Below are 106,887 nucleotides of genomic sequence, written 5' to 3' on the forward strand. Positions count from 1 at the left end.
AATACCGTCGAGACAGATTTACTAAACCCCAATATAAAACAAGAAAAAAAAGTATTTGGAAAAGCAGTATGAAAACACTTGTCTAAGACCCAGCTGAACTCCGTCTCATTCTATTGTTTTTATTGTTACCTCTGCAAATTCAAGCGTTTCTTTGGGCTTGAGTCATTCATATTAAATATTCATGTGGAATCCATCTGATGTCTTTGTATGATAATCCTTCCTAGATATTTACAGCTTTTTTTTTTAATACTGCTATCTATTCTGAACAAGAACGCTAAGACATTAGAAGTAGAAAAAGAAACCTACTCTTGTATTGTTAGAAATCCTTCTCTTGGGAGCTATTCATAAAACGTGGCATTAATTTCACCACTCATACGCAGGCTTTTCTTCTATCAACTTCCCTGAAGGGGAAACAGAAACACAGAGCATGAGGAGTTTCTGGTGGCAGGTCAGTTTCAAATCTAGCTGGGACTCCAGTCCTGGACACACAAAACAGAGAGCCCCCGGAGGCAAGGAAGACTCTACGCTCTCCCAGGTGTCCCCAGTGGGAAAAAGGTAACATCAACGCTCGCGCTGCTACGAAGGAAGAGCCTGACGGGGTTGGAGGATGTGACGGGCAACACGCAGAGCTCTATGGACAGAGGGAATAAGAAGGTGAGCACAGGGGCGCCTGGGTGGCGCAGTCGGTTAAGCGTCCGACTTCAGCCAGGTCACGATCTCGCGGTCCGTGAGTTCGAGCCCCGCGTCAGGCTCTGGGCTGATGGCTCAGAGCCTGGAGCCTGTTTCCGATTCTGTGTCTCCCTCTCTCTCTGCCCCTCCCCCGTTCATGCTCTGTCTGTCCCAAAAATAAATAAACGTTGAAAAAAAAAATTTTAAAAAAAAGAAGGTGAGCACAGAGCAGATCCCAGGAGGGTGAGACACCTGACCTGAGACGGAGCCCCAGGCCCAGGAGGCAGACAACTGGGGACCAGAGAAGCTAGAGGAGAGCACATCAGGGGTGATGTATAAATGGGGTACATCAGGAAGTCCACGCCCACCAAGGGGTAACCAAATGAAAATAACAAAGGGGAACTTATGTATACAGCTTAGGGTAAAAGGCCACGAAAGACTTGGGGGTGCCTGGGTGGCTCAGCTGGTTAAGCATCTAACTCCTGATCTCAGCTCAGGTCTTGATCTCAGGGTCGTGAGTTCAAGCCCCCCCTCGGGCTCCGTGCTGGGCGTGAAGCCTACTTTAAGAAAATTAAGAAAAATAAAAACTATTTAAAAAAAAAAAAGAAAAAAAAAGAGCCACAAGAGACTTGGAAGGGGACAGGACCACTGTTGACGAGAGGAACAGTGCTGCCATCAGGATTACCATCAAGAAAACTGACACCAGAGAGGGCCAGAAGTTTCCAGGAAATATAAAGGTCAATGACAGAGCGAGACTTGAACTCAGGTCTCCCTACAAGTCTGACCATGCTTCCCCGGTCTCCTTTCTCCCCCTGGCCTGGAAAGCACCAGGGCCTTCACCTGCAGACCAGGGAGTCACATGGACCCTCATGGATCATGCACTTCAGCTCCGCGCAGACCCACGGGGCCCAAGTACCGGGCCAGCCCCAGGACAGTGACGCTCACCTCCGGTAGCTGTCCTCTTGCAACAGGCTCCTGAGGGTCTGGAGGTCCCCCACGTAGGCTGCATCGTGGAGCCTTGTGTCCTCACAGTGCTCCAGCGGATGGTCACAAAACTGCTCCCTCAGCCACTCCTTCAGATTAGGACCTGCACTGAAGAGAGGGGCTCCTGTCAGCCAGGGGAAACCCTGCCAACACCAGCCAGGAGGGGGCGCCATCTGCAGCGAGCCCCTTGTCCTCTGGCTACGGGACCCCTCAAATGCTCAAGAACGAATCATTCCCGTGCTCCAGAAAAACAGAGAAATACAGAAAGTTTCCCGTAATGAAAGCAGCACATTCCCGACACCAAACCTGGCAAGGGCAAGAATTTTAAAAACGCTGGTGGGGTGGGAGGTAAGGAGTCAACCGTACTGAAGGATACAGAAGATCCTACATAAAATATTAGCAAGGTTCAATTTAAAATACGTATCAAAAAATCCACCATAGGGGCGCCTGGGTGGCTCAGTCGGTTGAGCGGCCGACTTCGGCTCAGGTCATGATCTCGCGGTCTGTGAGTTCGACCCCCACATCGGGCTCTGTGCTGACAGCTCAGAGCCTGGAGCCTGCTTCGGATTCTGTGTCCCTCTCTCTCTGCCCCTCCCCCACTCCTGCTCTGTCTCTCTCTGTCTCAGAAATAAATAAACATTAAAAAAAATTTTTTTTTAAATCCACCATAATATCACTCTACCTATCCCAGGAATGTAGGAGTGTCTTAATATTGGAAGAAACCATACGATCACCTTCTGTATTACAGAAAGACACTTGCCCTTGGCAAAATTCAACAGCCAAACAAACGCGGCTGTTTGTAACAAGCTGACCTGGGTAATGACCTCAGAGGAGTCTACGTGAGTAACTCACCAGCCGGTAACCTAAGATGGGGGCACTTCACTAAATATAAGTTACACCTCGGTAAGAAGGAAAATTTAAAAATATGTGCATATAAATAGAAGGCCAGCCTCGCATAATAGACTATAAACCTGGAAAATAACAAAGACTAGAAGCGGTGAGCACATACCATGCACCCGGGTTAAGAGTCGATGCTAGGAAACTTTTTTTTTTTTTTAACATTGTTTTTAACGTTTATTTATTTTTGAGACAGAGACAGAGCATGAACGGGGGAGGGTCAGAGAGAGGGAGGGAGACACAGAATCCAAAACAGGCTCCAGGCTCTGAGCGGTCAGCACAGAGCCCGACGCGGGGCTCGACCTCACGGACCATGAGATCATGACCTGAGCCAAAGTCGGATGCTTAACCGACCGAGCCACCCAGGCGCCCCGATGCTAGGAAACTTTTAAATGGTACCACATAAATTAAGAGGTTTAACAAATCTCTTGGGGGGGGGGTATTTATTCTTTTAATGTTTATTTACTTATTTTGAGAAAGAGAGCATGCCAGCGGGAGAGGGGTAGAGAATCCCAAGCAGGCTCACAAACCCATGACATCATGACCTGAGCCGAAACAAGAGTCAGATGCTTAACCGGCTGAGCCACCCAGGTGCCCCATCTTCGGGGTTCTTATATGCAACACAAATATCATAAAAGTTTACCTGGAAATAGGAATGGGAATCATTTTTTTTCAGCACATATGACACGAAATCTACCCTACCAGTTAGTTAACAGAACTGATTATTTGTCATCAGAATAAAAACATAAACAGAATCCACTGCTCAGGAAAGACCTTAATATAAAGATAAATGGGTATCAACATCTGTAAGGGATAGAAAGAGTAGTTGCTATAGACTGAATGCTTGTGTCTCCCCCCAAAATGATGTTGGAATCTTTAACCCCCAAGGTGATGGTTTGAAGAGGTAGTGACTTTGTAGGTGACTGGCTCATGAGAGCAGAACCTTCATGAATGAGATGAATGCCATTATTAAGAGAGACCCCAGAGAGCTCCCGCTCACCCCCCACCACGTGAGGACAAGGCACTGCTGCTGTCTATGAACCAAGAAGCAGGCCTCCCCCAAAGAATCCGCTGGAGCCTTGGTCTTGGACTTCCCAACCATCAGAGCTAAGAAAAATAAATCTCTATTGCTTTTAAGCCAGCCAGTAGTATATGGTATTCTGTTATAGCCTGAACAGACTATAGGTAGTCAACAAATTTGTAAAATCAGATACCTACTTGCAAATTCTCGAGTTTTTCACCTGACACTAGAGCTCAGAAATAATCTCCAGATAATCAAGAGTTCTGCATACAACATCACAGACAGGGAGGGGCGTAAGGAAAGCGCACGAACTCGGCTCCCTGCATTCAAGTTCCTGCCTTGCCACCCTGTTCCAGCACGCGACCAGGCACAGAAGGACACCCCTCCGCAGGTGCACTCCTTCCAATGATGAAGTTGGTTTTTATATTCCAACTGTATCTCTTTTGAATACCTACTGTATACAAGGCTTGGCCCTGGCACAGTGGGGGTGACGAATGTTCCCTTGCCCTTCAGGACTCAACGGATCACTGGCAGATGGGCAGGGCAGCAAGGGTTCACAAACACATGGGTCCCTCAAGCTGATCCCACAACACCTGTCGCAGATCAACAGGCAGGCCCCAAGGAACCCTTAGGGCCGCCCCAAACTCTCCTCCGCTGCAGTTACCCACAGTCTCACCCCACAGAGTGAAAGAGTTCAAAGCAGGAGGGGGTAAGATGCAGAAAACATAGAACAAAGCCTGACAGGTTAAGTGGGGGGCCATGGACTTTTGCTAGGTTCTTCTCCGGCCTCCCCTCGCTGGCCGCTTTTCAACCCGCTCCCTGGCCCAGCTCAGTGCAGCCTCCTCTTCCCCAGCTCCAGATCCCAGGATAACTTCAAGTTTGTGCTTTTCTGATCAGCTTCTCCACTGTCAACGCAATTACTCCGCAGAGCACTTAGACCTTCACTGGAAATGCCCGCGGCCCCTCCACTCCCGGGCCTGCAACACTCTAAATAACAAAACAGCACTGCACAGATACAAAAGAGCCCTGTATACAGGGGCAGAGCAGCCTTTCTTCCACACGGCTCCCGTCCCTACAGGGAAGGGGCCCTCAGGCCTCCTCTCAGCCCATTCCTCTCCCTCAGGCTGAAATGACAGCCCAGGCACCAAAGTCCTGATACCTGCGGTCAAAGTCAGTATCAGCCGAATCTCAGGATGGAAGGCGCCTTGTCTGACCTGCCCCGGTTCGCTGGGCTGTCCCCCGCCCAGGCAAGGTCTGAGTTCCTCAATAAACGTCTGGTGGAAGAATGGAGGGATGAAAAGGCCCACTTGAGCCAGTCTCCAGGTGTAAGAAACTCTCGGGAGACGAACCCGTAAAGTGCAGAGCCCACAGAAGCACTCGGTAGGCCGGGCAAACCCAGACAACCAACACGGAGGAAATCCCGCCACAGGCCAGGGCGAAGCTCTCCTCTCCTGTGCTTAGGAGGAGGGTCTCAAGGTGGAAACCCTAAGTCTGAGGGCCATTGTGGGAGGTCGCCGTGAGCCTTCCTAGCTGCCTCCTCTGCCGGTGGGCCCCTGGACATGCTGTGTCACGAAGAGCTCGCTGGGGACGGTGTTATCGCTGTCCCTTGCCTGTGCGTGTGATGTACCTCCCCAGGCAAGCCGTGGGTGGCGGGGCGGAGAAAAAGACACCTGCCCTCCGGAGGGGCTGGCCTCTGGGGGCTTTCCTGACCCGTGCGTTCGGAGCTGGGAGATGATCCATGTCCTACGGTTACAGTTGGGGTCCTATCAAATCCCCACCGGCTCAGGAGCCGGCAGTTAGAAAAGCAAGTTCCACAGGACAGTAACTCCGGCGCGAGGACGCCCACGCGAGGCCGAGGAGCGGGCACACGCAGCTGCCGGGCCGCCCCGCACGGAGAGCCGCGCTGACCCGCCCCCGGCGGCAGGGCGCGGCTGCGTGGGCCCGGCCGGCGGGGGACGAGGAAGCACGGCCCGGGCGCGGCCGCCGCGTCCCCCCCGCGGGGACGCCGGACCCTGCCCTCCGCTGCCCCACCGCCCCCGCGGCCCGGCGGCGGCGCGCACGTTACCTGCGGGCCCCGGCCCGGCCCGCCCGTGGGGGCCGCCGCCCTCCGCCATGGGCGCTCCCGACTTGCCCCGGTCAGCAGCCCCGGCCCGAGAGCGCCCCGCCGACCGGAAGCGGAGCGGCCACGGCCACTTCCGGCGCCGCGGGCAGGTGGGCCGCGTCGGGGGCGCGGCTTCCGGCGAGCGCGCACCTCCCTCGCGGGCTTCCGAGTGGGGCTCCGGCCTCCGGTCCCGACGCCTCCCGTCCCGACGCGAGGCCCAACGAGCGCCGGCAGCGGGGCGCTGGCTGTCCGGGGGCGCGCGCCGTTGGGCCCGGCGGTGAGGCGGTTTCTGCACGAAAGTGGAGCGGTCTGGAAAAACAAGCTCACCTGGGGGCGGAGCCTAGCGCTCTCCCGCGAGCGCTGGTTGGGCGGCCCCATCCCCGCCCCCGGTAGGGGGCGTGGCCTTGTGCTCGCGGGTGTCCGCGAGACCACGGGCGGGTCGGGAGGCTGGTGGGAATCGGGTTTGTGCGGGGCTGACGGCGCGCTCCCGGGAGTGCGGGTTAAAGAAGGCCTGCGTGGGCAGCAGCGGCCCGCTCCGGAGCAGCCCCGGGAGAACGTGGATGCGAAGGTGCCGGACTTCCAGCTCGGTTCCCCGCGGCCGGTTCTGTTGGCCGGGCGCCACTACGGGGTGCATGTATCAATGTGCTACTAGCAGAATGCACCCCCAGAATGCTTTCTATGAGGGCAGGGCTCTCGTCTATTAAATTGTAGCATTTATTGACTGCCTGACACAAAGCATTTATTGAATAAATTAGTGAACCAAGGAATAACTTCTGCGCTCTCGCTTCTTGCAACGTTGTCAGTACAGTCAATGTGTGTATTGAGCGTGGGTTCTGGAGCTCGGATTCCCTTGGCCGCAGACCTGGCAGGCCCGCGGGGGTGTTTGGTGGGGGAAGAGGACTTCCTGCAATGCTGTTTGGACTTGATAACAGCAGACAGCACCCCTGGCAGAGGGTTGGGGGTGACGCCCTTGGTGCTGCACCGCCGGGAACCAGGGGTGTGCCCAGCCCACTGGGTCCGGAATCACAGAAACAACCCAAGTGTCCATCAGCGCTGGAATAGATAGAGTGTGGTCTGGTCATACAATGGAATGATATGCATGTTAGGAAGGACATTCTACGACATGGATGAACCTTGAGGACCTCATGCTAAGTGAAATAAGCCATTCACAAAAGGACAAATGCTGTATGATTCCACTTGTGTGAGGTCCCTGGAGGAGTCAAATTCCTTAGAGAAGGAAAACAGCACAGTGGAGCCAGCGGCTGGGGGCGGGGAGAATGGGGATTTGTTTAAAGGGCACAGTTTGAGTCTGTGAAGATGATAAAGTTCTGGGGATTGACCACAGATCAATCACACAACAGTGTGAATGCACATAACACTGTTGAACTGTACGCTTTAAAAAAGTTAAATACGTGTGCCTGGGTGGCTCAGTTGGTTAAGCGTCTGACTCTTGATTTGGGCTCAGATCATGATCTCACGGTTCATAAGTTCAAGCCCCGAATAGGGGGCTCCATGCTGACAATGCGGAGACTGCTTGGGATTCTCTCTTCCTCCCTAGCTCTCTGCCCCTCCCCCGCTCACATGTGCATGCTTGCTCTCTTTCCCTCACAGGATAAATTTGGGGGGGGAACATTTAAAATAATAAAGTCTATGATGTATAAGTTACCACAATTTTTTTTAATGTTTATTTATTTTTGAGAGAGACAGAAACAGAATTGAAGTGTGTTAGGGGCAGAGAGAGAAGGAGACGCAGAATTGGAAGCAGGCTCCAGGCTCCGAGCTGTCAGCACAGAGCCCGACGCGGGGCTCAAACCCACGAGCCGTGAGATCATGACCTGAGCCGAAGTCGGAAGCTCAACCAACTGAGCCCCCCAGGCACCCCTAAATGTTACCGTCATTTAAAAAAAAAAAAAAAAAAAGGAAGGCTGGCCCCACTTACCCCCACCCCAGAGGTCCTGATGCAGACGGTCTGAAGTGTGGCCTGGGCCTTCACGATTTTTGAGGCTCAGGTGATTCTAATGTGCAGCCCTGTCCCAACCACCTTCAGCAGTGCTGCCTTCCCGGTCCCCAGGCATCAGTGCCTTTGTATCTAGGGGTTAGTGACCAGAGCAGAGCGTCACTCTGTGCCTAGGCCTGGCTTTGATGTTGCCCTCGGAATCCTGTCTCTTCTTGAGAAAGATCTGAGGCCCCACTCCATTCATGGCCTCCCACTCCTCCTCCTAAGCGCCCACCAGGCGAGGACGGTACCGTCAATGCCAGCAGGCGCTCGAAGAGGCATTCACCCTCCTGTTTTTCAGGAGCCTGAGGTTAAGGGGCCTGGTGCCATTCCCAAAGCACACAGTGGCTGAGACGGCGCTCGGCACCCCCGGGGCCGCTCTCCTCAGGCCTCACCTCTCTCCAGGGCCCACTCCCTCCAGGTCTTTTAAGCCCCGAACACCCACCAACAAGAGGATGATCAGTGAATTCTGCAGATGGGAGTAATTCAGCTCGAGTAATCTATAACCAACAGAGTTTGCCAGTGCCAGCCCAGGCGTGGGCTCGCGGGGCATGCCAGGCCATGGACACGGGGCTGGTGCACCCCAGGCACAGTGGGGGCTGTGTCTGCACCCCTCCGAGTCCCAGCAGCACCCTCACATTCTCCCACACCCACTGCTTCCTCCCACCCTAAGATCACCCACGGCCTCCTGTTGCCATCTGACAGCTCAGGCCACCCCCACAGCAGCCCACCCATCTATGTCCCCAGAACAAAATGCCCACTGTCCCCAGGACGAGCCCTCCTTGAAGTCTGGCCCAGTCTTCCTGGAGGACAGCTTGGCATAATCCTTGATCAGAAATTCCTCTTCTAGGCATTTATTCTAGGGAAGTAACCAGATGTGTGAGAGATTTAGCTATGGTGCTACTCATCAGGCATCATCTTTATAGCAAAAATGTCCAACGATAGCTTTCTGGCGCAGGAGGTCTGGGCTGGAGCCCCTCGTCCCCGCTCCTGTCCCTTCCCCTCCTCCCAAAACACTGCTAGTGCTCCCAGTGGCTAGAAGCCTGAGCCCCACAGCTGCATGTGGTGAGGACCCCGGCCCCGGGCTCGGGGGTGCTGGCAGCTCGATCCCCACCGCCCAGCTCCGGGAACGGGCAGTAAATCACCAAACGACAGGGTGGGAGAGGGCAGCTTTCCTGGTTCTGGGGACCCTTTGGGCCTGCATTTGGGGCATCTCCTCCCAGGAGCCTCAGGCCAGGCCCCCCTTCTCCCACACTGCATCCCGGGTTGGGGACCCACCCTCCTTCTCTGCCCAGGCTGGGAGGGAAGCAAGGGTCAAAGCAAGTCAGAGGCAGTGTCCCAGCAGGCCTCCAGCCAGGCTGGGGCAGGGAAAGGCAGTGGAGAAGGGTGGGGAGAGGTCAGTGTGGCCCACAATGTCTCTTCACACACCCACTCTCCCGGGCCGGAGATGGCCGAGGACAGCGTGGAGCCCCGGTCTGACCTGCTGAGGTGTGTGTCCCCACAGGTGGCAGCGAGACCACGTGTCCTGCATCTTCTCCTTTTACCACCTGCCTAAGCGCCTGCCGTGCTCCCATCACAGGGAGGGGGAGGGAGATTCTGGGGCTTGGCGAGGAAATCTCAGCCCCAGGCCTCCAGACGCAGGAAGGGCCTGTGCCTGAGTCTGCAGGGGGTAGTGACTCACGGCAGAGCCCACAGACTCAGGGACGGCTCGCCCAGTCCTAGGGGACCAACCCTCCCGCTGCGCCCCCGACCGAGGGGGTTCCCGAACGCAGGACTCCGGGTTTTAAAACCAGAGTGAGTTGGGCCCCTCCCCCAGCCCTGGAATTGCTGTCCGTCGCCCTGCCCTGAACTGCCTCCCCCCGTCGCCACCAGGTCAATTTTCCCTGCAGGGAAAGTAGCTGAGATTCCGGCTCTGTCACGTGGGCTGACAATTCCTATGACATCCTGGGAACTCCCACGCGTTCCTTCGCTGGACACGTGGGGCCCTTCACCCCAGCCTCCTCCCTCGGGCAGCTCCCAGGACACATCCAGAAGCCAGTGTCTGCACGACCCGGACCCTGCCGGCCCCCCACAAAGCAGCCCAGGGCGACGTGTTTCTCCGGCTCCCCAGATGCCTCCCTGCCCCCACCCGAGCCTCTCGGGGGGGCCTGGGCTCCCCGCCAGCCCCCACGCACACATCCGCCTCGTTTATCTCTTCCCACCTGGACTCAGAGCCGTGTTATCTCTGCTGGCGGCCACGGAGCTTCCTCGAAAGCTGCCTCTGGTCCGACAAATATTTTGACTCTCTCACGGGAGCTGCCCAGCACTTGTTATTGAACAAACGGATAAAGTCATTCATCGACCAGAGCTAACAAGCGTCCTCGGCCAGGCGCTGTGCGTGGTCCCGCGCGCAGGGGTGAGTGGCCCCGGCCCCGGCCCACGGCACCTGTGGCCCAATGTGGCGGGGTGCGCGGTGGCCCCCCCCCAGAAGCAGAAGCCCACCTCCCAACCTCTGAAACCGGACAGCGCGACTTTGTTCGGGAAAGGGGTTTTGCAGATGAAATCCGGGCAATGATCTCAGGGCCCCGGACTCAGGCTAGGCCCTAAGCCCAATGACAAGTGTCTTGATAGGAGAAGGGCAGAGGGAGATTGGAGACTCAGACACGCAGGGAGAAGCCACATGAGAAGGAGGCAGAGATTGGAGGATGTGGCCACAAGCTAAGGAAGCCGGGGGCCATCAGGAGCCGGAAGAGACCGGAAGGACCTGCCCCTGGAAGCCCCAGGAGGAATGGGGCTCGATTTCAGACGCCTGGCCTCCAAACTGTGCGAGAATACATTTCTGCGTTTTTAAGCCACTGAGTGTGTGGTGACTTATGGGGGTGGCTGCAAGCAATGAATACCCCCAGTAAATGGAGCCAGAATCACAAATCACCGGCTGAGCGAGGGCTGTGAGGGACGGAGCAGGGCTGGGGCGCGGGGAGGCTTCCGCAGGAGGCAGAGAAGGGCGGAAAGTTAACCACGAAGAGAAGTCCGGGGAACGGACAGTTGGGCAGTCGGGTGAAGGCCAGGGAGGGGCCGGCTTACTGACCGGGCCTCCCCTGGTGTCACAGGGAAGGCTTCGGGGTACAGGGATCGGATCAGGTTTGACAAGGGGCACACCGGCTGCCGTGTGCAGAGGGACGAGGAGGAAACGCATGCAGGACTCCAAGGAGACCCGGGGTGACCCCACGCCACCCACACCAGCCCAGCCGGAGCCCAGAGGACAGAAAACACCTGTGTCCCGTGGGCTGGGCAGCGTGGGGCACCGGAAGCTTGCGTTCATTCCTGCCAGAGGCCCGGTGGCCAACAGACACAGACCAGGCCCACTGAAGCTGCTTTGGGTCCAAAGGAGTCTTCGGTTTGGCTTGGGGACACAAGGTGGCCTAGAAAGGCTGGCTGCACTGGACTCAGAAGCTTCTCTGACTCTTGCTGTGTTTCTCTCTTGCAGCCTGCTCGGGTGCGGGTCTCTGTATTTATCTCTGCCTGTCTCTTTCCCTTCGTGCCCCTTCTCTCTCTCCTCATCCGTTACCAGGTAAGCGAGAACTTAGCGGCTTCCAAGGACAGCGATCCTGGGTCATCTCCCAGGGTGTCCGTGGGCCAAGCACTTGGATGGGGCACAGCAGGAAAGGCTTTCCTCTGCCTCACGATGTCCGAGGCCTCAGCTGGGAGTTCAGAGGCTGGGGCTGGGGGCGTCTGAGGGGCGCCGGCTCCCGGGCTGGTGCCATCAGAGCACGACATGTGGCCTCCCTGTGGGCTTGGGCTCCTCACAATATGAGGGCTGGATTCCCAGGGGAGTGTCCAGAGAGAGGGAGAGACCTTGCCCACCTCTCGATAAGGAATGTCAATGTCGTTTCCAAAGCAAGGACGGCAGTGGGGGAGGGATGTATATTGCTGCCGCCATTTTAGATAATTCAGTCGCTCTCTCTGCCTTTCCGTCCATCTCTCCCCATCACTCTGTCTCTCCATCTCTGCCTCTGTTTCCCTGAATCTTGGTCTTGCTCTGCCCCGATGTCTCACTGTCCCTGACTCTCTCCCTCTAGCACCCTGTGTGTCTCACCCTCCCTCTCTCAGCTTGCCAGCCTCTCCTCTACCCCTCTCCACAGATGGGTTTCCTTGGTCCTCTCTGAGCTTCAGCCCCTCCCCCTGTGACTGGTCGTTGGTCTCAGAGACAGAAACTCCAGCCTGACCCTTCGCGACCATCAGCTCAGGCATTCACCTCCACCGTGGGTCTCTCGGTTCACATTCTGCAGACAGAGCCCTGGACAGCCAGTGGGCCAGGGTCAGGGTCCTCTGGCCCCAGAGCCCCTGCTCCAAGCCTGTATCGACCAGCAGAGTCTGGCCACTTGGATGATTACGAGTTTCTGCCATGGTCTTTGGGAAGGCGGTTCGGTTCCCCTCATCCACACAGCCCGTGGGTGACTTGTCAGGACTCCCCATTGCTAATGAGGGTCTCAACTCAAACCAGTAGGGACAGAAGCACCTATCCCATTGTAGCAGGCACTGTTCATGCCCGCAGCCACCATTCTGCAAAGAGGCAAGAGACAAAGAAATACGTTGAAGTTACACCCCTTGCCGGAGGCAGGATTCCCACTCCGAGCCTCCCACGGTTTGGTTCCTGCCGATGCCTGAAATCACATTCCACCTGCGTCCCCCCTTCCCTGTCCCCTGCCACTGCCTGCTTCACTCCCCTGGGAGCCCATGCTTAATCTCCTGCACACACTTTAGGGTCTGCCTTGGGAAGCCCTCTGTATCAGTCAGGGTTCTCCAGAGACACAGAACCAATAGGATGTGTGTGTGTGTGTGCGTGTGTGTGTGTGTGTATGTGCATTTATATGTGTCTATTATTACACACACACACACACACACACACACACACACAAAGAGGTTTATTTTAAGGAACTGGCTCATGTGGTTGTGAAGGCTGGCAAGTCTGAAATCCAGGCCAGCAGGCTGGAAACTCAGACAAGAGCTGATCCTGTAGCCTTGAGTCCAAAATCCATAGGGCAGCCTGGCAGCCTGGAAACCCAGAGTCTGTATGCTGCAGTCTTGAGGCAGAACTGCTTTTTTTTCAGAGAAACCTATTTTTGCCATTAAGGCCTTCAACTGATTAGATGAGGCCCACCCGGATTATTAAGGGTAATGTTAATTTAAAGACAGCTGATTGTGGATGCTAATTCCATTTGCAAAATACCTTCACCGCACATCTGGACTGCTGTTTGACCAAACAGCTGGGCACCATGACCTAGCCAAGCTGACAAAACTGAACACCCACTAAGACGTCTATAGAACAGGGGTGTCCAAGGTGGGATGGTCTTCAGGCACAGCTGGATCCTGGAACCCAAAGTCTGGCCCCAAGTGTCATCCATCTTTAGAGCTGTTTTGCTCTGTGTGCAGCCTCCACTGTGACAGTTTCCTCTGCGTGGCGTCACCATCGACCTTCAAACGCCTCGTTCAGCAACTGCGAGAAAACAGCCTCTCGGCCCCCATGCTCCCTCCATGCCAGGGAATACTCTGAGTGCCGTCCTGTGGCCCCGTGCCCACCACAGGGGCCGGTGCCAGGCCCAGAGCTGGGTCCCCCCACCCAGGGCCCGGGAGGTCCCCCAAAAGAAGTAGATAAAGGGGCGGAGCAAGAGGGCCACGGAAGACAACGCAGCCACATAGCCCCTTTCTGCCACGTCACGCAAAAGCACGTTGCTTGGGTAACTTTCAGAAATTTTTTGATTTTGATTTTCAGAAACTTTTCTGATGTTTGAAGGCGAGACGGCGATATTCTTTTCTCAAAGGTCACAGCCAGAAAGTACCTGCCATTCAACCTCCAGTTGCCTCTATCCGGTTGACCCAGCGCCACCCGCGCCCTGTCCCCTGCAGCTGTGGACACACTGCGGTCAGCACCGAGGGCACGTGCTGGCTGCTTCTGAATGCATAAAGTAACCCAAGAATGCCCTGGGCTACAATTAATAAAGATCATTGTTCCTAGACGTGAACAAAGCCAGCCTTTATTTCTTTATTTGGTGGCCCATTTGGTGAAGCACTTAGGAAGCGCCCAGGCCAACATACACATATAGTGGTTTTAATTACATCCTGTGAATTTATTTTTCCAGAGAGAAATATTTCTTGGGGAAATGTCCATAAAAGCGACGTCAGCAGACGTGTGATTGTGTGTGTGTGTTTCCTATAGGAAGTCTGTTTAGTTTAAGTACCAGCTTGAGCACAACTCCTTGCAGAGGCAGGGGGCTGGCGAAGGCCGCCCGCAGCCCCAGAGGTGGGGATGCCATGACCTGGGGCCTCAGGCTGAGCTGGGCGTGTGGCCCCTGCCACCGGAGGAAGGCAGGTTGGCCGAGGGCGGACGGTTTCCATAGACTCACTGTCCAGGCAAGCCTCAAGGCTGCTCGCACAGCTTTGTGCACACAGGTCTGCTGGCTGCTTCAAGTGTTCCTTCAGGAGACTTCTGAGCGATCGATCAGTTTTAGAAAGAAGGAGAAGGATCCCGGATGGAAGTCTGAGATGCACGACAGAATGACGAGCAGATATTGGTAAATAGGTGAATACATTCTGAGAGAGTCGGCTGCCCAGATAAGCAACAATAAAACAATTCGCAAACTAAAAAAAAACAGGCAAAATCGAAACACAGGGCTGGGGCGGCGCCTGGGCGGCTCAGACCGTCAAGCATCCAACTCTTGGTTTGGGCTCAGGTCATGATCCCAGGGTGGTGGGATCAAGCCCTGAGTTGGGCTCTGTGCCGACAGCTCAGAGCCTGGAGCCTGCTTGGGATTCTGTGTCTCCTTCTCTCTCTCCGCCCCTCCCCTGCTCATGCTCTGTCTCTCTCTCTCTCTCAAAAATTAATAAACGTTAAAAAAAATTTTTTGGGGGGCGCCTGGGTGGTTCAGTCAGTTGAGCATCAGACTTCCACTCAGGTCATGATCTCGCAGTTCGTGAGTTCGAGCCCCACGTCGCGCTCTGGCGTTGACAGCTCAGAGCCTGGAGCCCGCTTCGGATTCTGTGTCCCCCTTTCTCTCTGCCCCACCCTTGCTTGTGCTCTGTCTCTCTCTGTCTTTCAAAAATGAATAAACATTTAAATAAATAAATAAATAAATAAATAAATAAAATGAAAAAAATTTAATTAAAAGAAACTTAAAACACGAGGTACTACATCATATTAGCCAGGGGTATCCTCGTATTGTTGGAAGGAAGCTAAAGATACGGATTAATCTTAGACTTTGTAAACTCGAAGGAGTTTAAAGTAGCTAAAGTAACTATTAAAATAACGATCATAGTTTGAAAGCACAACTTTCAAACTAGACAGGTCTAGGAAAATGGAGTAATAAAAATAAAAAATAGGACAAAAACTTTTCTTTTTCCAAAACAAGGCAAAAAAAAAAAAAAAACAGGTAGGGGGGAAGTGAGCAAGAACAAAAAAGTAGGAAAAACTGAGCCCACGTAATGAGAGAGTATAATACGTCCAAATGGAATAGATTCTCCAGGTGAAAACAGACTGCCTGACAGAATGTTTCAAGAGACACAAAATGTGAAAATTCAGAGAGATGTAAAGGCAAAGGATGAAAACATATATCAAGGGAAATAATGTTCCTAGTGGGCAGGACACTTTTCAATACCTCTCTCAGTAAGTGATGAAACAAGGAGAAACATCTTCCAGGATGCACATTTGGGTGAGACCATCAACGGGCTTGACAGAATGGGCCTGGATGGTATAACACGGTGCCCAAGATCCTTTTCAAAATTACGCGGAACACAAAAATAAGTGTGGGCAGGGATGTGGGGGGATGGGAGCCCTGGGCGCTGCTGGTGGGGATATACAACGGTGCCCCTGCTATGGGAAACAGACCGGGGATTCCTCAATCAGAGAATCCTCATGTGATCCCCGCAACCCCAGTTCCGCGTATCCATCCAAAAGAACGGGAAATGAGGACGCGAACAGGGATCTGGACAGCCACGTTCACGATCTGGACGTTACTCACGATAGCCAAGCACTGAGAGCAACCTGTGTGTCCGTCAGCGGACGAACAGATAAACAACATGTGGTCTCTCCATGGAGTGAGATGTGTGTCAGCCTTGAAGTGAAAGGCTGCCGAGGCTACAACCCGGATGAAACGCAGCCGTCGTGCCTGGTGAGACGAGCCAGTCGCAGAAAGACAGCACTGTGTGGTTCCACTTCCGTGAGGTCCCCAGAGCCGTCACACCCACAGGGTCGGAGCAGAAGGGTGGGCGCTAGGGGCTGGGGGGGGGGGGGGTGTGGGGGGCAGGGTGTCCTGGGGACAGAGTTTCAGTTTGGGGAAGGCGAGAAAGTTCCGGAGACAGATGGTGGTGATGACCGAGCTCCCCCGTAAAAACGGTTTGTAAAGATGGGAAAACGGACCCACGCCAGCGGCCAGCATGTGAATGGGGGTTCACTTAGGAAGGCGGGGCCGTGAGCCATGTTTGTTTCCCTCTTGGCGCTCGCTGGTTTCTGGCCGAACAAATACTCGGCGAGCAGAAAGCTCAAACAACAAAGGTCTTTGAGCCAGAAGCAGCAGCAGCTGTGGGGGCAAAGGACCGGGAACCGCCACCCACCTACCTCTTGAGCCACTCAGTGCCGCTGCTGCTGGCCTGACGCCTGCCCCACACAGGATCCACAGAGGCATCGGTGATCAGGGAAGGACACGGGGGACCCCGCCCCTCCCCTGCTTCCCAGGTCAGGACCCTGGCTGGGGCAGCCGATCTTCCCTGGGGTGGAGGAGGCAAGTTCTGCCCCATCTGCAATGCCCTCCACCCCCCCCCCCCTGTGCTCCAGCTCTTCTCTGGTTCTGGAACCCCCCTGCCACATGCCAGACCCCTAGGAGCGCCTCAGCAGCCTGGAGCCACTAAATTGACGGGGAGGAGGCCACACCCAAAGCCCCCAAATGCGCCTGTTCCAGAAAACAGAGGCTGAAGGAGCTAGAACCTCAGGAGGCCGTTTTGTCTGCTGCAGGGCAGGTACGGTTGTTTGTAAAGCGATCAGCTCACCTTCTTTGCGCTCCTCCCACGGCAGCCCCCCCAGATCCAGCGGACCCGCCTTTACAGGGGCCTGGGGACTCGGGAGGAATGCCACCTGATGAACCACTTCTGGAAGGAGATGGTCTTGGAAGGGAGGATCACCCCAGGCACCTAGGGGGGTTTGCAGGGGCTGCCCTCCGGTGGGCGGAGCCGGCAGGGGGGAGGCCCCGAGCCACAAGGAGACCCTCCTGCCCCCCAATCCCAGCCAGAGGACCAAACCCGAGACTGTCTCCTCCCCTGGTCGGGGTGGGGCGGGGGGAGGTGAATTATAAATATTAACAGGGATATAATACATCTATTCTCATAGAAGATGTTGCTGATTTTGGCTGAACTCCTGTGTGCGTTGTGGCCGCGACTCACGAGTGTGGCTCTGACACGTGCGTCATTATTGGGGTCACTCTGTCACTTTGCCCATTTCCATAGTGTCACTACACCCAGCCTGGCTGAAGGGAATGAAAGGAAACAGCAGCTGGGAAGAGACGAACAGTCCAGATAAAAAATAACCTCAGGGGCACAGGAAGACAATTAAGTGATGAATTCTCCCTGCTGACTACTTCTGTTTTTACTCTAAAGTGTGTGGGACACCTGGGGGGCTCAATCGGTTGAGCGTCCAACTTCGGCTCAGGTCATGATCTCACGGTCCGTGAGTTCGAGCCCCACGTCGGGCTCTGTGCCGACAGCTCGGAGCCTGGAGCCCGCTTCGGATTCCGTGTCTCCCTCTCTCTCTGCCCCTCCCCCTTGCCTCCTCTGGGTCTCTCTCTCTTTCTCTCAAAAACAAATAAATACTAAAAACTTTTGAAATAAATAAACATTAAAAGCAATTCTTTACTGTAAAATCCCGCACAATTCCCGGAAGCGTGACATTCGTGGGGCACAGGCGGCTCCGGCCTGCCCGGCGCCCGGCGCCCAGAGCTCAGGGCCTCGCGTGCCAGCATCTGGGGGTCGGCCAGGCAGGCAGCAGGCGGCCGGGTGTGGACTGGAGGCGGCCCGCAGGCTGGGCCCCGCCAGGCCCCTCTGCAGGGCACGGGGAGGGGAAGCCGCATGACACGTGGTCCACCTCACCCCCCGGGAGACCACCTTGCCCTTTACAAGCTGTGACCTTCCTCATTCCACTGCTGAGGGGTCCGAGAATCTAAACAGCACGCACGGTTGTTTGGGCAGGTGTACAGATGAGGGAGATACAGAAACGGGTGTGCAGCCTTGCAGGACAGGAGCCCCGTGGGGTCGGTGGTGGGGGGACCGCCCTCGGCTGGGGCACGGGGGCCACTGTGGCGGCGGGGGGGGGGGGCATCGGGGAGGAGCACACGGGCTGAGAGAACCAAGTCCACGGCCAAGGTTCTGATTTCACAAGCATCCCCATAAGCTGAACGCTTAAGAGGGGTTTTTTTGGAACCTTCTATTTTTAAATGCATCCCAGTGTTTGTGTTGAACGTGCCCCAAAGACAGTTCCCTTCAGACGCATAACCCCTGAAGCAGAAAACCCGCCGGAAGAGCGCCGGCTCTGTGGGCCCCCTGGACGAGGCGCCGGGCGGAGAGCAGAGAGAGGGCAGCTCCGAGGTGGGCCCAGCCGTGCGGGGGACGGGGTGGGACCCGGCACCCACTCAGCCTGCGGGCACTTGTGTCTTCGTGGGCCCTTCCTCCGCCAAAAGCATTAAAAATGATCTTTTACAACTGTGTTGATAGAAAGACGACTATGTTAAGAGTATATATGAAAACTTCTAGTCTGACCTAAAAGTTCCCTTTTATCTGATTATAAAAGAAATCAAAACGCCTTCACGGGTCCCGAAGGTACCGGGGGCCCCACAGACCCACTCAGATTTAGCGGCTGCGGCCCGCAGGTGACTGTGGGTCCGGCCCGGGTGCGGGGTTTGGAGCAGGGCCGGGGTCCCCCACAGCGCGCTGGGCTCCCTTAGAGCAAGGGCCTCCTTAGCGCTCAGATGACAGGACAAAGCAGCCCCACCGCCAGCAGCGGCCTCCAGGGCTGCTCCCCTGGGCCACACGCTCTGCAAGTCAGCCCCGGCCCCGTTTACCCCAAAGGTGCCTGGGATTCAGAGCTGGCGGAGGCCTGTGACTTGCCCCTGCAGCCTTGGCTTTCTCATCTGTAAAATGGGTAGGAGGCCTGACTCCCAGCCCCGGAGAGGCTCACATGGGAAACTGGAAGCGAAGGATCCTTGCAAACGATTCCCCACCAAGGGGGTTCTTTTTCCCCGAGGCCCCAGCAGAACGGGAGAGGAGACTTCCCGGACAGGGAGCCCTGAGTGAGGTTCAGAGCCCAGGGCGACTGCAGCCAATCCAGGCAGCCAGGCAGCCAGCCGGCGCCGGGCCTGTGATCGCAGAAGACAGCCTTGCCCCGGAGTGTAAATGACAATTTTGGAAAATCCCGGAAGGCTCTCACACAGGCTGCTTGAAAGTGAAGCAGAAGAACTGGCGAATGCCCTTGTCCCAGGAGCATCTGTTCCGAGAGGCACATCTCATCAGGAGCTGCCTGCCACGTTCCCCTGGTGTCCCCGGGGCCGTGGCGGAGGCGGTTTCCGTGCAGGAGAGAAGGACGGAAGCTCCCTGGCTGGAGGGGGGCACTTGGGGCCCAGACAGGCCTCTCCAGGCAAACTCGAGCGGTGACGGGGGCCTTGAGGGGACCAGCAACCACCGCCAGGCTCAGCCTGCCGGGGTCCTGAAGATCATCTCTGCTGAGGCCTGCAGCTCTAGCCTTTGCGCACGAGGGGGTGCGCGTGTTAAGAGACAGCAGACAGGGCAGTAAGGGGCATCCCTGAGAAGTGGTCACCAGTTCTGCTTGCATACCTCCTGTGATGGGGCTCTCACTATCTACCCGGACCAGCCACACCATCTCTGAACCAATCTGTATGTGAGTGGAGACTCCTTCCTTATTCAGACCCGAAGTCTGTCACTGCACGTTCGTCACCCAGGGGTCAGTCCTACAGCCACAGAGAACAGGTGCTGCCCTGCTCCCACCCTCCGGGCCTTTTATTTGTGGATGGCGGTCATGTGTCTGCTTCAGCTTTCTCCTGGGTCGGAAAAAGATTTCCCGTTTTTCATTTTGAGAAGTACTTCCAAAACACCCTTTAAAAATAGTGAACAAGTGACACCACCACATCCTCGACCACACTAGGTATTATTGGGTCTTTTTAACTTTTGCCAGCTGAAAACTGCGCCCTGTGATACTGACATAGATTGTGATGAATGGCCAATACTCGTATAGAGCCTACTGTATGCCAATGACTGATATTTGTACTTCGTAACCAGGAATGCAATTTCTGACGATAACCCACAAAGTAGGTGCCATGCGGATTAACCCAAATACAGGGGAAAGTGAGGCAGGAAGTTTCGGCCACTTGCCCAAAGTCACAAGCCAGTAAGGGAGCCCAGCACAGGCCGAAGGCAGGGCGCCCTGACCTGCTGGGATTCCAACCCAGGTTAACTCTGTCCTGCCTGGATTCTAGACTCTCGGCCACGTTGTTTCTTGACAGGAAGGTTAAACGTCGGTCTCACGCGCTTCTTCCCCACTGACATCTTCTATGAATTGACTATATCTTTCATCCATCATTCACTTGGGCCATAAGTATTTTGCTTATTAATTAAAAGTCTTCATCTATTATGAATATTAACTCTGTTACAGATGTTGTAAATATTCTTCCAAGGGGGCCATCTGATTTTTACTTTTGCTTGGCTAGACCCTGAGATATTTCCCCCACGACCCCGGGATCATGACCTGAGCCAAACTCAAGGCTCAGACACTTAAGCGACGGAGCTACCCAGGTGCCCCAAAATAGAACTATTTAAATTTTTTAATGTTTATTTATTTTTGAGAGAGAGAGAGTGAGCAGGGGAGGGGTAAGGAGAGAGGGAGACACAGAATCCGAAGCAGGCTCCAGGCTCCGAGCTGTCAGCCCAGAGCCCGACGCGGGGCTCGAACTCACACACCGTGAGATTGTGACCTGAGCTGAAGTCGGACGCTTAACTGACTGAGCCACCCAGGCGCCCCAAAATAGAACTATTTTAAATGACATAAATATATAAATAGTATGATAATAAATGTGCTAAGGAATAACAAAAACATCTATGAATATGATCAATGCAAAGTGTTCTTCAATTATTTTCTTCTAGCAGTCTCATATTTTTAAGTTAATTTTTTTGCAACTTAGTTTTGCATGTGGTCCGAGGCAAGGTTATAACTTTATTTTTGCCACGTGGATAACCGTAGGCTTCAATACCATTTACTCTCACAACAATCTGAACCGCCTGTTTTGAAATACCACATTTATCAGAAACGAAATCCCCAGGTTTACCTCTGTGGTCGGAAGTTCCTGTGCTGTTTTATTGATTAATTTATGTTTTCCCATACTTCGTTTTAATTACGATAGCTCTGTAGTATAGCATCGGCTTAAATTTCTTCCACATCCCCACGTGGACTTTGTTTTTCCGCTGCATTCAATTTACAGATTGGTTTGGGGCGGTGGAGGGCGTCTGCACCTCAGTCCTCCAGGCTTGCTGGCGCTCGGGACCATGACAACGCCCAGGGCCCGGGGGACCCGCACCTGACCGGCCATCGGGTGGGGCGGGCCAGCGGCTCCTCTGCCTGGGGAAGCCCAGAGTCTCACTGGCTTCTCACTGCCAAGCCAGAAGGGCCTCACTCACTTTGGGAAGACAAAACAAATCTTCCCAGAAGTGCCGGGCCCCGTTAGCTCTAACGGGCCCCGTGCCCGGCTTCGAAGCCGCGAACCTCTGGCAGGCGTCTCTGTTTTCAGTGCCACCACCCGGCAGGCGGGAGCCCCCACGTGGGGGCCAGCCGGCCATGGCAGACCTGTGCCCTTCCCTGGCCTGTTTATCCCCAGGCTCGAGGACCAGGCAAGGCTTTCCTGCGAGACTTCAGCTCAGACCGCCGTCCTGTTCCCTCCCAGGAAAATGCTAGTCGTGGGCTCTCTAACCGCGCAAGACTGGACTTGTATCTGGACTTAACTGCGTGTCTGTGGCACATTTCAGTAGGCGCTTCCCTCCGCTAGTAGAAAATCAGGTGTGAGAACCTCCGCCCACAAGGGGACGTGGGCCGACCAGCTGGGAACACCCCATGGCTCCTGCCAGGCCCCCCGAGCCTGAGGGGGCCATGACCACAGGCTCAGAGGTACAGGAGGGGCTGTCCGGGCCACACGGACCCCAAACCCCAAGCTCCACTCCCAGGCCACCGTGGCCTTCTTCCCACCAAGATCTTGTCTTTGCCTTGGGGGTTTCTTTAGGGAAGGGGAAGCCTCTGTCGCCAGATGAGAACAGTTCATCAGGGCAAAAGGCACCTGGTGGGGCGCCCGCCCCCCAGGCCTCACCAGACTGTCCTTCTCTGCCAGCGGAGGCGAGGTGAGGCGAGGACCGACACAGGGCCCAGGCCGTGCGTGTCACCGGCTCCTGCCCCCCTCCCCCCGCCCCCCCCGTCTCCTCCCCGTGGGCGAGGGGCACAGTCCCATCGATGACCCCAAGGCCCGTCGTAGGGAAAGCAGGCCTGTCGTGCCCCGCGGGCCAGCAGGCCGAGCTTCTGGCCTGGGCTCCTCCCTTGTTACGCTTGAAACCCACGCCCGTCCACCGACTATCGCTGATACCAAACCGTCTGTGCTTCAGCAAAATGCGGTGACCCAGGAACACGGCACAGAAGCCGGCGATGAAAAGTCACCCGAGCGTCCGGGTCCCGGTTTTGATTTTCAAGTCTGCCGAGGGCCTTTCCAGGTATGGGTTGGATTATGACCCAGGAGGGGACCATCCATCCGAAGTGACAGTGGGGAACACAGCCCGGCCGGGAACACGGGCTCCCCGGGCGGCTGCCGGCGGGCAAGAACGTGAGTCCCGGGGGCCGTGGGCGGCGGGGGTCTGCACCCCCCTCACAGGTGTCCTCCACACCGTCTCGGAAGGCACCGGAGAAAGCTTTCACCAGTGTCCCTCGTGGTGCAGAGGTGAGGACGGGAGCGGCAGCCTCTGGCGGGGGACGCACGGCTCCTTGCACCGTCAGCCTGCGGCACTCCAGGAGCACTGGGGGACCACGCCCCAAGGACAGGGCACCCACAGAAGACTGGGGTAACTGACAACACGGCGGGGGGGGGGGCCCATCCCTCACAACCAGATGGCAAGCACTGGGCGACAAGAAACAGGGATGATGAATACGTAACAGAACTAATCGATGAGTCAGAATAACCCATCCTGATCATGGGGGGTTGAATCTATGAGTGTAAGAGGAGTTTATTAAATTTTTTCAATGTTTGTTTATTTTTGAGAGAGAGAGAGTGCAAGCAGGGGTGGGGCAGAGAGAGAGACAGACAGACAGAGCATGAGAGGGCGAGGGGCAGAGGGAGAGGGAGACACAGAATCCGAAGCAGGCTCCAGGCTCCGAGCTGTCAGCCCAGAGCCCGACGCGGGGCTCGAACTCACGGACCGCGAGATCGTGACCTGAGCCGACGTCGGACGCTTAACCGACTGAGCCCCCCAGGTGCCCCAGAGCACACTTGAAAAGCAAGGTGTGCAACAGTGTCTACGGCATGCTCCCCTTCGTGACTCTGTGTGTTGTGGGGAGTAGAAGAGTGAGTACTCAGTCTGCTTGCTTTTCCCTAAAGAAACAGCGCGGCCAATGGGATGGCTGCCTGCAGGGGCAGGGACGGGAGGGAGGGAGGGCTCCGTGTGGTCTCCTTCCTGCCACTTACGTTACTGATCCGTGTCAATAGATCACCTCTTCAAACATAAAAAGACCACCTTAAATGAAACTGTAGAGCCATGTTTTAAAAATTATAATGATGCCACACACAAATACACAAAAAACTGGAATGATTAAGGATAATGATACATAAAAGAAAGGGTAAGTTTCTTTTTTAAAAAAATCATCTTCAGGCACCCGGGAGGCTCAGTCGGTTAAGCGTCTGACTCCGGATTTTGGCTCATGTCATGATCTCGTGGTCACGAGATCGAGCCCTACAGAGGGCTCTGTGCTGACACTGTGGAGCCTACATGGGACTCTCTCTCCCTTTCTCCCTCTGCTTGCGCTCTCTCTCTCTCTCTCTCAAAATAAATATTAAAAAAAATTTGAACGTTTATTCATTTTTGAGAGAGAGAGACAGAGCGTGAGCAGGGGAGGAGCGGAGAGAGAGGGAGACCCAGAATCGAAGCAGGCTCCAGGCTCCGAGCCGTCGGCACAGAGCCCGACGCGGGGCTCGAACCCACAAAGAGTGAAATCGTGACCTGATCCAAAGTCCCACGCTCGACCGACTGAGCCACCCAGGTGCCCCTCAAAATAAATATTTAAAAAATAAAATAAAGTACACTTAAAAATATTAAAAACTCATTTTCACACAGCACAGTCACAGGGTGCCCTGCTGGGCTCTGGTGGGAGCCACGATCAGGCCGTGGCCCAGGGCCAGCCGGGCCTCGTCTCCCAACGCCTCCCAAGGTCGCAGAGTCCGGCTTCATGAGACAACACGGGGGTTTCCACGGCGCTTCCAAGGCCACGCAGCCCCCGTCACGTCCTGATGCTTCCTGCCATCTTTCACCACAGCAGGGCTGGTCCCGATTCACGTTCCCACGTGCTGAGTCGGTTCTCCAGTGTGTGGGTCCGGCCCACGCACTCAGGCCTGTGTGAGTCACACAGACCCGCCTGCCACAGCTCCCCCCAGACAGTGGTTGGGAAAGACGTCCAGGCGGCAGGCCCACCGGCAATTCCCTCCAGGGCAACACCATTCACAGACGCGGCCTCTTTGGCGAGGTCCTTCCAACCGATGACGAATCCGGACATTCCCACATCTGTCCCCAGGGGAGCGGACACCTCGCCAGATGCCTGAGGTCTAGACAGCACAGCCGCGATCTGGCTCAACAACCCCGCCGGCTGCAGAGCCCACGAGCGCCTGACGGCCCTCGACGACGCCCCGACGGCCACGTGCCACCACGCACGTCCTGTGCCGTCCCTACTAGGAAGGACGCTGGAGAAAAGCCAGAGCCCGTCGGGGCGGGACCACCCCCCTGCGGGGAAGCAGCAGCGCCCGTGTTCGCACCAGCGTCCCCCGGGAAGGGAGCCCCCCGCACACCAGCTGGTAGCGTCCAGCCGGGTACTGGCTTCGAGGAAGGTTCTGAAGGGCAAACTTAAGTGCTTTCTGATCGTTACGGTCGTGGCGATGGTGGCGCTAAAAGGCTTTTTCTGAGACCTAAGTGGGAGACGTGAGAGCACACTGAAGGACAAAACAGACGACGTGAGGGTGACTGACGAGCCCCGAGGCCCTCCGTCCTGCGTGCCCTTGCGACTGCCTCGCAGGTGACAAGGGGGCGGGGGCCCGAGGGCGCCCTGCTGGCAGCTCTGGCCCGGGGAGGGCAGCGTGGGTTTTGATCACACTGGTCTACAAAGCCCGGACCCCTCCCCAGCTAACCAGGCACAGCCTCCGTGTCACTTACGGACTTCACGTTTTGAACCCTGTTTTCTTACCAGAAAGATCTCCTTGCTTGGTTTAAGAAGCTATCAATTTGGAACTCAGCTCTAAATATGGATTTAAAATTTTTTATAGTTTCAAAGCCATTTAAATGTCTTTTCTCGGGGCGCCTGGGTGGCGCAGCTGGTTAAGCGTCCGACTTCAGCCAGGTCACGATCTCGCGGTCCGTGAGTTCGAGCCCCGCGTCAGGCTCTGGGCTGATGGCTCCGAGCCTGGAGCCTGTTTCCGATTCTGTGTCTCCCTCTCTCTCTGCCCCTCCCCCATTCATGCTCTGTCTCTCTCTGTCCCAAAATAAATAAACGTTGAAAAAAAAAATAAATAAATGTCTTTTCTCTAGCTGAATTTCAAAAAAGTCCTTCCCTGGGGCGCCTGGGTGGCTCAGTCAGTTAAGCACCGACTTCGGCTCAGGTCATGAGCTCATGGTTTGTGAGTTCAAGCCCCGCATCGGGCTCTGTGCAGACAGCTCGGAGCCTGGAGCCTGGTTTGGATTGTGTCTCCCTCTCTCTCTGCTCCTCTCCCGCTAGCACTCTGTCTCTCACGGTCTTGCAAAAATAAATAAAAAAAAAAAAAAGTTGAAAAAATGTCCTTCCCAATCTCCCTTTATGAAGACGCTCGTTAACGAACAAAAAAGGGAGTCTTGTAGGGCCTCACTTCTGCCTTACTGTAAGGCTTGTATAAACTATACTTATCAAAACACCTCTTAGAAAAATATAAAAGCTTTTTATTTATAAGGCGCATCGCAAGACAGCTAACCTCAGAGCCCAAGTGCAGGCCCCAGCTCGGCTCCGGAGCGTGACAGGAGTTCCGGCCTCTGCCGCTAGGGGGCCTCCGCGACTCCCGTTCTCACTTCCACCCTCTGCTGCGGACCGCGTGGAAGCCTGCTCCAAGGAGGCGGTGCTTGGCTCCTCGGAGGCGTGGCCACGGAGGCGAGGAGGTGAGCGGCTCTCTGCATCTCCGGCGTGGGTGGAAGATTCCGGAGCTGGGCTCAGAGTCCAGCTCTGAGCGGAATGTCTTCCCCATCGGCGGGAACGGCTGAGCACATGGTCTTGCTGTGCGCGGCCTCGTTTGAGCCGGATTCTTGCGGAAGCTCGAGCAAACGGGTCACCCTCGGCCTGTGACCTTTGACATCTACCTGTTCATTCGGCTGCGGGTCCCTGCCCTGCTGGCCCTGCTTTCGCTCTATGCCCTGACACTGCGCACGGACGGAAGATGCGTCTCAGTGAGCCGGGCGCAGCTTAGCGATCAAGTCCAAGTAGACTTCAGGGGACCTGTCAGCACGGAATGCAATTCCAGGCCACCCCAGATCCTAACCCGCACTTCGTGCCACTAAATGACATCATCTTCACAGATTTCAGTCGTTACTATTTTTTTAAGTTGCTTACTGAAAAGAAAAATAAGTGTGAATACGGGAGCAGAAAGCTCAAATTTTAGTCCTGAATTAATTTTTCCAAAGCTTTACGCATTCTCTTCGAATGTAAATTAGCGTCAGCTCAACTTTTAAATTAAAACTCCTGCAGTGTGACTTCAGCACTTCCTGGAAATGTCTCAGCCAAAGTAGAGGAAAACACTTAATGATCTCCTTTGTGTATTTTCTCAAAGTAATGAACAACCTGAGGACTGACTGTGCCTATGATAAGATACGGTCATAATCACATGCAGAGACTTTCTACAACTTCATGAATGATCCTGAAATTTCTGATAAATGCTTACCTGGCTTATAAAACCTCAATTTACACAGAAGAGGTGTAAGTGTCATGGTATGAATGATAAAGATAAATTTCCCTGAACTTTCTTCACCAGAAAAAGCAAAATACGCACATTTGAAAATAAAAAAACTCCCAAATGCTTGTAAATGTTTTTTCCAGGTGTGAACGGAATTGCACAACCCATACGCTTCTAGCAAAAATATGTGATCGTTTTTAATGATTTATGTATAAAATAAAAATAAATTTTATGATACAATTTGATAAACTACTTCATACAAAATCTGACTCACATAAAATGTATGCAATTTTTTTGCAACACAAAAACTCTCTTCAGATACACAAATTCATAAAAGGCAGACATCTTGAAGCAAAACAGTCCCTGTAGGGCTAAGTCGTTCAACTCAGTAGGAAAGAGAGAAGTGTACGAAGGACAGTTAACTGGCCGCCCGCCCGCCTCCAACAAGTACTCAGCACAATCTGATCACACAATTTAACGGTGTGCTGTAGAAACGAGGAGGTGGCCCGTGTGTGGAAACGGCGGAACTTAATCATCGGATGGCAAGCTTACTCAGCTTGGAAGATCACGTAACTACCTTAGAAAAGGACGTATTCTGGAAATGCCAGGAAGAAAACCTACCCATGCCATTCGTGCTAATCCTTAAAGAAGCAAAATTCCTCAGGCAATTCTAGCGTTTCAATGGCACTGCGTGGTTCACACAACAAATATCTAGAAATAACGGTATCGGGACCCAGAACCCAAGACCTGTGAGTATGTCTCTGACCAGGGGAAAGCCTTTACATACAAAGTTAAGACTTTCGTAAGTGTTGACGATATCGTATGTGAAAAACTAAATATAAACCATGTTTTTAAAAAGCCTTGCTTTAAAAAACAATTTCCCAAAAAAAATGGTAACATCAAAAAACTGGGGTCAACTGGTGCATCCTTCGAAGTCTTCCCGCCTCCCAGGGACGCACGACTGAGCGCGGAAGAGGGAGGAGGCCGAAGCCGCGGGCGCAGGACAGCGAGGCCCCCCACCCGGGCTCACTGCTGCCTCCGTGGGGAGAACCCGGGGGCCAGACACCCGCCAAGGACATACTGAAACCTCCTCAAATCTCTGAACTTTAAGGCTGTAAACACAAGCCAGAGGCAACAGGGACCCATGAGAAAATGACCTCGAGCAGCGCGGGCCGTGGGTAAGAGGTTTAAAAACCTCCCGCGTGCCTCCTAGAGATACAGGGTCAAAAGACCCCTCTGCAAGGGGGGATGAACTCAAAGTCGACCTCGCTCATCAAAGGCGACCTTGCCCTGCGTGTAAGTGCCGGTGCCCGACTCGAGGCCTGAGACCTGAAGACGAGGGACGCGGGTCTCCCTCGGCGCGCCAGCACCGCTCGCCTGCTGGAGGATTCTGGCACAGGGCTGAGCACACAGGCCGCGGCCGAGACACGGAGAACACGCGTGCGGGAGTCCCCTCCACGGGCCACACGCCCGCGGGAGGAAGGTATGAGAACACGGCCCTTCCGGGCGGGAGCGTGCCTGCGCGTCGGTCGGAGGACACGGAAAACTTCATTTTTTTTCGGGAAACTGAGCTTAGAGAGGAGCGAGGCTCTCTCTCCCTTTTTATTCTCGGCCCGAGGAGGGCTGGCGGCTTCTGAGACGTCCGAGCGTTCACCTTCTGGAACTCAGAGTGATGCTGCACACCATTTTCTGGATCTTCTCGTCGTTCCTCAGGATGTTGGCCTTCACGGCGCAGATCTTGTCCTGCTGGTCTCTGATCAGCTGCTCCAGCTCCGCCAGCTCGGCCTTCAGGGGCTCCACGGCACAGTCCGTGATGCTGGCGGGAAACAACACAGGGGCTCGTGAGGACCACGCGGCTCGGCGGACGCGCGCTTCTTGACCAAAACGACGCAAGAGGACAAACGGAGGTTATTCACGGCATCCACAGAAAAGGGCTAGGAGTACGAACACGCTCGGCTGATGACACGGAGGGACGAAAGCCTCACGCCTGGGAACGACGGGGGTCACAGCCTCACCGCGACCCGAAGTGGAGTCAAACGTGAAATTATACACAGGAGCCTAATGTGTCTGAAGTCTTTACGTGACTACGTTGCAGAGAGCCCTGGGGACGGCGCGGCCACCAAGACCGCCGCCCCGGGCAGCCCTCCGCCTCCCTCACCTTCCTCCAGGGGGAGGCTCACCCAGCTGCAAGGGCTTCCCCCCAGAGACCCTCCCCCCGGACTCCCTTGCCCAAGGCATGAGGCGTTTCAGTGCTGGGTTACGTGCCCGGAAAAATCTAGAACATACCTGGGAAGGCAGAGGTCAAATCAGCCTTTCCCTTTAGTTTTTTTTAAGCATATCAATACAGAATAAATACAAAAAGAGTGATGGTGTCCAACCATCCTGCCATAAAGCAACATCAGTTTTGCGAAGGAAGAACCATCTGGGTGCTACTTTTTAGTACGTTAAACGAAACGTACCAAGTGCTAACAAATGACCATGCTGGACTCGGCACCAAAAAGTTCTCGGTGATTTCCTAACTCCTGTCGTGCTGGAATTTAAAACCTTAAGGAAATTTTTAAGAATAAGCAGACTAATAAAAGAGTATAGCTTCGTTATAACACAGCTTATTATATGGGCTTAGAGATATATCACTGAGTCCAATCAGATACTTTTCTGGGAAAAAAAAAAAAAACATTAACAACTGATATAGTTTCATGCTGGGGCGATTATAAATACAGACTGTCAAACATTTCCCTAAGATAAATCTCTCTTTAGTGGTTCTATTTCCTTCACGGTAGCAATTTCGAAATGGGTTCACCTGCATTTATTTCTTCTGGAGTAAAAAGTGAAAACACTGCCAAACTACAAACAGTTACAAAATTGGGGGGATTGTGGCAAGACACATAAAAAAATAATACCCATACTGCACAGTTCCCCATAGTTTTTACTGCCTACGTCTAATTACGTGCGAAAGGTAACTCCAAATCTTTCCTACTTGTTACAAAGAAGTGCATGTTGCGGTATGAATGCAGAAGACACCGCTTTTGGGGAGAGTGGTGGTTTCCTGGGAGATGTCCCCCCAGCCCGGGGCAGATGTGGGGCCCCCACTGACCTCTGTTCCTCCTGCAGGGGAGATGTCCCCCAGGCCCCGGGCAGAGGTGAAGGCTCCCCATCCCCCCCGGGGCCCTGGGCAGACGTGGGGGCTCCCCATCCCCCCGGGCCTTGGGCAGATGTGAGACCCCTCGCCCCCGCCCCCTCACCCCTGCCGACCTCTATTCCTCCTTCAGGGGAGATGTCCCCCGGGGCCCTGGACAGATGTGGGGGCCCCTCGCCCCCCTCGCCCCTGCTGACCTCTGTTCCTCCTGCAGGGCCTCGGCGTGCTGCTTGTTCTCACTGTGCCACAGCTGCAGCTCGTTCTGCATGGCGTCCACGTCCTCCTGGATGTAGTCCATGATCTTCCCCAGGGGGAGTGCGCTCTTGCACAGGGTCTGGATGGACACACGCAGCTTCTCTATCTCCTTGGAAACGATGTCCTTCTCCTTCTTCCACGCTGACTCAGAGACAAGCAATTTCTCCTGTGGTCAGTGGGGAAAACAGGAAGAGAAGGAAACATCCTCGTTTCTGCGGGCCTGCCGAGGGCGGAAAGACACAGGAGTGGGGACAGTACTGGCTCGGGACCCACCGTCCTTCCTGTGAACGTGACACTTGGGCCAGCCGCAGCCCCGAGCCATGGGAGCAGGTACACTGTGCCCACCGGGAGTCCGTGCCTTCCCTTCTCAAGGGTAGAGGGGTCTTGACCTGGAAGGCTGTCTGAAGGGCAAATTTCTATAAAGTAAGATTTATGCCCCAACTGACCAGAAACTTATAGTTACTGTTACCAAGGCTTAGGAACACTGATGATTTTCCCAGACACACTGGCAGAAAAGGGATCTGACCCTGCACCTCACTCCTTGAACGGACCTCTTTTCCATCTCAAATGACACCGTAACCCAGCTCGCCAGGCGAAAAGAGGAAAGGAACCCTCCAGAGAGGAGGAAACCTGGCAACGTGGAAAGGAAGGAAAGGAAGTCTGCAAGCAGGGCATGGCCAGCAGCACCAAGCCAAGCGGAGGGTCAGCTGGAGAGGGCTGGACTGAGCTGGCTGGTACAGAGGTCAAGGAACCTGGGGCCTCGGTGGGAATCACTGGTGCAGAGGGTAGGGGGGAGGTCTCACACAGTAGCAGGCAAAGGAGGGAAGGAGACAGAGGCAACTGGAAAACTTCATTCAGTTTTGGCCAGGAGTTGCTAGGCTCTTTGGCAACCGACGTTTACAATTCTCTTCACATGAGCTTTTATCACAGACATCTCTGAATTTCAGAAATTGACGTAAGTGACAAGAACCAATGAATAGTTTGGCTTCTTGGAAAACCGTTCCCAGGATAATGGATACTGTTTAGGAAGCCCTCCCTGGATGTTCCCGCTCCACAAGGCTGGCTAAGGTGTCACTGCTTTACTGACTTAGAGTATGAGTCAAATGCTGTTAATTAAATTATAACTAATTAACTTGTTTTTATCATATAACCATTTGTGTTACTTCTAATGCCAGTTTCAGACTGTAGGATCCAGGAGAGCAGGAGCCCTGTGTCTGCATCCACTGTGGCCCATATAGGTTCTCCTTACATATCTGCCAAACTAACAAATGAAGTGACCGAACAGTCTGCCTCTCAAGATTCTGGCTCCACTACCTACTGAACTTGGACAAGCACGTGGAAACATGCTGCCTGGCACACAGAAAACATAATGCCTGGCACACAGAAAATGTTAAATAAACATGAGTAGAAACAAAAGGTAAAGCTCATAGAACTAGTAAGAGTTAGGCAAGGTTGCAGGATATAAGATAAATATACAAAAATCAATTATATGTCTATATATTGTCATCACATGGACACTGAAATGAAAAATACAGTGTCATTTACAATTGTATACGTAAACAAAAGAGAAAAGTATCTAGGTGTAAATCTAACAAAATATGTGTGGAACTTGCATACGAAAATTACATAACGTGGATGAAAGAAATCAAAACAGATCTAAATAAATGGGGAGACACACCATGTTCCTCAACTGCAAGATTCAAACATCGTGAAGATGTCAATTCTCCCCAAATTGATATACAAGTTTAATAAAATTCCTATCAAAATCCAAACTAAATTGTTTGGAGACACAGAAAAGATTGTCCTGAAACTTATCCAGAAAGACAAAGGATCTAGAATAGCTAAAATATTTTTTAAGAAAGAAATAAAGAGGGAGCAATCAGTCTATCTAATTTCAGGACTTATTATGTAGCTACAGCAATCAAGACTGTGTGGTATTGGCGGGATAGACACATAGACCAATGGAACAGAATGAAGAATCTAGAAATAGACCCTCAACCAAGTATGCCCACCTGGTTTTTGACAAGAGTGCAAAAGCAATTCAATGAAAGAAACAGAGCCTTTCATCGTGTGGCACTGGAGTAACTGGATATCCAGAGGGGGAAAAGGAACCTTGACCTAAGTCTCATTTCTTGTACAAAAATGAACTCAAAGTGGGTAATGGACTTACATGTAGAACGTACAAGTACAAAACTTTTAGGAAAAAACCTAGGAGAAAACCTTTGGAATTTACGGCCAAGCAAAGAGTTCTCCCACTTGACCCCAAAAGCATGACTCATTAAAGGAAGAGGTGACAAAGCTGACTCTGTCACCGTCAAAAACTTTTGAAGACCCCGTTGAGAGGCTGAAAGACAAGTTGGAGAGAGAACATACTTCCAAACCGTGTATCTGACAAAGGACTAGTATCTAAAAAATATAAACTCTCGAAACTCAATAGTAAAAAAGCAAACAGGAAATCCAATTAGAACATGAGAAAAGACACAGAGAGACATTTCACCAAAGAGGATACACGGATGGCCAATAAGCTCATGAAAAGATGTTCAAAATCATTACTTATCAGGGAAATTCAAACTGGAGCTACAACGTGGTATCACCCTACACCTACCAGGGTAGCTTTAAGAAAAAGTAGTGACAATACCAAAGGCCGGTGAGGATGCAGAGAAACTTGATTACTTGGACATGGCTGGTAGGAATGTAAACTGTACAGGTTTTGCAAACAGGTTTTGGAAAACAGTTGGGCAGTTTCTTGAAAAACGAACATGCAACCAGCAGACGACCTAGCAACTGTACTCCTGGACACTTATTCCAGAGGAATGAAAAGTTATGTTCACACAGAGTCTGTACGTGAATGTTTACAGCAGCTTTATTCAGAGTAGCCAAAAATTAGAAACAACCCAGATGCCCTTCAACAAGTGAGCAGTTAAAGAACCAGCGCTACACTCACATGTGGGACGACACGAAAGCGGCCAATCTCCAAAGACTACATGCTCTATGACTGCATTCACAGAACGTTCTTGAAATGACAACATTGTAAAAGTGGAGAACAGTTAGTGGTTGCCACAGGCTGAGGAGGGGGCGAGGTGGGAGGAGAGGGAATAGGCGTGGTTGTAAAAGGGCAACAGGAAGGATCCTTGTGGTGATGGAACTGTTCCGTATCTTGACTGCATCAAGGTCAATATCCTGGTATGATATTGAACGTGGCTTTACACGACGTATCGGTGGGGAAAACGGAGCATACGGGAAATCTCCAAAGGCCGGTGAGGATGCAGCAAAACTCGATTACTTGGACACGGCTGGTAGGAATGTAAAATGTACATTATTTCTTGCAACTGCACGTTGAGTCTACAGTTATGTAAAAATAAACTTCACTGACGAAAAAAGTTAGTGGCCACACAAATGCCTTTCAAGTAAAATGCTAATTGACTAAAATGAACTCAAGACAATAAAAAACTACTTCTCAAGGGAAAAAAAAAAGTGTTGTCTTTATTATATCCAGATTAGTAAAACTCTGACTTAGTTGAGCAATTTAAAATTCTACTAAAACCCATTCATAATGCTTAGTAAATAATTCCCACGTACTTGGCATTGTGTTGAGTCTGATACAAAACTGTTTAGGGTGCAGAGCTTAGCATGGCTAATATGTGTAAATGTGCGATAAAACAGGTGAGTTGCGAGGGAGACAAAGACACTAAGGGGTTATCTGGCCAAGCTCCCTATTTTGGGTCACCGTGTCAAACTCCCTCATAGCTCTGAATCACAGCGCCAAGCAGAATCGGGAACACTAATCTTACGTTTATAACTTTATTTTTAAGGGGTTAAGAATTCAAAACAAAATGCGTTTGGGCTGGGATTATGAGTCGGGAGAAACTTTTATCATTGCTGCAAACACGCTGTGGCAAAACATCAAAATTCTGGCATTAAAAAAAAAAAAAAACCAACCAACAACTTCCGTCTAAGCGAACATGGCAGGGTGGGGTGGATAAGCCAGTGATTATTTGCTTTAAAAGCACACCCCTCTGACGACAGACTGATTTATATACAGCCCGTATAGCTGTGTCAGCGAATTTCCAGACAAATGTAACCATTATAAACCCTTGTTTTATAGACTTTTAATACGTATAGTGAAATATGAGAATCTAGCACCGTATCCACCACCCAGGAATCAGTCACACGAGCCACGCTCAATTTCTGGGAGCACAAGAGGAAGATACAGTGAAACTCCACCATTATACGTCCACGACCGAAACGGCGGGGAACACAGGGAGCCTTTGGGGAAACGCGCGGGCCAGCGGTCGGAACACGTGCTCTGCACGTACGAAGCCTGGCCACCTCCTCACTATGGCCCCGGGAGCCTCACTTGACCTGCCTGTAGCTCAATGTCCTCACCATAAAATGGAAATAATAATATTTACCCTGTAGGTAAGATTAAATGGGATCATATAAAACAGGCAGCCCGGAGCCTCGCACGTAGTAAACCTTCAATGGGCGTTAACCGTTGCCATAAATTTCTCGGACAGAAAGAACGGAAGCACGAGCCCCTGCGGGACGAGGCCCGCGTGCTCTGCCTCCAGTGCGGCGACGTGGCCCTTCTCTCTCGGGCGGACTCGTCAGCTACAGAAGACTCGAAGTCGGGCCTGCTCTGAGCACTCTGCTCCGAGCACTCCGGCACGTACCGGAAAACACGTGCGGGTGGAGCGGCGGCACCAACTGACCAGCTTCAGAGAGACAGGATCGTTCATCGAGAATACACCCTCCTCCCCGACACGGTCCCGTCCCCAGCTCTACTTTGCAAACATGTAAATGCCCCGCTGCCACGAAATCAGATCTCGAAACTCTCTGCCGGGAGAGCACATCTCCGGGCCACACTTTTCTGCGGCACTCCGGCCACGGCCTCGCTCTCCACGGGTGACGCGCACGGAGGTGGCAGCGGCGGGTCTCGCGGGGACACAAACCCACCGGGCTGTGGCCTCCGGCTCCTCGTGCGGGCTGCGCACTGTTTACTCAGCTGCTTCTCCGGCAGGAAGGGCCTCTGACAAAGCGTTTCGGCGTCTGGCTGCCCACTTCGCACATGTGCTTCAGAAAGCGTGAGTTTCCAAGACTTTCCAGGTGAACGGCTGCTTGCTTCTGGGACTTCATACGATTTGCATTTACCGCACGCACACTTGTCCCCAGAAATGTAAGCGCTTGTGTTTATGGCGACTTTTTAAGTTTGTGGTGATTTATTCTAAGTCAAATAAATAAGAACCACTGACGTGAAAGGTTTGTTCCTTTAAATTCCGATCGCGATGCTTCGCCAGCAGAAAACGCTGTTTTTAAAAGAATGCCTTAGGAGCCTGACCCTTAGGCACCGCCCGAAGTGTCTCAGGAGCGGGACTCAGGGTGCAACACGAGGGCTGTGGCACGTGCACACTGCCTTCCACTCTGTCTCTGGATCCGAGGGGTCACGAACGCTGCCGGGCAGAGCTCTACCCTACATTAAGCAAACCCAATAAACAAAGGCCTGAGTAATGTCGGGTGGGGAGAGGGAATAATAAATCAAAGAGTGTGAGTATTTGCTTTAAATAATATACTCTCCCATGACCTCGGGAACTGATTTATGTACAACCTGCCAAAAGTTCATTTTCTTCGTAAGCCGAGAGTGCCTGCATCCGAGTTACAAGAGAAAGGCAGAGATCGACAGAGTAACTATTCAGAGTGTCCTGTTCATCCACAGATATTCTACCGCCAAGCTTCTCTGTCAACCAAACACGTGTCCCTAGCGTGGGTCAAACCCGATCCCTTGAACGCACAGTAAAATAAAACAGTCTGCCATCAAATGCTTTAACCTTTTTGCACACATACAAAAAAGCGCATCAAACATAAATGCTAAAGTGACTCCAGCAGCCTTCGCCTGGGTCAAGAAAACCAACCTTCCCAGGGTCCCCAAAGCCCCAGGCTACGACCACGCTGCCCTCCACGTGGTCCACTACTGGGTCTGTGTGCACCTGCGTGTTTCCCTGTGTGCCCGTCTCCCTCGTAGGGTGCAGACGGAACCACACAGTACATTTCCGCACGTGTCTGCCTCTTCTGCTCAACGTTCTATTTAAGAATCAACCGTGTAGCTACAAGCACCTGTATACTGTTCATTTGCATTGCTGAACGGTAGGTATCTCATTACACAAATATACCACGATTTTATTCACCCGCTCTACTGCTGATGGACATTTGGGGCTCCGACGATAACTATTTAGGAAAAGTGATTATTCTGAACAGCTAAGTAATGAGTCGCTACTACAACTGTTAAACAGACCACCGTGGACAATCTTATATATGTCTCAATGCACATGTGCACAGGACTCTCTGGGATGTGCAATGACCAAGGGCATTGCTGGGCCAAAGGGTGTGTAGGTCTTCACCTTTGTGACATAACGTCAAAGAGTTTTCCATTTAATGGTTGTACCAACTGACAGCAAATATTTTTCATGAACCGGCATTTTGTTTCTGTGCATACAAAGGAACATCAACTCCTATGGCATTTCCACAATCTGACAGATGCGGGTAAAATCTTCTCAATTATTTCACGGGCAGTCAGGAAGATGCTGTTAAGAGAAACCTTCCAGGAGAAGCCGCGTGCCCGGACGGGGCCACACAGCCACGCGGGCGACGACCCGCCTCTGCCACTTACGGCCTAACAACCTCAGACACAATAACTCTGTGACTCTGTTTCCAGGCCTAGGAAAGGAGGATGGCGCTTATCTGATAAATTACGGTCAAGTTAAATGACGCGATGTCTGTAGCTCCTTAGTCGTAACAAGTGCTCTAGAAACGGCAGCTGTTGTTCTAGTGGTCTCTGACTGAGAACTGGTTGGTAAACTTCCACGGGAGGAAAACGCACGCCACAGCATACCTCGTAGCACCCGGCACAGAACCAGAGCTCGTTACACGTTAGCTCCTTCCACAGACACTGGCGGCCATGGATGGCGGGGGGGGGGGGGCGGTGGTGAGGAACCGTTGTGGAAGTCTGTGGAAAGTACGAGTGAGGAGGCTCGGCCTGAGGCCCAGCGGGGTCACCACAGCGGCTGCAGGTTAGGGCACAGCACAGAAGCGATGGCTCTTCAGACTGGCCTTTCTGACTTCCTTGAAAATTGGAAATAGTTTTAAAGCCATCTTTTATCCCACAGGGAGCCGATCTGACTGACAAAGCCAGCAGGCAACAGGGAAATGCAGAGCTCCAGTTCTCAGCCCCGACAATCTCTCCTCTACTTAAAGTAACCAGAGTCATACTGGCCTAAAACTGGTCCTTTCAAACATTTTGATGAAAAGCTATTCTCACATATTTATTCTCAGATGAACCTGAGAATATTCTTTGCCAAGCTCCAGAACATCCACTGAATACTTACTGTTATTCCATTAAATTTATACAGTAAGTCGAGGGAAATAACATCCCTATCGTATTGATTTTCCCACCCAGAAACACTCTCTTGACTTTTTCCAGGCCCTTTGCATCTCTTGGTAAAATTCTGCGGCTTCTCAAAATAGTTACTATAAACTTCTTGTTAAGTGCATGGCTTGGTAAGTTACATTTTTGTTCCCAGTTCTGAAGAGGAACTTCAGGCACATTATTTTCAATGGGTTATTGCTGACTTGCAGGAAAAACACGGACTTGGGATATTTATTTTGTCACTGGCCACCCTATGCATTTTTTCTCTAACGGTTAACCTTTTGGGGATCAATTTCCTTGGCAGACTGCTGTCATTTCAATTAATGATGACCCCGTCTCCCCCCGTAAAGAACTCCACGCCTCGCCTCTTTCTGTGCTGGCTAGAGCCCCCAGAATAGTCGGACAGGGTTGTGTTTCGCAGCCCTGTTCCCGAGTCTGGTGGGAACACACACAGTCGTTCGCTGCCACGTAGGGTGCTGATGGGACACGCGCTCTCCTACAGAGGCACCTTCCCATTCCCAGGTCACTGCACGCTCTAGTTGCAAAGGATGCTGAAGTTCATAAATGCCATGTCTTCTTAAGAGGCAACACGCTCACGGGGCGCCTGGATGGCTCAGTCGGTTGAGTGTCCGACTTCAGCTCAGGTCATGATCTCATGGTCTATGGGTTGGAGCCCTACGTTAGGCTCTGTGCTGACGGCTCGGAGCCTGCAGCCTGCTTCGGATTCTGTATCTCCCTCTCTCTCTGCCTCTCCCCTGCTCACAGTGTCTCTCTCTCTCTCTCTCTCTCTCTCAAAAATAAACATTAAAAGAAGATAAAAAAAAAAGAGAGAGAGAGAGAAATAACACACTTACTAGTGACTTTTTTTTGGTTCAAGAATAGTTTCTTGGGAGGTAAGCCATGGTCAAAGGGTGCTGCAACCACTGACCTCCACCTGGTTTTAGCTGAAAGGCTGCCTCTTCCCTGGATGTGGCGGCAGAGATGAAAAGGAAATGCTATTCATGGAAACAGAACTATATTTATCTGATCGAGGTGGATCTTCAGTCCTAGAACATATTCTAGTTCACTCTTAATTATATAAAATACATGATTTAGGAACAAAATATTAGTTCCTAACCATGATTTCTAGGGTTCTATAATTCTGTTAAAATATCCCAAGGAGGGGCGCCTGGGTGGCGCAGTCGGTTAAGCGTCCGACTTCAACCAGGTCACGATCTCACGGTCCGTGAGTTCGAGCCCCGCGTCAGGCTCTGGGCTGATGGCTCAGAGCCTGGAGCCTGTTTCCGATTCTGTGTCTCCCTCTCTCTCTGCCCCTCCCCCGTTCATGCTCTGTCTCTCTCTCTGTCCCAAAAATAAATAAACGTTGAAAAAAAAAATTTAAAAAAAAAAAAATATCCCAAGGAGACTCTGGCCAGAATGGAAAGGCTGGAGCCGAAGTAGGAAACAACTAGAAAACAACAAAACATCGGATGCAGCTATTCCCAGCCCACATCTGACTGAGAGCCCGAGAAGGGACGTGGGCCAGCCCGCCCTCACCCTCGCTCGCTGTGTGGGGACAATCTCCTGGCTCTGGCTCAGAGCGTGAGGGTGTCGGTGAGCCGAGGAGGCAGAGAGCCCTCCGTGAGGCAGCAGACGGGGAGGGCCAGCCTCCAGGAGGGGCCGGGAACCGTCTTAGACAACTACCCATGGACGAAGAGAGCCTGTGTGGAAACCCCGGTTTCCAGAGAAGTTCCAGCACACCGATGGAGGAAAAAAAAACCAAAAAACAAAATACACACACACACACACACACACACACACACACACACACACACACACAAGTTTGGAAGCATTGAGAAGGGTAAGAGGAACGGTCTGACTCTACCCCCATCACCTCTTCAAGGGGGCAGGGTGGAGGGCCAGGAGAGACCTCAGCTCGTGATCTCTCCCATGGGGGAAAGTGACAGGGTGACAGGGGGTGAGGGAGCACCTGGCCTCCTCAGCCGTGCAGGACGCTGCTAAAGAGGCCCAACATCTCTCTCACCCTCGCCAGACCACTGCGTCTTGAGCCGTATGACTGGGGGCAGGGGGCAGCTGGGAGAAGGCAAACAGGACTCTCAGAGGGCATCAGAGGGACCCAGGTCCTACTGCACTGTGGACCCCGCCAGAAAATCCACCCTGCCCGTGGATCCCCACCCCCACGGGCCCACACCCACACACCCCCGCCCTGCTGCTGGCTCCCCGTGTGCACTCCTGATGGCAACACAAGCAAGCTTTGACAGCCAGCCAGGGAGAACTGCAAAGCCAGTGCGAATCTGCAGGCCAGGGAGTGGCCACAAACAACAGCTGTAGTCGGCCCCTGGGGAAGCAAAAGGGAGCTGTCAGCGCCTGCCCGCCTGCCCTGGGGCACTGCAGCGTGGAGAGAAGGCACAGAAACTCAAGAATTCTGCCCCAAGAGGGAGCAAGAAACACAGGGCAGGTGGGTCCACACAAGGTCTGAAAAAGCATCTGAATCCCCAGCAGGGCTGACAGAGGTTACGTGTCTCCTGAAGTCGGTGAGGCAAGATGAAAGCGATCACTGCTACTTCAAGGGGAACACAGCAACACAGGACTCCAAGGAACATGACAGTCAGGGAAACATCGACACCACCAAGTATCTCCGTAACTGTTCGGTAACTGACCCCAAAACGGGGAGATCTGCGATCTACCTGGTGAGGAATTCAGAACGGGTCTTTTAAGGGAGCTCAGTGAGCTACGAGAAAACACAGAAAGACAGTTCAATAAATCAGGAAGATTATACATGAAAAGAATGAGTGGTTTAACAGAGAGAGAGAAATCATAAAAAAACAACCGCACAGAAATTCTGGAGCGGAAGATCCTATGAACAAAATGAAAACAACACGACGGAGAGCGCACCAACGTCATGATGCATCAGGAGGAAAGAATGTGTGAATTACAGGACAGACCTCTGAGGACAACAGAACAGGACAAAAAGAGTGAAGGGGGTAAAGAAAGGCCACGTGATCGTGGGGTACCATCAAATGAAGCAATCTGAGCATTACTGGAGCCCAGAAGGAGGAGGGGAAAGGAGGGGCAGAAGGCTTCTTCAAGGAAACAATGGCTGAAACGTCCCAAGTCTGGAGAGAGGTCTGGGTATTCCAAGTTCATGAAGCTCATGAGGTTCACCAAACAAACTCACCTTCAGGAGATCCTCTCCAGACACCTTATAACAGAACAGGACCACACACAAAGAGGGAATCTTCAAGGCAGCAAGAGAAGAGCTTGCGCCTCACAAGGAACCCCATAAGGCCGCAGATTTCCGGCCAGGAGGGAGCAAGAGATACGTTTAGAGGCCGAGAGACACCAAGTGCCCATGAGAACACGACCCCACAGAGCTGTCCTTCAGAAATGAAGGCGAGGAGACAAACACATTCCCAGACAGAGAGGAGGAGATTGCCAGCAGCAGGCCCGCCTCACAGGAAATCCCGAGAAGAGTCACCAAGCCGCAGTGAAAGGCGCAGATGAGAACGTGAGCGCGGCCAACGAAACACTGGCGGAGATGAGCAGCCAGACTCAGGCCCCTCGCGCTGCCGGGAGGAGGGGTGTCAGCCACTTAGCTCTGTATAAAGGTGAAAGAACAGAGTACTAAAAATACAGTCATAACCGTTTGTTAATGAACGCACAATATAAAGAGCGGAGCTGCGACACTGAAAACATGAAAAGGGGGAAGTCAAAGGGTTTTAAAAAGAGTTTTTGTGTGCTTTTGAAGTTAGCTTATGACCAGTGCAAAGTAGAACCTTACCTATAAGATGTTTTATGAAAGCTTTGTGGTAACTACGAAGTAAAGACCTGCAGTGGATTCCCAAAACACTTAGAGAATGGAATGAGAGCACACCATGTGGGAAACCATGAATTCACAACAGACATCGCAAGAGAAGAACAGAACAAGAGAACTACAAAACAGTCGGGAAACAATAAGATGGTATTAGTACATCCTTACCTATCAGCAATTACTCTAAATATAAGTGGATTAGATTCTCCAATCAAAAGGCACAGAGTTGCCGGATGGATTAAAAAAACGAGACCCAGCCATATGCTTCCGACAAGACTCACTGTAGCTTTAGGGACACACAAATTGGCTCAAAAGGATGGAAAAAGATCCTCTACAAATGGAAACCAAAAGACAGGAGAGGCCACATGTATTACAGCGGACAAAACAGACTTTTAGCCAAAACCTGTGACGAGAGACAAAGAAGGTCATGTCACTATTTGCTGAGGAGGGCCAGCTCGTCCAGAGGACACGAACACTGTAAACACACATGCACCCCAGGTCAGAGCACCCACGTGCCACGCAAATGCCAACCAGGGGAGGAAGATCGCTTCTGGACCCCAGTTGCTTAGCCCCAGAAGCTCCATGCACACAGTCCCGAAAGACACCAGGCACCATGTTGCATGCTGTCTGTGGCGAGAAAACCGGTGGCATTTTGTGAACAGGACAGCGGGCTCCAGGAGAACCCTTGGAAAACCAAGCCAGAGGAGCAGACTTAACAGACTGGGAAGAACTGAGATCATCGCAGAAGTCGCTCCCAGGAAGGTCCTTGCAGATCTTTCCTGCCGCCGCACTAGCGTTTACGCACGCCCCACACATGTGCACGCAATCGAAGTCACGGACACGCGTCTCTCCCACGTTCATCCCACCACACACTCCCCTGGTCTCTTTACGCCTGTGTGTTACATAGGTTTCGGGGCTCAGAGATCACCAGGTGTGTGCGGGCCTCTCACAGCAGTGCTACCTGGAGGGCAGAGCGCCATGAGATCAGCGAATGTGCTCAGGGAGGGATGGGCTCATCCCTGGTGCTCACACAGCAACCTGGGCACATGGGTCATCCAGGGATCCGTCCAGGTCCCCATCCACTCATGGGAGCAAAGGGAAGATGTATAACTGGCCCACACCCAGGCCACCGGGCAAGGGCAGCGGGGCACGCTTTCTATTGGTTAGGAAGAAGCTTCAATATCGGCCTCACCTCCATAGCTTCCCGCTCAAATGAGCCAGATCCGGTTACCGCCACCACCCAGGGACCCAGGCAGGGACAGGCTCTGTCCTCTCCTAGCATTAAGACTTCCGGGGGTCTTTGGAGGGGTTGACGTGATCAGCCTTGTGCACAGGAACCACAGGCCAGCATAGGCAGTTTCCCACCTTGTTCCTCCAGGGCCCAGCACCATCTGGACCAGAAGTTCTACGGCAGCTTCTGGTCCCTGGCTGTGCATTAGAATCACCTGGGGAACTTTGTAAGCTACCGATGCCAGGACCGTGCCCAAAGACTGATCTAATGGGTCTGAGGAGGGGCCCTGGCACCAGTATTTAATAATATGGTCCTAATGCACCAATGGCTCTAAGCAGACGTACCTGTAAGTACCTTTCAAAGGACATAAGATTCCAAGTTCACTTGCTTTACATTTTACAATCACTTTCCATGCTACAGGCAGGGGCCACAAAAAATCTAAGTTTAAAAACACACTTTAGGGGCGTCTGGGGGGCTCAGTCGGTTAAGTGTCCAACTTCAGCTCAGGTCATGACCTCACAGTTCGTGAGTTCAAGCCTTGCATTGGGTTCTCTGCTGTCAGCACAGAGCCTGCTCTGAATCATCTGTCCCACCCCTCTCTCTCTGCCACTCCCTTGCTCGCACTCTCTCTCTCTCTCAAAAATAGATAAACTTAAAAAAAAATACACTTTAATGTTTATTTATTTTTGTGAGAGAGAGAGCTCACGTGAGTCAGGGACTGGGGGAAGGAGGAGCAGAGAGAGAGAGAGAGAGAGAGAGAGACCCAACCAGGCTTAGAGACCGATATGGGGCTTGAACTCACAAACTGTGAGACCATGACCTGAGCCAAAATCAAGAGTCAGATGCTTAACTGACTGAGCCACCCAGGTGTCCCTAAAAATATACTTTAAAAGTACTTTTCCCATAGTGCCTGGGTGGCTCAGTCAAACATCTGACTTCAGCTCAGGTCATGATCTCATGGGTCCGTGAGTTCAAGCCCCACATCGGGCTCTGTGCTGACAGCTCAGAGCCTGGAACCTGCCTCGGATTCTGTGTCTCCCTCTCTCTCTCTGCCCCTCCCCCACTCACGCTCTCTCTGTCTCTCAAAAACAAATAAACATTAAAAAAAATTTTTTTTAAGTATTTTTCCCTTTTCCCTACCATCTCTGGAAATGACCACCAAGATTATTAAATTATTTTGCTTCTTATTTCCATCCCTTTATTAACTAATTGGATTTGCTATTTTAGACTTCATCATTTTTTGCCAAGCCTACTGCTACAATCTTTCTTACAGTTCTGGTTCCAGTTCTGCTTTTACATATTTAGCCTCTTAAATTCTGACTGTATTTCATAGCCCCGAAGTACCAGATCGAATTCACCATCAATCACACCCGGCAGTCTCTGGGCAACGTGAAGGCCACGCATGTTAACGGTCGGCACGTGAACTGGCAAAGAAACGCGCAGGCCTGTAACGAGAAGTCAGGCTATCCGAGGTCTTCGGCGGAAAATAAACGTCATGGGGTTAGTGGAGACTGCACGGAATGAGTCGAAACACTAGAAGAGCAAAGGCAAATTCAAACACAGGAAGTCAGGTCCCAAGTTCCCCTGCAAGTGGCGAGGCCACGCTGGCAACCACATGCGGCAGGTGCCCCGACCCGCTGGCGCAGACGAGGCGGTGAGCTCTGGCTTGTGCTCGCCATGCCCGACTCCTCCAGCCACCCGAAGTCAATCCAAAACCACAGCCACGGTCTCAGTGAGCGGCGGACGCCGGGGAAGGAGGTCGAGCAGGGTCAGAGAGAGACTGGTGGGCGATGGGGTAGGGGGAGGACTAATGGAGCCGCTGGACAGGGAAGGCCCCTCTGAAGGGCGGCCTGTGTGCAGGGACTTGCGTGGTGACGGGAAGGGTCTCTAAGCGAAATGGGAGTTTTCTCCGACAGGTCCTCCTACAGTCCAGCAGGCCCGAGATACCAGCAGCCTGCCTCCAGAAAACTCCGGACCGGCAGCACAGACGAGAGCAGGGAGAGACCTGGGCCTCAGGAAAACAGGCCCTGATTGTGTAGAGACACCTGCTCCTCCCTACTTCCCAAGGACAACTGGAGTACCCGTGAGGCACAAACCGTGTAACTCTGGGATCCTGCTGAGCCCCTGCCACAGGGCAGCTGGACTCTGTTCATCCCAGGGTTCCTGGGGCCAGGACGGAAGGGGGACAACACGAGGAGTCACTGGGAGCACACCGGAGAAGGACTCTCCCAGGCCTCACACCCACGTGCCCCGCAGGCAAGAGCAAAGGAACCCGGGCCGTGTCGGCAACGGCTGCCCACAGAACCACGCAGGCTCCGGGCTGCCGGACCTCAAGTTGTCACTGAATAGGAAGTGAGCTCCTGCCCCTAAGCAGCAGCCCTGGGGAGACGCACCCCCAGAGAGGACGGAAGGGCACGCAGCCCCACAGTTCCACGACCTCCGTGAACCAGATCACTCCTCTGACTTACACTATTCTAGGGCGTGGGAAAAACTTTTATAAAAATTAATTACAGGGGCGCCTGGGTGGCACAGTCGGTTAAGCGTCCGACTTCAGCCAGGTCACGATCTCGCGGTCCGTGAGTTCGAGCCCCGCGTCAGGCTCTGGGCTGATGGCTCGGAGCCTGGAGCCTGTTTCGGATCCTGTGTCTCCCTCTCTCTCTGCCCCTCCCCCGTTCATGCTCTGTCTCTCTCTGTCCCAAAAATAAATAAAAAACGTTGAAAAAAAAAAATTTTTTTTTTTTAAAATTAATTACATAGGGGCACCGGGGGGGCCCAGTCAGTGAAGTGTCCGACTCTTGGTTTCGGATCAGGTCACGATCTCACAGTTCGTGAGTTCAAGCCCCACATCAGGCTCTGCACTGCCTGGGATTCTCTCTCTCCCTCTCTCTCTTTCTGCCCCTCCTGTGCTCACTCACTGTCTCTCAAAACAAATAAACTTAAAAAAATTACATAAAATGAACATAATCGTGTTCCTAACAACTAACAACAACAGCACACACGTGTGTGAAAACTTCAGGCCAATGTCACTTGAATATAGACTTCCATTTAAAGATATTAGTAAACTGAGGGGCCTAGCTGGCTCTGTGAGAAGAGCATGTGACTCCTGATCTTGGAATTGTGAGTTTGAGACCCACTGGGTGTAGAGATTACTTAAGTAAATAAATAAAATGTAAACAAACAAAAAATAAATTAAATACTAGTGAACTGAATATGGTTTTGCATTGGATAATTAATAGACTATGACCAGGCAAAGGTTATTTTAGGAACGTAAGAACTGCTCAGCTTTAGGAATCTATTAATAGATGATAATCTCAACAGCTGCCAAAAAGACATTTGGTAACGTTACACATCCACTTCTGATTACAAGCCTGGGAGATCGCCCAACAATCAGCAGGTGATAAATAAATGGCTGGTGAGGGAATACGGACGCACAAAACACCGTAACTTGTAATCGTAAAACAAGTTCATATTAAGGTTTAAAAAAAGGCTAAACAAATATTAGTAATGTAAGTGTCCAACTTAGAAATCAAAAGGACAACAGAATAAACACAAAGAGAGAAAAGGAAGGAAATTTAGAAAACGGGAGAAATCAGTGAAAAGAACAAAGATACAAAACAGAAGGTCAATGGAACCAAAAACTATTGGCTTAAAAAGACTAACAGACAAACTTCTGGAAGCACTGCCTCAAAAAAAGAAGAAAAAATACAAATTAGTAGCATTATTAATAAAAACAGAACAAAACTGAATTTCAAATAAAGCAGATGTTAAAAGGATTCTATCGAGAGCTTCTTTCCAATAAACTTGAGGACTTAAAAGAAATTAATAACCAAAACTGACTCAAGAAGAAACAGAAAGCCTGAATGCTCCCATAATTAATATAAAAGTAACAGCAGTAGCCTAAAATTTTCCTATAAAGGAAACATCACACTCAGATGGTTCTATGGACAAGTCCCACCAAAATGTCAAGAAACATACCTTTCTTTCTATCATCTACTGTATCTTCTAGAACACAGAAAAGAACTCTCCCTGGTTCACTCTTCACCTTGGGACTAACACAAGATAAGGATCATATGAGGAAAAGAAAATCATGGGCCCATCCCATCCGCGAATATAAATAGAAAAATACTAATTAGCAACCAGAATCGACCAATGGATGAAAAAGAGAAGACAGTGTAGCAATGTTGGTTTCATCTCAGAAATGGAACGATCACTTAATATCAGAAAGCTATAAATGCCATTTAGCGAACTAAAGAAATAAACGGAATTACCTCAATGCAGAAAAAGCATTCAATAAAATTCAACGCCCATTCATGAGAAAGCCCCATAGGAGGAAAAAAATCAGACTTTGTCAGTCTGTTAGGTTGCTCGATGCTGCATTAAGTCAGTCAGAAACGGGTAAATTCCAGAACTGTTACTAAAAATCAGAAAGGAAGAAGGTGTTACTATCGCTGTTATCGCTCCTCTCGAACTGGAGGTCCAGTGGGAGTAACTGGACAGCGGTGAGGACAGCGTTAGGACCGGAGAGGAGGAACAAGGCCACTGGGTCTCGGGGCAACGGCGACACGGGCACAGCGCAGGGGAGGAGCTCAGACGCGGGCCACACGCCTGCACCTGCACCCGGGCTCTGGTTCTCAGCATTCCCATGGCCCCACACAAGTCCCCCCTGATGCCCCCGCCTCAAACCAGGGGTGACAACAGTACCTGTCTGTACCTCACTCCTCTCTGGGTTAGTATCCAGCTGCTCCCATGGCACAGGAAACACAGAAGGATCAACAGACGTCTTTTTCAAACAACAGTTTTATCGAGGAAGTGATCGCAAGCACTCAACAGCTTGTACCCACCAATGACCAGGAGAAAAATCTAAAGCAGAGTCTTTCCAAGAGCAGAACAACCTCTAGAGTGCCCAGATACAAATCTACCAAATGATGGGCACAAGAGCCACGGAAAAAAGTCACAGATGTTCACTGAGAGGCATCAGAGGAGGCCAAATACACGGAGAGATCGTGTTCACCAACACTCCTGCTGAGTTCCCAAGAGGGTTTTTTGTGGCGTTCAAGAAGCTGCTTACATGGGGCGCCTGGGTGGCTCAGTCGGTTCAGCGTCCGACTTCGGCTCAGGTCGTGATCTCGCGGTCTGTGAGTTCGAGCCCCGCATCGGGCTCTGTGCTGATGGCTCGGAGCCTGGAGCCTGGAGCCTGCTTCCAATTCTGTGTCTCCCTCTCTCTCTGTCCCTCCCCCCGTTCATGCTCTGTCTCTCTCTGTCTCAAAAATAAATAAACGTTAAAAAAAAAATTAAAAAAAAAAAAAAAAAGAAGTTGCTTACAGTACCTCTACGGGAGGTAAGGACCGGGAAGAGGCACATCACCAGACACAAGGCCTGTTCATAAAGCTGATCGAAGCAGTGTGGAATCGGGCAGGGCCAGGGAGAACAGACCGCAGCCTGCAGCCGGGCCCACGGCCTCTTCTTTCGGTTCAGCCCGCAAGCGAAGAGCGGCTTTTACAAAACAAAGTTGAAAACAACATCGAAAGGGTAATATTTTGGGACACATGAAAGTTCTAGACGATTTGCCTTTCAGCATCCGTAAATAAAGTTTTACCGGAGCCCAGCCACACTCGCCCGTCTGCGTGCTGTTTATGGCCGCGAAGCTGAAGACCGGTGACAGAGCGTGCGTGGTTCTCGCAGCTGCAAATGCGTGCATGCCGACCCTTTCCAGAAAAAGCCTGCTAAGCTCTGGGGTCCAGGATCCAGAGAGCGCCGCAGGCATGCGTAACTTTCGCATACGGCAGAGGTAACATCACGGAGCCATGTGGGGAGGATGAAAAGCTGGTTATTCCTACTGGGAAAAAAACCAACAGCACCTCTGTCTCAACACAACACAGGAAAATCAACTCCAGGTGGATTAAGGACTGAAGTGTCAAAACAAAGTTTTCATCTTTTAAAGAGATTAAGTATCTTTCTGGCCTAAGGACAGAGGAGGATTTCTTAACTGAGACACCAAAAACATGAAATGTAAGCGTGAAGGCCGAGCAATTTAATTACATTAAAATTAAGAACTCAGTCATCAAAAAAACACCTAAAAGAAAGTGAAGGGGGCAAGTTCTGAATGATGATTTTCATGTGACTTTACCTCCCTTGGCCCTCTACCGTCGATTCTTATGTTATTCTTCCATAAAACTGTGTTTCAGGCCAGACTGGCTGCTTTTCTTCTCTTTGCAAAACTTACTCCTGAGAGAGCACACGCTAGCAGAGGAGGGGAAGAGAGAGAGGGAGACAGAATCCCAAGCAGGCTCCATGCTGCCAGCGCAGAGCCTGACGCGGGGCTTGAACTCACTAACTGTGAGATCATGACCTGAGCCGCGACCAATGGTCAGATGCTTAACCGACTGAGCCAGCCGGGCGCCCCCCCCACTGCGAATTTTATACTATGTGTTTCAGGTCGGACTGGAGCTTTTCAGGTGCTTACACACCCCAGGGGACAGGTGGCCCCTGCACCCGTCAGCACAGGTCTGCCCCCTGCTTCTGCAGAGGTGTGGGTTTTTCACGTTTGCTTTTCCTAGTTCTCTGGGTGAACTAGGTCTTAGGCAATTTATTTTTTCGAGAATCCAAGAGCAATGTTTTTTGAGCCCGTCCAACATCTGGGTAGATCTTTCCTGACTTCTACATCTGTAATGCCAACGTGACTAAATAGTAAGAATCCCGAGTCCACCTGTTTCCCTACAAATCCTGCAGCCCCAGCTCCCTCTTCTTCCAGCAGTTAGGGCTGCAGAGCAAATCTAAAAGCAACTCTGACTTTGTTTTTTTTTGAAAAGAACCTATTGTTGGGGCGCCTGGGTGGCGCAGTCGGTTAAGCGTCCGACTTCAGCCAGGTCACGATCTCGCGGTCCGTGAGTTCGAGCCCCGCGTCAGGCTCTGGGCTGATGGCTCAGAGCCTGGAGCCTGTTTCCGATTCTGTGTCTCCCTCTCTCTCTGCCCCTCCCCCGTTCATGCTCTGTCTCTCTCTGTCCCAAAAATGAGTAAACGTTGAAAAAAAAAAAAAAATTAAAAAAAAAAAAAAAAAAGAAAAGAACCTATTGTTTCTTACAATATGTTCTTTCCTGGAACATAAAAGCCCTTTTAAGGGCAGACCCACAGCAGGCTAAGTGCTCGCTCTCTGTGAAAGGACCCAAGTGCCTCTAAAAAACCATACTTTGTTCAACATCCCATCTAGGTCAGAAACTTACCATTCTCATCACACTTTACTTTGAAATCTGTATTACTGTCCAAACTACAACGTCCACATCGGGGCAGAAAACTACGGGGCAAGACAGCCGTGCCTGCTTCCCAGGCCTGGGGCCAGGCCATGCAGGGCTCCGCACCAGGACACAAGGTGAGGGGTCAGTGTGGGGCTCCCCGAGGCTACGGCACCTGCTTACCAGGTCCCCTTTTCCTCCAGAAGCATCGTGAAAACTTCCACTGTCTTTCCGCACAGGGTTTTAGTTCATTCTGCCAGGTGCTGCCTCATACGTGATCATTTGTTCCCGTCCACTTACCCGTCTCTTGTGACTTGTGTTTAATTAATTCGCTGAAATTCATCTAGTCAACAAGTTAAGGGTAACTTTCGTCTAGCACCTTGCCAGCCACAGAAGAGACATAGGTCTCCACCTGACGAGATTCCATTCCAGGGGAAAGTCCTTGGTGGTTCTTTCCTCCTGAACCATTCAGTTCAGAAGCCCGTTAGATGGGCCAATCGAGGGAGCACCTGCACCAGGGTGGGGGAGGGGAGAGCCACAGGGCCCGGAGTCAGGACATCCACGTGGGGGAGGGGTGCAGCAGCCAGCACAGGGTGGAGGGAGTCCTATCCGGGGAAAATGGCTAGCCCAGCAGTGATGAGGAGCCTGCCCACGGGGCAGGGGTTGCTGGAGCCCAAGGTGGGTGTAGACGACATGCACCCGGGACAGCGGTGACAGCAGCAGCAGGAGACACGGGATTCATTCACCGACTCGATCTATTAAGGACAACAACATGTTCCTCATGACCAGACAAGGGAATTATAAACAAAGGGAAGAAACTAGCCGATGCCCATGGTGCGCGCGCACGCGCACACACACACACACACACACACACACACAGTTCCCGTGGCTCGGACCCTGAGCGGGCCTGAGAGCTGACATACCACAAAGGCAGTGGGCACACAGACAGCAGATCTGGCTTCCGCCAAGAGGGAGCAGGAGAAATGGCGGCTCCGGGCGCAGGGAGAGTAGAGGCGGCGCTGGACACCCCAGTGAGCTAAGAAGGCAGCCAGACCAGCCGGCAAGGACGCGGACGCCCACCTGAAGGGGCCCCCACTGGACAAAGCGGACACACCGTGAGCACCAACACAGGAGGCAGAGCGTCTACACCCTCGAGGAACCCCGCCCACGTGAGCCCGCGATGATATGAACAAGAGGTCACACTGAGAGTAAGTAAGCGCAGGACACTCACACTTCACGGTACCTTCCAGAAAACGCGAGTCATCACAGGGGGAAAAGGAGGCAGACAGTGGGGCAGCCTGGCAGGGTCCTCCGCGTGGGGAGACCCGGGCGAGCACCGCAGTCACGGGGTGGCGGGAAACGCGCCCTGGGACGGATGATGTTGGGCCATCAGCCGCCTCCCTTCTGGAGATTCCTGCCCCGGAGGCCCTACCTGCATCTAACCGTGAGCAACCCCCGCCACCCCCACCCCCCAGCCCAAGGGCCCCTCCACGAAACAGCTGACCCTCTTCAAGGTCGACAAGGTCACGGAAGTGCAGAGGGCGCACTGTTTCCAGGCTGGGCGCTTCTATGCAGGGCGCGCTGGGAGGCCCGGGCTCCTGGGGTGCTGATGCAGAAGGTCCCGGTCTGCAGCAATCGGTCAACTACTCAGGGATGAGGTCGGCCATTGGTTCTTGAGCAGTTTGCGGGTGGGGGTGAGGGGCCCTTCTCTGAGCCGCGGCACACCCAAGCGAAGCTGGCCGAGCGTTAGGACATTATGGTGGCCGCTACCACGCACGGGGACGCGCAGTGGGAGGAGCCCTTCCTTCCCAGACCGGGGGCTGCTCCACCTGCTGGAGGCTGAGCGCAACCCACAAGGCCCCAAATGGGCCCAGCAGGGCAGACCCCGCGAGGACAACGCGACATGCTCTGCCAGGACCTTCAACACCGTGATCACTCAGATCTCGGGAGGATCTGAAAGTTCCCAAAAGTGCCCCTCACAACTTAAAATGTTTGACCTGCTTCTAAATCTGCTTTTCTTCAAAAGTTGCTTTTAACGCTGTGTAAAATGATTAAGTCCATTCGGCTTATTTGTTACAATTACAACATAATTTTCTATCATCTTTCAATGCAAATGAAATCTATTTGTAGCACAATAAAGCTTTCACAAGCTACCTGGAAACCTAGTGAGTACCCAAAATACGCGTATTTGGAAATTACTCCCGAGTTTCAAAACCTAATGAAGAAAACATTTTGAATGCATCGTGTTTGTAACAGGAAGCACACCTATCAGAGTGAACTTCAGACCATGCGTCAACATGAGGTGTATTTTATTCATAATTTACAGAAAACCAAATGTCTGAAATAAACACATTTCTGTTTTATCTTAATTTTTTTTTCTTGTAAGGGGATTTAAGAATATTCTATGAAATCAGAAATTTTTAATGTTCATTCTTATTTTTGAGAGACAGAGAGAGCGCGAGAGCGTGAGTGGGGGAGGGACAGAGAGGGAGACACAGGATCAGAAGCAGGCTCCAGGCTCTGAGCCGTCAGCGCAGAGCCCGAACTCGTTAGCCCTGAGATCATGACCTGAGCCGAAGTCAGACACTTAACCGACCGAGCCCCCCAGGCGCCCCAAGAATTTTCTGTGAAGTTTAAGGCTTATGTAGAGCAAAACCCTGACATAATGCAAGCTCTTCACTAAGTGGCTGCCAGTCCTGGCCTCGGTGAGAAGGCTTTCCAAGAGGCTCTGTTAGTTATTTAAGGGGTCCCGGCTGGTGGGGAGGGGTCTTTGGCCAGAAAGAAAGGTTTGGAGAATTCAATCAGAAAACCTTGATAATGCTCCAATATGAAAAATTATACGTGCATCACTGCTACAAGTAGGAAATCAAAGTGTGTATTGTGATGTCAAGCATTTCAGTTTTTTACCCTAAAAATTGCCTTGAAACCCATCTCCCAGAGAAAAGGGAGAAAGCCATGTCACTGGTTGGCCATGTCGGCCCCTTCTGAGCCCATGTCGCCCGGGTTAACAGGTCATTTATCCACCAAGCCTGTCCCTCGGGCAGCAGAGTGCTTCACGGGAAGCTGCTTCTCAAGTCAGAAGCAAACAGGCAGGAACAACACAGATGGGAACTCGGAAAATAAAACAAATGCGTTTCTCACTTAAAACAATGAGCACAAATGTGTATGTTTTAGAAAGGACAAAAATAAGAATAAGGAAAAAAGTCACCAAGAAATAAATCTGTCTAAAGTGAAGCCAAGAAACATGGAATTTCGGGATGAAAATAACTCTGGAAACAACTGCTCCTCCTACAGCCGAGAGCTCCACGCACGACAGGGCCTGTGTCCCAACACGTGCGGGGCTTCCTGGAAATCTGAGACCCGCCTGCTGTGGCCGAGGAGCCCGTGTGCCTTCCTGAGTTAAGACCCTGTGTCCAGGAGCCAGATGACAGATGGGACATAGGCCTGGAGCACAAGGCCTGGGGCCGGGTGCTGGGGCGTCCCAACCCTCTGGGTGCCGGGCGCCAGGGTGACACTGGAGGTGGTCACGTGTGGGGACGAGACCCAAGAGGGGAGAGCTGCCATGGCTCTCCTCACCGCTGTCACTTGAGGAACCCCCACTCGGCCCCGGGCAAGCAGAGACCCCAGGGCCCCCGCCCAGCAACATGGCTCCCAGCCGAGAATGAAGCCAGACCACGCCAACGGCTCGCCCAGGCTCAGCCCGATCGCGGGTAAGCCTCTCCTCTCCAAGGGTCTTTTTCCCTTTAACACCCTCGTGAGGTCTCACTGGGTACTTCTGAAAGTCTTCACGGCTCTGCAAACCGGACAGAACTCTCCAGCAGGGCCGGGGCTTCACCAGTCTCCCCCGCGGCAGGCCCACACTCGCCGGGCGGCCGTAGCTTCTAGAACTGCTCTCCGACTGCTCTCCGCACAAGCGCACTGGGGTCCGCTGAGCTTCGCCCACCTTTTACGGTCACGGTGACTGACCTTGATCTGCATTCTAATCCTTACCAACTGATTTTCTTCCCGAGGCTAGAACTCGATCGCTCATTCACGTGCTGCAGGGACCATGTGTCAACACCGGCACCTGCACTGAGCCCCCAACTCCACAGACTCAGGCTGTGAAAGTCAAACTCAAGACTTGTTTACACAAAGCAAATAGGATATTGATGGACACGAGGCCACAATGACTGGTCAGGCCAAAACTGACTAAATCTAGAAAAGTGACAAATATAATGATACGGATTTCAAGTTGACGTTTTGAGTAAAAATAAAATCTTTATTTGTGTTACCATTCCCTGAGTGAACGTACGAAACAGAAGACGATGGGTGTTTGAGTTGGAAATGTTTTTAAGGCTACAGCTAGTCACAGTTTTGCAATCCAATTTTAAGTTACACATATGTATTTTCAGGAAAAGGACTGCACTTTATCCACATTATGACCTTTGTTTATACAAAGAAGGCCTATTTACTCGTAATGATCTTCACAAAGTTCACATACATGTGACATTTTGATGGTTTCCAAACCATTTTCACAGTCTAGGATATATCCATGGCACGTGTCTGTAAATATTTTTAAGTGATATCGTTGATAATTTGCTGGTGACAATCTAGTTCTACATCCAAAATCTAAAACCCGCAGCCTGCATACTGGAAGAAACTGCACTTCTTGGGAACATGAAGCGATGGCCTTATTTCCTGAAATAAACAAAAACTCACCCTTTCTGACTAAAGACAGGGTCAGTGGTTCCCTGTTTGGCCACCGAAGTCTCATCAGTGAAGAATATCGTAGTATGTGTCCCTTGTTTCCTTCATAGCAATTTAAATGGAAACAGTATTTCTATTTTCCCAATAATACTGGGACCACAAACGTCCAAACTAAACATGCTTTTTATCAGGTGCAGAATTTCAGTTAAGGGGGGATTCTGAAGAGCATTTTTCAGACAGGGTTCAAGTATTTGTGATGAAACTGCACCACCTAGTGACCAAAATGAGACATAACTTAAAGATGTATTCAGATCGCCAAGCTAAGGGAATAAAATAGAAATCCCTGATGTTCATGTAAGAATTTAGCTAACAATTGTTCACTCTATACGACTTACTGTAACTAAAATACAACATGTGCGTGATAAGGTCATTTCATCCGTCAAGAGTCATTTCAAGGGGCGCCTGGGTGGCTCAGTAGGTTGAGCATCCAACTTTGGCTCGGGTCATGATCTCACGATTCCCCACCCAGTTCATGGGTTCAAGCCCCACATCGGGCTCTGCGCGGTCGGTGTGGAGCCTGCTTGGGATTCTTGGTCTCCCTCTCTCTCTGTCCCTCCCCCGCTCTCTCTCTCTCTCTCTCTCTCTCAAAAATAAACATTAAAAAAAAGGTCATGTCAAGAGTCAAGATACACATTCCCAAAGAAATGCTTCTTTCAAATGACTGTCCATAATCTCTATAGACAGCTGATAGCTACATTAGTCCCTCATCACAACTTTCACCGAGAAGGGCAGTAAAATACATACATTCACGTCAAATTAAACACACACACCAACTTCACGTGTGAAAAGATGTACAACCTCCAGAAGACGCAGTTTATGTGACCAAGAAAGAAGGTGAAGAGAGTAGGGGAGGGTGGCTCAGTCAGTTAAGTGTCCAACTTTGGCTCAGGTCATGATTTCACGGGTCGTGAGTTTGAGCCCCACATCAGGCTCTCTGCTGACAGCTCGGAGCCTGCAGCCTGCTTTGGATTCTGTGTCTCCCTCTCTCTCTCTGTCCCTCCCCCACTCACTCTTGGTCTCTCTCTCTCTCTCAAAAATAAACATTAAGGGGCGCCTGGGTGGCTCAGTCGGTTAAGCGGCCGACTTCAGCTCAGGTCATGATCTCTCGGTCTGTGAGTTCGAGCCCCGCATCGGGCTCTGTGCTGACAGCTCAGAGCCTGGAGCCTGTTTCAGATTCTGTGTCTCCCTCTCTCTGACCCTCCCCCGTTCATGCTCTCTCTCTGTCTCAAAAATAAATAAATGTTAAAAAAAATTAAAAAAAATAAATAAACATTAAAAAAAATTTTTTTTAAAAGTGAAGAGAGTAAAATCATAAAAACTTTAAATAAACTAAAAAAGAAATCCACTAAGAGAAATACTCTATTTCAAAATAAAGAATTTGAATGAGGGGCACCTGGGTGTCTCAGTCAGTTAAGTGTCTGACTCTTGATTTCAGCTAGGTCATGATCTCACGGATCATGAGTTCAAGCACCACACTGGGCTCTGGGCTGGTGGCAGGGAGCCTGCTTGGGATTCTTTCTCTCTCTCCCTCTCTCTTTCTCTCTCTCTCTCCCCACCCCAACTCACACCATCACTCTCAAAATAAATAAATTTAAAAAAATAATTTGAATGAAAAGAAAAAGGATCTAAAATTTACATTCGATTAGAACGGCCACGATGTGGAGAAACCCGAAAGAGAATGTAGGAGGAGACAGAAGCAGACCCGAGAAACCCCGAGCAGCACTTCCCGGTGAGGGAACCGTCTCTGAATTGCCCCCATCACTCTCAAGCATCTTATTTATGACGTTCAGAAAGCAAGTATTTTTAAAGCACAAGAAACACTAATAAAACTGCTCTTCTGCCTGTTTTTCAAAAACCCCTTCATAAATGTGAAGGAAAAAAAATGCTGGCATGGGCTTAGTACCTTCCTATTAGCAGAGTTTATGTTTCCTCTTGAAAAGAGAGCAAGTTGGTCAGGACAATGAAGAAAATGCCCAAAGCGGCCTGATTCACATATTTATTCTATAATGTGTTATTCAAGTCCATTAGTGCAATAAGAAATAGCTTTTCTTCCAACACAACTTCAAAGACCGGCTGGAGAGACAGCTGGGCTACAGGCATGCTGAAAACACACGCTGCCTCCAAAGAAAACACAAAGTACCGAGACTAAAGGCAACTACAATTTATGTGAAAAGCAGAGGGAACATCTACCGTTTGATTTTTAAGGGAGAGAGAGAGAAGGCAAGCAATTACTATTACGACGGGTACGTATAAACCAGTAACGGCAACAGGCGGACGCGGCCGACGCAGCTCGAAGAGATTCTTACAGCCGCCTCTCAGCCAACCAGGCGCGTTGGAGTCTGGATCCGAAGTACAGAAGGTACACACACCTTGCGAGCTTTCCGGAACACCTGTGAAAACTGCCCTCAGACTAGACCTCAGAGAAAGCTCGACTCCAAATAATCGATATTATACAGACCATATTCTTTGAACGTGAAATTGTATTAGAAATCGCCAGTAAAAAGACTTTTTAAAAACCCTCACGTTTCAAGCTATGGAACAGACTTCTTAATAACCCACATGATAAAAAGAAATAAAGTATTTCATCTTAAAGTTCAAGGAACTTTTAATATTCACATTAAAAATTCAAAGATAAACCATGCTTAAAGAGAAATGTACGGCCTTAAATATATCTGTTTAAAATGACAAGAACTCAGGGGGCGCCGGGGTGGCTCAGTTGGTTAAGTGCCCGACTTTGGCTCAGGTTATGATCTCGCGATTCACGAGCTCAAGCCCTACACTGGGCTACACACTGACAGAATGAAGCCTGCTTGGGATTCTCTCTCCCTCTCTCTCTGCCCCAACCCTGCTCTTGCACTCTTGTTCTCTCTCTCTCTCTCTCTCTCCCTCTCTCTCTCTCTCAAAATAAATAAATAAACTTAAAATAGATAGATTAATTAATTAATTTTTAAAAATGGCAAAGACTCAGGCACCTGGGTGGCTCAGTCGGTTGAGCGTCCGACTCTCGATTTCAGCTCAGGTCATGATCCCAGGGTCGTGGGGTTGAGCCCCGAGGCAGGCTCTGCACTGAGCGTGGAGTCTGCTTACAATTCGGTTTCCCTCTCCCCCTGCCCCTCTCCCCGACTCATGTTCTCTCTCTCAAAAAAATAAATAAATAAATAAATAAAATAAAATATAAAGGCTAAAAATAAAAGAGCTAAGTATTTTACACAAGGACTAAAAACATAAATAACCAAGGAAATTAAAAGGAAAGATAAAGAATAGAAATCAATGAAATGAAAACAAAAGTGTCTATCTACAAAACCAAAAGTTGATCCTTTGCTAGAGGGTGTCTATTTCAACTGTTTCTTTAAAGTCTCAAGGTAAAAAGACACAAAATTTTGGGAAGAAAAGGAAAACCGTAACTATGGGCGTATTTTTAAAATCACAAAGGCACAGCTGAAACATGTTTATGTCACGACTCTGGAAAACGTGGACGCAACAGTTGCCTGGAGAAAGGCTGGAGAAGGCACAGCCAGGGGACGCCGACTTCCGCTCTCGCCTCTACAGCAAAGCTTCTTCGCCCCATGTGCAGCCCGCATGTGGGAGATGCTGGTTCCAGAAGCCCTCGGGCCCTAGCCAGGCAGCCAGCCTCCTCCACTCACCCATGTGCCTTGCAAATATCTTCTGAGCACTCCAGGCAGTGAGGAATTTTGGCAAATTCTCGTCTATGTGAAAACCTTGATTTTTAACTGAGCACGCTGACTTCTGGAATGAAGATTTCACTTCATGGCCCCTTAGTGACAAAGATCTGGCCACTATCGCGGAAGTGGAAGCGGTAGGCACAGCTTCCAAGAAAGAGTCTGGAAGGAAAGGGGCATGCTTTTCTCCTTCTCCCCTTCCTGCTGGCTGGCAGGCAGTCCTGGATGGACCTGGGACAGCTACCTTGGCCCATGAGGGGCCCTGAGGCACGGGGGGTCACACAGGCGCCACCTCCCGACTCTGACTCAGGAGCTAAAGCACTTTCCACGTCATTTAAGCCACTAATGTTTTCGATCTCTCCTTCACTCATAGGTGAACCTAATCCTAACTGATTCAAATATGAATTACCCAAAGAGACTCAAAAAGGAAATAGGAAAACAGAATATACTCACTCAAGAAATTGACTTGGCAAAACAAAAAGAAAGGATTCGTTCAAGAGAACAGAAAAGCTAGCAACATTAAGACTTCAATACGAAGAAAAGAGCAAGAGGGGGAACCAGCAGTGAAGAGAGAATAATCATCAGCCATTAAGGAAATGCAAATTAAAACACAAAAAATTAGAAAGACTGACCGTTCCGAGTGCTGACGACGACGTGGGGAAGCTGGAATTCTCCTCTGCTGTGGTGGAAATGTAAATGGTACAACCACTTTGCAAAACAGCCCGGCGGTTTCCCGAAAAGATAAATATACGTTTACCACGTGAGCCAGCAATCTTACTCTTAGGTGTTCACCCGAAGGAACGAAAGTGTTTGTCCCCACAAGGGCTCGTAAGGGAGGGTAACTGGCCGAAACTGGAAACAACCCCACGGCTCATCAACTGACAAATGGATACACCCACTACAGAGGATGATAAATCCATACAACTGCAGTGGGTGTATCTTACAACGGGCTCACGACTCAGCAAGCAAAAGGACACATGCTGAAAAATGGATACGTCTCAAAGTAACACGATGACTGAAAGAAGCCAGATCGAAAAGGAGCACACGCCATGTGACTCCACCATCTGCGATTCTGGGAAACAAACAAGAGTGACCAGGAGCAGAGGAGCAGCTGGCGGGTCCTGGCGGGAGTGGTGGCCGGAAGGGATTCTGAAGGGCACAGGCCACTGGGGAGGGCGACACACACGTTCACCGTCCTGACTGTGGATGGCACAGACGTGTGGAAACAGAGTCTCGCTCCACTGGGAGAGTAAATCAGTGCAGCCAGTCGGGGAATAATTTGGCGGTATGGGGTGAAATCAAAGCTCTGTGCACGCTCAGGAGCTCTGGGTCTGGGCACAGACGCTAAAGCAAGGTCGCAAACCCCAGCCCCAGGCTGGGTCCCGCTGCTGTGAATAAAGTTTTATTGGAACACGGCCACGCATACCGTTTCCTGTTGTCCTCCCTAGGGCTGCTTTCAGGCTATCAGCAGAGCTGAGAAGTTGCAATAGATTGTATGGCCCGTAAGCCTAAAATATTTACCGCGTGGCCCTTTGCAGAAAATGTTTGCTGACTACGGTTCCCGGAGACACTGGCTCCCATCTGCCTGGAGACGTGGAGGTGTGTTCACAACAGTGGAAGGCGGAGTCAACACGACATCCGTCAATAAAGGAATTAATAAACCACGGAATACTAGTTACCAGTTAAGAGGAACAAGCTAGATCCACAGGTATCCAAACGGGGAAGGTCTCAGAAGCACACTGCGGCCTGAAGAAAGCGACCAGCAAACGGACCGGCAAACGGACCAGCACCGGGGGAAGCACCGAAAACCCCCGAAGCAGTAGGAACTGCTTATAAAGTAAGGCTCACACCAGCTCTTCCCTGTGACTGCCCTGGGGACAATGGGCCTGGGGCGAAGGCAGAAAAGACATCAACTTTTCCGGTGTGTTTTAATTTCTTTTATTTAAAAAACTCTAAGAGGTTTTTAGAAGACCAGTCAGCGAAACGTAAACCTGATAGTTACCAACACACTAAAGAAAACACAGCAGCATGCGTTTCCCCTGCCTGTAATACACAGACCTTGAAACACTTACTAAACCGTACTTTTTTGGGGTGCCTGGGTGGCTCAGTGAGTTGAGCGACCGACTTCAGCTCAGGTCATGATCTTGCAGTTCTTCAGTTCAAGCCCCGCGTCAGATTCTGTGCTGACAGCTCGGAGCCTGCAGCCTGCTTCCGATCTTGTGTCTCCCTCGCTCTCTGCCCTTCCCCCACTTGCGCTCTCTCAAAAATAAATGTTAAAAATAATGAGAAAAAAAATAAACTGTACTTTTTTTTTTTTTTTTAATTTTTTTTCCCAACGTTTATTTATTTTTGGGACAGAGAGAGACAGAGCATGAACAGGGGAGGGGCAGAGAGAGAGGGAGACACAGAACCGGAAACAGGCTCCAGGCTCTGAGCCATCAGCCCAGAGCCCGACGCGGGGCTCGAACTCACGGACCGCGAGATCGTGACCTGGCTGAAGTCGGACGCTTAACCGACTGCGCCACCCAGGCGCCCCTAAACTGTACTTTTTTATTTCTCTGAGAGAGAGAGCGCGAGCGAGCGCTCCTGTGCACACAGGAGCAGGGGCAGGGCAGAGAAAGAATCCCCAGCAGGCTTCACGCCCAGCGCGGAGCCCAACAGGGGCTCGATCCCACAACCATGAGACCAGGACCTGAGCCGAAATCAAGAGTTGTATACTCAACCGCCTGAGTCACCCAGGCACCCCCATCCTAACTGTACTTTTTTTTAAAGCAGCAAATTGTTCACCAAACAAGGACGTTTTTCTCCTTGTATCTTCTAAAGTCAAAATACCTACTCTGAAGCGGACTCTTCCGAGGAAGTCTGAAGCACAGACCTCGCGTGCTTTGCATAAAAAGCGAGGCTATAAAATTTAAACCAAGCGAAGCCTCAAAGGTTACCTCCAGGAACAGCCTGGAGGGACACATTCAAGTGCCAGGAACACGGCCAGGGACACCAGGCCAGCTCCGCAGGCCTGAACGGGAGCAGGACACATTAAAATTCCACAGCAACAGACAACAGGCCCCCATGAGCGTCCAGCGAGGCCTCAGCAGCATTACCCCCCCGCCCCTCCCCCTCCCCGTGACACTACAGGGGCCCTTCGAATGTCACTCTCACCAGTCTTCTCACTGGCGGCTTCGGGCCACATCTTCACGACAAACTAGGACGTTTTAGGCAGAATTATCCACGTGTGCATGTGTGTGCGTAAAACTTATTGGAATTACTGGCTGCCAGCGAAACTCTCCAAAAAACATCTTTCTGTTAGAAAACCAGTAAGGGAAGATACACTCTTATTTTTTAAAGTGGCTGTAACAGAAACCTAGCCGTGACGTTGGAGGCACCTGGCCTGCAAGCAGGCACCCCAGGGTCACACGCCCAGGGGTGGCGGCTGGCGGGAAGCCCGTGGGTCCCGACAAAAGTACTCCCACACCAGTAAGCAAGACCGCTGGAGGGCACAAACTAACAGCAGGCAGACTGAAAAGCCAGACCGGAAGCTGCCCAGGCTCTTCTCCTGCCATCGGCCAGGGCCAGGCGGCCAGCCTCCCGACCCTGCAAGCAGGGAGACGGGATGCACCAGGCAGGAAGGGGACGGCCACGGGGTCAGAGCAGAACAGGCCTCTGGCCTTGACTCCCGAGCTCCCAGGCGAGGCCGCGGCCCCACCCGGGACACACTGGAGGAGCCCCGAGTTTTCTATCCTCCCGGCCGAGGAGGTGGGGGGACCTTCCAAGTGTGTGCAGCCCCTACAGAAAGCCCTCCTTACCTTCTCTCCAGGTCTGGGCGGCTGCTGAAGCTTCTCATAGTCTTTCTTGGTCTCCAGAATCTTCTTCACAAGCCCTCCTGTTGAGAATCAGTGGTTTTATGTTATTGTCCACCCTGAGGAGCCCTTCCATTCTAAATGGGGAGGGGGTGGGGAGGACACTAATTTCTTGTTCTTCCTCTTTCTATACTGAAAACGGCTTCAAATAATCTTTATTTGGTGCAAGAGAGTCTGCAATCCACTGATAAGTAGCTGGTGGTGGAAATTAAGGATAAAATTTCAGTGTTTCACTACTAGGTATCCAAAGGATACAAAAATGCGGATTCGCAGGGGAACATGCACCCAATGTTTACAGCAGCATTATCAACAGTAGCCAAAGTACGGAAAGAGCCCAAATGTCCATCGATGGATGAATGGATAAAGAAGATGTGGTTTATATATATAATGGAGTATTACTTGGCAATCAAAAAGAATGAAATCTTGCTACTTGCAACCACGTGGATGGAACTGGAGGGTATTATGCTAAGTGAAATTAGAGAAAGACAAACATCATATGATTCCACTCACATGAGGACTTTAAGACACAGAGCAGATGAACATAAGGGAAGGGAAGCAAAAACAAGATAAAAACAGGGAGGGGGACAAAACCTAAGAGACTCTTAAATATGGAGAACAAACAGAGGGTTACTGGAGGGGTTGTGGGAGGGGGGATGGGTAAAGGGGTGAGGGGCACCGAGGAGGGCACTTGTTGGGATGAGCACTGGGTGTTGTATGTAAGGGATGAGTCAGTAAATTCTATTCCTGAAATCATTATTACACGGTATGTTAAATAACTTGGATTTAAATTTTAAAAAATTTCAGCATTTCAAAGAAATGAGCTCCTCAAAGGTGAAAAAAACAAAACTTTGTAAATGGAAAACGATGAAGAGGAAGAGTAAATTAAACAGGTAAGTGTTGCAAACACGTGTGACAATTCTGAGCTGGTTCTAAACACAAGATACTCCTTTTATATTAAATCAAGAGTCTTCAGCTTCCTTAGAAAAAAAGAATTACCCATGGGGTAAATACCATTAAAAAAAACCACCATTCTCTTTGAAACACCATCTCACCCAAATGTACATCAACATGAAATTGGCTGAGTAAACCCCAAGCACCTGGTGGGTGAGGGAGGCCGGGGCTGGGAGCAGGGGTGAAGCCACTTTCCCGCACCGCTGCAGAGCAAATGCCAGCACACGCTGCCCAGTGACAAAAGCCAGATGGAGAAGCATAGATCCTGGTGAACAGAAAGACAGACACACACACACACACACACACACACACACACACACACACACGTATTCACGTATACTTTTTAAAGGAAAGTATAAGCTGTATTTCTCACTGTTTCCTACAGGGGGAGGGAGAGGACAGGGCAGAAGCCCCAAATCTCTGAATCTGTGTTGCTTGATACATTTGACCTTGGAAACAAGTGACTACTTTACATACATAAAACAAAATTAAATCCAATTTTTCAATGCCTAAAAACTGAAACCAAAATGAAACTAAGAAACTTAACATCAAAGTGGCAAGCGTAGCCTAACAAAGAACTGTTCCGTTAACTGGTTGTCCGTCCCCAGTGGGACGCACCCTGAGAACAGACAGACCTACCAAGAAAACTCCTAGTGTTTTCAGTCATCTGCTGCGGCTCACTACCGGTGGTGGCGTTCTCCAAGTGCCGTGCGTGCTGTAGGGGACAGCAAACGGACGGCCGACGGCGCTAGGAGCCAGGATGCGGGGCATGAGACAGATATGCATGTATAAAATCAAAGACTTAGGAAAAACTCTAAAGAGTAAAGCTGCGTTAGAAATGGCAATGTGAACTTGGATACATTTTTCTCGTCTTAAAAAAGGTAAGAAAACCCCTAGACACAATGACCAATCCAGAGGCAACATGCAGCCAGGCTCCGTGGAGAGATGGAAGGTTCCAGATATGGGGCGGGAAACACGCAGAGCGAGCCTGAAACATCTTCCCCATATCAGAAGACGAGGAAGCTGCAAAGTCTCCCGGGATGTGTCAAAAGGTCCCAGACAGCCACTAGAACAGGTTCCACTGAGTCAACACTGGACAGTCAGAACACTGATGAGAAAGACTGACTTGGCTTGAAATGAAGCACATTACGTGTATTAAAAGGAAACCTGTGATCTCATACAGGTATCAACACCAACCCTCAACAGTCAGCTTGGATGGCGACAGGAAACAAACTCAGGAAAACCCATCAACAAAGGGAGAGCATGAATCATGCCCCCCACCTCTCCCATAGAGACTGAGCCCTGGGGCCACGGCTGGGGAGGCAAAGCTGTACACGATGGCATCCTCCGGCTAACCTTGAGGAAGGGCAGGTCCGTCCTGCCACCAGGCTAACATCACAAGCAGAGAGACATGCAGACGTCAGGAAGAAGCACCACCACCTACTAAGTATTCTGGCACCTGATTGGGTCTCTGGAACCAAGTTACAAGCACAGAAGAGCATGTGAAAAACCACAGGCATATCGCAGGCAACACCCAACTGTGGGAAACTCTTACGGACAACCAACCAGCTTCTTCAACAAATACGCTACGAGGGAAAAGGGGAGGGAGGTTAAGAGAGACCTAAGAGTTAACATCAATCAGCTGCAACGCAGGGACCTTATTTGGATTTTGACTCAAAGTAGAAAAAATATACAAAACAACTAGGAAAACAGTATTTGATGACATCAAGAAATTGTTTTGTTACCACAGTAGAATTATAGTTGTATATATATTTTTAAAGAGCCCTTCTCTTTTAGAGGGACACGTGACATGTTAACAGAAGAAATGATCTTCTCCAGGGCTTGAGAACAATCTGGGGGAGACAGGAAACCATCAAAATCCTAGAGGAGAACAAAGACAGCAACCCCTTTGACCTCAGCCCCAGCAACTTCTTACTAGACACATGGCCGGAGGCAAAAGAAACAAAAGCAAGCATGAACCACTGGGGCTTCATCAAGACAAAAAGCTTCTGCACACCAAAGGGAACAACCAACAAAACTAAAAGCAGCCAAAGGAATAGGAGAGGATCTCTGCAAACAACATATTGGACAAAAGGTTAGTATTCAAAATCTATAGGAACTTATCAAACTCAACACCCAAAAAACAAATAATCCAGTGAAGAAATGGGCAGAAGACATGAATAGACACTTTTCCCAAGAAGACATCCAGATGGCCAACAGACACATGAAAAGATGCTCAACGTCACTCATCATCAGGGAAACACAAATCAAAGCCACACCGAGATACCACCTCACACCTATCAGAGTGGCTAAAATTAACATGAGAAACAACAGGTGTTGGCAGGGATGCGGAGAGAGGGGAACTCTTTTGCACTGTTGGTGGGAATGCAAACTGGTGTAGCCACTCTGGAAAACAATACGGAGGCTCCTCAAAAAGTTAAAAATACAACTACCCTATGACTCAGCAATTGGGTAATTTGGATAAATACGAATAGGTATTCACCCAAAGGATAGAAACATACAGAATTGATGGGGCACATGCACCCCAATATTTATAGCAGCACTATCAACAATAGCCAAACTATGGAGAGAACCTAAATGTCCATCGACTAACGAATGGCTAAAGAAGATGTGGTATACACACACACACACACACACGCACACACACACGCACGCACGCACTGGAATACTACTCAGCCATCAAAAAGAAGATAATCTTGCCATTTGCAACAACATGGATGGAACTACAGTATATTATGCTAAGTGAAATAAATCAGAGAAAAACAAATATATGATTTCACTCATACATGGAATTTAAGAAACAAAACAAACGTGGGAGGGGGAAAAAAGAGGGAAACAAACCATGACTCTTAACGAAAGAGAACAAACTGAGGGTGATGGAGGGAGGCGGGTGGGGGATGGGTCAGAGGGGTGATGGGCATTGAGGAGGGCGCTTGTCAGGATTGAGCACTGGGTCTTTATGCAAGGGATGAACCACTGAATGCTACTACTCCTTTTGAAGAATTGTTTTTTAATGTTTATTTTTGAAAGAGAGAGAGACAGAGCGTGAGCAGGGGAGGGGCAGAGAGAGAGAGAGGGCGACACAGAATCCGAAGCAGGCTCCAGGCTCTGAGCTGTCAGCACACAGCCCGATGCGGGGCTCGAACCCACGAACTGCGAGATCATGACCTGAGCCAAAATCAGACACTCAAGTGACTGAGCCACCCAGGTGCCCCACTGAATGCTACTCCTGATGCTGATATTACAATATATGTTGACCAAGTGGAATATAAATAAAAACTTAAAAACAAAACAAAGAAAACAGCGTGGGGGAATGGGGGTCTGCAGCAGGCAGAGACTTAGAGAAAACGAGATGAGCCGATCACGGCTGAAGCCACGTGATGGGTACAAGGGGGTTCATTAGGAGACTCTTCCTGCTTTTGCAACTGTTTGAAATCAAAGACATTTGGGAAGAGAACAAATATTACAAATATTGTCGACTTGGAAACAACCCCAGAGGTCGAACCTCTACCCTAACCCCACGCCACGCTGGAAGCTACTGACCGAGCCCCAGGGTCCCGGGGCGCTGCACCCCTCGAATCCGGGACTACGAGCCACCAACCGAGGAGGAGCCCATCCGTGCTGCGGTGTCTCACTGATGCTCCTCAGAACCCTGGCCGACACAGGGCGCTCAGAGCTCAAGGGCACGGGACCCCTCCCGCGCACAGCTGGGTGCACCCCACACTCACCGTGTTTCTCCTCTTCCTCCACGTCTACCGCTGGCACCTGGGCAGGAAAGGAAGGAGGAAAAAGCTGATTCTCGAAATCCTGCCTCTGCGGATGTCCCCAAAGCAACGACAGAATTAAAGAAGGCGGACATCTAACCGAAGGGTTAGAGGAACGTTCGTCTCCGGAACCTGAATGCGGGAGCATGGATTCCAGCGTCGTCCAAGTGCAACTACCAAAACACGCTCCCGCTAACTCACCACTTCAAGTTCGGACATCTCAGGGAGCTGGGGGGCGGCCTCCACCACAAACTGGTCGTCTTCCTCACCGTCGGAGTTCTGTGCATCTACAATTACACTGGCCACGGCTTTGCCACTCCCTGTCCTGGAGCACCAGAAATCACATCACACAGGAATGTGCTGGCCACACGTCTGCATCAATCCCATGCGCCCCGGGCTCCAAGGGAGGAGTTCAACCACCAACCACCTCCAGAACATCACAGAATGTAGGCCTGGGTCCCTGTGAGTCCTGCCCTCTGTGCCTCCACTAACGTTGGCCTCTGGTCCTCACCCAGCCCCCTCCCTGTGCCCCTATCTCACAAGGGCCCCCAGGGCCTCCCCCACCCAGAGCCCTGCCCCTCCCCTGGCCGCACTCTCTGGACACCAGCCCTCCGCCTGCAGCCTCTCACCTGGAGGGCCCTATTCTTCCAAGTTGCAACACCAGGGCAGGGGTGGCAATGTGGCCACAGACCCCTGCTTCTGGGTCTCTCCCAGAACACAGCAGCCTCCCCCGGTCCCACTTTTCTGGGTCCTGCTCCCTGCCCAGCGCCTCCTCTCCCCCGAGTCCTACCACCGGTCTGAGTCAGCCTAACACCCAGTTGCCCAGCCCGCAGGCCTGGCCCTGTCCCCCCAGGTGACCGCTTCCATCCTAGGGCTCTCTCAGGCCTCCCGTGGCCACTCTCAGGAACTGCCCCGCCCGCTGCCACCCCACTGCAGGCCGCTGTCAGCTCCCCTCTGCTCGCACACTAACTCCTGCCGCACCTGTGCCTGGACCGCAAGCCTCCAGGCCAAACGCACCGCGGCTCCCACCTGCCTTCTCCTCCTCCCGACCCGCCTAACGCAACCACGCTTCACCGAGTGCCCGTAACTCCCTCCCCACGATCACAGCACAGCCAAGTGCACGCACACACATGCAGGCTCACATGCACATGTGCACACCCTCTTCCTGGCTTCGGGGACCTTGTACAAGGTCAGGAGGGAACCTGTGCTTGGGCGTCAGCTCTTGAAATGGCACACGTTTCTCCGGCACCGGGCCCTTCGACCCTCGAAAGCATCATCCTGCCCCCGGCGGGGCCCAGCCTCGCTTCGCCCCGTGCTCCCCCCCACCGCCCCCGGCATGCCCCGAACCCCTCCCACACACACTCCCCCATCAGGAAGCCCTCTCCACCCTCACCCCGCCTCGCAGCAGAGGCCTCACCTGTCCGCCGTGAGCGCCTCCGCCCCGTCTTGACGCTTCACCCGGGGAGGCGCTGGTCTCGCACTCCCAGGCCGAGGTGGTTTTCTAAACCCAGATATTGGAAAACCAGAGAGGGAATGTGACACACTTGCACATTTCAAAGGGGACGACAGAAAACCCAGTCGCTAATGTCATCGCTAATCTCCCACCGTCAACTGGTCAGGACGCAGTCTGCAGAGCATTAAGAACATTCCAGTAACCTGACAAGTTGAAAGTATCCGTCTCTTAGTCCTGTATTTTCATTAAATTTAAGATCCAAAAAGTAACCAAAACATTACCATAATTATGAATTTCCCTAAATCTTTAAAATGCCCTATGTGTAGTTACTTATACCCAGCATGTGAAAATTAAGCAAACGGTTTTTGCGTTCTTTGTACAGGCATTTCCTCATAATTCAGCTCAAGCACCGGACAAACGGCAGAAGGTGCAAAGAGAGAACACGCTGGCCACAGACCTGATGTTGGCCGGAAGCTCGCTCGGCAGCTCGGATTTCTCCTGGACAGAAGGTCCGACTTCTTCTGAAGCGTGACAATCGCATCGGCAATTCACAAAGGAAGAAACACAAATAGGTAAGTGCTTGAAAAGACAGCCATCGGGTAAGTGCAAATGCAAACGAGCTTTATTCGTCTATCATTTTAACGAAGACACAACAGTCGTTTCTAGAGGTGGTGAAGATCTGGGAGACGGCGTTCAAACCCTGGAAGTACAAACCGATTCTGTCTCTTTGAAAAGGTGGGTGGATCCGGTCAGCTACAACCTGAGAAGGACGGACGTGTGTCATCAGCGGTGTCAAGAGGGTCACCTGACACCATGTATTAGTGACTCCAGCCGCACACCGGACCCTCTGCACAAAACGTCATCACTCCAACATGTAACAGTAACGAGCGTGTCTCGTCACCACACACACACACACACACACACACACACGACAGGGGTCCTAGAAGGACAGTCATTTCCATGAGAAACAGTGCTTTTCATCACCTTCTTCATGTTTTTCTGCATTTAAACAGATTCTACTTTGGGTATGGACCAAATTGTTTTTGTAATCTGAATAAAGCTTCTTCATTTTGGTGAAAGGACTTAATCAGTAAGTAACAAACTCTATTAAGGCAATTAAATTCATCCCACTATTTAAAGTAAAAAGCCTTTGTATTCTAGACAATAGAATGAATCAAAATTTGAATTTAGAAATGTACTTTTTACTCTGGAAAGAGTCCTGAGATGCATTCTTCTGGAACATAAGGTGTGTAGATTAAATCTTAAAGTGGGACACGTATGGTTCCTTAACAAATCTGAGAGTACACGTTCATATTGACACACACACACACAATTTATAGCAAACACATTTAGTTCAGGCCATTCCTTACCCGTATCACTAGGGGAGTCACCTAAAAAAAAAAAAAAAAAAGGCACATCAGAAAACCGACTTTTGTTTTAGTGAAGCTCGGAATATGAAACGAGCAGGACTAGGGAAAAACACAAACTAAGTAACACAAACGCCTGTCGGGAAAACACGGCCCTTTCCTCGGAGCCTTTTCCAGTGTCCCACTGTGATCACTTTGTTTTCAAAGAGGGAAAGACAAAGAAGAAAGGAAACTATGACCCATAAAATGTCATTAATGAAAAGACGAAAGGGATATGAAGAGAGGGGATCACACACACAGATGAAAGATACAGGCAATAGCTGATACGCCCAGGGAGCCGCCAGCAGACCGACGGGGACACGAGGGACGAGAGGGGTGACCTGGCAAACAAGGCTCCGGGCACTCTGACGACTGGACAAGAGCGACGGGGCCCTCCCTGCAGAGCTGGCCAGCAGGGCTCTGCCACGGCCTAGCTCCCTATGGGCTACCTTTGCTCTTTTCACCCAGGATCCTTCTTCAAGGGCTGCTTTTTGGGGACAGAAGTGACCTACGTGGCCACAAGCACACGAGTGGAAGCACGGCAGGGGTGGGGTGGACCCCAAGTCACAGGAGGACAATCTCTGTGTGACACGACCACGTTTGCAGAAGCCCTGAAGCTGCACGGGTCCGAGTCAGCGCCAGGGACCCAGGGTCGCCCCGAGGGCACACACGCACCCACAGGGGGAAGAGTGCTCCTCGGACACCTTAGCCTGCCCGCTGAGGCGCACTTGAGAACGTTCTGGTCACCGGTCAGAGAGCCACGTGAATAGTGCCCCAAAGAAGGTGGCTCTAGGGACAGGAGAGGCCACGCCTCCAGGGCGACGGGAACTGGCAGGCCCTACAGGGCCCGTACGTAGGGAACACAGGAGCCTCCCGGAGGTCACGCTGCACAGAGTGACAGGGCAGGGGCCAGGCCCAGTGCAACTGTGGGTTGGTGGTTAGGAAGCACCCGGAAATGGCGCTTCCAGACGGCGCCACTGGAAGGACGGGGTGATGGCAACGGGGGGCTTGGGCTCAACCCCGGGACGGGCCTGCCCTGGGGCCAAAGCAGGTAGCAGCAGACCCTCTCCTCAACACCGTGCTGCCTGGCCCTGGACCCCAGACTCCTAAGCTCTCGTCGAAACTCACGCCATCGGGTTGGGGACACACCGCGGCTGCTGGAGCTCAAGGCCGACACCCGGATGGTGAGCTCAGAGTGGCCTCACCCCTTCGCAGGCGGGGTCCCCCGCCCTTGGGCCAGGGCTCCAGCCTCAGGGGCGCAGGTCTCGTCCGGACCCTTCACCAGCTCTGCCTCTTTCCCCGCCCACGCACACCCCCTCCCTGGGCAGACCCTGCCTGGAGCACCCCGGAACCTGCCTGTCCCCCCACCGCCCACACGGCCCAGGCCGCCCCCGCCTGGACCCAACTGACGCGACCCACGTGCGATTCAGCCGCCCAGCCAGCACGCACCCAGCCCCATGCGGCCCCGTGGCCCCCACGCTCCCGGCCAGCACCCCTCACCACACGGCGCCCCCCAGGCTGGGTCCCCGTGCCCACCGCCTCGGGCCTGCCACGCACCCGGCCTGCGGCGTGCACGAGCCGACGAGTGTCACCCGGCCCGCAGACACTGGCTGTGGGACGTCCCCTCCGAGCCCGACACGTGCCCGACAAACGCCAGACGCATCTTTCACCACAATGTTTTCTCGATGCAGAGAAAAACCAGGCCCAGAGCAGAATCTCACCAAGGTGCGACTTAGGACACCCCGAGGACATGACAGAAACGTCGGGTCAGGGCAGTGTCCCGAGCTGTTTAAAAGTCCTCTCTGAACACGAAACGTGGGAGGTGTGCGGCTGGGCCGACGGGACTCCAGCAGTGACTCTGAAGCTCGGTTCGGGTCGTTCCCGACTCCGCCTGGGCTCCGCCCGCCACCCCAGAAAGGACACTGGGGTCACCACGCAGTGACCAGCCTGCCCTAGCCCAGCTGATGTGAAAAAGCGACAGTGGGCCACCCACCACATCCAGTCCCGACGAAGAACCAGGGACTGGACTCCGTGTGGGTCAGAAAGCCAAGGGGACCTGGCCGCCGCCCTCTGGGGAGAGAGGAGCCTCCCGGGGTTACATCTGGGGGGACCCCTCTCCCTCACCGAGAAAGGAGTGAGGAGACGGGTGTCCCGCTTACCTTTCTGCTTCACTGCTGGTCCTGGCTCGACGTGCTCACGCCTCAGACTAGCTGAATTATCGTCTGAAACGCTAGCTGAGTTAGTATTAGCTTCTTTTGTGCCTGACATAAAACAGTTTAAAATGGGTCACGAAGACGCACACACAGGCGGGTCCCCTCCGGCTCCAGTACTTACCCTGCTCTCCCACCCCACAAACTCCCAGAACACCCATCGAAGGCAGCTTTGGAGAACTCACACCCAGAACGTTCCTCTTAGCGTGGCTGCGGGATCAGGAGAGGGAAGGGGTGCCCGGACTGTGAGCAGACCCCAGGCCCACTCAGCCCAGGCGGAGGCGTGGAGTCCCCACGGCCGAAGCCAACTAGCCCCTCCACCGCCATTTCCAGAACCTTCTCCACCCGCCTCCCCACTGCGGCCAGGCCCAACTGAGAAGCCGCAAATAGGTGGCCGTGTCAGGAAAGCAGCGCAAAGAGAAAAATCCTTCCAGCACAGTGCACAGTCCTAGAGATTGAAAGTTCCCAAATAACTCGTGTACTGATGGCTGACTAATGTGCCAATGTCTATAAAAAATAGAAAAAATATCAAACACCTAATAAAACATTTTTTTATACTAAAAATAAGGGGCGGGAGGTGCTAGAGGAACAGATTTTAAACTGTGGCAGGACCCAGGGTAGAAAGCTAACCCATCACCACAGGACCTCACTCTCTAAAATGAAATCAGGAGACAAAAATAAAATTAGAAAAATTGTTCCCTTTCCTGAAACACAACCTTACAATTTCTTTAAAGTATTCAAATAAACAGTTTATATCAGAGTCAAACTATCATTAACTATCAAAGACCTGATTTTATGTAACAGAACTACACACAATAGAAGACACGCAATTTCCTAAGGAAATTTTGTTGGATCTATAAAAATGCTTTAAACAGCCTGATTCCAATAGTTAATTATTTATGATCTATAAGACAACCAAAGAATATGATATACTAACCTCAAAAATAAATCTAAACTTAAACATCAGCTTGACAACTGTAGATCATCAATTTTAAAAGAAAACACAAGAACTATAGGTTGTTACACTTTATTTGAAAGTGTCAAAACTTTCCTACACTATACAAAACCCACCACACGGTAAGTGATTTCCAAATGCATCGCCTCTGCCTCTATCTCAAGGGGACCAATGACACTTTGGTGTCACATTTCACCGCTTCCAAGGTCTTGTGGCATTCTTTCTTTCTTTCTTTTTAATGTTTATTTTTGAGCGAGAGAAAGAGAGACAGAGTGCAAGCAGGGGAGGAGCAGAGAGAGAAGGAGACAGAATCCAAAGCAGGCTCCAGGCTCCGAGCCGTCAGAAGAGAGCCCGACGCGGGGCTCGAACCCACGAACCGTGAGATCGTGACCTGAGCCGAAGTCAGACACTGGACCCTGAGCTACCCAGGCGCCCCAACTCTGCATTTTTATAATAAAAAGTTGTACACAGCAAAGCAACAGGACATGGGTGAGAGCACCCGAGCACAACGCAGCTCTAAGGATGTCCCCATGCCCCGTCAAACAGCGGCAGAGAGAACAGGCCCATCACGCAGCTGGCGCTCCGATACGGAGCAGGGAAGAAGCGGAAGCTTCCCTGTGGGGTGGTTCGGGGCGCGTGGGAGAGCAAGAGGGAGGACACAGCAAAACGCAGGAACGCTCCCGTGACGCCCCGGTCCCGCAGGCGGGCCGCTGCGGCCGAAGTCAGGCCAGGGCCCGGGGAGCAGGCACAACAGGGGCCAGCGTGGCTTAGCAGCACCAGCTCGGGGTGAGGGGACCCGGGAGGAAAGGCTCAGTGAGCAGACCCAGCACTGGATCTGGAAATCACGCCCAACTGGAAAATCAGCCACGGTGAGGCAGCTGAGAAAGCGGAGTCCCGACAGCACGAGATGACCCCTGTGACAGGCATGCTGGTGACCTGCAGGGGCGGACGTAGGGGCAGGGGGCGGAGGGAGGGCACCGCCCAGGGACCGGGTGCAGGGCTCCACTCGTGGCCGCCAGGGGGCACCGGGCTCCGTTCCAATCTCTGCAAAGCTCTCAACTGAGAACTGTGTGCCACAGGATTCCGGAGAGAACACCCACCAAGTGAGGGCACAGGTCTACACAGCCACTCGGGTGTACTTCCATCCCATCAGACCATCTCAGCACGAGACCCACAGTAACTAACGGGGCATCTGCAAAGCAGGTGCGTGTGGCCCCCGTGCGACAAGCTGGCCACTTTCTGGGCGGAGCTCATTTAGCCTCAAGGCAGGTGCTTCTACACCCACTGAGCACAGAGGGGCCTGCGGCTCGGACCACGCACCCAGGAAGTTTGCTCGAGGCCAAGAGGTGGCAACGGCAGGAACGGGGTCTTCCCTCTGGTCTGGGACACGGGCAGACGGTCACCGCCCGGCCGGCTGCCCCAGGTGGCGGTCTCCGCTCACACGACCGGCACCACCCACCCCTCTCCCGTGCTACGGGGGCTGCCCGGGGCTCCCCTCCTCGGAGCTGCCCGCAGCTGAGCCTCCGCAGAAAGGAGATCCGTATACTTTGAGAGGATGTGGCCGAACGGCAGCACGCCCCCCCGCCGTCAAGTTCGTCGGTGAGACCCCCTCTGCCCCACCCCCACTCATGCTCACACTCTCTCTCTCTCAAAAATAAATTTTTTTTTTAATTTTTTTTCCATGTTTTTATTTATTTTTGGGACAGAGAGAGACAGAGCATGAACGGGGGAGGGGCAGAGAGAGAGGGAGACACAGAATCGGAAACAGGCTCCAGGCTCTGAGCCATCAGCCCAGAGCCCGACGCGGGGCTCGAACTCACGGACCGCGAGATCGTGACCTGGCTGAAGTCGGACGCTTAACCGACTGCGCCACCCAGGCGCCCCCTCTCAAAAATAAATTTAAAAAAACATTAAAAAAAAGATTTACGCTATATTTTCTCTTAAATGTCACTCAAGCTTCTTAATATTTCTGAAGAATTTAACGTCACAAATACTGACACTCATCAAGGATCACCCCATCTGAAACCCCGAATTCATGCACCTAATGGCCCCACAGCAGCAGGGCGGGGACGCGACGCACCTGTCCCACTGCCGCCTCAGGGTAAGAGCGCAAGCCGCGGGCAACAACGTCCCCTCGTGCCGCAGCAAGCACCCTAAAACCTTTATCGGGGGCATTCCCTTAATACGACACGGCAGACAGAGCAGGACCGGAAAGCTGAATAATTTTCTCTATCCACCCGTCCACATCGTTTTTCTAAATCCCAACAGCAAGATGAAGAAAGCATCTTGATCTAGACGCGAAAATGAGTTACGTGTAAAAAGGCACGTAAAAGTTAACTAAAACTGAGTTAATGTTCTTTATCATAACTTAGCAAATTAAAGCAAGTGGAATATCGATGTCATTGATATTGTATCAATATTTGGTATCATTTCTGATCTTCAGTACATCATGATTAGAATAAAAAATATAACTACACCGAGATAAATACTTTACGTCAAAGTGGTAAAGAATTTAAACTAAAGAATATCTTTTTCTTACCTATATTCGAGGTCGTAGTTTCCTGATCTGGTTCATTATTTAATCCAGACACCAAGGAGCCTAAAATTTTAGCTGAGATACTATCTTCCTTTCTTCCTGACACAAAATAGTTAACAACAGATTAAAACATTGCAGAGGACTCTGCGTGTGGGGCAGGTCCTCCCGTTGGGACGGACAGGGCTTTACACGAGGCTCATGCTCGCTCATCCCCTCCAGAGTCACAGGACACACGCCTCCCCCCCTCCTCCCGCCGCCCCTCCGGCCCCCGGCTCTCAGGACACCCTCTCTCCGGACTGTGGGACCCCCAGCAGTACCGCCTCCGCCCTGCAGGTCCTGGCGGGCTCCAGAGCCCGCCCTCTTCATCTCCACGGTCCCCTACTTGAATTTCACACGGGTTTCCGTGTCAGGGAAAGACCACCGTGCAAAAGACCCCCACCTCCTTCGACGTCACCTTCAGTGGCTCCTGCCCCTCCCTGAACCCCGGGCCTACGCCTCCGACTGCTGTCTCCACGCACCACCGGGCTGTTCGCAGGCACTTGAACCTCGTGCGCGGGAAGCAGAATTCCTCGTGCTGCAGCCCATCCCACCAACCGTTTCCTCCCGAAGCCCCGTCGCTTCAGTGAATGGGCCACACAGGTGCCCAGCCCCCTCCCCACCGACCTTACCTCCGTGCCCTCTCCTTTCTAGCAAGTGCCCCGCGGTCACCCCGCCTATCTGTCATCCTTCCATAAATGTGTCCTACACCCAGTCTGCTCTCACCAGTGACACTCGGGTCCCTGCCATCACGGTCTCACCCGGACACCTACCTGCCGTCTGGCCTCCACACTTGCGCCTCTCTAGTTTCAAAAGGAGATGCTTCTAAAACCTGAGTCTGATCAGGCCTCTGTCCGGCCTCATGTCCTCCCAGGGCTTCTGCTCACACTCGCCACAAACACTTGACCAACGTGGCCCACACCTCGGGCCTCCCTCCTCAGGGGCCACTCCCCCCTTCCCCTCCCCGCCCGCCTCGCTGCTGGGCCTCCCATCACTCACACAGGCGAGGCTGTCCCCCACCCAGGGCCTCTGCCTGTTCCCGGACGCCCGCACGTCCCCCGTCACCTTGTCAACTCTCTGTCCAGATGGCCTGTCCTCGGAGCCTCTCTGCCTACGCACCCCGCCCCTACCTCACCCACCCCTCCCGGCTACGGTTTCCATCAAAAGTCTCGTCATTAACGTGAAGGCAGCACCCTCGTTCTCTTTATTATCTGCCTTGTCCCTCTACGTTACACTCCCCGGGGGGGCAGGTACTCCAGAAATATCTGCAGAACACTCAAATGGACAATTTCAGCCTGTCACTGACTTATGGTAGGAGACCCACTCACGGTTGGGGCAGCTCTGGTGGGCAGGGCTTCACGCCCCGAGCCTGCACCACCCTGGCCAGAGCCCCCCCTCCACAGCCCCGGCCCGGCTCAAGCAGGGCTCCACCCGCAGAGCTGCACCTGTCCCCTGGTCAAAGAGAAGCAACGGTGTCACTCTCCAACATTCACAGCCCCCACGAGGGCTTGCTTAGTCTTACCGAGCTGTTTCACGGTATGTTCCTTCTTAGCTTTACTGTAGGAAGGGTTATGTTGTTTTTCAGGGGAGGCACTATTTTCACTGGTTCTAGAGTCCCTTCTTCCTGATGTGAAATTGCACAATGAAAGTATGTGTTAAACTTAACTTGTAATGCTTCATTGTACAGTCACTCGTAGTGTATTTTTCTGCTATAAGACACTACTTAATCATAAGCAAAAATCATCGTGTTGTTACGAAGAATGTTTTTTGGGTTCTGTGGGGATTCTAGAAGAGCTTTAAGAGTCTGTGTGTCTAACAAACCTGGGACCCCACACTCCAGTAAATGTAGGCTCATCTCCTTGAGTAGAACATAGATGTCCTGTGCCTCATGCACCTTGCGGATGCTCGACATTTGCCCAAGTGCCCTGTGCCGTACCCATTTGAGCACGGCAGCTCTGGTGGGGGAGGCTGGGCGCTGAGGTCCGCGCCTGACTGGCAGGCAGGGGAGAGCCCACCAGCTTGCTGACACCTCGGTAAAGCTCAGCATCACAAAGCCTGGAATCTCTGGTGATCGGATCTCAGTGAGACCACGGGAAAGGAGCCCTAAGGCACAAGCTCCCCAGTCAACTCAGACGCACACGCCCTGAGCTATTAGAAAAGCGGACAGTAACAACCGTCAGCTTGAAACAACCCGAAACCAACAGAACTATGGGCTGAGATGAACACAGGCCAGGTTTGGGGTGCAGTGACAACAGTCAGCGACACGCACACGTTCTGACACTCATCGCTAATAACGGGGGAGAGAAGACACCATCGCTGAACAAAGTGACCACGAACGAGCACAATCCTGGCCGCCGACACCGCCCAGCACGGGCACACGCGTCTTCTTGGGGGAGGCGGAGACATGCATACTGACTCGAAACCACAGGTGTCCAGTCTTCCCCAGTGAGGGCACGGGCAACCTAATCCTGACAAACTAATTAGTTCTGTTCGAGGGACGTGAGACTCTTTGATGCAATGTTGTAAAATAACCTGGAAGAATAGGCACATAAAATGGCTTAATATCAATAATTCTGGAACACCTGGTGTTCCAGAAAAATAAACTGAGAGCCTCACCTTACAGCGTCACTAAAAAGATTAAACATAAAAATGCAGGATAAAGCACAAATCTTCGTCTCTCGAATCTCTAGACAAACTACAAAAAAAAAAAAACAAAAACGACTGGTCGCTTCCAGTGTCGAAAAATCAAGCACTCAGGCAAGTGAGGAATGAAACACAGCGAGTAGAGATGAACTAGGGGGGAAAAAAAAAAAGAACAAACACGTATCTAAAAATCGGCAGCCATGCTTCACAGACAGCGAGCTTGCGCAAATTAAGGACAACACGGAAACTCCATCGCGGCGGTGACGAGCCCACAAAGGAGAGGACAGGCCCGAGAGGTCAATACACATGATTAACACACGTTAAAAATGCACAATTTCACTAGCAATTAAAAAGAGCCAGCACCAGTAGTGAAAATACCAGCCTAGATGCCTGGAACTGACATTATAAATAAATACAATTAATAATTAAAAAAAAAAAAAAAAGAGCCAGCACCGTTCATTTTTCACGGACCCAAGTCGGCAAGCCTCAAAGACACCGGAAAAGGCGTCGGGCGCGGGGAACTGGTGTGCACCTCGGCTGACACCCGAAAGCCTGCCTGCCCCGGGCACCAGGGGCCCCTCCCGGGAGCCTCGCCCACAGAGATCGCCCACAAGAGGCCAGGTGCCGGCACAGAGACGCTCAAGGGCACCGCATACCATTATGAGGAGAGGACTCTGCCTCATTTCCGTGCCACTTCTCACGTCCAACTAGGTCCACGCTACCTGGACCTCTACGATGTAGGAAAAGGATGCCTTCTCGGACACGACCGCCGCTCAAAGTAACGTGACACTTCCCTGGAAAGCCTGCAGGGGCGCTCGCCGGCACCGGCCTGACCCTCGCTCCCACCTACCGGTCCGTCAGAACCGGGTACTGCGCGTGGGCTAAGCCCCGGCAGGGCCTGCCCACTTGAGCTCCAGCTCCTAGCTTTTGGCATGATTCCTGGGGACCATTTCTGATCTTTAAATGGTAAACATCACCTAAGAGCAGGGTGCTTTTGTCGGCCACTCTGCATCAGGATTAAATTGAGCCTACCGATTCACACGACCAGAGTCAAGGAAACACGGGCGACTGGCAACCATATGAGCACATCTCCCAGATTGCAACAGATCTCCAGCAAAGAGGCGCTCCCCTGCCCCTGGTGTCATGGGCTCACACACACACATGCACGGGAGACAGAGGGAGAGGAAGGGAAAGAGGAAGGGAGAGAGGGAGAGAGGGAGAAAGAGACAGACAGACAGACAGACAGACATATCTTCACCCCTTTCACATAGCCTTGGTTCATTCCCCCAGTGGTACATCTGCCTTCTAGCCACAGGACTTGTTTCTACCAGATACGGTGACTAATTTCCATATTTTCAGTTACTTATAATGATAAATTTGCAGTACCTTCCATTGAATTTTTGGATCGCCGTTCTGACATCTTTGCTGTCACGGACCCAGACGCTCTAGTGGAAACCTCAGTCTTAAAGAAAAGAGAAGGAGAAGGAATGAATCAGTGCGTATGTCACAGCAACACGTTGAGCAGACTTCCTATTCAAGCTCTGCTTAACGAAGAACAAAGAGCAAAGAGAACACCACCATACAGACGCTCGAGAGCGGAACGGGGCTGCTCCAGACCTGAGGCTGAACTGAACACACGGAGGCCCCTTCACTCTACAGTCAGAAACCAATCTTCTGCAAAGGCCTAAAAAGGCCAGCAGTCCACCAGCCACACTGAGAAACACTATCTTAGCAGCTGTGTTCCCGAGGACTCACTCTCGGTAGCTATACGCCATTCACTCACAAGCGTCCATCCGTAACAATTCACAGTGCGAGTGTTCACGTTTAAAGACAGCACAAAGCAGCCGCCGTGGTTTTGCTGCACCTGCCAGGATGACTCCTGACTGGCCCCCAGCCTCCATTCCACACCTCATCCATCTTCCCTGAAGCTGCCTGGATACACTTTCTGAAATGCAAACTGGACTGTGAAAGTCAGGATGAGTCTAACCTCTGGGGCCCAGAGGCGCAGAGATGACATGGCCCGGCCTCGGCTGTCCCCCAGCCGTAGGATACGCACCGCAGGGTCCCACATAGGCCGGGCACAGCTTGGAGGGGTCCCTCCAGTGCCCCTGCTTTCCCTGTCTGCCTGGAGATTGGACCCTCTCCCGGATGACGCCCCCATCCCTTTGTACCCCATACATCATACTTGTCAAATAAACGAATAAGGAAAGCCCACAGCCCACCATGGACATCCGGACTCCCACGTGAGCCTGGGCCATGTCCCGCACCCGGATCTCCGTGGGCTGGAAAAGGCCACAGTGCTGCAGTCACCACACCAACACAGCTACCCGTTTACGTCTCTTGAAATTATTTTTTAAAGTTTACCTCTGTTTCAGCTTTGGAGTCTTTCACAGATCCATCTGACAACTTTTTAGACACCTCCCCTGAGTTTGAGGACTGTTAAAAAAAACAACAACAATAATTCATCATATTCTGTTGGTATTCAAATCTGTGACATCTACAAACACATCAAGATGCGAGACGTTTCTTGCTGACCAGCAGCAAGATCACTTTCCCTTAAGAGCATCGGTCACACTCCACGCCTGACGCCACCCATGTTTCCAAAGGGCCTTCCGGGACCTTTCTCCACGGGGCAGACAGGGCAGGGCCACGGGGTCAGGGCGGTGCCTCTTGGGAAACTACGGAACGGCATCTCCTAGACATGCAGGATCCCCACACCAGGCCAAACTCCTCAGCGAGACGCAGGAATCTGGAAACGGGGTAAGGAGTGAACAGAAACGGACACACAGCCACAGTCCGTGCTTCCGAGAGTGGGGCAACGTCCGAATGGACGCTTCTTTGTAAGCGAAGGCTTCAGGCTGTACATCGGGAAAGTTCTCCCAGAGCAAATTACGTGCAAACTGCACACACCAACTCAGTCCTACAGTCAGGTCTCTAACAGACGCATCTTGATGCGAGGAGGAGAAAGCAGGAGAGACTACACAGAGATCGTCCTCCTCAAGGACTGAAAAGCAAAGGACAACGGTTCAAGTCAACGACCACGTGTCCTCCTAACTCCCTGCAGAAGGCACCAGGCTGTCCTCCTAATTCCCTGCGGAAGACATCAGGCTCTGTGCACAGCCCCTCGCCCGCCCCGCTGTCCCCTGAGGGTGAGGAGTCACCGTACCCCCAGCCCTGACACCTGGCCCTCCCCCCCCCCCGCACCCCCACACTCTAGACACACCAACCACCTGCCTCATCTTCACAAAAAGCCTGAGGGGGACTGAGAAGGTCTGATCATCGTCTCTTCCAGACAGAAATCGAGTGGAAGAGAGTCAAGGGAGCTGACGGAGGGTGAGGACGGGAGCCTCCCCAGAGCTGCCTGTACCAAAGTCCCGGAGCCTGGTTCCCTGGGAGGTGTCCACACGGGGTGTCCTCACCACCAGCGAGCACTGCCCTGCAGACCCCGCAGAGGAACCCCAGATCTACACGGGAGCAGCTGGCCCCACAAAACCACCCCGACGGCCGGCTTTGGGGGCCTGGAGGACCAGCTCTGAGCAGAAGCACAGGCCCAGGGCGCCCGGCTGGCTCAGTCGGTAGAGCAGACGACTCTTGGTCTTAGGGTCGTGAGTTCAAGCCCCACGTTGGGCAAGAAGCCTACTTAAAATTAAAAAACAAATAAGTAAATAAAAATAAATTAAAAAAAAAAAAAAGGCAGCAGCAGCACAGGCCCCTCGCCCTGGTCTCACCCGCGAAGTCAAGCCGTCACTCCCACCAGGTTCCAGTGTCCCACAGACCCGCCTATAAAAACTCGTCTTTGGAATTAGCTTTCTATTTATAACACCGGTCACCGCACCAGCAGTTTCAGTGAACGTACAGTATGGGAAACTTCATAAGACCTGGACAGCTGAGAAGGTCATCCCGTTCCGGGGGCTGCCCAACTCCGGCACAGAAAAAAACGAGAGAACGTGCTAGCGCCTCAGAAAAATGAGGTCAGTGAAAAATACTTTTTCTTAGACCTCTAAAAAGAGGCAAAAGGTGCGGAATGCCTTTGTTATTTCTAAAGCCTTTCTCTAAGGGAAGCCTGGTTTTCAGGACACATATCACAGGGCCCATCACTTCAGGGGGCTCCTGGGAGACCCTGAGGCTCCCCCAGGGTCATGCCCACTGGGCCCGTCATCGCCCAGTACAGTACATCCCAGAGATGCCACAGGGCCGGGAGGCACAACCCCGAGTGCCAGCACTGGCCCTGCTCCTCACTACCCAACCACCTCACCTGGGCAGACCCTGAACCTTTCCAGACCTCGGCCCCTCCTTCCTAGTAGCTGGATACCAGCAGATCTCCACATTCCGCCTCTGGGACGCCAAAGTGTCCCCGTGAGAACAGGCACCTGCAAAGCCAGTCCTGACGGAAGCCTCCCCACCTCTATGAGCCCAAAAGTCACCTGCATGTTTAGAAAACACCGTCTGAAACCAAACAAATTTTCTGGCCTGTCGTAAATGTAGCTGAAAACTTAATCAAATGAGAATTACAGCAATCAGAGGTCTCGTGCTCCTCCACTAATGCGCACAGGACTTAGAGCGTGGCCCTAATCCTGCCAGAAGTCAGCCGTGCCCACAAGCCAGGCGGTGCGTAAGAGCCTGCACACGGCTGAGGCACACCTAGGAACTGTGCGCACAGCGACGGCATGAAGCTCCATCTTCCGAAACGCCCACGTGCACGCCCACGGTGCAGAGGTGAGGGGAGCACCTCGTAAAACACCTGGCAACGCCTGGGGTCGGTCTGGGGTTCCCCTGGGAACCCGAGCCTGACGTAGGTGGTGCTGGAGAGAAGCGGTTTCCTAATCATGCCACGACAACGACAGAAATCGCTGCAGGTTAAAGGCAGAGGGCTGCAACCAGGACTTTACCTTCCTCTCCGGTTTGTCGTGCTCTCTGCTCTTCTCCCTGTCGGGGTTCCTGGAGTGGTCCCCGTCCTTGCCCCTCCGCCTGTCGCGGTCCCTGTCCCGGCCCTTGTCTCGCTCCCGCTCTCGCTCTCGCTCCTTCCGTCTCTCCTTCTCCTTCCCGGCCTCACTCCGTCGCTCTCTCTCGCGCTCCACGTCCTTGTCCCGCTCTTGGGTGCCTCTGTCCCTGTCCTGCTTGGCCCGGTTCCTGGCTCGCTCTCTCTCTCCTTCTCGGTACTTGTCCCTCTCCGGCTCCTTGTGTCTCTCACGGTCGTTCTCCATCGTCTTGTCCTTGTCCTTGTCCTTGTCTCGTGCTTTGCTTTCTTCTTTCACTTCTTCCCTCTGTTTCTGGTCTCTCCTTGCGCTTTCCTCATTTATCTCAGAATATCTTTTATCCTGAAGAAAAGGTCAAATAACAGCATCACTTATAAACACCTTTACCTGGGCTACAAAAAGACTCATTATCTCCCTTCCGGATATGCACAACTTGCAATTCACCTCTTTATCTTCACGAACTCCGGGCCCTTCCTCTCGCGCGTTCCTGTTGTCCAATTCCTGAGACTTGGACGTCAGGGAGGTCCTTGCCTTCGCGTCCCCCCTCTCTCCAGCCAACACTCGTTTCACCGCATCGTCACTGGAGAGCTTGTCATCAGAGCGGGAGGAAACAAAAGGCAAGGTGAAAGTGACATCAGCACAAGTGACAAATGGGCATTCAGGGACAGCTCGTTAAACACGTTCTGCGTCTCCCCAGGAAGGTCCCGGGAGAAAATACTAGAAGGAAATGCTGTTAGCACAAAGCACGGCCTCTCCTGGTAACTGTCGCCTCCGGTGTGTTAGCACGGACAACAAAGGCGACCCACACAGTTCCACAAGTGCCTGAACTCCGCCCAGGATCAACAGGGCCCCGCATGGAAAGGGCCTCATGGAATGATCTAACTCGAGCTCTATGAAACACAAAAACCCTCCTGCAGCGTCCCTGCCACCGCGCAGAGGCTTCGAACACCTCCGCTCAGGAATCCCGCCTGTTCATTCCACAAGGATGCCCTGAGCAACTGTCACACGCCAGGCGCTAGACCACAGGTCAAGGACGCTTGTGCGTACTGGGGGAGAGACCAAATGCAACAATTACACGCCTGGGAGGGAGGAGAGGCCAGGGCTCTGGGACAGCCGATCCCACACCTGCTGCCAGACAAAGAAACAGGAAGCATGACCATGCAGGGGACCTCAGGGTTCAGGCACGGGCGTGAGAGCTGAGAGGGAGCCGGGGGACAGGAAGTAGACCAGATCTCCAGAAGCCTTGTGAGCCAGGCCATGGAGAGGCTGTGCCCAGACGCAACAGGAAGCTGGCAATGGATTCAGCAGGGAAGGCAGGAGTCAAATGTGTTTTGAAAGAGAAGGAACATGAAGGATGCAGGGGTGGGGACTGGGGACAGAGCCGGGGCACTGGCGGAATGAGCTCCTCGTTTCCAAGCCTGAGAGTTGGATGCAGACCAGGGCGAGACTCTCCGGAGGCCTCCTCGGGGCCCTGCTCCCCACCCCCACCACCGCTGTGTGGGCTGAAGGCCACCCTTTCCCACTTTGGCAACATGGAAGGTTAGCCCCCGCCCACGATCCATAGGGTCCACGAAGGGCTGTATCAGCTATGCCCTCTCCCCAGGCCTTAGAGACACCTGCTGCCATCACCAAGCTGAGATGTCCTTAACGTCCTTGGCAAGAATGACCCGGGCTGGGTCTAAGCAGAGACCCCAGCTTCAAACCCACAGTGAGGATCCCAGGAAATAACCAAGCGGCCCCTGTACAAGGGACACAAGGTGTCTCTGAAGGCAGCACAGCTCTGCAGCCAACAGCCAGGAGGAGAGGAGGAGCGGAGGGACAGTGCGGGGCAGGGGGAGGGAAGGAAGGGATGGAGAGAAGCAGAAAACAGAGGCTGGAAAGGTAGGCAGAGGACGGGAACATCCCATGAGCCCCAGAGAAGAAGAAAAGCAGGTCCTCCGCCCTGCCCACCCCCTGCCCCCGCCCCCGCCCCTGTGCTGGAAGGAGGCCCAAAAGGAGCAGGCAGGCAGGGCTGGGTGCACGGGCACGCAGCCTCCAGCCACCCGCCCCGAGAGCAAGCGCCTGTGAGGTCCGCTGGTTCACAGTGAAGCCTGGAGAAGGTGTGCGTGGCATCCCCTCACTTGTTTCACGGTACAGTTTTAAATCGCTTCTCCTGCGACTTGGAGGCTGCGAAGCATAGCCTTTGACAGACGCCACCAGACCCTCTCCCCACGCTTCCGACCCTGCCGTCCCCATCTTGCTTTCTGGTCCCGCCAGCTCTGCACCCCTGCACTACCTTGCCGAGACAGCACTTTGCGGTTCGCCAGCATTACCTTGCCGAGACAGCACTTTCCAATTCTCTGCAGCAGCTCGTTAGTTCTCTCAGGCTCGTGCCCGGCCACGATCCGCACTGGTTTCGCCGACAGCGGCTCTCCTGAAACCATCACCACCACGTCTATGGCCTTCTGAAGGAAGCTAATTTTTGCATCTTTATCCTGAAAGATTTCCATTCAAAACACAAACAAAAAAGTACTTCCAAAGAACTCTGCACCCTCTTCGGTATGTTCAACAGGCACGCTTACTGTTGGTAGATGTCAAATCTGGAAATACGAACCCTCTGTCACAAAACAAAACGACTCGCTGACGCTTTTAATTCTAGCGGAGAGGCCAGAAGAAACCTTGAAACACTGACTCCATTTGTTAACAGATAAAATCAGCACGATGCGCAGTCGGCGGAAAAAAGGAAACGGAACGGGAAGGGCGAACCGCAGCCCACAGAGTGACCGACCCCTCGAGCCGACACACACCCGGCACGCCTGGGAGGGAGGAGAGGCCAGGGCTCTGGGACAGCCGATCCCACACCTGCTGCCAGACAAAGAAACAGGAAGCATGACCATGCAGGGGACCTCAGGGTTCAGGCACGCCGCTGACAAAACACCCATTTGTTAAGGTGAGGGTGTGACGCCCCCAGCCTACCTTAACGTTGTCGGACTTCATCTCGGCATCCGTGTAGAGGCCCTTCATGAAACCAGTCACCCTGATCACCTTCAAAAGATCAAGGCCACGGTCAGCACCTCACGGGACAGCCCCTTCATCAGCCTCACTCCCTGAGCCCCACGGTCAGGAGCCGTCAGAGCCTGTCCACATCCAGGATTTAATTCCTTCACTTGCTCAACAAGCTTTTGAGTATCTACCGCATGCCATGGCCTTTTACCAGGCAGGACCCAGTCTGGAAGTGGGGACAGGTGAACGTTACAAAGACTTGCAGGGCACTAGGGAGCACAAGATCGGTCCCCAACCCAAATGCAGGAGGGGCAAAGGTGTCAGGGAAAGCTTCCCAGAGGAAATCAGATCTAAACTGAGGCCACTGCTACCAGGAAACAAGAGTGGGGGGCGGGGGTGTTTAGGAAACACGTGTCAGGCTGAACGGTCCCTGCAAGGTCCCGGGGCCAAGAGGGTCCCGTTCAAGGGAGCAAAAGGGTTCAGTACAGGGGTGCCTGGGTGGTTCAGTCGGTTTAGTGACCGACTTCGGCTCAGGTCATGATCTCACAGTTCATGAGTTCGAGCCCCGCGTCGGGCTCTGTGCTGACAGCTCAGAGCCTGGAGCCTGCTTCCGATTCTGTGTCTCCTCTCTCTGCCCCTGCCCCACTCACACTCTGTTTCTCTCTCTCTCTCTCTCTCTCTCTCTCTCAAAAATAAACATAAAGAGAGAAAGAGAGAATCCTTAATATTCCTGGAACCTTTTCATTTTGTCTCTTTTGACGTTTTCCTAGTTTGCAGACAGTAAAATTGTGAATAATAATTTTAAGGGACACAAAACATTAACCTCACAAGATCAATGCTTTGATTTATGAAAGAGGCTGAGTTAGTTGAGCCGTAGCTAAGATACCAACGGTGATTTGAACACAATACTCAGAGGCAGTGAAGAATTTTCAGAGGAGACTCTTCACCCCCTACCTGAAAATGCTTTCCAATAGGTCAGTCATCCTAATATCCTTAACAAGTAGGTGCCAATTAATGAATTTGCCTTTACACAGGGCAGAGAAATTAATTTCAGCATTAGATTAGGAAAGAAAACCCATGAAAGAAAAGCAGACCGTTGGTTCCCAGTGGAGAACGTGTAACTCCTTCCACACAGCCTGGCTGCCTGGTCAATCGAGTCAATTCCTGCTAGAATGTCCCTCCTCCTCCTCCACTTCAATGTGCTCTGGCCTTCCAGGAGCCCAGCACCACACCAAGACCCACAGGATGAGGCATATGCCCCCTGCCTCCCCACTTCAGTGGCCAGACAGGACTAACACAGAAGATAAAGGTGTCGTGTCGGGCCATGGTGGCACGCACTGGGGTCAGGCAGCCTCACCTCCTGGCTTAGACGTCACTACCTGCCAACTTCGCAGGATAACACAGCACACAGCCCAGCTCCCACCAGGCTCTCCACACGGCCCTGTCCCCTCCCAAACACTGGCCGGGACAGGTGGAAGGAGGTAGAGCTAGGCAAGACAGCCCTGGGATGTGGCTGGGATTCCAGAGTCTCAAGCACAGTTAGGGTGTTTAACACAGAGGTGCACATTATAAACTAAGTTGAGAGAGCGGATAAGTAAAGCAGTTTGTGGAGAGGAAGGCGCCCACCGGTCGGAAAGAGAAATGAAGACGAGCACCAATCCGGCGAGCCCTCAGAAGCCTGCAAGTTCAACCTGATTCCTAACTCCCAGAGGCCACGCCCAAGTTGCTGGGTTCAATACCCTTCTTAGCTGCACCACGGAGCTCCTGAGTTACCAGGAGCCTTGACAGCCCCGTTCAACGACGAAGGCTGGCTGTGCACCTTCTGTGTACCTTACTCAGTTCAGTTCACCCAGGATATGGCAACAAACACACACGGTCTCCACCGTTCGGTAATTCACCATCCACTGGGGAAAAGTTACAGACAATCTCCATGGAGGCCAGGCTGTGCCCTTCAGCGGCAAATATCAACCTGCTCTTCTAGAGTTTTCCCTTTGGTGTCCCACTACAACCACCTTCAACAAATTCACCCCCAGGTTTTTATCAAACATCTAAAACATGGGGACCACGGTGCAGAGTAGTGTGGAGGATGCTTGGGAAACATGAGGATAGAAAAGAATAACTTCAATATCCCACAATGTCTGGTCACCTTTCACGAGCCAGGCACTGAAAGGAAGGGGGGGGGGTGTGTCACAAAAACGGCCCTGCCAAGCTAAATGGAAGATGAGCTCTAACAGATACATAGGAAAGAAATAAGGCTCCCTGAGGGGCGGAGGGAGGCAGCCCAGTGGGGGTGGATGAGAGGGCAGAGCAGGGGTGAAGGCAAGGAACTCGGTGCACAGGCACCGCGGGATTGGGCCCAGCGGGCCCGGGCAGCGGCTGTGCTCGGCTAGGCGAGGCCGACTCTAACGCCAACCCTGATTCTGGCCTCGACCCCTACCTGGGCCCCGATCCCCGGCTCCGACCCGGCCCGTCCGCACCTGGGCCCTCACCACCCCCCCACACCCCCGGGCCCCGCACCTGGGACCCTGACTCCCGGCACTGACCCTGACCCGGGTCCCGACCCTGGCTCGTCCGCACCTGGGCCCCGGCCCGCACCTGGCACCCCAACTCCGGCTGCACCCGGGGCCTGACTCCTAGCGCCGGCGCCCACCCGGGTCCCGACCCGCACCAGGGCCCCAGCCCCCACCTGGGACCCTGACTCCGGCCCTCACCTGGGTCCTGACCCCCACCTGCGTCCCGACCCGCACCAGGGCCCCGACCCTCGGCCCCCGGCCCCGCCCGCACCTCCGTGATGATGTCGTGCAGGTAGCGGAACGGGGGCTTGTTCAGCAGCTTCTCCGTCAGCGGCGGCCTCCGGATCACCTTCCCCAGGGCCTCCTGCGTCCGCTTCACCACGGCCGCGTTCATGGCGGCGCCGCCCGAGCCCGCGCCCCCGCCGCCCCCGCCAACCCGCCGAGCCTAAGCCGCGCTCCCGGGCCGCCGCCGGCCCCGCCGCCGCCGCCGTCCGCTCCGGCCTGGACGCAGCGCCCGGGCTCCCATCCCACAGTGCACCGGAGTCGGCTACGGCGCGTGCGCGGGGCCGCAGGCGCCCGTCGCCAGGGCGGCGCGGCCTTAGCAACGGACGCGCCGCGGCGCCCCGCCCCGCCCGCAGCGCCTGCTGGGAGAAGTCTGCCCCAGAAGTCGTGCCCGCGCTTCGCAACCTGGACGAAGCCACGCCCTTGGTGTTCTAGCAGGTGTCGGTGATTGTGTCCCACCCGTCTGCGGGCCGCCGGCACAAGTTCACTGCAGAAGTCCTTCCAGCAGTTTGGAGGCTTTGTGATCTGTTTTTAGTTCTTTTTTATTAAAAGATGCTGATTGTAGCCCCATTTTTAAATCCTTTGTTTTATTGAGATATAATTGACATATATGGCATCAGTTTCAAGTGTAGGACATAATGATTTGGTATTTGTGTACGTCGCAAAATAATCACCACAGTAAGTCTAGTTCACATCCACCACCATAGTTTCAAAAGCTGTTTATTGTAATGAGCAACGTTCAAATCAAATATGTAACACAATATTAACTAAAGTCACCATGCTGTCCATTACATCCCCATAACTTAGTTATTTTATAACTGGAACTTTGTACCTTTGGCCCCCTTTATCTGTTTCTTTCTTCTAATCGTACTTTTTAAAATTTTATTTGCATTTATTGTTACCATGTTCGATGCTCTTCATTCTTTGGGTAGATTCAAATTTCCATGAGGTACCATGTTCCTCCTGTCTAAAGAACTTCCTTTACTATTTCTTTTAGCAAATATCAGCAGGCAAAGAGTGCTCCCCCGGTTCCTTTATTTGAAAGTGTTTATTGCACCTTCACATTGGAAAGATTGTTTCACAGAGCATGCAAAGCTGGGTTAACCATTTCTTTTTCTTTCAGTACTTTATACATTTTACTCCGTTGGCTTCTTGTTTAGTTTCTGAAAGAAGTCTGCTGTAGACCTTTGTTCTATGTATCTGGCTGCCTTCAAGATTTTCTTTTATCATTGGTTTTTAAAAATTTGCCCATGATGTTTCTAGGTGTGGGAGTTTTTTAACTTAAAATTTATATTTGATTATTATTCATACGCAATAAGCTTTACCTATTTTAAGTATACTTACTGGTCAATGCATTTTGGTCACTATATACAATTATGTTACCACCACCACAATCAAGATATTTCCTCTCGCTCACATGCAGTCTATCTCCTCTCTCTGCCAGCAGGAGGCAACAACTGATCCACTTTGTCATGATAATTATGCCTTTTCTAGAGTTTCATATAAATGCAATCATAAGGTACGTAGTCTGTTGTGCTTAATTCTTTCTTTTACAATTTTGAAATCCACCCGTGTTGCTACATACATTAATACGTCATTCCTTTTTGTGGCTGAGTAGTATTCCATAGTACATTTTGTTTATCCATTCACCAGTTTATCAACATTTGGGTTGCTTTTGGGTTTTGATTATTTATAAGTAATGCTGCTAGGGGCACCTGGGTGGCTCAGTTGGTTGAGCATCTGGCTCTTGATTTCAGCTTGGGTTGTGGTCTCACAGTCATGGGATCAAGCCCTGCATCAGGCTCTGAGCTGAGCGTGCAGCCTGCTTGGGATTCTCTTTCTCTCCCTCTCTGTCTGTTCCTGTCCCCACTCCCTTCTCTTCATAATAAGTAAATAAGCTATAAAATATTTTTTAAAAAAATAATGCTGCTAAGAACGTTTACACACAAGTCAGGGCAAACATAGTTTTCCTTTCTCTTGAATAAATACCTAGGAGTAGAATTCCTGGGTTGTATGGTAAGAATAAGTTTAACTTTACAAGATGCCACCAAGTTTTCAAACTGATGGCATCATTTTTCATTCCCACCAGCCATGTGTGTGATTGCCACTTGCTCCATATCCCTGCCAAGACCTGACAGGTCAGTCCTTTTTTTCTTTTTTTAGGTCACTCTTTTTTTTTTTTTTAACATTTATTTATTTTTGAGAGAGCACGAGTGGGGGAGGGGCAGAGAGATGGGAGACACAGAATCCGAAGCAGGCTCCAGGCTCTGAGCTGTCAGCACAGAGCCCGACGCGGGGCTCAAACCCATGAACCGTGAGATCGTGCCCTGAGCCGAAGTTGGACGCTCAACTGGCTGAGCCCCCCAGGCGCCCCCTAGGTCACTCTTTTTAACTTGAGTCATTCCTGGGGCACCTGCGTGGCTCAGTCAGTTAAGCGTCCGACTTCGGCTCAGGTCACGATCTCACGGTTCATGGGTTTGAGCCCCGCGTCGGGCTCTGTGCTGACAGCTCAGAGCCTGGAGCCTGCTTCGGATTCTGTGTCTCCCTCTCTCTCTGCCCCTCCCCGGATTGATCTCTCTCTCTCTCGCTCTCAAAAATAAGTAAACATTTAAAAAATTAACTTCAGTCATTCTAGTGGTGCTGTGATGGCATCTTATTATGGTTATAACTTGCATTTTTCTAGTGACTTGTGATTTTGAGCCTCTTTTCATGTACTAATTGGATATTCATACGTATTTGGTGAGGATAACTCATAAGTGTCCAGGCGTTCATGGAATCCGTGCTATGTGCTGTGAAAATTAATGAAAGAAAAGAGTGTTTAGCATAGTCAGAAGGCCAGCAGGCTGAGCTCTCATTCCTAGCATTGGTTAGCAATTGCAGATCCGACAGGAAGAGAGGGAACTCGCACATGGATATTATTTTACCATCCCAGCAGCAGGAGGAAAGATTTCCTCCTGGCCAGGCAACAGCCCAGTCAATGAGAGACAGTCACAGCTCAGCCAATGAGAAGCCACTGTACTTCCAACTCCCGCTTTACTTCAATGGACTCTGTTTGGAACAGCCCTCTGAACTCACCCTTTCCTCTATTGGAGAGAATTTCTCTCCTTTGTCCTAGGGACTTGCCTATGGTTTTGCTGTAGGTTGCTTGTCCCTGATTGCAATTCTCCCCTATTCCAGAATAAACCTATTTTGGCTGGCAAAATAACCGACAGCCTTATTTTTAAGGTCAACAGGGGCTGGGGACTTCTTGGAGAACCACGTACCTTCCAGTAAGCAATATCCCTGCCATCCTCTGATATCCGCACATCACTCCCCCCGCTGCTAATGGCACCCAGGACAGCATTTGGTCACCCACACAGAGGCCAGGTGAGCCACCCGGGCTCATTTCCCTCCAACAGTGCCAACCTCGCCTCTTTCTGCACTCCACCAGGCAGGCAGACCGGCTGTCTGAGACTTCACTGAGAAGTCAGGGGCCACCTAAGAGAATGACAACCTAGGAGGGAAGGAATTCGACAAGCCTCGTTATATAGAGCTATTCCGTGCCCCGTGGGGAAAAAGCACGCAGCAAATTGCACCCTCAGAGGTGTTCCCTCCTGGGTGGCCCTCAGTTAGTAACCCTTCCCCCCAACTTTCAGGTCTTACCCCCTTGGCCCGAGCACTTCCGTCCTCTGCCCCCTGCCTCGTCAAATTGTCCTGACTTTCTAGAAACCCCACCATCTACATATGTATCTTCTCATCCACCCCCTTTCTTTCAGCACTGGGTTCTCCATTCCAGACTCAGCCCAAGGCAGGGGCAGGACTGCCTAGCAGTTCAGTCCCTTGGAACAGTCCAGCGTGATGGTGGACGCTGTGAATCAGGTCCTTCCGGGGTTCCAGATCTTCACTGTCCTCGTGTTTGTCCACATATTTGTCTTTATCACACACATGTCCTGCCTCCCTAGAACGAGCGTTAAATCAAACTCCATAAAGAAGAAAAAGAAGAAAAGAATTCCCCAACCACTTCACCATTTCTTTTTTTTTTTCTTTTTAATTTTTTTTTCAACGTTTATTTATTTTTGGGACAGAGAGAGACAGAGCATGAACGGGGGAGGGGCAGAGAGAGAGGGAGACACAGAATCGGAAACAGGCTCCAGGCTCTGAGCCATCAGCCCAGAGCCTGACGCGGGGCTCGAACTCACGGACCGCGAGATCGTGACCTGGCTGAAGTCGGACGTTTAACCGACTGCGCCACCCAGGCGCCCCTCACTTCACCATTTCTGAACGTCCTTGCCCATGTTGAAACACTTCCTATTCAAATGGAGAACAAGGTTAGCCCCTCTCTTCCCCTTCCCTGCCACCCCCCCTCTGACGGCGCTGAAAGTCTTCTAAATGGCGGGGTGGGCCATAGTGAGACTGTGTCCTTCTTCACGGCTGTGCCCTTCGTTCCCGAAAGCCGGCCCAAAGCTCTGAAGCGATTAAGCCTTCAGACAAAGACGCACCAGCTTCCTGCCCTCCAGGTGCTGGGGAGAGAAGGGTGGTATGTCATTCTCACAGGGTGGCCGCATGGAGCCCTTCGGGGCTGCACCAGATACAGAGGATGTCACAACGTCTGAGAGCTGGAAGGTCCTGAGTCTTCCCTGATCTCACCGTGGCCGAGCTGGGAGCCCAGAGGCTCCTGTGAGGAACGCCCACCTCCGAACCCTGAACGTCGGCTGGGGTTGGCCTGAGTAAGGGTAGAGGGGGCACTCAGGGAGGTCACTGCCTGGCCTCTGACCCCAGGTGCTCCCCCTTCCCCAAAGACACTGCCTAGACCCTTTCCTTGGAAGTTCACGCTGGGCAGAATCATCTGGGCCCGGAGCCATGGGACACCATGGCCAACAGTGGCTGGTCTCCGAGTGGTCGGACCGAGCAGTGGGGCCAGGGGGCGTGGCCACGGAGGGCCCCTGAGGGTCCACTGAGGAGCCCAGCCAGAGCCACACGAGGGGGAAGCCTGCTTCCGGTTTCTCCCACAGCCTGTGGAGAGCAGGGGAGCCATCTAGGCCGAGGAGGCCCCATGCAGGCCTGTGGGTACCAGCCTCGCTGCTCTCTCTGGGACCACAGGGCCACGAGAGAGGGTCTCTGAGAGGATCTGGGACAAGGGAGCTGAGCCACCCGATCCCACCGAGGGCCTGTCTGGGGGAAGCAGGCCACAGAGTGTGGGACCATGCTCCAACTACCCGCTGCATCATCCTGGGGCCTCCACACGGAGACCCGGGGCAGGAGCGCTGGGCCCTGGGCAAGCGGGGCCGGCAAGACGCAGCGAAGGGTCCCAGACGCCGAGAAAGAGACACGGATCCACCCGAGGACAGTGGGGAGGCAGAGGGGCCCAGAGACCAGCGGGCGGCCTCCAGTTCCGGGGGCCGGCGTCACGGGGGCCCTGCAGCCTGAATTACCCCTCAGCACCTCAGAGTCACGTAAGGATTAGAGAAAAAGAGAACGTAGAAAAGAGCCATTCATGAAAGCGGCAAGTGATTAAAGAAGCATAGGAAATCACGGCACAGGAAGTGTTCGAGGAATAAAGGGCCAGCAGGATGCTTTGCAACAGGCAGTTTCTGAATGAGTGAAGATGTCAGTGGCCGTGACTCATCCCAGGAGAGAGAGCTCCGCAAAGCCAAGGGCCTCCAGACCCTGCCTCTCCTCCCCCGAGACAAAGGCCAGGGGAGGCCAGGAGCCCAGGATGTGGGTCGGCCTGCGGGAAGGACTGGGGAGGTGAGCCCAGGTGAAAGAGGAGTGACCCAGAGCCTGGAGGCAGCCTCGCCAGCCCTGGATCTGAGACTGGACTCCCCGGCAGGCTCAGAAAGGAAGGCATCAGCTTGTGCGGCCAGTCAGGCACCTTGCTGTGTGCTCCCCATCTAAGCCGGGAGGTGACTGACACCATTTTGTGAATCCCGAGGGGCCTGCATAGAAGACTTTGTCCTGTCCTCTCCAGCTGAGCCTCGAGAAAAAGAAGACAAGACCTTCTTCCTACACTGGCTGAGATCATTTCTGCCTCAGGACCTTTGCACTTACTGGCCCCGCTAACTGAATAACACTCATCCCGCAGATCATACAGCTGGATCCTTGCCATTATTTGGGTCTCAGCTCACGTGTGACATCTCAGAGATACCAAAAACGGATCACATCTGAATTCTCCAGCCTGTTATTTTACCTTATTTCTTTCAAAGTACTCATCACTCTGTGAAAGTATTTTTTTTATTCCTATCTGAGCTTTTGTTGTCTATCTCTTCCCCCGCCCCATTCACCCCCCAGAAAGTGAGTTCAATTAGTAGAGGGGCCCGGTTGATTTGCCTACCCCTGAACCCCCTAAACCTTTAACATTGCCAGACGCTCGATAACTGTTTGCTGGATGTTGAATAGACTACGCTCTTACTAAAACTGCTCTTTCAAAGGGCTCCTAATAATATGATTTGTTTATACCACAATTTTAAACAAAAAAATTAAACTGCCATGTTATGTAAACAATGGGATCTCAGTGACGTTGAACGTCTATGTGTGCGAGTGGGAGTATGTGTGTGTGTAAATACGTCCAGCGATTTCAAGGTTTCAGAGACTATCTGGGAGTTGGAATAATGGGACATTTCTTCTGCTTCTTTATACCTCCTTGTAATTTAGATTTATTTCTCAATACGTGAGAACTTTTTGATCAAAAACAAAAGTTAAAAGTTGTCAGAGGAGGAAATCATGGTATTGATAAACTGTGTTGGTAAACTGAGTCCCAGGTCCCATTTGTAGCCTCATTTATGTCTAACTGCTTCTAACAGGGTCATTTACAAGACTTAAGTTGACCCATGAAGGTTCTGTGGCAAGCATCCCGAACTAGCGGTGAGGGTAGCTGTCACCTGGGGTGGACTTTACCTGTAACCAGGTGTCCCAATTGGGTGGGTCCCGACCTCGTCAGTCGTCAGTTATTTCACCAGGAAAGTGAAGGATGTGAAGAACATAAGCTCAAACATCTCTCCCAATAACTATCTGTGACAGCAGGCACTCAGAGCAGTGCCCCCGGAACCATCAGGGCAGAGCCCCCATCCCACACGGTCCCTTATTTATTTTTTTAAATTGTTTTAATGTGCATTTGTTTTTGAGAGAGAGACAGAGAGACACAGAGCAGGAGCAGGGGAGGGGGAGAGAGAGAGCGAGACACAGAATCCGAAGCAGGCTCCAGGCTCTGAGCTCTCAGCACAGAGCCCGACGTGGGGCTCGAACCCACGGACCGCGAGATCATGACCTGAGCCAAAGTCAGATGCTTCACCGACTGAGCCACCCAGGTGCCCCCCCAACATGTTCCCTTAAACCGGGTCTCCTAGAGCCTGGGGGCCTGACAGATGGCCCTTGAATCCCTGACAACACACACAGATGAATGCTTAAGGGTCCTGGAGCAGGGACCACGGCTCTCATGCTCTTTGCACAGGAGGCTGGTTCTCCAACAAAGGGCAAGAGTCTTCTGCTGCCAGAGTCCCAAGCAAGCCCCTTCCCCCAAGGTCTGGTTAACTAGTATCTAGAGTCGGTCACTATTCGCTCCTTCCAGAAGTACATGAGGACGAGGCACGTGTGCGGACCCGGAGCTTTCCGCCAGAGTGGGTGTCAGCAAGAGGGCAGGGAATCGAGGGACCCCACCCGGGGACTCCCTCCACCTCCCTGTGCCCAGCCCTTCCCGTGTGTGCGTCCTTCTCACACAAGACAGAGACCCAAAAACGGAGTCTCCCGCCTGAACTCTCCCCAGCTGTCACCCTGCAGTGGACTCCCACCAACACGTGGGCCCCTTCTCAGGGGCCACCTGACCTGTGCCTCATGGTGCCCCTGCCTCGGGGCCACGACTGAAGAATTGTGTGGCTGGCTGCACAGTGTCCCCGCCCCGGGAGAATGTAGGCTCCAGGAGAGGGAACCGATTCTACGGTCTCTCAGGGCACACCGTGAACCTCGACCACCTGAACCCAAAGGAGAAGGCTTACATCACCTTAGTGCCCCCAGGTGCCCCTCCACGAGGAGTATCGGTCCTTGTCAGCTCCCGGCTAAGCTCCTCTCTGGGACACCACCAGAGGGGTCTACTCACCTCCTGCTCCCCAGAGGCAGCCCCCATTAGAGGGCTGATCGAGTTGGGGGCACAAACCCACATTCCCAGGGACCTCCAGCTGAGATCGCTGCTTTCGGGAGCAGTCCGGGGAGGCAGCCCCTAACGGGAGAATTTGGGGCGGCATCCCCCACTGGCACCTGACCTGAAGTCCCCAGGATGGGGGTCAGAGGGAGACCAGAGTCCCTGGTGCTGCAGTCACACAGCCGTCCGGCAGGGGGCGCCACCGGAGGGCTGCGAGAGGACCCGGGACTCCGATGGGGGTTGCCTGGAGAGAGCAGGAAGACAGGGGAGGCCCAGGAGAGGCGGCCGGGTTGGGCCCGCTCCCTGGCAGCGCACAGGTCAGAAATGGCTGAGGACCAGGCCCACCATGAATCACGAGGGTGGTGGGGCTCCAAAGGAGGTTTAACTCTCAAGTCCGGGGAGTTTGAGGGGGTCAGAGACCAACCCGACGGGCAAAGGGAAGGGAAAAGGAGGGGGCAGGTAGTGCGGGCCGGGGGTGCAGCCTATGGGCTGCGGTGGGGAGGAGGCCCAGCCCACACCTTGTGCTACAACGTGGATGAGCCTCCAGGACGTGAGGCCCAGCGCAACGAGCCGCTCACTAAAAGGCAAAAACTGTAAGATTCCACTTACACGAGGTCCCTAGAGTCGTGGAAGCCCCATGACGGAACAACGGTGTCTGGTGGCTGCCGGGGAGCTGGGGGGAGGTGCGGCAGGGCGAGGAGAGTTTTGGGTTTGCAGGATGAGAACGGTTCTGGAAACTGGCTGCACGGCAAGGGGAATGCACTTGGCACCCCAGAGCTGCGCTTAACAAGAAGGAGGATGGCAACTTTATGTTAGTGTATTTCACCACAATGTAACTTTTTTTTCATGTTTTACTTATTTTTGAGAGGGAGAGAGAGCATGAGCAGGGGAGGGGCAGAGAGAGAGCGAGATGCAGAATCTGAAACAGGCTCCAGGCTCTGAGCCGTCAGCCCAGAGCCCGACGCGGGGCTCGAACTTACGGACCGTGAGACCATGACCCGAGCCGAAGTCGGACGCTTAACCGACGGAGCCACCCAGGCGCCCCTAAACGTCGATTTTTAAAACAAAATCGGGATAGGTCCTGCCGTTCACTCTACTTTACAGAAGAGACCCTGAGGCTCAGGAATATATCCAGCATCGTGCACCGGGTCGACGGCAGGACAGGACGGGGACTGGGGCTCCCTGCAGGGCCTGCCCTCGGCAACCGTACAGGGCTCCTGATGGATGAGAAGGTTTCCCCTTAGATGACCCCGCAAGGGGGAGAACGTCCCATTGCTGGCTTCTTACTGACACAAAAGCCCAGGCATGATGTGCTTCTTCAGAATGGCAATATTTAGCTAACAATTCACATTTTCTACAGTTTTGGGGCGCCTGGGTGGCTCAGTCGCTTAAACCTCTGACTTCGGCTCAGGTCATGATCTCACGGTCCGTGAGTTCGAGCCCCACGTCGGGCTCTGTGCTGATGGCTCAGAGCCTGGAACCTGTTTCAGATTCTGTGTCTTGCTCTCTCTGTGCCCCTCCCCCACTCATACTCCCCCCTCCCCCCTCTCTCTCTCACCTCTTCAAAAATAAATGAGCAGTAAAATTTTTTTAATTTTTAAAGTTTATTGATTTATTTTGAGGGACAAAGAGAGAGAGAGAGTGCACACACGTGTGCCTGTGCGGGAGAAGGGCAGAGAGAATTCCAAGCAGGTTCCTGCCGTCAGGACACAGCTGGACACGAACCTTGATCTCAGTAACCATGAGATCATGACCTGAGCCAAAATCAAGACTGGAATGCTTAACCAACTGAGTCACCAGGCGCCCCTAGCTAACAATTTAGACATTTGTTCTCTTAGGGTGACTTTGTTCAATCCGAATAGGTAAACTTGATACGTGCCCGACGATGATTGTAAGTGTCAGACAGGTAATACTAGGCACAACTCCAGCATCTAGAAGAAAGGAGGGCTACATCATTGAATGGGGCCACTGGATGAGACAGCCCCCCCCACCCGGCGACTCAGGGGTCCGCAGGCAAAAGGAGCATGGAGTATTTTAAGATGAAAGCAATTGTTTTTGTTCTAAGTGCAATGCCATTTTACAAACAAACCAAAAACAATTCAACTTGCTGGGACCCAAAGGGCTCTGGACAAACGCTGAGCGCACTAGGGGTTGTCTTAGCCCGGACCTCTCTCTGCAAACACGAGGTCAGCTGGGTGCAAGACCTGAGCCCCGGGGTGGGGGGCCCGACAGCCGGCTCTGTGTCCCAGTTACCAACCGCGGGCTATGCTTTCGGGGTGTTCCCACTGTCCGCCGTCGGCTTCGTGTCTGAAGGCAGGTTTCAGCTACGACCGAGGAAAAGGAAACGAGAGTCTTCGAAATTTTCCGGGAGGAAAGTAGCTGAACTTTCACAGGAGAGCCAGGCCTGCGCCTCCTCGGCCGTCTGCGAGGCCCACACCCCTGCTCTTAAACACGACCCGGCTCCAGTTCGGGTCTGCTATACAAACCCAACAAAGGCTCCGCTGGCCGCGGGGAGGCAGTGACGGAAAATGGGTCAGTCTTTTGAGGCTGATGAAAGATGCAGGTCCCCGGCGACGGGCACCCTCACACATACACACACCCACGGCACACATGCACACACACACACACCACGCTCACGCTGTGCCGCGACAGGGTTGTGGCAGGGGTCATGCGGCCTGGGCCTGTGCACCCTGCGAAGACCTGGAGGGACAACTCTCCATCATAGACGCTCCGCCCGCAAGTCTGCGTCAGTCCCTTTATTGCCGGCGAAGGGCGTCCGTGAGGGCAGTTCATCCCTGGAGTTACCTAAATGTGGCCTGAAACCCCGATGACCAGAATACTGAGCAGAGGGAAAAGTGGGGATAAAAGGGTTAAAGCAACGACAACAACAACAACAAACCCCTTGGAGAGGATGAGGCAAAGCTCATCCTTGGAAAAGGGGGAAATGATTTTTTTTTAATGTTTATTTATTTTTGAGACAGAGAGACGGAGCATCGACGGGGGAGGGGCAGAGAGAGGGAGACACAGAATCCGAAGCAGGCTCCAGGCTCCAAGCTGTCAGCACAGAGCCCGACGCGGGGCTCGAACTCACGGACCGCGAGATCATGACCTGAGCCGAAGTCGGACACCCAACTGACTGAGCCCCCCAGGCACCCCCGCCCCAGTCCCTCTTTTAAAGGTCTCATCTGATTAGGTGAGGCCCACCCAGGATAATCTATCTTTTTTTTTTTTTTTAATTTTTTTTTTCAACATTTATTTATTTTTGGGACAGAGAGAGACAGAGAACGGGGGAGGGGCAGAGAGAGAGGGAGACACAGAATCCGAAGCAGGCTCCAGGCTCCAAGCTGTCAGCACAGAGCCCGACGCGGGGCTCGAACTCACGGACCGCGAGATCACGACCTGAGCCGAAGCCGGACGCCCAACCGACTGAGCCACCCGGGGGCCCCGGGAGATAATTCTTACTTTGAGTGCGTTTCAGACAGATTTGGAGAACGCTCGTCAACCTCCAGCCCAAGGTTTAGCCCCTAAGAATTAAAAAGCCTCCGTGATCCTGGCATGGGTGCCGTCGAAAGTTGCCTCAAAGGAGCCATCGGCTGATGAGTTCTGAGTTTTAGAAGAAGTCCGGAGTCCTGAGTGGAGGACAGAGGGGAGAGCGAGAATGGAAGTTGGGGACAAGGTGGGGGGCCAGGGTACACAGTGTCCCCGTCCCAGGCACCTGGGACAGGTGGAGACTTTCCTCATCAGGTGACTGCCAGGACCCCAAGCAGCTCCCACCCAGTGCTGACCGGCAGCGCTGTTCCGGGGCCCCGTGTCCTCACCCAGACGACACGCAGGGATCCGCTGGGTCCTCACTGTTGGAAGAACATGGGTAGTCCCACGTTCCAGCCCCGGGGCCTGTGGGGCGTCAGAGGAGGAAGCGTCTGCAGAGGGACCAGGCCCAGGCAGGGCAGAGTGAACCCACCGGCCCCCCAGGGCCTCCTCCCCGCTGCCCACGCTAAGTCTCTGCCTCGGCTGCCTGAAATCCCGCTCACGAGACACGCAGGGCCTCTAAGCAAACACCCTTTGAAGGCTGTTTGTTTGTGTTTAAATCCACGTGAGAAAGAGAGCACAGGAATTAGCAACCCAAACCCTGGATTCTTTGTACAAGCAAAACAGGAAGGCCACGCACAGAGCTTGGACGATCCTTTCACTGCACCCACCCAACAGAACGGGATCACTCTTCCGTATTCCCTCCAGTGCCCCCCATCAGCATATGTTTTATTCCGTCACGCGCACAAGACCCTCCGAAAAACCCGAATTCTGCGCCCCCTTTGGGCAATGTCGCCGCGTCGACTTTGCTTTGGCTTCGCGGGTACGCCCACGCCCATCGCTTTATCCTTCTACCTCTCTGTGGCATCTGTGTCTTGCCGTGACACTTAAAAGCCTCTGCGTGTTCCGTATGTCCGATTCCACAGTGTGTCCTCCATCCCTGAGAGCTCGCGGCTGTCGCCTCCGCTGGCGGTTCGCTGGGCTCACACCTGCACCTGGTCTCCACCGTCAGATTGTTTTCTGCGGTTTGTTCATTGTTTCCCTGACCTCTGTAGACTGTTTTCGTCATTTACCACGTTGGCAGATTTGCACGATAAATGCAAGGTTGGTGGATTTCCGGCCGTGGCTGCTCAAAGTGGCACGGAGCTAATATTTATCTGATTATTGAAGACAAAATCTGGGAAATGAATAGACGCCAGACAAAAATAGTAAATGTGCAATGAGAAAAAAAATCCAGGGCTCTGGCCGTTTTACTGCGCTGGTCCTTATTCTCTGTCTCTGTGAATACAGCCCCGGTCACAGAACAAGCCACTTAATCGGATACTAAACATCCTGTTCAAAATTAATTTTTTACTTTATATTTAGTAGTTTATAACATTTAAAACCATGGTTGTGTAATTATGAAATGTTTATAAGAGGGGCGCCTGGGTGGCTCAGTCGGTTAAGCATGCTACGTCGGCTCAGGTCAGGATCTCATGGTTTGTGGGTTCGAGCCCCACATCAGGCTCTGTGCTGACAGCTCGGAGCCTGGAGCCTGCTTCGGATTCTGTGTCTCCCTTTCCTTCTGCCCCGATCCTCCCCCCGCCCCCGTCTTTCTCTCTCAAAAATAAATAAACATTAAAACAATTAAAAAAGAAATGCTTATAATCTATAAATGCAGATTAGATAGAACTTACAATTTACATATACAGTACATATAACATAAGAAGTACCCATTAAGGAATACATGAAGGGCACTGAAAAATGCAAAGAATAAAACTAATGTCATTCATGTTCCACAACCCAGAGAAAACCCACTGAAGTTTTCACACTCCTCTTTGATTCTCTCTTGTGTACACGTGCATACAAACATCCTCCCCTAAAAACAGAGACTGCCACGCTCATGTACAAGGGAAGTCCATTTTCTTTTCCTAAACCGCAAGTCTGGGTCTCTCGAGCCAATGTTCCACATCAAGGGCAGGGGGACTCGGGCACAGCCACCGGCCAAGCCCACCCTCCCTATCACTTTGGAACAATCTGTCCAGCGCTGAGACTTTCAGTGACCTCTTCCTGGCCTTTGACCCTGAGGGCTAGAAACGGTTCAGGCCAAGGTCCACCCAATCGTCTGGCTCTCCAGGCTCAGATGGTGAGAGGTGGGCTGACAGGAAAGGTCTCGAGGGCCAGATCATTCCAGAAGGGTGAAACAGGGATGCCTGACATTCATCTCTCCTTCCCCGGAACCCTAATGACTTAACACCAGCACTTGAGGGAGCGGGGACCCTCACCCGGAGGCCAGAAGCCTGAGTAGCCTCCTTTCTGCTGACAGTACATATTATGGCCACAAAGAGCAGGAGTGGCTTGACTGAGCCCTGGCCTGTCCCTGCCACAAACGATGTCCTGAGGGCCACTGTTATAAATCCAGCACGAACTGGCTCACAGCAGACTCCTAATGCCAGAAACAAAGGGTCTCACCGACTTTGAGAGCTGTTTTTACAACGGAAACCTGAATGAGATTCTTTTGTGACAACAGCCCCTTTTAAAATCACCTAAATCGTTTGGAAAAATAGCCTTGTAGGTGCTGAACTTTGGGAGACCCGCTTCTCCTTGTAACTGAGCAAACCCAGACTATTTCCACAAAAAAAGTTTTTTAATCTTTATTTATCTTTGAGAGAGAGACAGAGCATGAGCAGGGGAGGGGCAGAGAGAAAAAGGAAGACACAGAATCCAAAGCAGGCTCCAGGCTCCGAGCTGTCAGCACAGAGCCCGACGCGGGGCTCGAACTCACGGACCGCGAGAGCATGACCTGAGCCGACGTCGGATGCTCAACTGACTGAGCCACCCGGGCACCCCAAACCCAGGCTATTTCTAAGGCAATGCTGGGTGGGCCGTGGTGACAGCCCTAGGTGAGGAGAGGTGGGCCCCTTCTCTTCCCGCATTTGGCCTTGGGAGGCATTGCCTCTTTCATAACCGACTCACGCTGGTCGCTTGAAATTGGCCACAGTGTGGTTATTTACACCAGAAACACTGGCAAACGCTACAAAAATTTCCCCTTCAGAGAGCCAGCTGTTAAACGTTTACTAGCAGGCTGCCGGAGTCATCCCGGGAAATGATTAGAACGAGTTCTGGGGTACTTGCCAAAACGCTGTGTTCTAAATCACAGACGAGTGCCCCTGGGCCAGTGATTTCTCCTCCAGTTCAGCTGACACGGGACCTTCGTTCCAGGCCCGGAATCAAAGGGGGGCGGGGTGCTGAGGGCAGGCCTTGAGAACAAGCATCATTATGCAAGGCACCTGCTCCAGGTGAGAAGCTAGCAAGGGCAGGCTGTTCTCTGGCAAGGTCAGAGGCGCTACCTCTGCCAATGGGGAGGCTCCTGGGAACCTGGGGCTCTGAAATTCTCAGCTCATCTATCCGGCGGCCCACGTCCATGGCCCAAGATCATTCCCTGCCTGGCTCCTGACCTTGTACAGGGGACCGTCAAGGCTGTGGCTTTGGTCTCTTCTGTAGCTCTGTGAACCTTATAATCAGAGTCCAGGGCTGAGTTCTGACAGTCTACCCAGCGACTGCGGAAGATGGGGATCTGCCGGGCTGCCATGGAGGCCTTCGGGCTTGCACGCTTGGTCTGAGGTTGGCCGTGAACTGTCCTAAGCCTATCATTTGCTTGCCAAGGTCTCCCGCACCAACATAGGGAACCACCCTTCTCCATCATCAGCATCATTCCCATGGTGGCCTCGCTGATGAAGGCCCGCATCTGCTCACTCCCTCAGGGCCTTGGTCTCTGTGGTCCCCCATCGTAATAGATCGCTGGTGGAAACTTCCAGAAATGCAATGCCACTGCATGATGGGTTATTACCCAGGTCAGCAAATTTTTTTCTGTAAAGGGCTAGAGAGTAAATAATGTCCCTTTTGTGGGTCTTGTCCGATCTCTACAGCATATTCTTTGGCTTTCTTTTCTCCCCTTTTCCTTTAAATCATGTAAAAGCCATTCTTAGCTGAAGGGCCACTGTCCCACTCACCACTAGGAATGGGGTCCCTATGGCTTTGAGACAGGTAGGCAGTTCAATCCCAAAATGAACCCCCAAGAGTCTGCTTTCTAGAACCTTTTGCAGTATCCAATGTCTTAGTGTAGATTCCCTAGAAAACAGAGCCTCGGGATAGGCATAAGAACCAACGCTTTAGGGGTGCCTGGGTGGCTCAGTCGGTTATACATCCAACTCTTGGTTTACGGCCCAAAGTTTGTGAGTTCGACCCCTGCATCGGGAGAATCCCTGCTTGGGATTCTCTTTCTCCCTTTCTCTGCCCCTCCCCTGCTCATTCATGCGTGTGCGCGCTCTCTCTCTCTCTCAAAATAATTAAATAAAAAAAATTTAAAAAAGAAAGAACGAATGCTTTAATCTGGAAGTACAATTCCAGGGAAGCAAGAGTGAAGGACGGGGGAGAGGCAAGAGGAGGCATTGTCACGCGGCCACTGCTTGCTGATGGCCACACGGGACAAACCAGACATTCAGCAGGTGCCCGTGCTCAGCTTACGCGCTTCTCTGGACTGGCTGAGCAAAAACCTACACCTCGGGTCTCTGCCCCCGTGAGGGCAACGGGCGAGGAACAGGTGGGCTGGTGCCTTCCTGCCTCTCACTAGTTAAGTGTAAGGCCTGCCCTGCGGTGCCCATGGAGGAAATACGGGAAGAACCCAATAGCATGTATGACGGTGACTTTTCTGGGTGACGGAGACAGCTACCTGGGCTCTGAGGTCTAGCCGGCCCCAGACTATGTGGGACCCCGCCCCTCTCTGGCACGTACAGACTGGAGCACACGGTCCGCGATCTCCCAGAAGGGAGCACAGAGGAGCCGGCCTCATCCCTCATTCTCTTTCGCTTTGAAGGACTCGCACAGGGTGCAGGGAGGCCGGACCAGGAATGGCCTCACGGGGGGCCCTAGAGCCACACGTGCTCTGCCCACAGGAATCCCGGGCTGAGACTGTCAGACTGTGGTGCGTTCGCTCTTCCGTTTCAGCCGCCGAGTCTTCCTTCAGGGGGGCTAGAAGCTCTGCAAGGTGGCCCTGCCAGGTGAGAAGGACAGGCTCTGATCTCCCAGGGGCCCCGGCCTTCCACTTTTGTCTTCCTTCACCACCGCCCCACAGCCCCTTACCTACTGTTGCCACAGGCCCCCTTTCGTCCCCCTCGGTCGGCCAGCCCTCTGTGGTCCAGGGCTTGGCAGGCCATCCTTTTCCCTCTGGGTGTCCTTTGTTCCCAAGCCATAGCTACACAGCTGGGGAGAAGGGCGGGTCCTCCCTGCCCCAGACAGGGTTCTGGGAGGACTGTCCCATCCCTAAGCCTGCCTCCCAAGGGGCAAAGCCCCCACCTCCCCTCTCTGGAGGGCCCGCCCGCATGAAACCGCCCACTGCCTTCTGAGTCCAGAGAGTGTTGTCAGGGGGGCTCTCTGGATTCCCACCAGTTCTCTCAGGGGCTCCTGGCCTCCGTGGGGTGTCCTAGTTTACGCCCCGGGTCTGAGGGAGCTCCCCCCCCCCCGCCCCCGACAGGTCTGCCGAATTCCCTCGAGCTCGCATTCCAAGACGCAGGCAGGGATGCCCCGTGGGCCGGACTGCTGGCTCTGCAGCAGGGCCCTGGGCTGCCTCTCATTGTGCAGACAGGCCACGCGGGCTTTCTGGGAGCTCCCGGCTCTCCTCTGAGCACCTGTGTACTCCCACCCGTAAGGTCTCCCCACTGCAGCCTGGGGCCCAGCAGCTTCCGTGGTGCCAGGGGGTGGGCGTGTCCTGTTTCCCTCCTCCTCCCTCGTGGGGCCCGACCTGTTGAGGGGGAGCCGGGAGATGGGCACACGGCAGCCTTTCTCCTCCAGCTCCCTTCCACCTGGGACCGCTGTGTGCCCCAAGGCTACTGCAGTCCACAGTCACCTGCGCTCAGTCAGGTGACCCACCACCGCCCCTAGAGGGGGTGGCTCCCGCTCTGAGAGCGGTCCAAGAGGCTCTGGTCTGGGGACAAGTGTATTTTTTCCATGTTGGGCAGCAAGGAGAAGCCGGTGAACGAGGGCAAACACTGCGACTGATGCGCTGTGAGGCCCAGGGCAGAATTCACCGGAGGAAAACCGGAGGCAGAGACCGAGGCAGAATTCAGAGGGCCCTTTCATGCCAGGACAGGCACTGTGGGCCCGCATGGCTGCATGGACAGACACACAGTATGTGTTGGGACATGTGGAGGACCTGTGTTCCTGCTGTCTACACCCCTGAGCCTCTATGGATCCGAAAAGGAGTTATGAGGATTCAGGGGGCACC

The 106,887-nt window shown here is 52.4% G+C and overlaps 2 protein-coding genes across 6 annotated transcripts in view; both read right to left on the reverse strand.

Annotated features, from left to right (window-relative positions):
• The window catches only part of ASB1 (ankyrin repeat and SOCS box containing 1), a 17,449-nt gene extending 11,498 nt beyond the window's left edge, over positions 1 to 5,951 (reverse strand). Inside the window, exons 1-2 of one of the 2 annotated variants that reach the window (XM_047083872.1) lie at positions 5,637 to 5,951; positions 1,615 to 1,756 (exon numbers count right to left, since the gene is read on the reverse strand). In XM_047083872.1, the coding sequence (XP_046939828.1) occupies positions 1,615 to 1,756; positions 5,637 to 5,685 (191 nt within the window). In that variant the 5' untranslated portion in view covers positions 5,686 to 5,951. Of the gene's footprint in view, positions 1 to 1,614; positions 2,058 to 5,636 lie in introns of those variants that run through there. The other variant, XM_047083870.1, reaches the window with a different exon arrangement.
• Positions 5,952 to 25,899: 19,948 nt separating this feature from the next.
• TRAF3IP1 (TRAF3 interacting protein 1) lies at positions 25,900 to 89,099 on the reverse strand. 4 transcript variants are annotated; one of them, XM_047084916.1, is made up of 18 exons: positions 88,977 to 89,099; positions 86,166 to 86,234; positions 85,523 to 85,684; positions 83,655 to 83,798; positions 83,124 to 83,552; positions 80,599 to 80,670; positions 79,621 to 79,696; positions 77,114 to 77,215; positions 75,559 to 75,654; positions 72,014 to 72,115; positions 69,819 to 69,839; positions 68,906 to 68,969; positions 68,413 to 68,496; positions 67,197 to 67,320; positions 66,960 to 66,996; positions 62,206 to 62,282; positions 30,231 to 30,454; positions 25,900 to 28,713 (listed from the first exon to the last, which is right to left on the reverse strand). In XM_047084916.1, exons 1-18 carry the CDS (start codon positions 89,097 to 89,099, stop codon positions 28,548 to 28,550), a joined length of 2,172 nt encoding a protein of 723 aa, XP_046940872.1. In that variant the 3' UTR covers positions 25,900 to 28,547. The 4 variants fall into 4 exon arrangements, with proteins under 4 accessions (XP_046940872.1, XP_046940871.1, XP_046940870.1 ...); XM_047084915.1 differs by lacking the exons at positions 72,014 to 72,115; positions 75,559 to 75,654; positions 77,114 to 77,215; XM_047084914.1 differs by lacking the exons at positions 25,900 to 28,713; positions 30,231 to 30,454; positions 72,014 to 72,115; positions 75,559 to 75,654; positions 77,114 to 77,215 and having other exon boundaries at positions 61,543 to 62,282; positions 68,906 to 68,966.
• Between the last annotated feature and the right edge of the window lie 17,788 nt (positions 89,100 to 106,887).

Source organism: Lynx rufus, unplaced genomic scaffold (assembly GCF_022079265.1).
Source record: "Lynx rufus isolate CCGP_SWC_20201006 ecotype Redwood Valley unplaced genomic scaffold, mLynRuf1.p SCAF_2, whole genome shotgun sequence".
Classification (NCBI taxonomy): Eukaryota; Metazoa; Chordata; class Mammalia; order Carnivora; family Felidae; genus Lynx; species Lynx rufus.

Excerpts from the sequence above, each read along its gene's own strand:
- TRAF3IP1 (XM_047084916.1), bottom strand. The coding sequence starts at position 89,099 with ATGAACGCGGCCGTGGTGAAGCGGACGCAGGAGGCCCTGGGGAAGGTG. Across the intron at positions 83,553-83,654 it reads GAGTTCGTGAAGATAAAGAG|GATAAAAGATATTCTGAGAT; the intron begins GTGAATTGCAAG and ends CCTTTTCTTCAG. Across the intron at positions 68,970-69,818 it reads TGACTCCCCTAGTGATACGG|AAGAAGTCGGACCTTCTGTC; the intron begins GTAAGGAATGGC and ends GTCACGCTTCAG.